We start from the raw sequence: 138,172 nt of genomic DNA on the forward strand, positions 1-138,172 counted from the left end.
AATCGTCTGCTTTTTGTATTTGACAATGGGCTTCTGGTAGAAGCTTGATAATTCTTGTTAGGACAGTTCGGGAAGTATTTCACGCAGACGACAACAAATATAGATTTTTGTTAGGACAGTTCGGGGAGTATTTCACGCAGACGACAACAAATATAGATTTTTGTTAGGACAGTTCGGGAAGTATTTCACGCAGACGACAATAAATATAGTGATATACGAGTTGCAGTTTTAATATCTGGCGTTCCAAATAACAGTTGCTGCATCGTGCTAATAATCAGAATGTACTTTTAATAAGTTCATCTTTGAAGAAAGTGAAAGAAATATCTACGATAAGATGTGTGAATGAAATGGATTAATTTACAGACGTCTGACAATAAGTACTCCAGTTGGCTTCGCGTGAAATATTTATTGGAACATTTAGCCAATTTAGCCACAATTAGACTTGTGTAGATATATTTATTACGTAATTATATTTCAAATCAGATTGTGAAACGACATAGTTTAGGTTATCTGAAGTCTTTGAAATGCGTGATAAGCAAACTGGCTGATGGTTCTAAAGACAGGTGTTTTTGTGACAGTTGACTGTTGATTAGGGTTTATGTGTCAGAACAGACAAGTTATGATTACAAGAATTTTGACATGAAACATACCAGGAGGAGTTAAAAAAGAAATAGTATTAAAGACTTTTGTCTTAATGCGACGTATGACTGTATTACACAAATGATCACTATTCTGATAAATGGATTATTTAAATTAAGTTTCTATTAATAGCAGTCATTATTATTGTAGACAAGTGAAACTAATATTCCACTTAAAATAACATAAACAAACTGTGGGACTTTGATTTTAAACAGGTCTCCGAAGTTTGCTATCAAAGCTTTTTATCGAAAATTTTATACATAAACAAACGATCCCAGCCGCGGTGGAACAAAAATGCCAAGGAGGCGGAAAGACGCGAAAACTAGTGACGATGAGGATGATTCTGTCCTCAGAAAAGTGAATAAACACCTTCCGGTACAACGCCACGCCGCCAATGAGCGCGAGCGGAGCCGGATGAGGGTCCTCAGTAAGGCGTTTTCAAAATTAAAAACCACGTTGCCGTGGGTGCCGTCAGACACTAAATTATCCAAATTAGACACTCTTAGACTGGCATCCAGCTATATAGCACATTTAAAACAGATTCTGGACGGTAACGAGGAAGAAGTTGTGTGTCACCAGTCTACAAATATACATCCACTAAATTTGGTAAGTTTCTGGTCACTGGTATTAAAGATGGTGCAGTTTGATAGAGAAATAACTTGAATCGGGGTTAGAAAATGGGTATGTGGTTTAGAAATGAAGTTAACAAGGTTGGTTTTCTAATGGGTTGGTAGTTCAGAAGTTAAGTTAACAACGTTGGTTTTCTAATGGGTTGGTAGTTCAGAAGTTAAGTTAACAACGTTGGTTTTCTAATGGGTTGGTAGGTCAAAAGTTAAGTTAACAACGTTGGTTTTCTAATGGGTTGGTAGTTCAGAAGTTAAGTTAACAACGTTGGTTTTCTAATGGGTTGATAGTTCAGAAGTTAAGTTAACAACGTTGTTTTCTAATGGGTTGGTAGTTCAGAAGTTAAGTTAACAACGTTGGTTTTCTAATGGGTTGGTAGTTCAGAAGTTAAGTTAACAACGTTGGTTTTCTAATGGGTTGGTAGTTTAGAAGTTAAGTTAACAACGTTGGTTTTCTAATGGGTTGGTAGTTCAGAAGTTAAGTTAACAACGTTGGTTTTCTAATGGGTTGGTAGTTCAGAAGTTAAGTTAACAACGTTGGTTTTCTAATGGGTTGGTAGTTCAGAAGTTAAGTTAACAACGTTGGTTTTCTAATGGGTTGATAGTTTAGAAGTTAAGTTAACAACGTTGGTTTTCTAATTGGTTGGTAGTTCAGAAGTTAAGTTAACAACGTTGGTTTTCTAATGGGTTGGTAGTTTAGAAGTTAAGTTAACAACGTTGGTTTTCTAATGGGTTGGTAGTTCAGAAGTTAAGTTAACAACGTTGGTTTTCTAATGGGTTGGTAGTTTAGAAGTTAAGTTAACAACGTTGGTTTTCTAATGGGTTGGTAGTTCAGAAGTTAAGTTAACAACGTTGGTTTTCTAATGGGTTGGTAGTTTAGAAGTTAAGTTAACAACGTTGGTTTTCTAATGGGTTGGTAGTTCAGAGGTAAAGTTAACAATGTTGTTAACGCCATCGTTGTTAACTTTAAAATCGTAACTGCTCTGGAAGTTTAATGAATAAATCTAGCAAGATTTGAGACAACTGTTTCAGATGTACCTATTTTAGATATGTGAGAACATTATCAAATCGTTTTAAGTTATCAACGATGTCCTTTAAGACACGTTGTTAACTTAAACAAAGGTATAACCAATCGGCAAAATACCTCCATTTACAGACCTTTTAGCACCGTAACGTATTTTTATTTCGGTAAAAGTATTTCAACAGAAAGATTATGTTGGTGGTATTCAAAAAATGTTTGCAATAGTTTGTAAGAGACGAAACATCTACTCATGATGAACAAAAATATCCAAATTTTAACTAATATCTGGAGTCGGAGTTTTTGAATAAACGTGTCGATTTTGAAAACTATTTTGTGGAACGACATACGTTGTCGTATTTTATAAATATGTTATGGTCCTTTGAACTAGATATGCAGTGTTCTTATCTACGAGCTATGTCAGTTTGGTTTGTGGTCACCAAGCCGGAAAAGTGAGTTTCCTCCGGGTATTCCGGTTTCCTCCACAACAAAAGACCACACTATCGCGTACCATCGTGCCATCAAAAGTGATTAATATAATTTTAAAATATCTTGTTTCACAATTTTACAATTTTCCGGAAATATCTTTATACAAAATGAATACTTTTTATGTCAAAATAGTCAGTACTGCCCAATCAATAATGTATTAAGGCGAGTGCAGCTACTTTTTAGGAAAATATTTGCATTTTTGTAACCAGGAAATGAATTTAATCCATTATTTTTCATTATTCAATTGATTATCTTTCTTATTTGAAAACATATAAACTAGAACCCACAGGACGTTGTTTATTATGTAGTCTGGAGCATTATGGTACAAAATCATAGTTATATGGTGGACAGACTTTTCTGAAAAGAAAAATGCAAATGTCGAACTAAAAGCTGATAAAATTTTCTTCGTAAAATTTGGTCAAATTATTAATCCAAAAGATGGCACAAAGGATGTATGTTCTACTCCCGAAAAAGATTGATCTTTAAAACTAAATAAAAGTAAATTTTTGATATGTTTTAATTTTTGGCATTCCCCACCCATTTTTGCAATGTGGAGTGCCCTTAAAGCTGCACTCTTACAGACTGATTGTTTCAACATTTTTTTATTTCTTGGTCTTGGAATGAGCAAATGCTTGCGTAAATGTCCGGAAACCAGTGATATAGGACTACTGACTAAAGAGCTGATCTTGGTTTTCATATTTACGTTTAAAAATTAGAGTTCTATGACTTAAAGCGTTCCTATTGCTTTAAGAAAAATCAAATTTTGGGCAGTATACGAAAGAATTGAGATCCGATCCATTGTGAGTTATCTTTTATGACTAAATTGAAGGCACTGATGCCAAAATGAGCTGATTCTGAGACAAAATATATGAACAAAGTAAAAACGGACAATTTGTAAGAGTGAAGCTTTAAGGCTTGTAGAAATGTTGTTAGAAAATGACAAACAACGAAGATTTTTACAGTTGCATTATTTATTCTATCTACTATGCTGTGTTTGTATTTTAATACAAACATACTTCACTTTTTTGTTCTTTTGAATCAGTTAAGTTGTTAAGATCGCCTTCCTTTCATCCTAGAAAGGCTAAATATCCCCAAAACCACCGTGTAAAGCTTTAACAGGTGTGAATATTTACATACTTAAACGCATAACACCCGAAGTGCACCCTACTAATACATAAAAACAAACAGGCCAAGAATGATAAATATTTCGATAATTTAGCTGGATATTCCGGAAAACGTTAAATATACAAACTAGCGAGTTCGTGCAAACAGTGCCACGTGCTACTTTTTCCATTTACAATTATCGTTCATTCCATTTGCCATTATTTGACCAAAATGTGAATGCTTATGTATTCTTTATTGAGGGTTGATTGAAAGTAGATAAATTTTGCTCTTCCATTTTGAAGAAATATCTTTTATTGGGAAGAAAAACAACAACACACATGCAGCTAGATTATGTTTGTTATGAAATATTTCGTAATTACGACTTATATAACTCGCTATAAAGACTTATTATATCGTTATAACGACTCTCTATCCCGTTGACGATACCTTCTCGTTGAAAAGGGATACTCAGTTGTTTAAACGAGATACTAAGTCGTTATATTTACACCTCAACTTCCATTCCTTATATGAACAGCCTTTCGGCAATTGCGTTTTTCAATCGAGGGACGCAACATCTTCGGATATTTTCGGATCGGAATTCATTGCATAACAATATACATGAAAGCTATTGATGCTGTTATTGTTTGTATTGTGTCAGCAGGTCCCGAAAAATATAAATCAATGTTTCAATTTTACATTTAAAAATGATTCCCAAGTGGTTGATCTTTTCCCGCGATATTGTGACGTCATTTGAAAAAATGCTTCCGGTTACAGTCGGGTCATTCTATTTACAGAATGGGTAAGAAAGGGTTACTAAAAGATTTTCTTAAATGAAATGAAGTATTATTTTAACAATTATTGAATGAAATAATGAACTATTGGTGTAAATATAAGTAATGATTTGCGGGGTTGATGTCATTATCGGGGATATGAACGCAAATGGGCTGGTAAAATATGCGTGGAGTGGGTACTCCACATACTTTGACCAGCCCTATTGCGTTCATACCCCGAAGCTGACATCAAGCCCGCAATTCATTCCTTAAATAATAAGATACTACGTCGTATAAACGAGAATCTCTGTCTTTGAAACGAAATAATTTGTCGTTATTTAAAACGGGACACTAGGTTGTTTAAACGTACTAAGTCGTTTTTAAACAGTAAACTAAGTCGTTTAAACGATCCTTATATAAAATAATACTACGTGACACGTACAGGCTTCCGTGGAACATTCGCTATAAGAAACAAAGAAAGTTGTATCACACATTGCTGATCTGCCTTATAAACTACATGTGATTAACATCTGATTAACAAAGCAAGTTGTTTTTGACGTGATTCCTTGTTTCATTTTTATGCTGGCTAAATATTCAAATATTTAGCAAAATAACGCTAAAATGACACTTAAAATAATTTCGATTTACGACAAAATAGTCGTAGATCTTTAGTTGAAAGGTCCTAGATGTGTATTGGAATACATATTTGATTTTCAAATCCATCTTTATTTCTGTCATGTGTGTAGACATTTGCATTTTACAAATACCGATTTATTTACATGATAAATATGAATTTATGGCATACCTCATCTCCGTATTTCACCACGACAGTAAATTGTCTGCAGGAATCTTCTTCAATTTCAAATGTTTACATCTCATTTTTCAACATAACTGTAAATACATGTAGTCATTTCAGAATCTTCTTTAATATCTAATGCCATTTTGATGGAATTCTGAAGGAATTCCGTATCGAAATTGCCCTAAACAAGCTTCAATCATCTGTTCACATGTACATGGCAGTTAAATTTTGATGTTTTGACGGTGATGATGTTTTGTGTTTCTGATACCAAATGGAACAACAAGGCTTGAAGTGAATCTTGTATTGAAAATCAATTCATACAAATCTATATCGAACATACACATGTATATCAAACATACACATGTATATCGAACATACACATGTATATAGAACATACACATGTATATCGAACATACAAATGTATATCGAACATACACATGTATATCGAACATACACATGTATATCAAACATACACATGTATATCAAACATACACATGTATATCAAACATACACATGTATATCAAACATACATTTTGAAAGATAAACTTACTAATAATATATTTATGAAAAATATTATTAATGATAATAACATAAAATTATAACCGTGTATCTAAAAGCACAAACATTAAATGACGGGTGAGTGCTTAAAGATTTACAGTGATCAACTATCGTCTCATGAGGTAGAAATACCGTGTTTTCTGTCCCCTTCTTTTAAAATTAAACATGGTATTCTTCACAAGAACCATTGATTTCGATTTTTATTCATCGGTAAATTAATTATTTTAATTGTGGAACATCTTATCCGGGAGTAAGAGGGCATCTTTAATCTTGCTGTTTTTATTAGAACGATTGTGTAAGTTCTCCAAAACATTATTATTTGGTGTTTCACATGCTATGAGCTAAAGTATTGTCTATTCGAAGAAATTTTAAGTAAATACATATTCACTGACAATATAAAATTAACGATTTAGAAACAAAAAATCATACTTTTAGGGAATCATATTTTGAAAGAAATGAGATTTTTTTTTTTTTTAAATTAGAAAAATTATATGTCTTCATTTACATGCGATCAATTGACTGACAGTATCCTCCCTCAGCTTTCGAGGTTTTTTAAAACAATTGTTATGTCGGTTCTCCATATAGTTTAATTCTTGTTTAATATTTAATGAACGGTTTCAAGGAAGCTTTCAAACCTGGAATTAAAATAGTTTTGACAAGTGAGTGAACAGATTTGACAAATGTCTAATTTTGAAAGCAATTGATTGTAAACCCGAACTTGAGTACCAAAAAAATGTTTCTGCTGTCAGTAAAAAAAAACTCACACAATAATCAATTTTAAAGAAGGCTTCATTGAATTAGGGAATTACTTAGAAATTAATTATCGAATCGAACAGATGATACTTAATTAATTTCAAACAAAATGCTAATATGTCGCGATAAAATACTTTTGTCAGATTCGACAAATGTATGTACAGTCGAACTCCATTTGCTCGAAATCGCTTGGCTCGAATTGAATGTTAAGGACAGGTTCGAGCCAACGGGGTTCGACTGTATAAACTGAGTAACATAAATATGTTCGTATTGTATTTTATTGTCAATTGTGCTGTATCGGATTTAGATGATATAAACAACAGTAACAAAAGACAGCCAATAACGGTGTGTTGGAAAAACAAACTGTTTACATTCAATAAATATCAGGGCGAGGAATCATGTGATTTATAGGGGTCCTCACATGGATCCCGACGGGTCACAACCGATGTAAACAAACAAGTAAATGACGTTAATTTTTAAAAAACTTTTTTGACAGCAAATATATGAAAACATTTCTTAGCCTATAGAAGACTATGCAATTTTCTGCTTATACCGCTTTACCATTTACCATTTATTTTAATAATGCGTTCAGGTACTTAAATACTTATAGCATTTATAAACAAAAGTACGCGTGTGAAATATTTTAGTATTGCTTGTACCCATGTGTAGAACCCTTTTAGTAACTAGAGTCCTGGGCCGTATTCAATAAGCATCAGAGTTACAATTTCCAACTTAGTGAAACATTAGTTTTTTTCTTATTTGAATTTTAAGAGAACGAACAATGTTTGTACACCAAAAATATGAAAATAAGCAAGTAAAAAGGAATAAACAATATATGCATATGAATAAATCTGATAAAAAGTAGCGGATATTTAAAATAAGCGTTGTCAAAAATGACGAAATTCTCACTAAGTTGAAAATATTCGCTAAGATGCTTATTGAATACGGCCTCAGAATATAATAATTATACTGTTTGAAAAATAAACTGCTATGCTAACCTTCCCGTCCCTGCCAAGGGAGGGTCTGGCACTCTGTTGAAAGACTCGAAGTGAAGTGTAAATATTTGAGGAACAATTACCCGGGTATAACCGCGTCCAATTGACCAATGACAGATCATGTCAGTCACGTGATAGGAAAGCGTGCTGAACATGTAACATGTTTTGACGTGTTCATTTAGGTTAGCGAGTATTTGATAAATTGATATAATTGAAATCGTACACAAATGATTGAAGCAATGCTAGAACAGTCAATGTGTGTGTATACCACTGATAAATTACGGCATAAATGCTACGTCCAAAATTTTGCTTAAAATGAAGACATAAAACAAAGATAACTTTTAACCGCTTCTAGAGACCCGCCTTCATTTTATTACCGAAGTTTCGTTCTGTGGTTAGTTTTCTCAAACACTTCGATAAACCTTTTCCAAAGTAATGCCATCGGGCAGCGGTTTTGTGAAAAGGTTTGTCGAAGTGTTTTCAAAAAGTTGACTCTCAATCACTCTAGTAAAAGACCGAAGGCGGGCTTCAGTCAACGGCGTAGACTGCACTACGTTTCATTTAAAAGGGTGAATAAATAGTCAAGTTATCTTTGTTTAAAGCTGCACTCTCAAAGATATACCATTTTTACAAAAAAAAAAAAAATGTCTTGGAAAGAGCAAATGTTTGCGTAAATATCTGCAAACTAATGACAAAAGATCGATCGCTGATTTTAAAATCTGCGTTTGAAAATTAATGTTTTATGGCTTAAACCGTTACTAATGGTTTAAGAAAAATGCATAGAACATCAATGTTTTAACTTAAATGCAAAAATATGCGATCTAATTTTTGTCAGCAGTCTTATATAATTGGAGTCCATGGATTTTCGCAAAAATTGGCACGTTCCAAGACAAAATGTAAAAAAAGTTCAATCTATTTGAGTGCAGCTTTAAAGTCACCATTCAAAGCAAAACATTGCCTTCCGACGTAGCATTTATGGCGCAATTTATCACGTGGTATACACACTCTGTAGAATCTGAAAGTAAGACTGAACATTTAAAGTGCTACTTATAAATATTAAACAATTTATTATTATTATATTTTTATTAAAGCCTTCGGACTCCACACACTTTAACAAGCCCAATTGCGTTCATATCCCGAAAATGACATCAAGCCCGCAGTCCATTCATTAAATGGTCCCTAATGCAATAAGAAAGAGCATGAACAAATATTCTACGATGAAACATTCATCTTTAGATAAATAAAAAATGCTTATCACCTCGATAATACTCGTTATGTCCATGTATAGATGGAAAATAATATATAAATTTTATTAATAAGAAGAAAGTCATGTCAGCATACCAGCTTTGGTGCTTGTAATTCTCAGTTATAATATTGAACGTGAATGCTACGTATCAACTCTTATTGGGCCTAAAGAATATATTTGGATTGGGTTACCCAATCTTATCTATGAAATAGGCATCGAGTTTAATTTGAAAGAAATGAGCATAAAACACAGTATGTCTACCTTATAAGACTAATAGAACTCAGTAATTATTTTAGCACTCACCAATCATTTAATATGCGCTTTTTGCTATTAAATTCGCGGTTACAATCTCATTATCAGTAGTTAATATTTTCCATAAATGCATTATTTAGGTTTATCAGTCAAAATGTATTTCTGTTATAATGTGTATGTATTGATTTTGAATAAGAGTATCACTTTAACTACAAATCACCAATGATGACAATTACATAAAAACTTATACAATAATAATAATAATAATAAAAAAGCCTATTTCCCCTACGTTTATGAAAAGAATGTTACCAAACCATTATTCATTATTTTGGCCTTGACCCCTCCAGAATTTAACAAGATTACATTTTTATGTGTAATGTGTTTTCTGAAGCCATCAGGCGATGATAATTGACTGAACCAAATAACAGAAACAGAACATTTATTTCGTATTAATCAGTTCACACGATAGACACAATGATATAAGTCAAAGATGACCCATGGTCATGGATGAATTGATTATACATGCATCGTCGGCAACCACGGTACTTTCTTCTGTTTCATTTCATACATACGGTACACAATGAACGTAACACAATGAAGCATCGCGTTGTGTGTATCGGGGGTATTCGACGATGATATACATGGCGATCGGTTATAAAATGTATGAAAGACTATAAAACAAAAAAACAAAAACATTTGAGCAGTTGATATCGAAATTAAATAAATATTGTTTTGACTATATTTCTATAAGATGTCTTATGTATATGTATATGTACGTAATGGTGTTAATACACATGTGTGAATCAATATATCATTGATACTAAGGTGTCATTCACAAACAACAACAGATTCAAATATAATTATAAAGTACATTTAAACATGCAATTCGGTGAAACTATACAATAAGAATAAGTTTGTTGTTGCGATTGAAAATCGTCTATGCATCATTATGTTGTTGTTGTTGTTGTTGTTGTTGTTGTTGTTGTTGTTGTTGTTGTTGTTGCAATAATGATGTCAACGCACCTTAGGATCGGCTTAAAGTGAACAATGTATTAATGAATGGTCTAACACTATCAGTATCCCGTTATCAATTAGTGGGTTGTTGTTGTTGTTGTTGTTGTTGTTGTTATTGTTGTTTAGTTGTTGTTGTTGCAATATTGATGTCAACGCACCTTAGGATCGGCTTAAAGTGAACAATGTATTAATGAATGGTCTAACACTATCAGTATCCCGTTATCAATTAGTGGGTTGTTGTTGTTGTTGCTGTTTTTATTGTTGTTTGTGTTGCTGCTGTTGCAACTATGATGTCAACGCACCCTAGAATCGGCTTCAAGTGAACAATGCATTAATGAATGGTCTAACACTATCAGCATCCCATTATCAATTAATGAATCCTAATTGGTTATCAAATCACAGCGTTTACAAGGGTTATCTGCCGTGTATTGTTTCAAACCCTCATAAATGTCACCCTGGCGCGCCAGATTCCTTAAATCAATTTAAGGGCCCATAAACTACGATATTATGCGCTGTTAATGGCGTATTCATATCGCTACGTACAAGATTGGACGTAAATTGCGTTATTTAATGAGAAGCATTTAACTTGATTTAAGATTCGAGAATGTAATAAATACAAACACATTTAGCTGTAAAATTCTAAGTAACTTTCCTGCTATAGATAGGTTTAGCAACGACAAAAACTTTCTTACATTAAAGAAATAATATTTAATGAAAAAAAATATTTCATTTTATTTCTAATTATGCCAAAAACGAGAATTTTTTTTTTCGTTTCGGCACTGTAACATGTTTATACTGTGATGTTTGCACTGACAGTAATAACAATGCATGCAATCAATAAGTGATCAAAACATACACAACTAACTTAAGTTTAAAAGCTTTATTACATACGTACATGCATATCATTTCGAATGAAAATGTTAAATCATTTGCTTGATGCGCGCAATACATAAAAATACATACTAAATTATATATGAAATGTAACATGGTACCAATCACTTGTATTGACTCAAATATAGGCAACAAACCTTTATGTATTATATATGAAATGTAACATGGTACCAATCACTTGTATTGACTCAAATATAGGCAACAAACCTTTATGTATTGATTCAAATATAGACAATAGACACAATCCTTTATGTATTGATCCAAATATAGACAATAGACAATAACCCTTTATGTATTGATTCAAATATAGACAATAGACAATAATCCTTTATGTATTTTCAAATATAGACAATAAATAATAATCCTTTATGTATTGAATCAAATATAGCAAATAATCTTTTATGTATAGATTCAAATATAGACAACAATCCTTCATGCATTTACTCAAATAATTATGGTAGAAACTAATGTATGATTTAAATACAGTAAAAAAAACTTATGTATTGATTCAGATATAGGTAGAAAACGCTAATGTAATGATTAAAATATAAGCAGTAAATACTAATGTATTGATTCAGATATAGGCAGTAAATACTAATGTATTGATTCAGATATAGAAAGTAAATGCTAATGTATTTATTTAGATATAGGCAGTAAATTCGAATGTATTGATTCAGATATAGGCAGTAAATACTAATGTATTTATTTATATATAGGCAGTAAATACCAATGTATTGATTCAGATAAAGGCAGTTAATACGAATGTATTGATTCAGATTTAGGCTGTAAATAGTAATGTATTGATTCAAATATAGGCAGTCAATACTATTGTATTGATTCAGATTTAGGCAGTAAATAATAATGTATTGATTCAGATATAGATAGTTAACACTTATGCATTGATTAAATATAGGCAGTAAATACTAATGTATTGATTGAAATATAGGCAGTAAATACGGATGCATTGATTCAGATATAGGCAGTAAATTCGAATGTATTGATTCAGATATAGGCAGTAAATACTAATGTATTTATTCATATATAGGCAGTAAATACCAATGTATTGATTCAGATAAAGGCAGTTAATACGAATGTATTGATTCAGATTTAGGCAGTAAATAATAATGTATTGATTCAAATATAGGCAGTCAATACTGTTGTATTGATTCAGATTTAGGCAGTAAATAATAATGTATTGATTTAGATATAGGTAGTAAACGCTAATGTGTTGACTTAAATATAGGCAGTAAATACTAATGCATTGATTCAGATATAGGTAGTAAATACTAATGTATTGATTCAGATATAGGCAGTAAATACTTAATATAAATTGATTCAAATCTAACTATTTTGGTAACTTAGACGCTTTCAATAGTGTGACTTGGGCTAAGTATTATTTCACTGACCATTCAAAGGCAGTTCGAATAACATTTATAATTTTTAAAATGACTACATAGGGATAAAATGCTTGTAGACAGCTTTTCATTGTATTTTCCTGTTTGAAGTAGATATACATTCTTTCCTTTAATAACTTGTAATCACGCTAGAGTTCGGTATGCTTGCTTTTTGGGAGTCCCTGTGGAGTGGAAAGGGCCTATTTAATTTTGATCATTAAGTATATTTTAAGTAAGTTTTATTCATCGTGATAAGTCAATATAACCCGCGATCGTATGCATTAAGTGCATTGTCATAAATGTACAAACCAGGGTGAATACAAAATGAATGGACTCTGAGCATGATATATTAAATCAATTATGTTGTTGCATTTTGTTCAATTTCCTTGCATTTTCATAAAAAAGATACTTCAATTTTCATCTCCACAGTAAATTGTTTGAGAATGTCAGTTATTTTCGGAATTGTTCATGTTTGGATTTGCCTTTTTCAGAGACTAACGGGTTTGATTGCTAAAACATTTATTATTTGATAAATCATAAATTGCTTCTTGAGAGTCTGTATTAAGGATAGGAATGGCAACGAGTACCCGAGTACTCGAGTACTCGATCAATCATCCGAGTACCCGAGTACCAAATCACTACTCGAGTACTCGAAAAAAAACATATATTTTTATAAAATTCACGATTAACAGACCAGAACAGAACATTTATTGTTAACTTTTAAGGAGTTTGACATTTCTCAGTATTAACTATTATATCAAAGCCTGTATGTACATGATTGATTTGGAGGTCATATAGATGTGTATTAGGAGATAGGCAAAATGATGGATGCAAAAACAATTGTTTTCAATTTCAATTTCAATGCATCTTCAATTGACTTTAAATAATGAAAAATAAGCATATGATTTGTGTAAAGATAAAGCAATAATAGCCTTTATTCCTGGAGTTTTCAATATTAGCTATGTGGCCACGCAAATCCCCGTTGAAAAAGCAACCAGACACAGCCAATATTATTTTTTATCTGTACACAAATCCTATGGATTTTTTTATTCTTAATAGTCAAATGAGTCTAACGTAAGATTGCATTAAAATTAAAAAAATCGCACCTTATCAAGTGTAACATATACAATCTTCAATCTTATGTATTGTTCTTCTTCAAATTCATTTTATTCAAATGGACCCTTTCAAATGCCTATAACGATATACTATGAACAATATTACATAGTCATCTAATTATTCCAAATTAAAAATTACAAAACCGAAATTGTGAAAAAATACACTTTAAAATAATTATACACTTTCTTTGCTGATTTAGAGTTAGTATAGATATTCAGTACAAAGTGTATATTTAAAAAGAAAATTAATTTTTAAAAAGTCAATATTTTTTACAATTTCGGTATTGTTTGGAATCAAAATCCGGTGCCGGTGAAAAAAGTCAATGGTATAACTGAATGGCCTAAATTACAAAATGGAAGTAGGACGTTGGTGAAATTAACATCTACATGTCATTCGTTTAAAATATTTCAGTAATTAATTTGAAATATGTTATTCAGTAACTTAAAATATTTTACTCATTAATTTGAAATATTTTACTCATTAATTTTAAATATTCCACTTGTCTCATTTAAATTTCATTAAGAAACAAATATGGATGTAAAGTTTCAAGTGGATCGAGGCCCCGTTGTGCTGAACTAAAGACGTTAAGAATATCGAATTAAAACGATATGAACGAAACCTAGCAGCCATTAAGTACTGGTGTGTATACTTACAAAAATAAATAGTTTGATGAGACCAAGTCGCATAACCATTTAGGTTGTGTAAGAACATTCTAACAAAGTTTTTAGTGGTCTACATTATACTGTGTAAACTACCCATTAACTGAGCCAGCCATTGTTTATTCTACAGCTTCACCTGATTAAAATCATTAACGGTTGACTGCTGATTTACTGAAACAAATCACTTGCAAAACTTCTGCCTTCTCATTGGACAAAACTTGAGAAATTCTGCCTTCTCATTGGACAAAACTTGAGAAATTCTGCCTTCTCATTGGACAAAACTTGAGAAATTCTGCCTTCTCATTGGACAAAACATACTGACCACTAAACACACTTATGTTCATAATGACAAGATCGGGTAGTGAAAAGGCATTCAGTCAAGGTAACAAGGTGCATATAAGACAACAGTTATATAATAACACTATGAACACTACGGGAACAAAGATATCAGCCAAAAAAATAACAAAGTGCCTGTTTAAAGACACAGTTAAGCTAACGCCTTACATAGGCGCAGACACGCACACAGCGTACAAAGCAACACTTGCAGACCACAAATGCATCAAACTATAGTAATTTATAAATGTTAGGGTTATCGCCATGATCTGTCAGCGAAAAAAAGGAGTTAACTTCATACCCCCTCACCCCATTTAGCTGTACAAATTTTTCACAAAAATGGATTTGTGAAACGGGTGATCACATGTTTCACAAATTTGTGAAAGTAATAATTTATGAATTTCGTGATCCAATCGATCTTAACTAAAACAATTCCACATATATATATTTATGGTTAGCATAAATTACATACACATTACATAACATTTCAGGGTTATTATGTGTGTTTCTTTGTTGCTGTTATTTGTTTCTTTGTCTGTCTTTTTCTGGGGTTGGGGGTGAGGGTGATTATCTGAATAAGTATGTAAGTATATTGTTATCAAGAAATAATTTTATACACTGATATCTACGTATGAAAAATGTAACGTTAATATGTTTTGTGTTTACAAATTTATGATTTAATATTTAGGTAAAACATGATTCTTTATATGCGTTATTTTCTTGGTGGTGATTGGTAATTTTTTGAACGAATGAAAATAAAACACCTTTTCATATAGTTCCAATTTCATTGGACTTCATTTGTACCAAATTACAAACATTTGTTTACAGAGTTTGCTCGGCTTTATGTTAATATTACGCAAACTTTCCGCATTCGGAACTCCTCGGCCATCTTTATCGAAAGCAACCTCGGATGTATACAGGTACATGAGCAAAAGTAGATCGTTAAATTTTGAATTATATCATTAATTAAACGTAGTGTTTTAGCTTGTATTTGTTTATCTCGAATTCTGACATGGTAAACCGTTCATATACATTCGAGGTTGTTTTCGATAAAAATTACCGAGGAGTTCCGAATGAAACTTTCCGAAAAACCCTCGTTAATCATTAAGCTAATCGCAATAAAACTGTTGTATGCCCTTATTTACAAAGGTCAATTTTTAGAGGAGAAAAGTTTATAGTTAGTTGTTTATTAATTCGGTTGAAATAAAGATACTTGAATTTACTTTACTGATATTAAAAAGTGATAATCTGTTTTTCAGACATGGCCGTTCAGTTTTCAAGGCAAGGGCGATCACTCTAACCTGTCTCCGCTAGATAGCACGCGCAGCGACAAAGACACAAGCAGCCTATCAGAGGACCATAATCTCGATGACCTTGTAACCGAATCACCATGACAACGGATTATTTTGTGATTATGGATTTTGTAGTTGTGATTTTTGGTGTGTGCGTTTGTGACACTGTGTGGTCCTTATATTCTATTAAATTTCTGATTTTAGTATTGTAGATCAAAGAATTTTATGGGGAACTCCGAAAGAAGTTGTTTATTTCCGAAGTTTCATGAAAAAATTAAATTAATAACACGGCTTCGATGACCTAGATTATTTTTATGTAATATATAGGTTGAATATATCATATAAAGTCAGGAGATCGAAAAGTGCTCTTTAAGTAAGTGCCTTACATATTTATTTTACAGTTGTATTCATAGGTGGTTATTTCGGATTACCCTGACTCAAAGGGACCGACCATTCAGTGCCAAAGTACATTTGCACATGCTTACATGAGTCAAAGTAAGTTGAGAGTGATATTTAATAGCATGGTTTGTGCATTGAAGGATTTTACAATCTGTCGGCGAAATAAATTTTTAAACATGTTGTAATTTTTATTTTTTATCCATGTTAATAAGATAGAATATACCAAGTTAGTGTTAAAGTCAATATGAGCAATTTGAAACTTTACATTAATGATACAAGGGTTCGCTTTAACCCGCATTAGGCAGTTATTGGGCCGAAATTTGTTAAAGTTATCATCGCTGTTAACGTCATCGTTGTTAACTTTCAAGACTTTACTGCTCTAGAAAATAAAACGACACACTTATGATCTATTGCATTAAAATTAGCATTGAGACAGCTGGTTCAATTGTACTTGCTTTATTTAAATATATGAGCATATCGTCCAATATTTCAATTTAAACGTTCACGACTCAACATCGGTCCAATGACTAGCCATTTTGCGATGAGACTAGCAGAGTTTTATATATTTCAAACAAAGACGAGTTGACGCATACAGTTTCTAAATTACGCCGCTCAACTAGAAAACAAATAGGGGCTTACCTTTATCGGATTCTATTGAAAGCCCTGTATTATCAGAAACAGTTGGCTCCAAGAAGGCATAGACACAACACAAGAGAATTGTACAAAAAAAACACATAAGCAGTACATTAATTAATATTTAAATGTTTATTTTGCTATGTCAGGCAGCTGGTCGCATTCCCGAAATACTGCTCTCGTAGACTGAAGCTGATAGTCTAAAACTACTGCATTTTTTATAAGTACTTAACGTAGTAAATAAAAACATTTAAGACAGCCAATTTGACATTAATTGATCTGTTTTATTACGTCCAGTTTGCTTACGATTGGAACCGGACGATTAAAATACGTAACACTTTACAATGATAGCCAAGCAAAGAAACGCACCATCACAACCATGTTTCATATAAAGTGAAGATCGATAACTTAAAATACTAGTAACTGTTTGTTGTGTTTATTTTTTCGGACAGAATTCAAATCGGATTTGTGTAAGAATGCAAAGTTAAAACTATCGAGAAGTACAATGGGGTCTGTTTAATCAACACGGGGTTTTCAGCCCCAAACCACATGTATATCGTGCGTTATCCGCGAATGGGTTTAATCGATTCCACTTAAGAGTCTTCTTAATTTTGGTGACAAATAAAGCCGTCCCAATTATTTGGCTTACACTTCCGCGATCATTTGTTTTATTTATCGTTAAAGAAGCGTATGAACCCTGTTTCCAGCACAGCGGAATTATATTTTCAGGTATCATGGCGATTGACCAGGCAAAAAAACTCTGGCAGTGATAATGTAATATTTTGAGTTCGTGTGATAATAAACTGGCCCTTAATATTCTATCCATACCATGCAAAGTTTAATACAACACCATTTGGTCACAATTCGGGCATTAACTTTATAGAAAACTGCATATGCATTTTTCATATCGATGACCATATGAAATTAAAGAATAAAAATGAAATAGTTCATACTACATGTACCTACAAATTTACATAAGTCGAACCTCGCTTTATCAAACACTGTTATCTCGATGTTCTGCTTATTTATAACTTTTTTCGAATGTGTTAGGTCTAAATGGAAATGCTTTGTATTTCGGTTATATCGAATGTTCGTTATCTCGAAGTATTTCCCGTGGTCCCAACGACTTCGATATAGCGAATTTTTTTCTGTATGTATTACATTGTGATAAATGTAACATGCGTACGTTCTGCATGTTGTTGGTAAACCTTTAGCTGTTACAAGGAAAACAAAGCTATATATCTAAAAAAAAAACAAAAAAAAAACAATATTCCCACAACCAAGAAAACATCCAAGTCATAATTTGTGTGAAATATATTATGAAAAATGATAATAAAGCTACCTTAGCCGACACAAAGCAAGAATCAAAAACACATTTGCGCCAAAAAGGAAACATAAAACAATTCATTAAAGGTTGTCATTTGTCGTCCCATAAAAGAACATCGGTGTGCAATAAATAATGTTGTCTCCATGAAAATGCTGTAAACGCTGGTCCTAATTTATTAACATAATGAAAATGTATATATTCAACAAAAAACATAACAAGTACAAATTATATTAGTCTATCTTGTTAGCAAGTCAAGAATTTAATTTCAAATAAAACGGATATGATATACTGCTTTGCAAAAAAAGACCATTGTGTATATTCTTCACATAGTTATATGAACCGAGGACGATTTACAGAAAAAATAAGTCATATGTTCTTAATATATCTATTTAATTTAAAGGGACACAATATAAATTGTTGCAAAAATTGTTGAAATAAAAAAAATATAAACGATATTTTGGTGTGAGTTATTAACTGGGAACAGTATGGCCATGTACCTATTAATTCAGAAAACCCCATTGATTACGGCTACTTTTCTAAACTGCACACAAATCAATGCTTTTTTGTTTTGATCATTAAAGTCAAATAAGTTAAACATAATAATACATTATAATTAATATGCATATTTCCTTGCCTTAACTTATGCTGTGACCCTTTAAAATAAAAATCAGACACAAATTTAATAGGATATGATTAGTAGTAAACAGCTGACTAGGTCACTATTTACAGCAACCATACTGTTGATCTGGCAATTTTATGGAAGACATATTGTTGACCGTAACTTGGTCAAGCTTTATGGCACCATACGATTGATTTTAACTAAGCCTCGTTGTATGACACTCAAACTGTTCCCTTTAACTAAATTTAACACAAACCATATTCCCTAATAAGCAGTATGTACAATTATGATATAGCGCTGCTATGGCTGACCCTGACTAGGTCAAAGTTTATAGCATCGAATGCTGATCCTGAGTAGGTAAAGTTTTATAACATCGACTGCTGACCCTGACTAGGTCAAATTTTATAACATTGAATGCTGACCCTGACTAGGTCAAATTTTATAGCATCGAATGCTGACCCTGACTAGGTCAACTTTTATAACATCTAATGCTGACCCTGACTAGGTCAAATTTTATAACATCTAATGCTGACCCTGATTAGGTGAAATTTTATAACATCAAATGCTGATCCTGATTAGGTCAAATTTTATAACATCGAATGCTGACCCTGACTAGGTCAAATTTTATAGCATCGAATGCTGACCCTGACTAGATCAAATTTTATAGCATCGAATGCTGACCCTGACTAGGTAAAGTTTTATAACATCGAATGCTGACCCTGACTAGGTCAAATTTTATAGCATCGAATGCTGACCCTGACTAAGTCAACTTTAATAGCATCTTATTCTGACCCTGACTAGGTCAAATTTTATAGCATCGAATGCTGACCCTGACTAGGTAAAGTTTTGTTAACATCTAATGCTGACCCTGACTAGGTCAAATTTTATTGCATCTAATGCTAACCCTGGCTAGGTCAAGTTTTATAGCATCTAATGCTTACCCTGGCTAGGTCAAGTTTTAGAGCATCTTATGCTAACCCTGACTAAGTCAGTTTGAATGGCATATAATGCTCAAACTGACTAGGTCAAGTTTAATAGCATCTAATTATGATCCTGACTAGGTCAAATTTTATAGCATCGAATGCTGACCCTGACTAGGTCAACTTTAATAGCATCTAATTCTGACCCTGACTAGGTCAAATCTTATAGCATCGAATGCTGACCCTGACTAGGTAAAGTTTTATAGCATCTTATACTGACCCTGACTAGGTCAAATTTTATAACATCTAATGCTGACCCTGACTAAGTCAAATATCTAATGCTGACTCTGACTAGGTAAAGTTTTATAGCATCGAATGATGACCCTGACTAGGTCAAGTTTAATGGCATCGAATGCTGACCCTGACTAGATCAAATTTTATAAGATCTAATGCTGACCCTGACTAGGTCAACTTTTATAGCATCGAATGCTGACCCTGACTATGTCAAATTTTATAACATCGAATGCTGACCCTGACTAGGTCAAATTTTATAACATCGAATGCTGACCCTGACTAGGTCAAATTTATAGCATCGAATGCTGACCCTGACTAGGTCAAATTGTATAGCATCTTATGCTGACCCTGACTAGGTTAAGTTTTATAGCATCGAATGCTGACCCTGACTAGGTAAAGTTTTGTAGCATCTTATGCTGACCCTGACTAGGTAAAGTTTTATAGCATCTAATGCTGCCCCTGACTAGGTCAAATTTTATAGCATCTTAAGCTAACTCTGACTAGGTCAAATTTTAAAGCATCTAATGCTGACCCTGACTAGGTCAAATTTTATAGCATCCTAAGATAACTCTGACTAGGTCAAATTTTAAAGCATCTAATGCTGACCCTGACTAGGTCAAATTGTAAAGCATCTTAAGCTAACTCTGACTAGGTCAAATTTTAAAGGATCTAATGCTGACCCTGACTAGGTCAAATCGTATAGGATCTAATGCTGACCCTGACTAGGTCAAGTTTAATAGCATCTAATGCTGACCCTGACTAGGTCAAATTTTATAGCATCTTATTCTGACCCTGACTCGGTCAAATTGTATAGCATCTTAAGCTAACTCTGACTAGGTCAAACTTTAAAGCATCTAATGCTGACCCTGACTAGGTCAAATTTTATAGCATCTTATACTAACCCTGACTAGGTCAAGTTAAATAGCATCTTAAGCTAACTCTGACTAGGTCAAATTTTATAGCATCTAATGCTGATACTGACTATGTCATGATATAAAGCACCTTCTGTTGAACACGACTGGGTCAAATTGTACATCATCCGCACCGCTGACCCCTTCAAGGTCATGTTTAATACACTCGGTATTTGTACTTCTCACGCTAACTAGGTCAAGTTATATAGCATCAATACCATTGGCGCTATCTAGGTCAAGTTTTACAGCATCAATACCGTAAGCCTATTGATGCTAAGCTTAAAAGCATCAATACTGTTGGCCCTATCAAGGTCAATTTTTAGAGCATCGATACCGTTGCCTTATCTCGGTTAAGTTGTACAGCATAAATACCGTTGCTTCTATCTCGGTTAAGTTGTACAGCATAAATACCGTTGCTTCTATCTCGGTTAAGTTGTACAGCATAAATACCGTTGCTTCTATCTCGGTTAAGTTGTACAGCATAAATACCGTTGCTTCTATCTCGGTCAAGATTTACATCATCAATCCCATTGGCCTTATCTAGGTCAATATAAATAATACGAACAAAAACTACACCGACCGGCATATCTAACATCAATTTTATCCTTAATTTAGGAAATATTGAAATATAATATTTTTAGAATAAATAGTTCACTATGTTTTAATTAGTTCAATGAAATATGTCGGTGCTCTCTGAGAATGGCATGTGTTTGACGTATCAACACAATTAAGAATTAAATTGAACTTTTACAAAATAGTCCTTCAAGTCATATCATTTTTTTTGAATATAACAAAGTTTCTAAAAATACCATTTTCATCTTTTTTGAGACAACACGAAATCAACCAGGTATGTGTAAAGACAAGTTTTATACATGCAGACATCAATGTTAGTTGACGAATATCCCTTTGCATATTAACTATAGTCAAGCAGTTCCTTAAAAAAACGAATTTAGTCACTTTGTTGTAATAGGATAAAATATTTCAGTGTTTCTTTAGGAAAAATGACATACTATTTATTAACTGTAAGTGTTTCATTAAACTCTTTGCGCTCATCTTCCAAACCCAATTACGTTTAAAAACATATCAGACGATCGTTACGTTGGTTTTCACGAACCCCGTGTGGCAGAGCAACGGCCCTTGAATAAACGTACATAAATCACTTTTGACGTACGCGACAATTTTACAGTTTTACCTACAGCGGCGTAAATCATATTAAAGGAGCGAGGAAAGTAGTAATAGTCGCTTGATTTATAGAGCTGAAATTTTATAACCATTATATGTCATTAAAACATGACGCTAGTAATTCAGACCAGTTGCTTGATGTACGGGACTAAATTATCGCGGTTTTCGTACTTTCGCAATTATAAGTTTTGTTATGTCTATTATTACAGTTGGAATCAGTCTACTAGCCAATCAGAGACCATGGAGTCTATATTCACAAACGTCTTAGGTCTGAGATTGACACTCAGTCACAGAAAACAGAATTCTTAAATAAAGGCAATTCTAAAATAACTATTATATGCATGTATCTAATTTTGACAAAAGTTGTGTGCCTGATTGTAAAACAGAAACACCACTTTGACAATATTTGCTGCTGAAGCAGCATTTTTAAAACAAAAGTAAAAAGATTCTTTTCGGAGTCTGAGTCTGCAATTCAGACTCAGGACATTACTGAACACGGATCGTGTTTTGATGACGAGAGTAAGGGTTTAATTGACACTAAACGAGAGATATTCGACCTCCTGAGACCATAAAGACATACATCAAAAAGTACTTAACAGTCGAAACCGGTTGGCTCGAACTCCCAGGGACCCACCAAAATACTTCGAGCCTCGCAAATATCGAGTCAAGCGGGAATGCTTACATAGAGTAAAAATGGTCCTTTACATCAAGTTCCAGCCAACGAGGAAATCATGCTAAGCGAAATCGAGCCAACGGGTTTCGACTGCATTAAAATAAGAAAGGAAACAAGATATGATGTAACAAAAGAAAAACAACCCCAAGACAATGTTTCTTTGACTTTAATTTAGTTATACAATGTAGTAATTCCAGTACTATAATAGTGGCTTAACCTTCTACAAAAAATATTGTAGACAAATAGCCAGTTCACTAAAAACATAATAAAACATTAATTTGAGCCATCAAAAGTTTCAAACATTGAAGAGCTACCTTTTTAGAAAGCTATGTGCGAGGAGTTTTGCAATTTCTTCGTAAGGCCTTTGAACATATCGGAACTGCTTTGTAAGTGGACCATTAGATCAATTTATGGTAGAATTACGAGCTCTGAGTGTTGGCACCATAGGGTAAAATGCGTGTTAAGTATCCAAATCCGACTGCATATACCTTTATTTTTGTCAAAATAGACCCATACTTCCATTACCGGAAGGCGCAAAGCGTTCATTTAAAGCTAGAACCGGCGATGCACGCCGAGCAGGGTTGAAACGGTCCAATCATGACAAAAGAAGACCATTCGGAGTCCCACGGCCATTTTCCATCGTTAAACAAACAACTGCATAAGGGGTTAAAGGGAGCTTTATTACATGAACTAAGCTATTGCTCCAAACTACAGAAGCGCGCGAACACTCAATAATTAAAATTGCATCTATTGATGAAAACGTGAAAGTACGATAGTACGATGATGAAAACGCGAAATCACGATATTACGATGGTGAAAACGCGAAAATGGTGAAAACACGATAGTTTATCGCAATATCATCATCGTACTGTCGTATTTTTTGCGTTTTCGTTATCGTACTGTCGCGTTTTCCCCATCGTAGTTTCGTGATTTTGCGTTTTCATCATCATACTATCGAGTATCGCGTTTCAGATCAACACATTCCCAGGCGATGGCCCTAACGGCATTCCGTACTAACCAAGATGTGTTGCTCTCAAACATCGTAACAGTCTACAGGATGATATACTTTTAACTTCCCGAACTTCATATAACAAATTACCATAATTAAGACGTATTATTTAAATAGCATGAAAACTATAAATTAAATTTCTGACATAAACTTTTGTGGATCATACATTAGGTTCGTCTCGTTTAGCTACCAACGACAACCGACCTGGTACAATGGTTTATGACCTATGATAATAAAATAGGATAAGCAATTGATTATCTATAAAAACAGAAAGGTTTAAAATATTTTGATCATTACTTACGAAACTTTCCGAAATTGCTTCCGTGAAATTAACAAACCATTACAAAAAGTTTTTGAAAATTGCACAATAATAACTGCTATTAACTATCATTTCAATTCAACCTAAAGAACACTTTTAGAGCTTTTGGAGCGTTTTTTATCACAGGAGCCTTTGAAGCTATTCCAGCTTTCGAAGCTATTTGAGCTTTCGAAGCTATTAAGCTATTGGATGTATTCGAGCTATTGTTAAAGCTTTTCGAGCTGTTGAAGTTATTTGAGTTGATTGCGATACTTGGGCATTTGGTTGTTGAAGCTAACTGAGGAATAAGAGCTATTTCAGCTCTTTGAGATATTGGATCTATTGAAGCTATTTCAGCTATTGGTGCATTTGTACGTATTTGAGCTATTCAAGCTACTACTGCTATTCGAGACGATGAAGCTATATGAGCTGTTAAAGCTATTTGAGGTATTTGAGCTACTGGAGCATTTGGAACTATTTTAGCTATTGAAGCTTATATTTAGTTATAAGAGATATTCAACGCTTTGAGTTATTGGCGCTATTTGAGGTATTTGAGCTACTTGAGCTATTTTAACTATTGGAGCTATTTAAGGTATTGGAGCTATTGGAGCTATTTGGGATATTTGAACTATTGGAGCTATTTTAACTGTTGGAACTATTGGAGCTATTTGAGGTATTTGAGCTCTTTGGGATATTTGAGCTACTTGAGCTATTTTAACTATTGGAGCTATTAAAGGTATTGGAACTATTGGAGCTATTTGGGATATTTGAGCTATATGGGATATTTGAGCTATTGGAGCTATTTTAACTATTGGAGCTATTTGGGATATTGGAACTATTGGAGATATTTGGGATATTGGAACTATTGGAGCTATTTTAACTATTGGAGCTATTTGGGATATTGGAACTATTGGAGCTATTTGGGATATTTGAACTATTGGAGCTATTTTAACTATTGGAACTATTGGAGCTATTTGAGGTATTTGAGCTATATGGGATATTTGAGCTACTGGAGCTATTTTAACTATTGGAGCTATTTGGGATATTGGAACTATTGGAGCTATTTGGGATATTGGAACTATTGGAGCTATTTTAACTATTGGAGCTATTTGAGGTATTTAGGATATTTGAGCTATTGGAGCTATTTTGACTATTGGAGCTATTTGGGATAGTGGAGGTATTGGAGCTATTTGGGATATTTGAACTATTTGGGATATTTGAACTATTGGATCTCTTGGAGCTATTGGAGCTATTTGGGATATTTGATCTATTGGAGCTTTTGGAATAATTGAGCTATTGGAGCTATATGAACTATTGAAGATATTTGGGATATTGGAGCGAACTATTGAAACTATTTCGGATATTTGAGCTATTGGAGCTATTTGAGCTATTTGGGATATTGGAGCTATTTCGGATATTTGAGCTATTGGAGCTATTTGAACTATTGAAGATATTTGGGATATTGGAGCTTTTGGAGCTATTTGAACTATTGAAACTATTTAGGATATTTGAGCTATTGGAGTTATTTGAACTATTAAAGATATTTGGGATATTGAAGCTATTGGAGCTATTTGAGCTATTTGGGATATTGGAGCTATTTCGGATATTTGAGCTATTGGAGCTATTTGAACTATTGAAGATATTTGGGATATTTGAGCTATTTGAGCTATTTGAACTATTGAAACTATTTCGGATATTTGAGCTATTGGAGCTATTTGAGCTATTTGGGATATTGGAGCTATTTCGGATATTTGAGCTATTGGAGCTGTTTGAGCTTTTTGGGATATTGGAGCTATTTCGGATATTTGAGCTATTGGAGCTATTTGAACTAATAAAGATATTTGGGGTATTAAAGATTCTGGAGGTATTTAAACTATTGGAGCTATTTCGGATATTGGAGCTATTGGAGCTATTTAAAGATATTTGGGATATTGGAGCTTTTGGAGCTATTTGAACTATTGAAACTATTTCGGATATTTAAGCTATTGGAGCTATTTGAGCTATTTGGGATATTGGAGCTATTTCGGATATTTGAGCTATTGGAGCTATTTGAGCTATTTGGGATATTGGAGCTATTTCAGATATTTGAGCTATTGGAGCTATTTGAACTTTTAAAGATATTTGGGGTTTTAAAGATTTAAGTATTTAAACTATTGGAGCTATTTCGGATATTGGAGCTATTGGAGCTATTTGAGGATATTTGAGGATATTGGAGCTTTTGGAGCTATTTGAGCTATTTGAGGATATTTGATCCTAAACTACGATGGTGAAAACGCGACAGTACGATGATGAAAACGCGACAGTACGATAACGAAAACGCGAAAATACGACAGTACGATGGGTTACTTAAACATAGGATACTTCTAACACTGCATATAATCCAAAACTAAGAAATTAACTATTCATCAATGGAATATTGAATTTAACCAATAACTTTTTTGCATAAATTATGTAATTCCTGTATATAAACCTATATCAGTATATTTTATCGTGAAACACACTTTGCCTTTGCATCTGTAATGCATATATATTATCTATATCAATTTAATTTACTTCAATGGGGTCATATTTCGTGCTATTAAATGTTTTTGCTGTTTGTTCTGTTGGTGGTGAAATGAAACACTCATAATGTGTTTTCTTAATGCCATTATGTTTTTGAACTTTGAAGCTACCATTTTGCAACTACAAAAAGCTTACACCAAACGAGACCTCATTAGAGTACAATATTTATACTTGAGCCTTTCATCAGACTAGGATGCCGACTTCGAGTCTGCAACATCGTGCAAAAATCAGGTTTTTGTGGACATGCATCACCGAGAACTCTTTTAAATTCCACGTAAATTAAACGCTTTTCGCAGATATCTCTTGTCGTTTTTGCTAAGTGATGACAAATTCGCGAAAGAGAGATAAAAATATAGATCAATCTAGATTGGTGGCAATTGGCGTTTGTGTCTCTGTAAAAATTGGTTCTTTGAGAAACTTTAATATTTATATTCGTAGAATTTGACTTAAGGGACATTCGCAGTGGGTGGGACGTTGTTATGTGGCTCATTAGATGTCCATTCTGAAATAATTGTCAAGTTTAAAAGTGTTTACTTTCTTTTCGTCTATGAATTAAAGATGCACTCCCTTATAGAATTAACACAGTTAATACAATTGTTTTAATATATCAAAAAGGATGAATAAATGTAAAAAAACAATGGTTTTTATGAGAGATACCGAGTTTAATTTGAAAGAAAGGTGCAGAAATGATAGTAGATCAGAGTAAATATTTTAGCATTCACCAGTCATTTAATAATTTTCAGCTAGTAAAAACACGATCATAATCTTGTTATAAGTAATTCATATTTTCCGAAAGTGCATTTTTTAGTAAAAGGTTTAGTAGTTTAAGGTTTACCACTTAAAATATATGTTTGTATATGTGTTTGTATTGATTTTGAATAAGAGTGTCACTTTAACGCCTAAATCGGAACGGTCACAAGAATGCGGCGCTAAACCGTGCAATAACTGCCGTACCGATAAATTACAACGCTATTTACTTATTCAGAACTTTGCCCTTGACAACATTGACAACATTGTTTCGGTTCCAAGGGAGGGCCGCAAATAAAAGGTTACGCCCCATAGATACGCCCCCTGTCCTGGAACCGCCCCTGGTCATACTGAAAAATCCAGTTATATGATGTGTTTTTTATGAAAATATTTGGCTACTACTTTTTTATAGTCGATAACTCCTGCCAATTTTATGTTATACATGGACATACTATAACGGTCAAACCAACTGAGTTCCGATAGAATTAGAGTATGCCAAGTTTATATTAAAGAATAGAAAATTGGTTTAACACAACAACATAATCATACTTGGTACATGATACAAGATTCTTCAGTTAATGTCGGGTATATGTAAACAAGAAACTAAACAAATGTTTAGCTCAATGAACTATTTTCCGACAGTTATATATAAAATGCATTTCGAATGCCAATCTTTTCGAATACAAGGGTGTCTGAGTTTCAGGCAACAGGTTTCTACGATCATTATAAGCCATTGTCAGACTGAGAACAAGGAAGCTGCAGGTATATTTTCGAATGATTTGGTTTTACCAATAATCATTGGCGATATTATAATACTATACACGAGCATAGAGGTAGGTGAATAAGAAACATGGAATTAATTCAAATCGGAAAAATTCAATGAGTGAACGATGCAAAATTTTGGTAACTTGTAGCCGACATTGCAAGCTTCACAACTAAATATTTTTACGTAACCACTAATTCGCGCTAATAATTAGAATAATTTTCTTATAATTGTTAATCCAAAATATCGTTTATTCGAATTTTATCTTGGTACCGACGACTTCGGATTAACGGTGCTTTAATGCATAATATATAGTAGTAGTAGTAGTAGTAGGTTTATTCTGTAAAAAGACATGAACATTACATGGCACGTTATAATGCAGACAAATTATAACATATCATTATCAATGCATAGACAATAGAAACCATGAAATGCACACACAATACCAAGGATGACACAAAAAAGAGAAAAATGATTTTCACTTATTTACATTGTGGTCCTTGAAAAATTGGTGGCAGTAACCACGGAATATTGCACAAAATTAAGTCTCTCTTCCAGGTAGTGTGCATATGATTTTCGAAGAGCTAAACGAGTGTGTGACGCAAAAAAGCTTTGGTGCTGATACGACGGAAATCGAGTAACAAAATCCCGCCATGAGCACCGGTTTCCAAGCCGAGAATCGAATAGCTAGCATTTAACAAGACCTCATTACAGTAAAATTTCTATTCCCGAGTCTTTCAGTCAGACTTGAAAGCCGTCTTCGAGTCCGCAACGCCGTACAAAAATCAAGTTTTTGTGGACATGCATCGCCGAGAACTCTTTTAAATTCCAGGTACATTAAACGCTTTTCGCAGATATCTCTTGACGTTTTACTAAATGATGACAAATTTGCGAAAAAGAGAAAAAAAATTAGATCAATCTAGAGTTGTGGCAATTAGTGTTTGACGCAAAACAGTGTAGCTGCTGATGACATTCGACGGAAAACGGGTTACAAAATCCCGCCATGAGGACCGGTTTCTAGGCGGGAAGAAGTCACTCATGCATGTCGATGACAATAAAATATGCTTTATACAATAGTGTGACTTTGCTGACTGGTGACCCCATATTGCTTGTTTTTTGAAAGGGCTTAACTAATGATAAAACATAATGTAAATTATACCGAAACAAATGTTACAAACACGCTCTTTTGGTTTTGAACGATTGCAAAATCAGTCATTACTCATTGACGCCATACAACGGATGTGGTTACACATGGTTCTTTAGCCATCTGACTGCATTTACAACATGTGTAACCTGTTACAGTGTACCTCTGATCGTTCATTACATGTACATTAATATTCATTCTGTATTCATACGATGTATTAAGTAAACCTCTGTTGAACAATATTGCCCAAGAGCATTTAAAGGTTAAAATAATACAAGACGGAAAGACCAATAAGTAGCGTTCTATGGGATATTACTCCTCCTTTACTCAAAAAAGCTTGACATGAGTACCACCTCCTGCTTAAACTTCTTACAAGTCAGGATACATCTCTCGATTCAAATGTAAGACCAAAACTTTCACATAATTATATAAATCTTAAATACCTGATATAGGAACATTAGAGGGTTCCAGCGCCTCCATAGCTACGCACACAGGGTGCTGTCTGTGTCGTTGTTTTACTGGTATTTTCTGATTTCCCCGCGCTTTTTGACGTTTTGTGCTACTACCTGATGAATTTATGATTATCTGTGCGCTCACTTTACTTAAACATCCAGATTTTTTCATATTATATTTTTTAATTTCTTTGTCACACAATGAGGATGAATTTACATGACTTTTCTCTAAACCCGCAGTTTTTGCGCCTTCTTTGCAGATTTTTTTTCTGAAAATAAAAGTATATTTCAATGTTAAGAAATGCTAGTAACACAATCCCAAAGTTCATCACTTGAGGATGAAATTATGGAGATATCGTTTCAATTTAGATTGTTATCTATGAGAAGCCCTGTACAACGCTCTAAACATAGTTAAACTTTTATGCTGTCCCATAAGAAATATCTGACCACAGAACCAATACAGGAGTTTATATTGTAATTTGCCATTCCATGCAATTTTCTACCTATTAAATGAATAGAAAGAGAATATTTGAGAATTATTAAAAGAAGCTGTACCATATCATCCATATCAATTTTCTGTTTCTTGACGACTCCGTCTCCTGAAAACGGTTACGGCTGACTAAAACCTCCGTCATGTACCCCGACCGTGGATAAGTCTGCTGGCAAAGTTCACTGAACCGCTCTTTACCGCCGGACAAACTCTGAAACATAACTGAACCACAAAAATGTTCTTGTAATATTCAAAGAGAATGGTCAATACATACCAGGTACATACTAGGTATTAGTTCAATTATCAAGAAAGCCTAACATCACAAAATCCCAGTAAGTTCTTGGTCTATGGGTCCAAAAGTAAATAAAAAACTACAGACCTCAAAACATCAGATGTATCATTGTGTGCCTGTCAAAGCTGCTTGCATATAGACAGTTTTATTTTTTGTCTCAGAATCAGCTCATTTTGGCATCATTGGCATCAATTCAGTCTTATAAGATAACTCACAATAGAACAGATCTCAATTGTTTGGTAAAGGCTTTTAGCCATAAATCATCAATTTTCGAACGTTAATAGAAAAGCTGCGATCTGATCTTTTGTCCGGACTCTTATATCACTGGTTTCCAGGCATTTAAGCAAAAATAGATTCATTCCAAGACAGGAAATAGAAACGTTGTCAAAACAATCAGAATGTGAGAGCGCAGCTTAAAGGCCTAGTTTAAGCCTTATTTAAGTGCCCCCCCCCCCTCCAAAAAAAAAAACAATAATAAAATAATAATAAAATAATAATACAAATAATAATAATAATAATAATAATAATAATAATAATAATAATAATAATAATAATAATAATAATAATAATAAAATACACAATATCTGTTAATTTGATTGCATAATTGCCTTATCAGATCTCCGATCTAAGTATCCTGCTGTGCAGTTTGGGTTGTTTTATTGTACACATGGACCCTAAATGGCCCCTGTGCCAATAAACGAATACACAGGTAATTTGTCCCTACTGTGACACCAGTGCAATTAGCAGGAGATGCACAGCATTCTATTAACTAGGCCTATAAATGAATCTTTTTTGCAAAAAGTGTTTATCTTACAAGCCTTTAACAAAACATGCCAAGGCGTTATTTTTTTAAATGATTCTATTTTTATATGTGTTAAATGATTGTGTTTTCTCAAGCAGCATTATGTATCTTGATTAGTTTGGCCGTGATCATTGTGCCTGTCGGTAAAATGAATTGTTCATGTACACAGCTTCAATTGCCCATTGTCTTATAATATTACAAGTAAATATGTAGAATACACACTTCTTATAGTCGACACTTATCGATCCTAAACACATGTAAACCAATGAAAATACGGTGAGATGGTCAAGTATAGGTGTCCGCTTCCCACCCAAGAGATAGTGGGTTTGATCCTAACCAAGGATACGTTCTGATTGCCTATCAAAACGGACACCAGAAATTGTTCATGCCGAGGAAACATACGCAGCTTTCGTCACAATCGAGCTTAAAGAGATTAGAACAAACAAATTTAAATCAATGGCCTTTTTAAGAGATAATATATTTTTTTAAATCCAAGCATGCACGTAGGAATGCCACTCTAGTGCGTCCTGCCGCGCATGCGAGCCGGTCCGATATGGCGGACCCATGCGTCCGCGTAGGGAAGTCCGCTTTGACAGCAGCGATGGAGATTATTAGCATTGTTCTAATAACATTTACGTGAATATCAATTACTTCAATCTAAATTACATTAATGGTTACATTGATAATGATAATAATTGATCCGATAACACGTCTTTGCTTTAAAGTGACACTCTTATTCAAAATCACAACATACACATGTAAAACAAACATAACTTTTGAGTGATACACCTTTAACTACTTACTAAATAAAGCATTTATGGAAATTGTTAGTTAATGATAACACTATTTTAAGCGTTTTTGAAAACTCAAAAATATTAAATGATTGGTGAGTGCTAAAAGATTTACTGTGTTCTACTCTCGTCTCATAAGATAGAAATACCATGTTTTCTGCACCTTTCTTTCAAATCGAACTCGTCATCCTTCATAAGAACTATTGTTTTCGACAATTGTTCATCATTTTTGCGTATTAAAACAATTGTATTAATAGTGCAATGGTTAATCTTATTTGGGAGTAAGAGTGCATCTTTAATATTTTTTTGTCTAAAGACTGCCATTCAAATGTACTTGCTGGTGCATTTAGTCGTTTATATAACATTTTCCCCGTGTTTATTTGACATTCTTGACAAGGACATTTAACACACTGCTTCTTCTGCTGACACTGATAATCGTGATAATGGTGAGAAAGTATTTTATGCATAGTACGTTCATCGTGTTCAGTGTTCGTCGGAAAGGTCTTTTACAAGAGCACCGTAAGCGGATACATACTACTTATACAGGTAGATCTTTTGGTTATAAATGGACTCAGAGTTGTGAGCCTTGCTGTAAATGTTTCAACGTCTATATTAAGGTTGTTACAATATCTCGATAACAGACGAGCTGCGAACCCATTCTGGAAAAATACCAAAAATTTAGTGAGAAAATAAATGAGATTTTATTTGTATAATAAAATAGTTTTTTTTTATAGCCGATATGTTTTCTAGTTTACGTAACAAGGGTTACATTGTGGCCTATGTATCGATATATTTTGTAATAAATTGATAATGTTTGTTTTATTTTGCCTACTGATATAAGTAAATCAAAATTTCGGCTTAGTGTTTTATTTCAGTAGAAATTGAACATGGTCACATAAAGTATAAAAGTTAAGAAGAATTTCATGATAGTTTATACTAAGCTACAATTCAAATAGCTGCGTTAAAACACCATCCATATGTAAATGTTCAACGTGATCGTCCGAATTAACTACGTAAACAACACCTATTTATTTCATAGTTTTTTATATTTAAGTTCTGATGATACAAACCTTATATCTCATATAGTACTAGGTAAATTTTACTGACTTTTAGTAGCCTTAAGCATTATGTATTAAAGAAATATAAAGGACCTCTTTTTACAGTTGAGAATGTTCCATCCACTTTCCTCTCAGAAATATTTTTGACAAGCCAGGACGTTAGAGATTTCCTGTATTGATCCTAGTTAAGCAAGTGGTCCTGACTCGATTATTTACATTATTATTATTAACGAGGGCAAAGACGAACTTGCTGTACCGCTCTCGAATTATTTAACAAATTGTTGGCAAACTCTACTTTCCCTTCTCCTTTGAAAGATGGCGAATATCTGCCCCATTTAGAAAAAATCTGATCCATCTAGTCCCTGCAATTCTAGCACACCGGATAGGCATTTCCGGTGACGTCAGCATACATGCCATATTTTCTGGAGACCATTCAGGGGGATTTGTTCAAAAGGCTGAAAATTCAGGGGGATTTTGGTTGTATTCAGGGGGATTTTTTTAGCAGGTCTAAGTTTTAAATTTTAAAGTATTAAAAAGTATGAAAAAATGTATTCACATATAGTTTGCTTTGAAAACCTCTTAACTTTTTCATTATACCGAATTATTTTATGTCATGATTTATCATATTTTTATGATACACTGTCATGTCATACTGTAATGCACTTGCAGAACAAAATACGTCATTGGAAAAATATGTTTTCGAGACAAATTAAATTTACCTTCCTCCAAAGTCTTTAAAAAATTGTGCTTAATTCTATCAGCTTTGATGACTTTCAGACAATAAGAGAATAGAATAAATATTATTTATTTCTTCCTTCCAAAAGAGTAATATTTCTTTGCCTTTGATAATTACTACAAATTAATTGATAACTTGTTGTAAAAGTTTCCTTTTGGAGAGTTTCACTCACATACTGTGGTTTTACTTTGTCATTATTGCCTGATGTAAAATTATATATAAAAAAAAATTAAATTCCGGGGGATTTTTATCTTCCGCCGAGAGATCGGGGGATGGATCGAAATTCCGGGGGATTTTTCTCCCCGCCGCGGGATATGGCATGTATGCGTCAGCCATGCTGGAAAATCCGACCCTCGGGCTCGCTGCGTAGACGGTAACTAGGCAAGCCTCGTTACCAGGCAACGCAGGTGCCCCCGGGTCGGATTTTTCTATCCGGAACGGGAACACATGACAGATATTATTATTATAGACCATTATCACTTCTTAGTTGTATTGTAGTCTTATCAAACTCTGTTTCAGGAATTCTCACTATCAACGCTGGTGTTCCTCACGGTTCTATCCTTGGACCTTTGCTCTCCCTTATATTCATTAATGACATTATTGTCGAAGACCCCGTATCTTCTGCAGCCGACCTTAACCATGACCTGTCTCAAATATCATCTTGTTCGAAGAAATGGCTAGTAACTTTAAATCAATCTTAGACAGAATCTGTTCTCTTTTTTAGTAAACATTAACAACAAAATCAACCCCCACTTTATCTCGACAATGTTCCCATATCTCAAATCAGCACTGATATACATTTCGGGGTAACCTTCTCTTCAGATGGCAAATGGCAATCTCATATATCTTTAAACATCAACAATGGCAGAGAATTGGCATTTTTAGACATTAAAGTTTGTAATTTCCCGTACAGCCTTGGATAAAATGTATGTCACTTTTATTAGACCTTTACTCGAGTATGCCGATGTTGTATGGGATAATTGAAGTAATTAATTAAAAAATGATATCGAGACTGTCCAACATTAGGCGCCTAGAATTGTTACCGGTGCTACCAAACTTTGTAGTATTGAGCGGCTTATGGCTGACGTTAACTGGGATACACTGGCGACAAGGAGACGCAAACATCGCCTCATTTTGTTCTTTAAAATGAAAAATGGTCTTTCTCAAGAGTATCTTACAAATCTTATTCCTCAGCCGAGAGCTCTGCCAAATGCACTACGAAATCGATCAGATGTTCCAGTCATCCATTGTAACACTCAAGCCTTTGCTACTTCATTTCTGCCCCTGACTATTCGCCAGTGGAATTCATTTCCTGAAGATATCAAATATACACCTACTCCCAGCGAGTTTAAATCGCAACTTAACACGAAACCAAAGAAAACACAACTTCTGTATAATGAAGGAAACAAACAACATCAAGTAAATCACGCTCGTCTGCTATTAGGATGAAGCTCATTAAAGTAATGACCTTTACAGAAGAAATGTTATTCTTTCTCCCCTTTGCGCTTGTGGTGCCGTTGAAACTGTGTCACATTATCTCACTCAGTGTCCTAGATATCATTAATGCGTGACCGTTTTATCCATTATTAACCTTGTCCTGCTACTGTAGAAAATCTTCTTTTCGGTAATGATCGCCTTACTCTTGATGCCAATTCAAGCTTTAAAAGTCCATAGATTCATTGCAAAAGCAAAGCGTTTTGATGCCTAACAGTCGCCCTCATTGGTGTATTGATCGCTTTTCATCGGGACAGTGTGTGTAACAGAATATTTTTTGCGTTTTGTTTTGTTTGTTTGTCTTTTTTACTCTTATTATTCCAAAACATTCAAGTAAAATGTAAAAAAATAGTTTGAACAGTTATTAAAATAATATTTTTCGTCATATTGTACACATCATACACTGACTTTCTATGCAATTCGTAACTGTACACTCCCACATGGAAAGTAATTAGTATAAGCGATTACATTGCTTGTTTTCCAATCCATTTCACCTTACTATTGGTTTACTGTTATATGAATAGGTGTAAATATTAAAGAAATAAACTGTTCAAGTTGCAAATTTCAATCGACTAGAACACTGTATTACTAGGTATCATTATTATTTAACCTTAATGGTGCAAAACAGGCTTAATTGAGTACTTGTTCGAGTAAACGTTTGAAAAACAAAACAAAAACACTTAAAAAACTCAGAAAATGTATTGTCACTTAAGCATTAGTAGATGCAAATAATTGCCTAGCTCATTTTGATTTTAAGGTTTCTTCAGAATACACCATTCTTAGTACGTTCTCGCTCGCTCGCTCAGCTTTTAATACGTATTAATTTCGACTAGATTGTTTTCTTGCTCGCTTCACTCCAGCAAACTAACACTATAAGTAGTATTGCTAGTTTTTATTAGTTATACTCGCTGTACAAATTTTAACACCAAACTCTAATTTGATTTATTATCAATGTACGCTTTCAATAATTTCAGCTTTACAAAAGCCCAAAACTTCACAAACATAACATACCACAAAATAACATAATAGTGTAAAACAAAAATACGTTTCTTCAAAAATAATCCCAAAGGTTGAGAGTGGTCTAGTGTTATTTGTGTCTGCCACTCACCCAAAAGGTTCTTGGGGACTAGGGAAACTCCAGTAGCGACATTGTTCAATGTGTATGAACCTTGAGCATATTTATATTTATATGACATTTCTCGAAAAATGGTCTAACATATGCAGAGATTATGATGTAAATTGCAAATTCAACATGTTGAAAAAGGGTGAACATTTTTAATCAGAGCAAAATGCGGCAAACAAACTGTGCAAGAAAGTAGAATCTTACAGAAGAAAGAGAGTGGTTGAGGAAATGCCAATGCTCGCCTATATTGTTTCGTTTGTATATGGGGCATAACTCCAACACTATTGCAGTCACAGTTATGAGCTTTGCTCTGCATGGGTGTCACTAAGCTTTGACAATAGCTTGACCTTTTTAAACAGATGATTAAGAAAGAAAAGTAACATTAAAAGAACAGTTACAATTTTATTAATCTCCATGATTACAAATACACATATACAACTGTATTGTTCTGAGGAAAATCGGAAAAATCACATAATCAAACCTATAAGATATGTACCATGTTGGGATATTGTTGTATTTTTCAGTCTAACAGCAGCATAAGTTGACAACTTTGAAAAAAATAAATAGTTATGGGCCTTTCTGTACTGTCTCTTTCAATATGTTTCATTTGATTGTCTTAACCTATTTTCGAGATACGGACAACTTTGTGTACAAAAGAGATATGCTTTGTGTCACGAAAGATACATACTGTTATTTATTATGGTGGTAATGTGTACCAAGTTTCAGAGTGGCATCTCTAAAACGGTGGGAGAAGTTTACACCACAGAGTCTTATAGAGACAAACAGTGTTAAAGGGAGGGTAACTTTAAGACGAGTAGGCTGTTAGATACAAAATCTAATTATGACGAGCAGTACTACACATCATGTTGGTCATGTGTACCGAGTGTGGGAGAAGTTCACTCGAAAACGTTTTGCAACAGACCGCGCAGTCGACAGACGGCCCAACCAACCTCATGGTGACTCCAATATATCCCCCTTCTGTTATACAATGAAACATATCAGGACAGCCCAGTCGTCAACACTTCTGTTATAAACCCATTTTCGAGACACACGGTAAGGGCCCCAACAGCACTGAACAAAAGACACAAATGTACAAACACCACGAACAGATCACACGCACGCACGTACGCACGCGCGCGCGCACACACACACACACACACACACACACACGCACATACACACACACCAATATAGCTTTATCAATAAATGCTGGGATTACCGCTTTGGAACGGTCAGTTAAACACAAGTTATATGTGGGGTTTAAACTAGGTTATTTGGGCATAACACTTGTCCCAGCATTTATCAATACATTCAATATTAAAAATATAAGCCTCATCGAAGTCAGATTTAACTCGAAAACAATGAAAAATAAGAAAAGCTAACATATAACGTGATAAAGAAAATTCAAGATACAGACGAATCACCTGCAAACGAATGAATCAAGCCGGAGCAATGTTGATCAGTGCAAACGTAACGATGCAGTCATTTAGATAGCCATCTGACATAGTTCGCTTTAGACAGTTCAATGTTCAATGTCTTCATATTGTCTCACAATGAATGCCTCATTGAACAAACAAGGAGTTAGAACAAAATGAAAATAGGATAAAAACATATGCTGTCGAACATTCTGCGGGATATAAAAACGAGTTGAATAAAAAAAAAGATTCGAACAGTCTCTTATTTCAGCTTGTTGTGGGGAGTATCATAACATACAATTGTGTCATATCCATGAAGCATCCCACTTGTATTGGAAAAAACATCCTCCTAGCTTTGTGATCCATGACATAAGATTTGAACAGTGAAAAGGGTAAACATTTTAAAACAGAGAATGAATGATAATGAACATGTTATTTCACTATTTCAAACCGATAAGATATTTACTGTTACTTATATCTTACTCACAAACTTACACTATAAGACATCAGAACGCATACATTAATAACATTTTAAACATAAATTGAATAAAATGGTATTTCAATTTATATGCATGACACACCTGATTACTTAATACAAACTCTATAAGACACAAGTATTTTTCTTTAATTTATATACAACTCAAAGTACCTCTATACATTTCAATGCATTTGATATGATCCTAACATATTTACAATATAAATAGCAAAAGTCACCTATACATGAACAACTGAAAAATCATTCCACACAGATCGACATTCGTATCAAATACTACTTCAATCCGATGTCATATTTCAGCACAGCTTGACAACAATTAAATTGTCACTGCCTCCATTCCCCACAATGAGGCTGGAGGTTTGTTCACTGAACCATACTGACTGAGGCCCTAACAAGCCATCAGCCTTTCTGGCCACTGTTGCCAGCTTCTTTTTCCCATCTCTGTTTATCTGTATTACATTGTCAGGACCAAACCCACATACAAATACATAGCCACTGGGGCTGACACATACTCCGCTGGGCAGATGTAGTTCAGGATATTCTAAGGTACAAAGCACTTGCCCATCTTTATCCAGTGTTACTAATTTATGTTTGTAATACATTGTTACATATATTCTATCTCCTTCAGGACTAACAGTACACATGTTCACTGTGCAACCAAGAGTGTCATCTTGATATAATTTCTTAACTAATTGTCCAGTCATTGTGTATTGATACAGGGCATTGAAAGAGCCAACATACAGTTTGCCCTGGTGGTGTGCAATACAGGTGCACCAGTCGTCAGTTGGAAATTTTCTCCATGTTTGTAGCTTCCCCTTGGTTACTGTCAGAAGGTAGACTTCATGGCCATACTCACCAAAAGCATGATCATCGATAGCTTCTGTAATAGCAATTTCCTCGCCGGCAATGTGACACAGGTGTTGTGGAGGATTAAGCAGACCAAATTGATCAATGACCTTGTAATCTTTATTCAGAAGCTTCACTCTATTGTTGTTTTGATCAGCAATAACTAAATGTCCACTCTGCAACTCACATATACCTATAATATGGCAGTTAAAATGATCCTCCTTGATTTTAACAGAATATAGACTTGAACTTTGTGTTTTAAACACATGCACAACATCTGTTCTTTCAGGCATAAAATTAACACTATCGACGCAGCGTTTGATATTGAGGTTTCTCAAAAATGATAATACACTTTCATCAGATTTAAACCTAATTACTCCTTTTTGCCTTTTCTGTAAACCATGCACCAGAATGTTTGCCTCGCACAGCATGGTCTGACTTTTTCTATATCCTATATACGATTGAATCCCATTGTGTTTGCCAGTGACCCGCTTAAGTTTATCCACCATTGTCCTCATTTGGTCATGCATATGGACACAAGGATCTTGCAAACTCTTCTCTATAGCATTCACCAGACTATCCAAGCTTTCGACAGTCTTCTTCTCAAGCTGGTCTAGGATCTGGTTAATCTCTTTGCGGAGAGCCTTGATTTCAGCAACGATTTTCTTGTACGAGTTCTTTGCTGAAGCTTGATCTTTCATCCTGTCATTCTTGAGTTCATTCAGTCTGCTCCTCATCATTTCTACTGCTGCTGGCAGCTGCTTGAATTCTTCTGTTTCAAGAAAGCCTCGTGCTAATTCATGCAGGTGACTGCTGGCACAAAGGCTGAAATACATTTAAACACGTGGCTGTTGATCAATACAGATTTGTTAAATATATATACTAAAATGTTCTCAAGCTTCTGTGTAGGATGAGGGTAATTAATGGAGGTAAAGCTAAATGTGTATAACTTATTATATTTGTCCTTGTGTTCTGGACTAATAGTGAAAGCGGTTAAACATAAATCAAACGCAACTATACACTGCTTCCGGATGTAAAACTCCAGAACACTTTGACAACTAGAAAAATCTAAAATGCCAAGGAATGAATACAAATTGTAAGTAATAAAGGGGTTGAGAATTACCCAATTACCCAATTACCTGACATGTCATTTTGAGAATGAATAGTTGGTACCACAATCTAATCAATTTTGATCTGTCTATCAGGCCCGGGTTATAGAAATCACCTCAATAGTGGTTAAACCCTAAACTGTGGTTAAACTTTCACCTGTGGTGACTCTTACTAGTGGTGAAAATCTCACCTAAGGTTAAACTCGTAACTAGATGCTAAACTCTCACCTGTGATTAAACTTTCAACAGTGGTTAAACTATCACCAGTGAACTAACTCACCTGTGGTTAAACTCTCTCTGTGGTTTAACTCTCACTTGTGGTTTAAATCTCAACTTTGTGGTTTAACTCTCAATAACGGCTTAACTCTCACTAAAAGGTCAAACCTTCAATAGTTGTGACACTCTCACCAGTGGTCCACCTCTCACCTGATGTTAGACTCTTACTACTGGTTAAACTCTCACTAGTGGTCAAACTCTCACTAGTGGTCAAACTCTCACCAGTGGTCAAATTCTAAACTTTGGTTAGATGCTCACTTGTAATTTAACTCTCATTACTGTCACACAAGTGGTCCAACTCTCGTTACTGGTTAAACTAGTTAAACTATTACCAGTGGTCCAACTCTATACTGTGGTTAAACGCTTACCTGTAGCTTAAACATCGCTTGTGGTTAAACTCTCATATGTGATAAATCTCTCTACAAAGGTAAAACTCACACTAATGGTTAAACTCTAACTGTGGTTAAGCTCTCACTACTGGTTAAACTCCCACCAGTTGATAAACCATTACTACTGATTAACTCTCACCTGTGATTAGACTCTTACAAGTGATTAAACTCTCACCTGTGGTTAGACTCTCACAAGGGATTATACTCTCACCTGTAGTTCAAATCTTCACTGCCGTTACACTTTCACCTATGGTTCAACTTCCCTGTCATTACACTCATACCTGTGGTTTAACTCTTCTCTGTCGTTACACTCTCACCTGTGGTTTAACTATTACCTGCCGTTACACTCTCACCTGTGGTTGAACTATTACCTGTGGTTAAATTCCGTCCTTTGGTTAGACTCTCCCTTGTGTTAAAACTATCACTTGTGGTTAAACTTTTACCTGTGGTTGACTTCTTACTTGTGAACATTTGCTGAATGCTTCCAGCTGTCAGTACCTTAGTTTTAACAATCCAAATCATTTGCCACACACACCCTCCGACCCAAATAACAATCAACAGTTATTACCTCACATAATTTTCAAACGAAACAAGTTTTACAAACACGTTATTCCTAACTCAAGGTAATGAGCAGCAACCATTTTTATTTTAACAACAGCGCCGTGACCTTCAGCATACTAAAAGCAATCCAAATGAAAGTCTTCACATCAATATACGATTTCTTCATATTCTATCTAAAGTGATTGAGATTAAACCCCTTCAGTTAGTAACAATGATCTCAGATATATTCTATTCCTAACTACAAAAACTTAGCGGGAACATTGTTTCTATTTCAAATAACAGCAACCTTGACCATAGCAGCCCCAAAAGCAACCCCAAGCTACGTTTTACATCACAAATTGTATCACTATCCACCCATTGCTAATTAATGTTATTGGGCGGAAATCATCTTTTCTATTTTAGTAACAGTGACCTTGATGTTGACCCTATTGACCCAAAACCCAACCCCAAGGTTAACTTCTTACCTGTGGTTACGGTCCACACAGACACTGCAACACCATTCCTGGTGATTGTTACAATGGATATCCAGTTTTTTGCCATGTTGGTCACATATGTCCATGGAAAACTCCTCCCACATATGCATATCTCGACGATCATAAACGGTATGTTTCTTATGATATCCATTGTGCATGTTCACACACTTGTCACACAGATAGTGTTCACACTGAGAACAGAAGTGCTGGGCCTCGGTGTTAAAATCCTCTTCCTCACACTTCGAACAACTGTAGTCATGAATCATGTCAAATCCCTTATAAATGGATGAACCTCCAGTAGACATTTTTCTTCTTTGTATTGTTATGTTACTGCTAATTGATATTGTAAAACAACTGCATGTTAAACAGTGTCAAAAATATCAACACTATTATAGTCCACAATGATGATTGTTTCATAACTAAAATATTTAGCCTTAATAAATTGCAATACACATATTTGTGAACCACCATTGATAGGACAAGTTTTAACTGCGTAGGTGATAATTGGTAAAATTCCCAATGTATTTGAATAGACCAGGAAATTATATTCAATTTGGTTTTGAATAAACGGGAAATAATATGTATCAGGTACCAGTTTTTCGATTTATTAAAGGTAAAAAAGAATATTATGTATGAAAGCATGAAATCTGTTGACTTCCTTATTTTGTTTTAAAGCAGAAGTCAATCTCATACACGGTCTCATACACAATCTCTGTTAAGCAGAATTTTTTATTTGAAATATAATTAACATGAAATGTGTGCATAATTAAAGACAGTTTTTTACTCTAACACCATGATGGGTTTAACCATATTTTGGTTTGTGTTGCTGTATTTGAAAGTGAATATATATATCTACTTAGGGCATTAAGGTGACCGTATATTTTTTACGGCATTAAGGAGACAATTTGTATATTAACAGCATCCGGATTAAGTTTGCAAATCCGGAATTTTTGCAAACTTATTTTTTTTATTTTTCACCCAATGTTTTTTATTTTTGTATTTTTAAAATGTGTTAGGTAATACTAATAAGAGATATTTTTTGTTTCCTGAAATTTAATTTAGAAATATGTTTTTTTGGCATTTAAAGTCAACTTTTCCAATGGGAGTCCCATTGGAAAATGGCCTTCCCATTGGAAAATGGCTTTTTCAAGCTTTTCCAATTGGAAAACTGGCTCTATTAAAATTGTGGGAGAATTTGGAACATAATTTTTAAAATTGAAATTGACTGTTTAATTAAAATAATTTACACTCACTACATGAAAAATAATATATTCATTAAAAATGAAGAACCGATAGATTTATTTAAGGCATTTGTTTGCGAATCCTTCCCATGAGTGAATCTTTCCAATTGGAGGATTCCCACATTCAAAGTGGGAAAGTATGAACATTGGAAAATTCCAATTGGAATATTTGGTTAATGGGAAAATTCCAATTGGAGAATAAAGTTCAGTTTTAAAATGGGAAATTTCCAATTGGAAGGACAGGTAAGATTTTGTAATGGGAACATGTAGGAAATGGGAATAAAGAAAAATATTGCCATATTTAAAGCAAAAATTAGCAAAATGACACTTCTTACAATGTCCTTACCTGTCAACTGTCGACTTATCCATATTCCTCATCGCTGTTATACTATACAATGGTTAGCATGACGTCTAACCATCGTATTGCTTCATTAACCCTGTATCAGATACTAGTACAATTTTTTATCCGATTGAAATAAAGACAAACAAAACAAATCCATCTTTCATCAATGTCACAAAAACGCTGTCGTTAAGCTTGATTACAAACATCTTGCCATTTAACCGATTATTTTCAAGGTTAAAGGCAACTAAAATTTGGTCAAGAATTAGCATTAATGAAGTTCTTTGAAGTCGAAGATATAAACTTTTTCACACTTCTATCTTTGTTAAAGACCACATGATTATGTTCATATATTTACACAAATTATAAAGGAGTCGGAGAGGTGATGGAGATCTATTGTATGAAAAGGCTTAATTTATGGTATTTATGGGTAAAAATAGTGAAGGAACGACTCGCCATACTGTCATTATTTCATGTACATTGTGCTATATGAAATTATTCTCGTTCACCAGAGTGATGGTGCCATGCGTTACACATTTGATTTATCACTATCAAACCTCTTGTAAATGAGAATGTGTGAATATGGTGTTGATAAATCAATGAATGGTTTAGAAAATAAACATTTTGAATTTTGAAAAAAAGAAGCCTGAACTTGAAGAATACTGCCATGACTAATGAGATGCAATGTGCCAGGCCGCAAAAGTTTTACCAGTGAACATATTAACAGACAATTAAGATATTACATTCAAACAGGGATAAAGTAATATGAAAACCTATCGCTGTCGCTAAAGTAATGCACCAGTCAATGGTAAGCATCCCCCCCACCCCAGGTCCGGGGGGACAGTCGGTGGTTTTGTGTTCGCGCCAAAATAGCGGGGAATTGGCCTTGGACCGACTGTGTAGCTCAAGGAATTTGGTCGAAGCGCTAGCGGTTTAAGCGCCCGGCGTGCGCCACCTCTAAAATAATCGAAGTTTACTGTTTTCATCAATATCGGAGAAACAAAGGTAATAAAATCAGCTCATAATGCACCATTTCCGACTACATACATGAGGGAGTAACCCCAAATTCCCGTAAAACAGTTTATGCCATATACTTTCGGTTCTGAGGGAGGAGCACATGTCAGAAGTTGCGCCCCTAAGTTACTACCCCTCTAACATCAATTCCTGGATCCGCACCTGCGATGTGCCATGTTTCCGCAACCTGGGAGATTTAATAAAAATGCTTCTGTTTCTGGGGCTGTGATTACGAAGTTCGTAATCACTGCTTCTGCTGTAATAAACCAAGATGATACTTGACTTCTACTACTACAAGTTACCTAGATTCACATGCATTATTTAGCACGTTATTGCTATGTGTTTCACAAGATTTATACCCTGTGTACTGCTAATATTTAGCATTCTCAAACATTTATTGTTGAATAAGATTTTAGCTGATAGCTATTTTCTATTTGTCTGAAGATGATGAAAAACATAATCTTATATATTCAACCTCAAGTCAGTTTCCTAGTCTGAATTTTGAGAGGATACAAAAAGTATTCCTGGTGGGTACAACCTTTAAGGTAAAAGACAGACACAAATACATGCATGCCATACTTTTGAGAGGCTTTGCAGTGGATTTTAGTCTGAATTCCAGGGAATATTGGTCTAAAGTCCAGCGGATTTTGGTCTTAACAATATCAACATTTATTATTTAAGACTAAATACAGAAATTTGAATGCATATTTACTTATATTTATTTAATGATCTAGAATACATACAATAAAAGAATAAATAATATATTATGAAATTATAATCAATTGTCAGTGCATATGATAAATAAATAATACATAAAACAAGAGGGCCATGATGGCCCTAAATCGCTCACCTGAGTAAAAGAGTTTAACCTTTGTTATTAATATAGCTTGTTTCTCAAAGAATATTGTACAAGAGCTGTCAAAGTATGTGACAAATGCCCCCCCCATGTGACATTGATCTATGAACAAGTACATAACAAGAGCACCGCGAAACGGAGCATTATTCGCCCGAAGAAGATTCGGCTTGAGGTCCTTTTAATGTAGTGATGATTTGTATAAAGTTATTTGAAAATCGCTTTATTAGTTACCAAGTTATGGCCCGGACACAGAATTGCTAACGGACGAGTAACAAAGATGTGGCCCGGACACAGAATTGCTAATGCCCCCCATGGTGATTCTAGTCTTTGAGGTATGGACCTGGAAATTGCGCGCAACACATCCTTTTAATGTAGTGATGATTTGTATAAAGTTATTTGAAAATCGCTTTATTAGTTACCAAGTTATGGCCCGGACACGGAATTGCTAACGGACGAGTTACAAAGATGTGGCCCGGACACAGAATTGCTAACGCCCCCCCCCCCCCCCCAATGGTGATTCTAGTCTTTGAGTTATGGCCTGGACATGGAATTGCTAACGTCCCCCCATGGTGATTCTAGACTTTGAGGTATGGACCTGGAAATTGCATGTGACATCCTTTTAATGTAGTGATGATTTGTATAAAGTTATTTAAAAATCACTATATTAGTAACAAAGATGTGGCCCAGACACAGAATTGCTAACGCCCTCCCCCCCCCCCATGGTGATTCTAGTCTTTGAGGTATGGACCTGGAAATTGCGCGCGACACATCCTTTTAATGTAGTGATGATTTGTATAAAGCTTTTTGAAAATCGCTTTATTAGTTACCATGTTATGGCCCGGACACGGAATTGCTAACGAACGAGTAACAAAGATGTGGCCCGGAAACAGAATTGCTAACGCCCCCCCCCCATGGTGATTCTAGTCTTTGAGGTATGGACCTGGAAATTGCGCGTGACACATCCTTTTGGACACGGAATTGCTAACAGACGAGTAACAAAGATGTGGCCAGGACACAGAATTGCTAACGCCCCCCCCCCCCCATTGGTGATTCTAGTCTTTGATTTATGGCCTGGACATGGAATTGCTAACGTCCCCCCCATTGCTAACGGACGAGTTACAAAGATGTGGCCAGGACACAGAATTGCTAACGCCCCCCATTGGTGATTCTAGTCTTTGAGTTATGGCCTGGACATGGAATTGCTAACGTCCCCCCCCCCATGGTGATTCTAGACTTTGAGGTATGGACCTGGAAATTGCATGTGACACATCCTTTTAATGTAGTGATGATTTGTATAAAGTTATTTGAAAATCACTTTATTAGTAACAAAGATGTGGCCCAGACACAGAATTGCTAACGCCCCCCCCCCCCCCCCATGGTGATTCTAGTGTTTGAGGTTTGGACCTGGAAATTGCGCGCGACACATCCTTTTAATGTAATGATGCTTTGTATAAAGTTTTTTGAAAATGACTTTATTAGTGACCAAGTTGTGGCCCGGACACGGATTTGCTAACGCACCCCCAAGGTGATTCTAGTCTTTGAGGTATGGACCTGGAAATTGCGCGCGACACATCCTTTTAATGTAGTGATGATTTGTAAAAAGTTATTTGAAAATCGCTTTATTAGTAACCAAGTTATGGCCCGGAAACAGAATTGCTAATGCCCCCCATGGTGATTCTAGTCTTTGAGGTATGGACCTGGAAATTGCGCGCGACACATCCTTTTAATGTAATGATGCTTTGTATAAAGTTATTTGAAAATGACTTTATTAGTGACAAAGTTGTAACGCCCCCCCCCCCCCCCCATGGTGATTCTAGTCTTTGAGGTATGGAGCTGGAAATTGCGCGCGACACATTCTTTTAATGTAGTGATGATTTGTATAAAGTTATTTGAAAATCGCTTTATTAGTAACCAAGTTATGGCCCGGAAACAGAATTGCTAATGCCCCCCATGGTGATTCTAGTCTTTGAGGTATGGACCTGGAAATTGCGCGCGACACATCCTTTTAATGTAATGATGCTTTGTATAAAGTTATTTGAAAATGACTTTATTAGTGACAAAGTTGTAACGCCCCCCCCCCCCATGGTGATTCTAGTCTTTGAGGTATGGACCTGGAAATTGCGCGCGACACATCCTTTTAATGTAATGATGCTTTGTATAAAGTTATTTGAAAATGACTTTATTAGTGACAAAGTTGTAACGCCCCCCCATGGTGATTCTAGTCTTTGAGGTATGGACCTGGAAATTGCGCGCGACACATCCTTTTAATGTAATGATGCTTTGTATAAAGTTATTTGAAAATGACTTTATTAGTGACAAAGTTGTAACGCCCCCCCCCCCCCCCAATGGTGATTCTAGTCTTTGAGGTATGGACCTGGAAATTGCAAGCGACACATCCTTTTAATGTAATGATGCTTTGTAATAAGTTATTTGAAAATGACTTTATTAGTGACAAAGTTGTGGCCCGGACACGGAATTGCTAACGCACCCCCATGGTGATTCTAGTCTTTAAGGTATGGACCTGGAAATTGCGCGCGACACATCCTTTTAATGTAGTGATGATTTGTATAAAGTTATTTGAAAATCGCTTTATTAGTTACCAAGTTATGGCCCGGACACGGAATAGCTAACGGACGGACAGACGGACAGACAGACGGACAGACGATGGAGGCCATAACATAATACGACCCTTCGGGCGTATAAAAAGTTTATCTTACCTTTATGTGTCAAATACATATTGCAAGTTATATTAAATTGCCTCTGAGCAAAAAAAACAACAATCATACTAAATGACAGCCAACACTCTTTATGTCCTCATATTCAGCATTCCATTGTGAATAAACACTTAGTGTATCTTTCACCTTAGAGGTAGGGACATGGGTCTTACACACGACACATTGTCTTGGTATGTTGAAAACATATGGCATTTTCATTTTAAAATCTGTCCATATAAGAGAAAGTCACAGCGCGGACACGACAGCCTATAATTTCCTTCAGGTTGCCATGGCAACCAGAGTTCTGCAAGGAATTAATTTTTTTTTAACAATTTTGAAAAAGCACCAACCAAGGATCAATCCTATGAAGTTTCATCAAAATTGTCCAAGCGGTTTAGGAGAAGATGATTGTAACCAATTGTTGACACTTTTCCTTTAGGTTGCCATGTCAACCAGAGTTCTAAATGGAATTAATTTCTTTGAACAATTTTGAAAAAGCACCAACCAAGGATCATTCCTATGAAGTTTCATCAAAATTGTCAAAGCGGTTTAGGAGAAGAAGATGATTATAACCAATTGTTGACATTTTCCTTTAGGTTGCCATGGCAACCGGGCCAAACAAAATTATGTGAACAAATTTAAGAGAGGTCCATGCAAGGACACTTCAAACCAAATTTGCTGAAGATCTATCAAGGGGTTCATGCAAAGAAAATGTTAAGTTTTTTTACTAATTTTAGCTCTGGTGGCCCTTAAAAGGGGCCAAACAAAATTATTTGAAAAGACCTGACAGAGCCCCATGCTAGGATGCTTCAGACTTGAAGATCCATCAAGCAGTTAATAAGATCAAGTTGATTAAAGGTTTTTCTATTTTTTGCTCTGGTGACCCCTAAAAGGGGCCAAACAAAACCATTTGAACAAAGTTGAGAAAGGACCATGTAAGGATGCTACATATCAAGTATGGAGTCATTCTGACCTTTACTTTCAGAGGAAAAGATGTTCAGTGACAAGACAATGTAAAAACAAATGACCCCTGAGCAAGGCCAATTTGACCCCGGGACAATAATTTGAATACCTTTGGTGTAGGTCCACTAGGTAACACTATATACCAAATATGAAAGCTCTAGGTCTTATATTTTGGAGAAGAGGATTTTATTATATAAGACTATATAAAAACAAATAACTTTCAGGGCGGGGCCAATTTTGACCCTGTGGCAATAATTTGAACAACTTTGATAGAGGTCCACAAGATGATGTTGTATACCAAATATCTAATCTCCTGGCCTTACGGTTCTGGAGAAGAATATTTTTAAAGACTTACTATATAACACTACGTAAAAACAAGGACCCCCTAGGCGGGGTCAATTTTGACCCTGTGGCAATAATTTGAACAAATTTGGTAGAGGTCCACTAGATGATGCTGTATACCAAATATCTAAGCCCTGGGCCTTACAGTTTCGGAGAAGATTTTTAAAGATTTACTATATAACACTATGTAATGAAACTAGTGACCCCTGGGGCCGGGCCATTTTTGACCCCAGGAGAATAATTTGAACAAATTTTGTAGAGGACCACTACATGATGACACATACCAATTTTCAAGGTTCTAGGCCTTGTGGTTTTTGAGAAGAAGATTTTTAAAGTTTTCCCTATATAAGTCTATGTAAAACAAGTGACCCCCGGGGCAGGGCCATTTTTGACCCCAGGGGGATAGTTTTAACAATTTTGGTAGAGGACCACTAGATGATGCTATATACCAAATATTAAGGCTCTAGACCTTGTGGTTTTGAAAAATAAGATTTTTAAAGTTTTTCCTTTCCGTTGCCATGGCAACCAGAGTTCTGCATGGAATTCAATTCTTTGAACAATTTTCAAAGGGGACCACCCAAGGAACATTCCTGTAAAGTTTGGAAGAAATTGGCTAAGCGGTTTATGAGGAGATGTCGTTTAAAGTAAAAGTTTACGGACGGACGGACGACAGACGGACGCCGGACAAATTGTGATCACAAAAGCTCACCTTGTCACTATGCAAATTTTTGCTATTTGTAACATTAGACATACCTTATATACTTCATTTGTACCAAAATTAAACAAATAACGATCTGTATTATAAGATAGCACAATTTGAAAAAAAGAAAAAAACAACAACTTTTATTACTTAATTAATTGCTTAAACAATAAACATACATTTTTCCATCCTTTTTTATGAAATTCAAAAGCCATTGCATTACTCTTCATATTGACATCCAAGAAATAAAAATAGTTCATGTATGTAATCATCTATTTTATTTAATTTAAACAATCATTTGATATCATTATAATTTAGTTCTTACAAATCATGTAAGTAATTTCACTTTCAATAAATTGAGAGTTAATAAACAGTCACATGACAAATTCCTTTTATTGGATCTTCAATGTCAGATGGAAAGCTATTATTAAGGACCCAAGTGATGTTTGTTCCTGCATCTGAACTGCCTTACTGCAGCCAATTAGAAATTTTGCATTGAATGTTACATATTTGGGTTAATTAAGGGCTATAATCCCTGTCCCGACAATTTTGAAGATAGAACTTAAGAAAAGTTATTGACTGGCTAAAAGAAAAATATAAATTGAGGAATATAGGCAATGTAATCTTTACAGATATACAAAAATGATTCGCAGATACATATTTAGACTTATCGACATTTTACTTAATATCAAAAGGTTCTTACAAATTATTTATAATATTATTCTTCATATACATACACATTATTTAGTAAACAGTACTGTTTCAACAATTCAAACAAATACATAGTTACAAATCAAATGTTGCTGTATTATGGCAAACACTTGGTGTTCTATCAGTACTTTAACTGAACTGGAACCTCAGATCAACCCATAAAGAAATGGAGTCTAGTAACTTCCCACTCGCCTGCCTCTTGGAACAACTGGGCCATGATTTTACCAGTTACCAGTAAGTGTTCTTTTAGACCATCATGTTGGTCAAAAATGTAATCAGACAAATCAAGACTGTCCGTAACTGGAAATCGGACCTGTTTCAATACATAGGCCACACTTTTTTTATCCAACTCCTTCCAAATGATGGGTAGTGACATGAACATTCCTCAATCTAACTTCTGCAGTGACTTCATTCATTCCTTTAGTCAAATACGGACAGTGTGAGCTGTTGAGATAGACAGCTCCTGTGACATCACATTTTATTGTGAAGAATGTCCAGCATAGATGGCTTGTCATCTAATGTAGCTAATATGTCCGCCCGGTCAGCTCAATCGGTAGAGCGTTGGACTCTGAATTGGACATCCCGGGTTCGATTCCCGGGCGGACCAGGTCACCTCTGTTGTGATTGGTTATGAAATCCTTTCTACGACCATTCGCACTGTACCACTGCACCTGGCATGTACAGAAGCTGTCAGTTCCTTGCAGAGGTGAAGGCACCTAGTACTGGTTCTGCCCAGGATAGGTGTGCGGTGGTTGAACTGTCACTCTGGGACCCTTCAATGTGCTCACGCCGGGACCCGGAGTATAAACTACTAACACCACCACCTGGCAGCCTGCTCTGAAGCTTGTCCATAGCCCCATATGTGTGGCCAGTCATCCATTATCCCCATTTTAATGATAATCTGAAAATAATCCAAAGCACATTTATATGCATATTTATTATATCATATCCGCTTCTATACACTTATCTTCTCTAGGATGTTCAAACAGGCTTGATGTGACAATACAAAATGTGAAGACAAATAAACAGTGAGATACAACAAGTATATTGAATTTTCTGTCTGATTTAAAATGATTTGTAATATAAACAGGACAGGTGAAACTTCCTATTCAACAAATATCTTTTTTTTATTGTCATTTCCAAGCATTTTTAATGATTAGATTATTTAATATTTCACAACTTAAATACTATCAGGAAGTCATAAGATTAACCATCTATATATATATAATAAATCATATATATATATTTAATATATAAAAACAAGTCATTATACAATTGATATACACAAATTAAAAAGGTATTTATACTTCTGAAACACTGTTGCACAAGCCACTGGGCACAAAGAGGTTGATGAAGGTTTTCCTGATGCCCTTTGAGGTTTCCCCACAATAATGAGAAAGATGACCTCTGAGAGAGATGGTGGTTATTTCCTGAAACATTAAATTTATACATGTTGTATATAATTTAAAAAAAGGACACTTGACAATATACAGAATGCTGTACATAAAATTCATAAGTCCTATAAATAAATGCTTTTGAAAAATTCCAGAACATATAAACAGCAAAACCTCTTGATTTTGTTCTCAATTGGCCAACAGAGGAAGTATTTTTTTTTTCAAGAATCCATGAAAACCAGTGATATAAAACTGCTGACAAAAAATTAGATCATGCATTTTTCTTTAACTGTTAGTAATAGTTTAACCCACAAAACATTGGCTTTCAAACGAAAATATGCAAATCTGCGATATGTCAGCAGTCTTTTATCATTGGTTTGCAGATACTATTAAACCCAAAAATTTGCTCTTTCCAAGACAAAAAAAAGAAAAAAAAGGTGTAAAAACGGTAAATTTGTGAGAGTGCATGCAGCTTTAATAATAATTAATATATTCTTGTAATGAAGCTGTTATGTGCTAAAAATAGAACCCAATGAAAAATAAGCATATCCTAATAAGCCTAGCTTTAATATTATGAAGTATTTACTGAATCAAATAGACATATATATAGGCAAATGACTGAAAAGCTACCATAATTAAAGCTGCACTATCACAGATTAAACATTTCGACAACTTTTTAATTTTTGTCTTGGAACAAGCCAATTTTTGCTACAATCCATGGAAACCAGTTAATAAGACTGCTGACAAAAAATTAGATCGCGGATTTTTATATTTAAGTTCATAAATTGATGTTTTATGCATTTTTCTTAAACCGTTAGTAAGGTTTTAAGCTCTAAAACATTTTCGAAAATATGAAAATCTAAGATCTGTTTTTTTATCAACAATCTTACATCAATGGGTTGCAGATATTTACACAAAAATTTGCTCTTTCCAAGACAAAAATAAAAAAGTTGTAAAAATGGTAAATCTGTGAGAATGCAGCGTTAAGAGTATTTTTCAAACTTATAATGAAAGTCATTTGCATTTATTTTACATAAGCACGAAAACTAATGTGTTATTTATTCTGAACTCCTTTATAAAAATGTAGGACAAAACATCCCATGTCATTTTTGACTAAGGGGACAAAACACGTCCAACCCATTTAGACAGGGTTGACAAAACAACCCAGATCATTTTGACATGGTGGACAAAATAACCAGGAAAATATTGGCAGTTCAAAAAGTTAAGACCCCCCTCCCATCCTACCAACACTTGAAAGATTAAAACTAATTGGCCATTATCAAGATGTGTTTTCTTACCCCCAATAAACACCCTTTTTCACTTAATTTATTAGGTTTAGAAATGTTACTATGAAGATCTTTATCACAGCATAAGGAAGACACAGTGACTTTAATCATAAGGATTTGCTACAAAGCTACAGTACAATATTAAGTTCAGCATTATGATAATCCTTACTTCAAAACACTCTTCTTAAAAAGGTGTTCAAGGCCAAAATCTAATATTCATATTCATTACAGGCTGCTTTGCATGACAATTATTGATTTCAGATATTTGCTTTAAGCAATTTATTTTTAATTATAAAAACACTTTCTCATAGTTTTCAGTTTTCATCTTCTTTTTGATATTGACATGTTAATATTAAAGGGGCCTCATGTGTTTTTAATATTTACGTTAGTCTTATATTAAAGCTGCAACCTCACAGATTGAACGTTTTGACAACTTTTTTTAAAATTTTTGTCTTCGAACAAGCGAATTTTTGCGTAAATATCTGCAAACCAGCGATAAAAGACTGCTGACAAAATATCAGATTGCAGATTTTCATACTATCATCCAAAATTGATGTTTTATGCATTTTTCTTAAACTGTTAGTAGCAGTTTAAGCTGTAAAACCTTAAATTTGGAATGGAAATATCAAAATCTGAAATCTAATCTTTAGTCAGCAGTCTTTTATCACATAAGCAGGTATTTACGCAAAGAAATTCTAATACATAAAGTTTAAACAAAAAATAAAAAAGTTGGAAATCAATACATACACAAGTTGACTAACATATATATATTTTGAATAATAAACCTTAAATTACTTTCCAAAGAATGCATTTAAGGAAAAGTTACTTACTGAAAACAAGACTGAAACAATGCATGTATTTTAAAGTGAAAACGCATATATATTATGTATTTTAAAAATGTAATCCTTTATACTTTTTACTCTTTCTGTTTTTAAAAAGGATGTAACCCTAACCAAATCATTTTATTTTTGGCCCTACTATAACACAATCAAGAATTTAGCCCCACATTCCAGAATGCAGGGCTTAAATTGTGTTATCATTTTGATCACTGACATGACATCATTGACAAAATAAGGATTCAAAAATCTTTGTTTCCGCCCAACTGACCCTATTTTTATCCTTCTGATCCTTTTTTGTTTTTGGTGTTTTGATCAATATGTGCTTTTTTAGTAAAAACCTTCCCTGATATAGGTCAGTTTGCCAAAGAAACATGGTCCTAAAAAAAACAACAGTTACCGTATGCCTACCTTTTTTGATATTTAAATGGAAACTATGAATACTTTTTTTTGGCCTAAGCAACAATTTTTGTTTGAAGCCAGATGTGCATACTGTGTATTTTTTTACTTAATTACATTGTATTGTCTGCGAATTACCAATATCAAATCCATTGTCCTATTTAACAGGATAATGGTTTTGATATTGGTCCCATGTATTATCATTATAAAAAGTGTAGGAATTTTATTCAAGACCATTTGCAAGATGTGTCATGTTTGGTGTCAATATTATGCTTGAATTATCATATTTTATATTTGTCATTGTTAGATATTTAATTTGTATAAAAAATGAGCAATAATAAAACCTCTAAAGTTTTTTCCTCAGTTGGTAAGAATTACACCTGTTGTTGTTGTTGGGTTAATAAAAGTCTGCTTGCCTATGGCTCCATTATGGCTTGACCCTGTCACACCCCCTAGTGTGACTGAAACATATTTGTGAGGCCAAAGGGGGATCTATCTTCATTGAATGTCAGTATTTATTTTAGCTCCACCCCTTTTACTTGACCTGGCATCGCCCCTTTCACTGAACCTGACATCTGATTGGCTGAATGAATATGCCTTTTAAAGGTTTCCTTATGACTGACAGCCCCCCCCCCCCCCACCCCCCCCCCCCACAGAGAAAGACTGGTCATTTGAGACAATCACTATCATATTTTGAAAAGGCGGCTATATGCATGACTATGAATTGGCTTGTAATTGATTTAAGATAATGATCATTATCTGCAGTTATGCACTTAAATTCATAAAAAATTCATGTTCCTTATACTATGAAAATTTTGGAAGAAATACATGACTGTCAATTTAGAATTGAACTTAATTTCCATGTAAATATCCTTAAATTGTATAACATGTCGAAGGCAAAATGTAGATTTTCACAGATTGATACAATTGCTAAAAGGCATGTTCATTTTTTCAAGATAATGACATTAATAGAAGGTTTCTACTTTGTGTAAGGTTTTCTGAATTTAAACATTTTTTTTTGTCTTCAAGTCTCTTAACATTACCAAATAAAAAGAACTGTCCTCCAGTTTGTATTATGTAGAATAAGATGTAATTTGGAAGTAACTGTAATTTGTTGGTTTAACCAAAACTTAATGAAAATCCCACATTGATTTCGTGCATTTATATATATATATATATATATATATATATATATATATATATATATATATATATATATTAATACATATAGCCCTGAATAGTTGTAGCCCGGAATTATAGCTATTCTAGTTTTTCCGACCTAATCCTCCGGTACAAACAAAATTAAAGCGTTGTAATATACACACATTACTTCGGAAACAATAGAGTCATTGGACTGTTACATGAATTTCAATAGCTCGAAATTCACCTTTTATTTGTTACTTCTGGGCTATATGTATTAACATAACAGGGTTTTCCCATGCTGGTACAAATAAAAGGCGAATTTCGAGCTATTGAAATTCGTGTAACAGTCCAATGACTCTATTGTTTCCTACGTATAATTCCCGGCTACAACTATTAAGAGCATATACTATCACACTCATCTGATATATTGGGGATTAAATTTATGTACCAGTACATTATCTTACAGAATGATAGTGATAGTCATTATCAAATTATTATCCTGATTAATAAGTAAGTTGTTGAGTGAAAACTATTTTTAAATTGAGACAATAAGGTGGATGACATGTTAAGTTATTGAAAGCTTTGAAGATTTTATACAAAAGTTATAAGTTGTCTCAATTTATGATTTCGAAAACCATTAAATTGGCAGGCCTAAGCATCATGAGCCACTCACAGACTTTGATGGAATTGGTAAAAGACAAAAAATAAATATTTACTTTCTTAGTGTTGCAATGCAAAAGATACTGGGCCTACTTTCTATCGAGTAAAACATTCTTAATATATATAAAGATTTTTTCCATTTGCCAAATAATGGAAAATTATTTGAACTTGATTTTGAAAAATAATTATTTTTTATCCTGACTATATAATTATTTAGTCTATAAAACAGACTCTCTTCCTTTTAAACTCTAAAATATCTTTAAAAATAAAATAAAATACATTTAAACCCATTAAGATTTAATTAATTATTTAAACAGGCCAGTCTGCACTGCCTTTTCAGTAAGGATTTTAGTCAAAATCATATCTTCGTAAGAACAAGACAGTACACCATAGGTAATTATGACCCCCCCCCCCATAATTATGCATATTATGCATATTTGTATACATGTATTAGCTAGACAATATACAACGATAAGTGTATTGTATATATTAGTGAGCAAATAAATGCATTAATAAATAAATAAATACAGATTTATACTGGTAAATAGATTTATAAATATAAATATTTTAGGAAAGATAAACATTAGATAAAAAATATTATCAAAGCCTTTTTAGCCATATTGTATTGGCTGGTGGGGTTACTCAAAATTACCGTGCATGGTCCGCTTACAACCAATTAAATATTTTCAATAGCTCTGAGAATGATTCATACAATCTTTGATATGATGTCAGTTTTTTTTACATGGCATGGCTTGACTTGATCAATATAAATTTTATATTATATGACTTGCACAATTCACATGACTTTTCATATATATCCTTTAAGTTTTGTGTGATAATAGATCTTTGATCTAAATTTGTGATTCAAAACTTAAAGATACATATATATATATATATTTACTGCTTCGGAATCACACTTTACACACAAGACATGTTAAAATAGATTATTGTACTCACTGTTTTTTAATTTAAGTTTATTCATCAAACTCTGTCACTCTAGCTGTCTCTGTATTATCAGCATCACACATCAACTAAAAAAAAAAAATAATAATAAGAATTATAACAAGAAAGGTTCAAGTAGTTAAAAAATATATGGGCTGTCATTGGACATATAATATAACAATTTACCATGACTCCATGAAATATTTTTACAAACTAGCAAACCCGAACTCTTTAGTAATGTTTTACATGTATCTTTGTGAGATTTTGCATAAAGCATCTATCTAATTCTTTGTTAATTTACCACATTAAAATTAAAATATATTGATTAACTGTACTTTTATTTATTTTATAAATATCTTACATGTTGTGCACCAGTCAATTGTAACCCTGGCGCCCCCAGGTCCAGGGAATAGCGGGGACTTTGACTTTCGGACCAGCCAACCCTGGGTCTAATCCCCTCCCCTGCGGGACCGAACTGATGGTAAAACCCCGGCCAAATGCCCCTGCACACCAGAGACTCTATATAAGGCCCAATCTCGGCTAAATTTGGCTCAAAGACTAAACCACTGCGGTCACCCGGCCCTGCGTGGCCACATAGAAAGTAAAAACACGGCCCATTTCCCGACTATTCCCAGTATACCCCCGGACCGGGGGGGGGGGGGGGGGGGGGGGGGGGGCGTGGTTAGTAACCGTTACAATTGACTGGTGCATTGGTTATAATAACTGAGAGGCCTCAAAGATGCTCACATGACTGTGACCTTTTTGACCTTGTAGCAGATTAGAACAAAGAATGGATTTTTAAGAAATATACTCAATGAAACAGAGTGAAACTTTATTCAGGGGCTATACACCGTATGATGAAATAGCGAAAGAAGAGAAAATTGTCGAAAACTGACATGAATTTGGTATCAATGTGTACAATGCATTGAAACTAACTAACTGAAGTACCACATAGTTTACAATTAATTGATTTTTCACATTTTTTTCCATTAAAAAAGATTACTAGGTGGGTATACCTAGTATAATTAACCCTTACCATGCTGCAATGTTGTAAGTGTAGTTCAGTGCTCACTGCTGAGTTGTTTTGAGTGAATGTTAAATATATCACCCATTGACTTTAAAAGAATACAATTTAAATAATACTTGTTCTACAACATTCAAACTTTCAGACAGTGATATTGAAATGTTAAAGTTTTAATTAAGCTATCAGTAATTGAAATTGATTCCACGGTAACCATGGAGACAATTTCTTGTCTAAAAATTATACTTTTATTTTGCATATGCTATTGTTTTTCATAAAAACACATTTGTGTTCATCAATAAAATCCATCAATTGAAGAATTTTTGGGTAAAATGAAGATTCACATTGATATTGAACGCAATTAAATGAAAACTTATGTTATTGTTTATTTTGGACAACATTTGTTATATGGCGTGTGCTACAATATAATTGAACAACAGCTGTTTATTGGAGAGAAACAAGCAAATATGTCAATGGTCATTCATTTGTTTTTTCTAGCTTTAGTGTTCAGATCAAGAATACAATACTATGAAGCAACAAAAACCTTTGTGAGAAAGTTATTCTGCATGTTCCCATGGCAACCAATCTTCTTTATTTGATATTCATACCAAAGTTAAAGAATTTGACCAATGTTCAGGTTTTTTATTGACTACATTACCATTATTTTATGAATATGTATCTGCTTTATCTAATTTAATGTCATAATAAATAATTTTCAGCAAATAAAAATTCACATTACGGTATTTTAGTGATGCTTAGCTATGGAAAGAAGAACAGTTAACAATATACTAATGGCACAGACCTGATACCCTGTTTAAAGGATCACAAAACAATAGTCCAGTATGAAATTGATATTACAATATTACTGAATGGGAGCATGATTGATAAATAAACATTCCACAATTATGTATCTTTCAGTCATTTCATTTCAATTTTAAAAGGTTGCTATGGAAACATCAACTATGTTTTTTTTTAAAAGAACAGTATACCAATAAGATACGATTCTTAAGTTGTAGTCATTTGAGACTGCATAAACACAACATGAGACAATGAATCAAAAACATGCTTTTGACCAGTATTAATTAAATATTATAAGTACAATCATGTTTCTTAAAGAAAACAAATGTTTATATTTGTTATTTCCAACCAGCGACTGAACTAGTCTTCTTTAGTAGCAGTACTCAAGACTTGGTTATAAGGACAGTATCAAAAGTGCATATGGTATATAATTAAATGAGCTTTAAAATAGTGAAAAAGAAGTTTATCGCATCTTCTAATGTACATGTACTGAATAAACAATAACAAGCAGTTACTTTAGATTGACAGGATAGAACCAATACTTAAAAACAAGTTGCCCATTGTACCCACTGACTGCACTAGTGGGGGATGTGCACCAGGCAACGCCCCTCACATTGTTCAAATTTACTTCTTCTATATCAGAGAATTAAGATAAAAAGTAATTTTATACATTCAAAATGCAACATCTCAGACTACAAATTGCTTTCATTTTTTGGGGTGGGGTGGGGGTGGGTGGGGGGAAGAACCCATTTTATGCCATCCACCCTGGTACCATTGTAAGTAGTTAATTTTGTAACTTATTGAATTCATAAAGGGAGTGTTAGTTAAAACTTATTTATTTTCACAATTGTGAAACAAGTATTTGCAACTCTCATTGGCACAATGATACCAGAGAGTGGGTCTTGTGTACTAGGGGAAACTGGAAACCCCGGAAAAGAAGCCCACTCGTCCAACTTGGTGACCACTAACCAAACTCACACTCGCCTAGGCTGGGAATTGAACGCAGGTTCTCTATGAGAGAGGCGAATAGGAAATTCCTATCGAGCCCATTGGTATAGTTCTATACATAACATATCATATAGCTTTCTTATTATTAAACATGCAAGTGTTACTTTATTTACAGCTTAAAAAATACTTGCTCTGCCTTAACAAATCAAATAGTTATAGTTCTTGGATGGCTGTGCATAAATAATTTCATTGTAGGACTGTATATTCTAATACATTTGATATTATTTCATCTTATGATAACATTAAAACAGAGAGAGATATACATAGAGAGATATACATGTTGTAAGCAAACTATAATAATTTTTATACTTATTTTAAATAAAATGTATCCACCTTTCTTACAATTATGGCAGAATGTTAAATCACATCTCTGCTTAAAGTTACTTGCCATTTATGCAATGATTTAACTTGTCATTTCTCAGAATTCTTGTGCATGTATGCAAAAACATAATTTTGGTTCATATTGTAAATGTTGATGAAAAGCTCTCATGAGATGCAACATGTTTTGCCTTTTTTATTTAATAACAAACATTGATTTTAGTGACAAAGAGTGTGATTATTTCCTTTTTTTATTTATTTTTTTAAATAAACATGTAAATACATATTATGTTAGGTAGTTTTTTTCTGTGTTAAAATTCCTTAATTAGCTGTTATCATATGACATATATAATAAATAAATTCATAAGAATGGTAATTGCCAATTACATTTTTTACATTTGATTTTTTTATTGATAAAAGTAATGTTTCATTTTCTGTATAAATAACACTATTGTACATCATACTCATAAGGAATACATTTATAAGTGACAATAGAGGTGTTTTGGTTAAGGGGTGTTTATTTCATGCTTTGGTCCTTTTTTCCCCTTGTAAAACCTTACAGGTATTTTGCCACCTGGTGATTGGGAGGGGGGTGGGGGCACATTACAAAAATAAGCAGTGTTAATATGGTGTTTTGTTTGAGGTGAAGTTGTCCCACATCCTTATGTGTAAGCTTGGAGCCTGTAATTAAGGTGTACCTTAATTGGTTTGTTAAAATTAAAATCTACTCTACTGTAACATTCTCCAGATGACAGCAGCCAAATGTATTAAACCAGTTAATTCGTTTTAAGTTTAAAATGAGTCGAAATGTTTATTAATTGGTCAACATTCATCAAATAGGCACTGTTCACCAATTTAATTATAACTATCATGTGTAAAGTAACCAAAAGATTACATGCGGATAATTGGCCCCCATATGACTTGCGGATATGTAAAACAGCATCCGATTAAAGTAAAAACTTGTGACATTTTTGAATGAACTATTGTTCTTTTTCGACTAGGGCTAAACGATAGCAGTCATATCATTCTTTGTATAAAATAATTAATTAAAATATGCAGGAGTTGTTAAAATAACAATAGCAATAAGCATTGACAAATGTAACAGCCGACACTGGTAAACAATAACTGTCACGTGATTGTTGTTTTATCCCCGCCAATTTAGGTCATGCAAATATTGTTGTTTATAGATAAAAAATAAAAGTGTCAGCGGCTGCCATCGAATATGTAGACACAAATATCTGTAAATTATGTGTAAGAAAAACATTTTATAACAGTCTATGGTTAAATATCAAATAACAGTGCTCTAAGTGTGAGTGGTGAAATCGAAAGTAAATTTTCTAAGTTGACACCGGTGACCTAGTTTCACAATTTAATCTCAATTTCGGACGGTGGTGTTTATGGATTTTAAATCTTCTTTTCCGGGAGTTTCCGTTTCCGCCTATGGCCCGTAAGGGCCTTACAGGCAGGCGTAGCCACGCTATAGGCGGAAACGGAAACTCCCGGAAAAGAAGGTCCGTCATTTCCATAAATTTGGACGATGGTTATTTTTTTGCCAGCACTACCACTGGACTTTTTTTTTTTTGTTACTAACGCCATTCATTGGTCGGTTAGCATAAATTTTATTTCTAAAAATAGAACAAGTAAACAAAGCATGTCAAAGTCAAATATTAATTCAAAACAGGGGCGGAAGGCATCTTGCAAAGCATCCTCATGGTGACGGTTTCCGTCCATTCCAGGTGAGTCCTCACTTCATGGATTCCTACATTCCCTTGAGTGGTTTCGTCAAGGAATTCTTCCGATGTGTAGTGGCATTCTGCTCCAAGGACTAAGGCCGTTGCCCCATAATCCTTTACGTTGGCTCCTGTATCTGCTGAGATGAGCATTCTCTTGGGATCCTCATGGAGTTTCCTAATACCTATTTCTAGGTCCTTGTCCGTTCCCACAAAGAACTTGATGAGATCAAACATGTTTTGTTTGTCACCCATTCCGGCTGTAGCATCTATCCAATCAAATTGAGGATGAGGGTGGGTAGTATACTTGTAATGGAAGGATGGTCGCATGTCTCTATCCCATACTGTCTTCTTTTTGAAGAGCTTAGTCAGGTCCCCTGTAGGAAAGGTCTTTCCGGCATCCTTAAACTGGGAGTTTGAGTCAAAGATATATTGCATATCAATCTTCTCATAGTTCCTAGTCTCCATGTTGATTGGTACCCTCTGTCTGGCTGTCGTCATCCACGCGTAAGCGATTGTGTCCTTCCGGTTGAAGTTGAAGAGCTTGGAGGTCAGGTCAAGTACCTGATATCTTTCGTACCCGTCCATAGAGTACATAAGCATCTGTCCAAAGTCCAGCATTCTCATGTCATTGACCATGAATGGATGGATCACATAGACCTTGGTGTCGGACGAACCAGTTTTGAGTACTTGGTGGTTGTAGGCTACCCTGGTAAAGTGACAGGTCACGACCTTCACATTGTCATAGCCGAACCTTTGATGAGTGGCCACTAAATCAGCCTTTCTATAGGGGTAAAGACGCCGATCCCCGGAATGGTAATTGAACCCTCCGTACCCACGCCTGATGTCTCCTCCTTGTTTGTACATGTTGAGCTGTAGTTCTTTGTCTCTGGCAACGTATCTGTCGATTTGGGCAACTCTTCTGACTCCACTTCCCTCGTAAAACTCTCTTGCTCGTCTAAGTCTGTTGAGAATTTCCCTCCGTTCCTGTTCCGAGTAGGTCTCTCCTGATCTAGACTGTTTGCGGTCTGGCTCGGTTGAATCTGTGCTCCTATCTCCACGCTTCTCTGCCATTCACCGTACCTGACTTCAGATAAGGCTGTTACCGGTTTCCTTGGGTTGTAGTAGTCAAGATGCGCTCCCTTGACCAACTCTAGATATTTTCTAAGTTTCTTATCAGCTGATGTAATGCTATCGCTAACACTCTTTCGCTTAGGCGTAGACACAGTTTCGTCCAACAATTTAAACTGCACTCCGCTTCCTGAACTGATATTTGAGTCTGACACGCTACGCTCCGATATTCTGGTACCTTCTCCTTGTCCATCCATTACTGATCTGATGACGTACAGAAATCATCCACCTTTTTATAGCACCGATGGCAAAGTTCCAATGAATTCATCCGCCTCAAAGAAGTAGATCCCTTTCCGGTTCTCAATTTAGCGGCTGGTTCCAACCAAATGGTCCTCGGCTTGTGCTTCTCACACATACAAAGTCCTTCCGGTTTAGCTTCACATCCACTACTTCTGAGGAGATACTCTCTGTCCCAATCAAATCCTTCTCCAAGCTTCTCCCATCTATTGGTCGGTAATCCAGTTTCAGGGTCTGTCCTCCGTCTGAACCACAACACAGGTAAAGTACCACGGTAAGTACCCTCTTCCACCTTCTGCTTAATAAAGTCAAACTTGCTATTAGTATATTCCGGCATGACTGCTCTCTTTAAGGGTTAGTCAAAGAATGAGGATTAAAATGATGAAACGTCACTAAAGTAGGTAAGTTAACACCGAAATTCATCCGAGATAGAGAAATGAGTCCATAGAGATGGGCGTAAGAATACAATAACAAATAAAAATAGTTCCTTGACTACACACCCAAATTTATGGAAATGACGGACCTTCTTTTCCGGGAGTTTCCGTTTCCGCCTATGGCCCGTAAGGGCCTTACAGGCAGGCGTAGCCACGCTATAGGCGTGGCTACGCCTGCCTGTAAGGCCCTTACGGGCCATAGGCGGAAACGGAAACTCCCGGAAAAGAAGGTCCGTCATTTCCATAAATTTGGACGATGGTTATTTTTTTGCCAGCACTACCACTGGACTTTTTTTTTTTGTTACTAACGCCATTCATTGGTCGGTTAGCATAAATTTTATTTCCAAAAATAGAACAAGTAAACAAAGCATGTCAAAGTCAAATATTAATTCAAAACAGGGGCGGAAGGCATCTTGCAAAGCATCCTCATGGTGACCGTCTCTGTCCATTCCAGGTGAGTCCTCACTTCATGGATTCCTACATTCCCTTGAGTGGTTTCGTCAAGGAATTCTTCCGATGTGTAGTGGCAATCAGCTCCAAGGACTAAGGCCGTGGCCCCATAATCCTTTACGTTGGCTCCTGTATCTGCCGATATGAGCATTCTCTTGGGATCCTCATGTAGTTTCCTAATACCTATTTCTAGGTCCTTGTCCGTTCCCACAAAGAACTTGATGAGATCAAACATGTTTTGTTTGTCACCCATTCCGGCTGTAGCATCTATCCAATCAAATTGAGGATGAGGGTGGGTAGTATACTTGTAATGGAAGGATGGTCGCATGTCTCTATCCCATACTGTCTTCTTTTTGAAGAGCTTAGTCAGGTCCCCTGTAGGAAAGGTCTTTCCGGCATCCTTAAACTGGGAGTTTGAGTCAAAGATGTATTGCATGTCAATCTTGTCATAGTTCCTAGTCTCCATGTTGATGGGTACCCTCTGTCTGGCTGTCGTCATCCACGCGTAAGCGATTGTGTCCTTCCGGTTGAAGTTGAAGAGCTTGGAGGTCAGGTCAAGTACCTGATATCTTTCGTACCCGTCCATAGAGTACATAAGCATCTGTCCAAAGTCCAGCATTCTCATGTCATTGACCATGAATGGATGGATCACATAGACCTTGGTGTCGGACGAACCAGTTTTGAGTACTTGGTGGTTGTAGGCTACCCTGGTAAAGTGACAGGTCACGACCTTCACATTGTCATAGCCGAACCTTTGATGAGTGGCCACTAAATCAGCCTTTCTATAGGGGTGAAGACGCCGATCCCCGGAATGGTAATTGAACCCTCCGTACCCACGCCTGATGTCTCCTCCTTGTTTGTACATGTTGAGCTGTAGTTCTTTGTCTCTGGCAACGTATCTGTCGATTTGGGCAACTCTTCTGACTCCACTTCCCTCGTAAAACTCTCTTGCTCGTCTAAGTCTGTTGAGAATTTCCCTCCGTTCCTGTTCCGAGTAGGTCTCTCCTGATCTAGACTGTTTGCGGTCTGGCTCGGTTGAATCTGTGCTCCTATCTCCACGCTTCTCTGCCATTCACCGTACCTGACTTCAGATAAGGCTGTTACCGGTTTCCTTGGGTTGTAGTAGTCAAGAGGCGCTCCCTTGACCAACTCTAGATATTTTCTAAGTTTCTTATCAGCTGATGTAATGCTATCGCTAACACTCTTTCGCTTAGGCGTAGACACAGTTTCGTCCAACAATTTAAACTGCACTCCGCTTCCTGAACTGATATTTGAGTCTGACACGCTACGCTCCGATATTCTGGTACCTTCTCCTTGTCCATCCATTACTGATCTGATGACGTACAGAAATCATCCACCTTTTTATAGCACCGATGGCAAAGCTCCAATGAATTCATCCGCCTCAAAGAAGTAGATCCCGTTCCGGTTCTCAATTTAGCGGCTGGTTCCAGCCAGATGGTCCTCGGCTTGTGTTTTGGACACATACAAAGTCCTTCCGGTACAGCCTCACATCCACTGCTTCTGAGGAGATACTCTCTGTCCCAATCAAATCCTTCCCCAAGCTTTTCCCATCTATTTCCAGGTAATCCAGTTTCAGGGTCTGTCTTTCGTCTGAACCACAACACAGGTAAAGTACCACGGTAAGTACCCTCTTCTACCTTTTGCTTGATAAAGTCAAACTTGCTATTAGTATATTCCGGCATGACTGCTCTCTTTAAGGGTTAGTCAAAGAATGAGGAGAAAAAGGATGAAACGTCACTAAAGTAGGTAAGTTAACACCGAAATTCATCCGAGATAGAGAAATGAGTCCATAGAGACGGGCGTAAGAATACAATAACAAATAAAAATAGTTCCTTGACTACACACCCAAATTTATGGAAATGACGGACCTTCTTTTCCGGGAGTTTCCGTTTCCGCCTATAGCGTGGCTACGCCTGCCTTTAAGGCCCTTACGGGCCATAGGCGGAAACGGAAACTTCTTATGAATCACAGAATGGTTTGGAAATACTTGTCATTGAGTCAATGTAAAGCTTGTGTTTATTCTAAATTACATGTTTATTAATGTTTGAGTTAATATAGTGTAAAAACAATGAAAGAGTTGAACACATACAAGTGTCATTGACATTTACTGATGCCGGGATTTGTAACTGCATAACATTTAGATAAAACAATACGGAAAACTATTTTGAATACGTCCATTACAATTTGTAATGAACTTGACATTTCACTTTAAGTGAGATTTTTTGTTGTAATCAAGGAATAGTCTTTAAAATGAAAAATAAACAAGCATGAAGTATAGATGCCCTGTGAACGCATACTCAAAATGGCGGAGTTGGGAGAAAATAAAAATATCCGATACATAATTATGGATTTCTCTGTCAGTTTACTATTATTGGTACATAAAATTAAGTCACATGCTAGATTTATTATTTTGCTATGTGATTTGTATGTACTGATGTGGTAATTTGCTGCAAGATTAGAATTTGAAGTGGATTTGTTGAACATCCCATGGTAAATATCCCGGTCCGAAAATATCCGGACTTAGCATGGATCGGGTTACACACAACTCGGTCCGAATATAATCGGACCCCGCATGGTAAGGGTTAACATTTTTTTTTAATATTTTTATGTGTGATTGGCTAGTCAATGTTATCACTTAATGTTACCAAGCTAGGTATATATTGAATCAAATAAACAAATGTAAACTTTCATAGCAGTGGATACAACACTGGACTGCAATTTTGGCGACCACAGTTTGAACCCGGTCTCTGTTATTTTTTCTTTACATTTTGATATTTTTTTACCAATTATGATATCAAAAGGATAAACATTTTATTGAATAATTGTCCTGTATACTGGGACTGACCCTACTGTTTGTATAGTCCATTGGTTAAAGAAAATAGATTAAAAAAGAGAAAAAAATAATTGTAAAGTGTGTGTTTAAGGTAGCACTACCCTAATGAAAACCTCCACTTGAAATGCTTCATTTTAATGTTTTATCCTTTATTGTTAAGCACATACCTACACATCTTTTGTGGGTTCATGTGAGCAGTTCAACTTCAAAGCAACCCAGAAGCTGACATACATGCCATATCCCCCGGAGGGGGAAAAATCCCCCGGAATTTCGACCCATCCCCCGGTCTCCCGGAGGGGGATGAAAATCACCCGAAATTAAAAAAAGTGTGTTTAAAATTACGCAAAATTATCACAGGGTTTAATTATATATGCCTGTTTGCAGTTATAATGCCCTTCTTGTCTTAATTGGATTATCAACTGATGGTGTGTTTTAACAACACCAATTGGGTGACACTTAATAAGTCAGCAGGGCACATTTCATGCATTGTTTTGATTGAAACTGTCAGAATTTGCATAAGAAATGTCAATTAGACTGGTCAGATAAAAGGACGATTTTCATTGGTTAAAACTATAGGTTTTATCCAATCAGAGAGGATGTAACAAATTAAAGTGTTTAAACATGTGTCATTGTCATCAAAATGATTTATGATTTAAAGGTGACAGTACATTATTTGGTAAAGAAAAGGATTAAAATAACTAATAGACAATGCTGTTCTTTGTTATGACCCACTAATATGTTTACATACATGACATGACCTTCATCTCAAATATCGGAAAATAACAGAACTTCCAGAAGAGAAACTGAAAGTAGACAATTCGGATGAAATGAGTTTTATTTATTTTAATATTATGGTGGTGATGTTTTTTTTATTTTTTGATGAATGCCAAAAGATGATATGTTTATGAACTTAAACAATAAATTATGCATTTGCTTTTTATCAGAAGCAAACAAATCTGACTATTTGGGAATTGAATTGAAAAATATTGATAAATCATTCCATTCTCTCTATTAGTCTGAAAGTCATCATTTATGATCATAATGAGCAGATTTTGTATCCAATTTTAGAGGAAGGTAAGCCCATTAAATTGTCTCTGAAACATATTTTTCTGTGAAGTATTCTATTTTGCAAGTGAGTGCTTTTATTATGCAATATGGCTGTGTCTCATTAAAATATAGATGAAGTGCTGGAAAAAGGGGTAGACAAGGTAAATTGGCACGTGTGTCATGCCCGTAATGCTACATGGCGATGATGAAAATTCTCTGGTATGTGACCCAAATCCCCTTAAATTCTGGACATAATCCCCTCGGGAGTCTTTCAAAATTATGGCAATTTGTTTTTTTGTACTTGCGTCTTAAAATACTTTGAAATTTTGTCAAATTAGACCTGCTAAAAAAACCCCCTGAATACTACCAAAATCCCCCTGAATTTTCAGACTTTTGAACATTAATCCCCCTGAATGGTCTCAAGAAAATATGGCATGTTTGGAAGCATCTTTTTATTTTCCATTTCATTAGCTTACATTTTTCAACAGTAGTTTTATTAGAAAATAGTTATTTTCTTATACCGAAGGTAAAACATACTGTTGTTTTTTTTTTGCATAATGTTCCTAAAAGTTTAAAGATATTTCATATTGATAAGGAACAGGTCATGAGTATTTTTTTAAATTGTTGATTTCGCTGTAAAATGACATTCACAAGCTAAATCTTAGTAGACCAAAGAATTGTACGTTTACGGATTTTTGTATCTTTTTTGATATGGCAAATCCTTCACATACAAATTGTTTAGTATCAAAAGTGGGTAGTTATTCCGATCGGGATTCTGGGTTAAAGCATTTAACATCTCAAAAATATCATAAAACAAGAAATATTACCAGATTATGTAATTTTATATCAGTTCCATACATAAAAATGTCATATCCTATGAATAATTATGAGTTTGACGTTTATTTTTCATTTCTTGCTGTCAAAACATAGCGATATATACATGAAGGGCACCTGCAAGGCTTCAGGGCACAATTTTTAAACAATTGGAACATTTCGGCCATGGCTGAGTTGTTACGATTGTATTTACGAGGTCTATCTAGAAGCTTGTCAGTGGTGGCCGAGTTATTACGATTGGGTCGAGTTGTTCCGCTTGGCATAATTGTTGTCTGTGTCAGTCAACTTTTGTTTTATTGGAAAGGTAAATAATGTGTTTTAATGCAAAATAACTTTTCACTTACATGGTAAAGTATGAATATAAACCTTTATGATCAATTTAAACCATAAAATACTTCACTTAATACAATTTCAATATTTTTCAAAACACCCCCGGTTTTTGCACAAACCCGTTTAGACGTTACTGGCTAAGGTCACAAATCCGAACACTTTCTGATGTTTTTTACAATTATCTTGGAGAGTTTATGTTGTAGTAAGTTAAACTTTCGTATGAAACATCTTTGGTTCATGTGAAAACAGCTGTCAAAGTACAGATTCACGATCTCGTCAATATTATGTCGAAAATCGTTCAATTTTATGGATAGTAAATCACCCTTCAAAATACGCTATGGAGGGCACAAATACCGACCACTTGAAAAGCGAAAATACATGGTCATACAATTATAATTAAAAAGTATGCTATATTAAATAAATGGCATTTTTTAGAAAAATGCTTAACAAAACAAGATGAAACTTCGCAAGTGTGACCAAGGCAAGCCTCTGTATTGATCTAGATCATCGAATAATCGATCACGGTAAACAAACGTGTGTTTTAGCCGGTGTTCAGGATTTGTGCCCTGTTAGGAAATGTACCGTCAACCAGTAAGGATTGGAAGAATGTATTACACGTCTATATTTTTAGACTGGGGGGGGGGTAGCTACAATAATGAGCAACTAGGGATACTTTTTTTATTATTTTGACATTTCATGTGTATCCCTGTAACTGCCATAGTCTTAAAATCGTCAAAAGACCCATTGACGGTCATTTAGGTGGACTATGGGGGGGGGCATGGTTACAATTGACTGGTGCAACCACTGGGACACCATTTTTTATTATTTTGATATTTCTTAAAATACTCGTTGACGGCTATTTAGGCAGAGTAGCCCCACTCCCTGTCGAAGTGTGGATAACTTTAAGAAGAGGACTGTTTCAAGTGAACGTTCTTTACGAGATGTCCTACTTATTGACTGTTTATATATTCAAAAATCAAGACAAAAAATTAAATGGAAAAAAAATAAATGACTTACCAATGGGTGTTTGAGATATCCATTTGGCACCACTTAAGTGCCATTCATCGCTCTTCAAAGCTCCATAAAACAAAATCATTCGTCTAACACATTCCCGACATCTTAACACAGATGGTATTGATTACTGTGACATGTTGGAGTTAAACCGGTTTGAAGGTGCATTCACTCGAGTAATAAAGTCAAAGATGCACTCTTAAGTACTGCCAGATAAGGTTTACCACAATTAATAATGTTGTTTCAATATTCCTAAAAGAATGAATAAATGTCGAAAACAATGGTTCTCATGAAGGATATCGAGTTAAATTTGAAAGAAATGAGCATTACACACGGTATTTCTACCTTATGCGACTATAGTAGACCACAATAAATCTTTTAGCATTTACCAATCATTTAATATTTTTTGCGCTTTCTGCTATTAAAAACACGGTTACAATCTTGTTATCAGTAATAAATATTTTCAATAAATGCATTATTTAGTATGTAGTTAAAGGTTTATCAGTCACAATTGATGTTTGTTATATATGTGTATGTATTGATTTTGAATAACAGTGTCACTAAACAAAAAATAAACAAATTTACGCAATTTCACAACCTTTTTTCCAGTTCTTCTGGATGACCCTGTATCCCCTGCCTCGAAACGAAAAGTTAACTTGGACGACATCGGTACGTTGTGGTTGGGGGGGGGGGGGGGTCACCCCCCCTCCTTCTGGCCACTAGTGCAATTGCAAAATTAATTTTGATGCGTGAGGGATATACTTAAGCGACGATGTTAACCATTGCTTCAATATTTATGCATGCATATATGTACTTGTTGGCATTTTGGGTGCCTCATTTCTACATCAAAAATGCTCAACCAGGTATGAGTTTATTGTATAAGTTATAGCTCGTAGTTTGTAAAATGTGGTTCTTTAGCAAATTTGTTTTAAATACGAAATAAAAGGTGTTGCTTCCAAGGTATGCATGATCAAAATATCCATAAATTATGTATGAGTCCCTTTTGCTGAGTGGTTATGCTATTTATTTGTCCATGACGTAAAAAGCGTAGGTTCACCCCTGATTAAAACAAGACTTTATTTTCATACTTTCATTGTATTTTGTTCTGCAATTTCAGTATCAAAGAGTTAACTAATTATTTCAGACACATTACCTGGAAAATGATTATTTGGTGCCAATGAGGTACGAGTCCCTTTAAGAATGACAAAGTGTTTTTACAATCAGCTAGATAACAAGTTCAGTTTTTCCACATATACAAGATGATTTACAAGTAATCATCATATGTGTATTTTTGCTTCACTGCTATCTTGTAGGATGACTGGCTTATATACTACTACCGGGTATGTAGTAAAGTGACAACATGGCATTAATTACCAATAGCGTTTATTTTGTAATGCAAAATTCACCAGCTTTACATGTTTGTACAGTTCGATATTTTTTTCTAAAACATATACTAGTATTACTGTTTGAGGAAGGCATTGGCACATGATGCATGTTAACATTCTAAAATGCCTTGCAGCATTTTTAATGGTGTTTAGCTTGGACCAGCTCAAAAGTCCGCCCGGTTAGCTCAGTCGGTAGAGCGTTGGACTGTTAATCGGACAACCCAGGTTCGATTCCCGGGCGGACCAGGTCACTTCTGTTGTGATTGGTTATGAAATCCTTTCTACGACCATTCGCACTGTACCACTGCTCCTGGCATGTACAGAAGTTGTCAGTTCCTTGCAGAAGTGAAGGCACCTAGTACTGGTTCACCGCCCAGGTGTGCGGTGGTTGAACTGTCACTCTGGGACCCTTCAATGTGCTCACGCCGGGACCCGGAGTATAAACTACTAACACCACCACCACCAGCTCAAAACCAAATAATAGGGGTTGGAAAGTCTTTGGTTTAGGAGTTAAAAAGTCTTTAATATGGTTATTAAAATAATTCAACTAGTGGTTGAAAAGTCTTTGTTATAGGAGTTAAAAAGTCCAAACAGGTAGGGGTTGAAAAGTCTTTGAAATAGGGGTTTAAAAGTCTAAGGGTTGAAAACTGAAAAGTGTTCTTTTTTAGAAGGGTTAAAAAGCCTCTTGGGGGTGAAAGGTCCTGCTCCCCTGCAGAACAGTGTGTATGAAATAAACTATTATCTTAGGTAAAACATTTCATATGGATTTCCATCAATTAATTACATCTTCATTAAAAATCAAGAAAATGGTGCATTTTCTGTGTAAAGGTACTGAAAACCGAAATAACATTTTCAAGAGTAAAAGTGAGTATAGCTTTGAAAAATGAATAAGTTCTTAGTCGTTTGTAACCACAACTTAATCGATTAAAAATGGCGTCTGAGGAGATGAAACTAGTGTAAAGATATTTAAAAAATGGAATTTGTGTCACTGGTTGAGTAAGAATACTTCAGGTAATTTTTGATATGATTTATTGCATTCAAATTCATTAAAAGATGCTTAAATCTTATCGCTAAGATATCAGCACAGAAGTATTAGCTTGGAATTGGATGGATACAATGTCAGGACACAGGTAAACAATAAAACAAAACTTCAAATATATTCCTAAATAAATAAATAGGTGTTCTTTTAAGAGATTTAGGAAAGTTGAAATACTTTCCCATTAAAATTTATTGCCAGAACCTCCAATTGGATTAAGCCCATTGCCAATGTTACCAATTGGAAGATTCCAATGGGACAATGTTCCAATTGGAGTTTTCCAATTTCCTGACTTTTCCCATATTGAATTGTGGGAAATATCCAATTGGAAAAAATGGTCGACGGGATTTTTTTTTACAAAAAATGATAAAAAGTACTATAAACGCACTTTTTCTAGATAACATTATAACCATTAATGATAATGATTGTTATTAATCACTAATTCCTTTTTTGAAAATGTGGGAGAATTTTCCAACAAAAAATGTTGGGCTGATTTTCCAATTGGAAAAACCATTTTTCCAATGGGAAGGCCATTTTCCAATGGGACTCCCATTGGAAAAGTTGACTTTAAATGCCAAAAAATATATTTCTAAATTAAATTTCAGGAAACAAAAAATATCTCTTATTAGTATTACCTAACACATTTTAAAAATACAAAAGTAAAAAACTGGGTGAAAAATAAAAAAAATAAGTTTGCAAAAATTCCGGATTTGCAAACTTAATCCGGATGCTGTTTATTTTTTGTTTTATACTTTATTTTGCTTTTTTGTTGATAATTTAGTATTGAAATGATCATTTATTATGAGTACAAAATTTAGGCTTCTTAAATTAATTAACAAAAAATATACGTAATTTGGGGTCTCCTTAATAATTTGTAAGTATGTTGCAGGTTTTAAGGGGACAGGTATATATGTAGAAGGGTTTATGGAGACCAGTGTATATATAATATTATTTTTGAGGCATTAAGGGGACCATCCATATTTTATGGCATTAGGGGGACAAATTATATATATTTAACTTTTGACAGTATAGGCTCCCGTAACCTTAAGAGACAACTTGGTAATAGTATTTTTTATAATTGTGTACTATAATAAATCCACAAACAATGACCAGTCGAAACGGGAGGACTGCAAATTTCATAGGATATTCATCGGAAATCTTTTACAGACCATCTCATTCATTAAATGTAAGTCAGATTCAGTCACTTGGTCTCTGTACCGTTTGATAAACAAAATATATAATGACCAGGGGCGGATCCAGGAATTCTCGTTAGAAGGGGGCGTTACTTAGGGGCGTTTGCAGGAGGATTGAGGGTTACTCAATCAAGTAATTTTTAACAATTTGTAGTCGGAAATGATGCATTTATATGTGTATATTTTATTATTTTCTTCTCATATATTGACACAAAAAGTAAACTTGGACGATTTTAGAGGGAGCGCACGCCAACTGCACCCCTTCTCAATCCGCTAGTGAATGGTGACTTAATATTTGATATATTATGGTTAAATAGAACTTTCAGTTGAATTATATAGAAACTGTCAATGCTAAATACAAGTTCTGTGCTTATAAAAACAATAAAAGTTTCGTCTGCACACGAATGTGTCTGTTAACGCTTGAACAGTTATATAGCTCATGATTAAAGAACATTGTTCATTGGGTTCATTGTGACCCATGGAAGTTGTTTTTATTAAATTCCAACTTCCCCTTAAATTTTACTTGCCTAAAAGTTTAACCTAAGTCAATCAGGGGCCATAACTTGTATTAAGGATATGGAGTTATGTAACCTCATTGGCTTATGGTCCTGAACAATTGTGTGAAGTATTAAGTCAATTTAATGAAGGGTATAGAACGCCTTAACCAATAGGCTACGGAGACGGTTTTAATGCATGTACTCAATTGCAGATTCAGGGGGCGGGTTGGGGTGGGGGGAATCGGTCCCAGCGCGCGCGCCGTCCCCCACCCCTTTGAATCGTCCGTTTATAATATGTTCTCAGTCAATATCGGGAAAAATACAATATTAAGATAAAAATGCACTATTTCGGACTATAAATTGGGGGAGTCTAACCCCCACCCCGGTCCAACATTTTAAGCCATTCAATTTCTGTTCTGAGGGAGGGACGGATGTGGAAAGATTAAGCCCATGAGTTTCACGTACCCCTTCTTAAGTCAATTCCAGGATCTGCCACTGATATCTGTAATCAGATTTGTTGTTTCATAATGTTATTGTTCCTTTAAACAGTTTAAACCTTTTATGTCATCAACATAAACAGACGCATGTTCAGTAAAAAAATGCTCTGTATACAACGTTCTCGTACTCCAGAGCGATGATGCTATGCATTGTATTTATCACCATCTGACTGACTGAGTAACTGCCAAAACTTTTCCGTTAAAGAGACTCTCTCATGTTTTGGCACCAAACATATTTTTTCTCGTAATGCATCTGAAAACACTTACATGTATATTTATTTTACTCCTTGGTACTGAAATTGCAGAAATAATAGTAACCAGGTTGATTTTCTTACTTCAATTGCATTTTTAAAAAACGATTGAAGTATTAAAAATTAATCTTGTTCAAGTTGGGAGCAAGCACATAGGGGTGCAGATAACACATAGAATAAAAAAACGGATCTCTTATCCACTCGCCCACAGGGACTCATACTAAGGTGTTGAATATTTTAACCTTAATGGAAGTTATTGGTTTATCACGTGATTATGTCAATCAACTGATTGTGCAACAGCCTTTTGTTGAATCGGGTTAGTAACGCATTTCCAAATATTGGACTTCAAAGACTATACGTTAGCACATATCAACATTTATTGAAGGGTTTCAGCCATCAATAGCTTAGCTTTAACACTTCGTTTGATACGCCATACTTTATTTCGTAATAACAATCTATAAAATCCAAGTAAAAGATGCATTTTTAAAACCCTTAACGCTTCGCTTATATTCACTCAAAAACTCATGTTCGAAAGATTAAAAAAAGTATGTCATAATCATATCCTCTTTAGCGGCTGAGGAAGCCGGTCCAAACCATTCACATACTTTCCGAGTTTCTTAATACGAGGGTATAGCCAGAAGTTCGTGGAATTCCTTAATACAATCAACACATTTTAATATTTTTCAACGAACGTCAGTTCGCTATAAAATCTATTTCAGCTGTAAATGACATAGAAAACTTCAAACTGATACATAAAATATAAAGGAAACTACAGCTTTTTCATTAACATGAGATCAGTATAGCCCGCGCAGTTCGAACGTCAGAATCTGACGTCAACGTCATAACTTATCAAAGTAAGAGCCGTTCGCCGCAATACAACGTCGAAGTCTCTCTACCCACTGCCGCTAAATGTCACTGAACCACTCTGACTTGTAAAAATACAGGCGTGTCTGAGCTTCACTCTGTAGTGCCTGAAAGTCATTGAAGCGTTTACCTTTAGTTCACATTTAAGTTTCGGAAATAGGGCAAAATCGCATGGTGGTAGGTCTGGCGAAAAAGGGGGGGGGGGGGGGGGGGCTGGGGAAGGATCTCCGCTTCAAGCTGGATTGTCGCGGTAGTCGGTGCCTCCTCCGATCTATGCGCTGATGCATTTTCCTGGTGAAGAATCCACCCATCATGCAACGCCAGTGGTCTCTTAAATGCCATCGCCCTCTACAAGTCACGCCTCAAAACCTTAAATGGAGAACATAACTGAGGCTTATAACATTTGTCGCGTTTTGCGTACTTCATCAAATATAATTAAAACTAACACTTATTCAATCCCATATTTTTAATCATAAACTTTTTAAAACATTGTTTTATGCAGATTTTATCAAGTCCTAAATATTGATAAAAATGAATTTTGTTATATATCACTTTACCTTTTAGTAGGAAGCACCCGTCACAGATTGGCTCTGCGGAACTGCATGGAGTAGGATAACACCGTGCACATCAAAGAAGAAAATGAACATATACTTTCCTATCGAGCAGGATGGTCGTGCCTTCTTCGGAGGCGGGGAACTGGTAGTCTTCCAATGACTGCTTTGCTGTTTTGTCTCAGGGTCGAAATAAAACAGTCAGGTTTCATCGCAAGTGACTATTTTCTCAAGAAAACGGTTTCCTTCCTTTTAGTACCGAGCTAAGGATCGGCGTGATTCCCGTACTCTTTTGCTCATCTCATCTTCTGTCAGCAGCCGTGGAACCCAACGCGCACTCACTCGACTCATTTTCAAACTGTCTTTCATTATCCTCCGTACCGACCCATAACTCATGTCCAACATCTTGCATATTTCATAAAGAGTGACTCGACGATCAGCGTCAACGATGTTTTTCACGGCCTCGACGTCACACACTGTAGTTTGTGAAACCGGTCGCCCAGACCTCACGTCGTCACAAATGCTTTCCCGCCCCTCACTGAACCGCTTGTGCCACTTGTAAACGAGCATTCGCTTCACTTGAGTTTCACTCGATGCTTCATTCATCAGTTTAAGTGTTTGCGATGGAGTTTTCCCTAGGTTTACACAGAACTGTATCACTGCCCGTTTTATCAATCTGTCTTCTGGCGTCATTTTAAACAAAATTTAACTATTCCGTTCAAGCTAAAATGTTTCCTTTGAAATAAACAAACAAACGCACTGACTTAAAACTTCACTTCATCACACGTTATTAACGTCACGTCAAATGTGCAAACCTTCGCGCCGTTTTATTGGTTTCAATGTGAGTGGTCAACAAAACAAGATATTGTCATGGGTTATTTTAGCAACTGCGGAGGAATGCGCGACCACCTGTTTCCATAGTGGTCACTACGTTGTCGTTATAACATGCTTTACGATGAATCTCGCATTCTTAATTTCAAATTACCTGATTATTATTGTATGAAAGTTTAAAAGATATGCTGCATATTGTTTTCATTTTATCAAGCTTTTCCACGAACTTCTGGCTATGCCCTTGTATATAAATCTCTTATAAATTTGCCAAATAAAATTCAACATGGGTAAACAATTATAAAAAAAAAATAACGTATTTTATGTTTTGTAACATATTTATAAAAAATAGTCACTTGAATCAAATGAACATTTTCAATGTACTTTCTTTCTCGCGGAAAGTGGACATTTCATCTTACTCCAACAAGTGTGGGGTATGGTTGATTCTCTTCGTGACTGAAATCAACTTTTTTAAACACTTGGTGCATTTCAAATGTAGTCCATATAAACATCCCCTTCAGATTCTTCGACGATTGCATTTCCATGGGAGATCACTGCGTAGGATAAACATACAAGTGTTGTTTAGCCACACTGTGGTTTCAATTATGTCAGGGGCGTAGCTACCCCTCTATTCATGAGGATTCATAAATGTGCTGGGGGTTCGGGGCAAACTTGAAAATTTTGAAAACCATGGTGCAATCTAGTGCATTCTGGGCGTTCCGATGTGCATTATTTAGTACTGGAAAATAACCAGTTTTAGATTCATGTAGTCAAGTTCGCATACTGCAACTTTGGTTGATTTTTTTGTCAGAATCATGTGGATTCAGCCGCGTATTCACGTATAGGCGGCTACACGCCTGTATGTTGTGCATATGAATGTGTCACCATGTGACTTTCTCTTTCAAATTCTGTTAGAAAATTTATTGTTCTTTTTTTTGGTTACATCTTATTTTTCTATGATATTTACTTTCATAATTTCCTAGAGACTTTTGTCAGTCATTCTAATTGCAATTGAGTGTTTTGACATTTCTGATAAGATTTTCCTGCCTCCTCTTCTTAATTATTATCAGTTAATTATCTCAGATCATAATCATAAACCTTACTCTTTGAGACTTTGACACTTCTCAATTATCTCAGACTTAATCTAATTGTAAATTTTATTTTTGACAATAATTATTTTTGAGTGACACTTTCTAAAATCTTCGATCATTATCTTTTTATCACTTAATTCTGATTGGTAACTTCTACTCTTTAAGTTAGTATATAAGTATGTACATTTTTCATTTAAGGAGAAGGAGAAATATATACATTAGATATACATATAGACTAGGAACTTTGTACTTCTTCTTTTACTAAGGAAATATCTTTGAACTACTTTTTTTTGTGACTATATAATTAATTCACTTACTTTCATAACTTAATATATCACATGGACTATTGAATGTTTCTTGTTAAATAAGTCTTTGGATTTATCTTTGTTAACTATTCAACTCAAATGTGGAATTAATAAAGAACCAACTTTTAAACATCTTAATTGGACTTGAGTTGTTAATCAAAGTGAACCATTAAACGTGATCTGAACTTAAACGGTAACTCGCAGTTGTGCCAGCTAATTCCCCAAATTAATGGCCAATTGCACGTGCCCCTTAGACAGTGTGGCTCGGGCTCGGTGACCACCCCTACTATACCGGAGTGTATATACTGGCCCGTTCCCGACGCTGCACGACTTAACTGGGGTGCACGGTGCCAAATGTATAATTTGGTTTAAATGATGCATCCTTAATATAACACCTCCTTGCTGCTACACCAATAGAAACTTCATGGGATGTTAATAGTAAAAGAACTAGCACTGACGTTCCCATTTTTGTCTGGGTCATTTAAATAATAGAAAACAATTTACAAGATAAACAAATTTGTTTTGACTTCTTTAATGAATTATATAAAAACATTGTACAAAGATATCATGACACTTTTAAACAATAAGTATGGTTGTTAATTAAACAGTATGCAAGCTTTAAAGATTTAGGCAAACCATTGGAATTTTACAGCGGTCTTAAAAGGTGTATTTAAAGCTGCAATCTCACCGATTGATCGTTTTGACTACCGGTACTCTTTTATTGTTTGTCTATAAATGGATAATTTTTTTGCATAAATGTCTAGACCCAATTTTAAGTGATATAAGACTGCTGAAAAAAGATCAGATAGCAGTTTATCATATTTATGTTAAAAAAATGATGTTTTATGGCTAAAAGCATTACGAACAATTTAATGTAAATGAAATTTTCGGCACTTTTACATTTCTGATGGGTTCTATTGTGAATTATCTAATATGACCGAATTAAAGGAATGATAACCAAATCAGCAGATTTTGAGACAATTTTGTGTCTTAACTGACAATCTGTAAGAGTGCAGCTTTAAGCTTCATATACACATTGTTATATTGTCAATAACTGTTTAAAAGGTCTCATGTACTAAATAAGATAATAATTTTCATACAATATCTAAAATTGATCAAAATAAATAAAGTACCATTATACCTATTTCTTAAAAGTGCCGTTTCTCATCTGACAATACCATTCAAAGCCATCATTTCAACTATGAATTTATTTTTAACTTTCAACTTTTCTATAGCATATGCAACAAAATACACCAAAAATACAAGCCATGAACAATATTGTTCAACTTGCATTATCTTTGGCCTTTTGAAACGACCATTTTCCAGTTTTGTCTATTTGTAAGTTATGCCCTGAGGAATAAAGTATGACTGTATGAAAATAAAAAGCAATAAAAACACTAAAAATATGCCCCAACCCCTGTAATTTCTAATACAGTAGTAAAATCAAGAAATTAAACATTTAGAGCTGCACTCCCACAGATATACCGTTTTCACAACTTTTTTTGTTTTTGAATGAGCAATTTTTTGCGTAATTATCTGCAAACCAATGATAAAAGATTGCTGACAAAAGATCAGATCACAGATTTCATATTTCCGTTCAAAAATTAATGTTACTAACGGTTTAAGAAAAGTGCATAAAACATCAATGTTTTAACTTAAATAGAAAAATCTGCCATTTAATTTTTCGCAAAAATTGGATGGTTCCAATCCAAGACATAAAATGAGAAAAGTTGTCAAAACGTCCAAAATGTGAGAGTGCAGCTTTAATGTTTGAAAGTAACTCTGTTTGCCTCATGCCCCTAAACAGGGTTTAATTATATTATATGCCCAGTGGGTTTGTCCCTGTATATTTGATTGTATAATTGCAGTAATGGATACTGGTCTAATTATCTTCTGACAATTTTTCACCAATTTTAAAGAAACAGAAAACACATATTAAGCTCATATAACGCTGTACAATTTAATCTCATTCATTAGGATGAGAAAAATTCCCTAAAAATATTAATTGTGGAAACATATCTCATTTAAATACATACAGGAAATGGCGACATCATTTACCCTTTAGTATGAAAAATGCAGTTTCCTGATATTTGAATAGCGGTTCTTTATTTAAGCATCTCAATTCATTCAACATACACATAGTATGTATCAAGTTTCAAAGGAAACCAAATCATCATAACGATGGTTTTCAAAGCAAATATTCACACTCTTGACAAACTTCTTTTCCTAGTTTCAACTTTTGAGACTTTTTGATGAGCCTGCACCTTCCCCCTCTTATGCTGTGGCTTCAAGCAATAAAGCTACCAGCTCAAGTTGCACAACTGGTGAACAAGACTGCTGATAGTCGACAAACTGCACACCTGATGCCATGATAAATCATGTCCATCGACTTCCAGAATGAAGAAATGACGCAGCACAGAATTGATTTCAATTGGACCTCTCTGTACTTTCATCCCCTTGTTGTAGTCAAAGACTATATCTAAGTGTGCACTGCGGGATCTTGAGAAGCTTTCTGCTCCTCTGATGAAGTAAGTTTGGCAGAGTGTGAAACTCATGTCTACTCATATGCCTGGACACATGTGATCTATGTCTTCTTGTGTGTGCCCAACCATCACCTGAAATTTTTTTAGAGGAAGTTAGTGCTTGATTACAAGTCAATGTGACAAAACAAGGTCTTTCATTTATGCCACCAAGAACTAGTATTCCAAGTTTCATAACTCGTATGTTAACTCAAAGCAATTGAGCAGAAACTGTTTGGTAATTAATTTTAAGTCACTGCTTCCACTTATACTATCAGTAATATTGAACGTGAACCGACTGACCCAAATGCTATTCTAAATAATTTTTATGTGCAGAAACCTTAATCCTATTGACACAAAAGTAATCCAATAGTATGTCTTCACAAAACATTCTACAACAATATTTTGTCAATTTAACTCAAAGATTGATTATTGTTTTTTTGTCAGACAAACACAGAGATGGCCCTATATCGCTCACCTGATTTGAGAAAGGATTCTAACTTAGTTATTGTTTGGACACTAACTGGACACTTTTGGTCTGACTTTATAATGCTGCTGGTGAAAATATTAAAAGTCCCTAAATAATGGGCTTACAAAAACATGAAATAAAATGTATTTGTTTAAAAATTACAAAGGGCCATAACTCTTACAATATTTAAGTTTGTATTGAGCAGAATAAAAGGCTTTGCCTAAAATACAAACTTAAAACTATATTTACAAGTAAAACAAAACAAGAGCACCGCGAAACGGAGCATTATACGCCCGAAGAAGATTCGGCTCGAGGTCCTTTTAATGTAGTGATGTTTTGTATAAAGTTATTTGCAAATTGCTTTATTAGTTACCAAGTTATGGCCCGGACACGGAATTGCTAACGGACGAGTAACAAAGATGTGGCCCGGACACAGAATTGCTAACGCCCCCCCATGGTGATTCTAGTCTTTGAGGTATGGACCTGGAAATTGCGCGCGACACACCCTTTTAATGTAGTGATGATTTGTATAAAGTTATTTGAAAATTGCTTTATTAGTTACCAAGTTATGGCCCGGACACGGAATTGCTAACGGACGGACAGACGGACGGACGGACAGACAGACGGACAGACGATGGAGGCCATAACATAATACGACCCTTCGGGCGTATAAAAATCTACAAATATGTTTTTTGTATCTGGTTTTTGAGAGAGAATGATCGGAAGAAAACATCACACATTCACAATCATATTAAAAAATAATTTAGTTTTTTTTTAAATTATATTCTATTTCAAAAACACTGCAAAAGACAAGACACTTACGTTTCAATTTCTTGATTTAATACATTGATGATTATCAATTCTTATGAAGCGAGATGGGTCTTACACTCTGACCAGTGCAACATGCATGTTCTTAGTTGCTCAGTTATTACCTTTCTTAAAATTCTTCTTTTGTTGTATTTTCCATCGGAATGTATAGCACCTCTGTGTTTCTGTTTGTCTCCTGAAATAGTAAAAGTTTATTAATAATAATCACAATAATAATAATCAGTGACTTTTACTTTTACTTTTTATCCGGTGAAGAAAATTCATACAGGGTATTGAAACATTTTTTTTCTTCAAATGAAGACTTTTAAAAAAGATAACTTAACTAGCTCTTCATCATATTAAATAAAAATTAGCAGTCTATGCCGCACACGGAGCCCCGCATTTGATCTTTTACCATAGTTTGATTGAGAGTTAAGTTTCACATCGACAAGTCTTTACAGGTCTATTAAAGCTGCACTCTCACAGATTGAACGTTTTGAAAAAGGTTATAATTTTTATCTTGGAATGAACCAATGTATGCAAAATGCATGGAAACCTGTGATATAAGACGGCTGACAAAAAATGTCTTTGAATTCCCGTCAAACATGTCCGAACCAAATTCAAACTTTGGATAATCACTGTGATTCACGATGAAATTCAGCACTTCTTGCCCAGTATATATACGTTCACTTTAAGCGGAAGGCAAATTAAAACAAACACATTTGTCCGAAAATTAATCAAGCTTTAAATGGTAGTAGAATTGTCATTTGTTCATGTAATTTTCAAGAATCAGGAAAGGAAATAAATGTTCTCATGTTGCCAATTTAGTCTCGATCATCTAGACGCTTGTATCCAGATCTATATCGTTCATTGACTCTAATTAGAGCGGCTTCATGATTGAGACTAGCCGGTTCTTTGATAATTGTTATGATCGAACAGTGGTTGAAAATGTAAAGTGAGACCAGTTTTTTACCTGTTATTGAACAAACTATTATGTTGGCAGGACTGTCCTCCTTCGCCTTATTCCAGAAGCCCATAATGCTTTGCGACAAAGGTGACTTCCGGTTTATTTCCGCATTCAATTTCCTAGTTATCGATACGAGTGAAAGGAAGAGCATAATTGGCAAAATAGATAGATAGGTACGTAAAACATGTTAGGAACATCAGGTTATACATTCTTCTATAAATATCTACCGTTTTTTGTAAATGTCAATGAAGTTTTCGACGTTTATACCCAACTTCAGTACACATTTAAGTGGGTGGGGTAAAATAACAAATATAATGGTAAAGACTTTCATAGTAGTTCTCAAAGACTTCAAATACATATTGGTTGTTATGAAGTTTGAGTTTGTTATTAAATTAAATGAATGATATGTTGCAATTAGTGTGAAATTGTTAAAATCTGCAACTTCAAAACAGTCAAGTAAATGAAGCTTAAATGTGATTAAGAAGGGCATTTAAATACTGACTGCTGTGCTGTATGTAAACAAATATGCAGGTCTTAAAATAACAGCTTATTAATATTGTATTAGTAAATTGTAACTATTTAAATATCTGACTGATATTAAAGCTGCACTCTCACAGATTAAACATTTTGACAACTGTTTTTTTTTTTGTCTTCAACTGCCAATTTATGGAAACGTGCAAGAAAACCAGTGATATAAGACTGCTGACAAAACATTGGATTGCAGATTTTCATTTTTAAGTAAATAAAATAATTTTTAATGCATTTTTCTTAAACCGTTAGTAATGCTTTTAAAATTAGCCATAAAATAATAATTTTTAAATGGAGATATGAAAATCGGTGATCTGATTTTTTTTTGTCAGCAGGCTTATAACACTGGTTTGCAGATATTTACGCAGAAATTGCCTCTTTCCAAGACAACAAATAAAAAAAAATGTCAAAACGGTATATCTGTGAGAGTGCAGCTTTAACAGTTAAGAGTCTTTTATATTTTTATTTTTTCTGGCTAAGTTGGATGATGATAAAACTATTTATTTTATTTCAGAGTTGTCCATTCTGGATGTTTGATTCCGCCAAGTCGATGCTCAACAGGAGTAGGCAGTTGATACCATTGATCTGATAGCACCTGCTATATCAATGGTTTTACAAGAAAAAATTGTGCAAAACACAAGAGACGGAATCGGTTCAAGAACAGAGATAAAATAAATGAAGTGTGTCAATATGAATGAAAACTTTCCTTGACTGCAAGGACTAAAGAAATGCACACAAGTGACATAAATTTAAATGTTTGGTACAAAAAGTAGACATTTAGAACTTAAAATTATGACACAGGATGTGAAACAACACTTTATAGCCGATAACAGTCGAACAAGAGATTTTTCAAAAAGAAGCAAGATGTGGTTTTTTAACCCTTGGCAAATGAACCTTTAAAGGGATTATTGCATACCAAGGACAATTTATTGTTATTGAATTATATCATGTTTAATGTTATTATTAAATTATAAAAAATACCGTTGTTATTAATATGATTGTCTATGATCTTTTTATTCCAATGACTGTGTAAACTCCCATGGTTAATATTAAAAAGACATAAAATCGAGTTAACGTTTGTGGGCAATAACTAGCCACCCGGTTAACTTAGTTTGTAGGAGCACCGTGCTTTTTCTGGCAGCCCTTGGTTCGAGCTTTTTCCTATCATGTTACTTTAGTATTGTTATAGTCAATAAGCCTAGGTGTCGTTAGCGCAGTACTGTAGGCCGAATATTTTCTTGGCCCAAATTCAAACAGCCTTGAGATTTAAATGAAACTTGGTACACATGCAAATTTCCAGAAACAATAGGCTCATGTCCAGCAAGATCATACATAATATTTCAAGACTTGAATGATTCAATACATCTGCTCCTATGTATTTTAATTTTCATAACTATAATTGTTCATCATTGTAAATACAGTGCTCAAGTTTAAAGCTGCATTCTCAGACTGACTATTTTGACAAAAAAATGTCTGAAAACCAGTGATATAAGATTGCTGATGGAAGATTAGAATACATTTTTTACAGAATTATCTTGACCGTTTTGACAAAAAAATGTCTGAAAACCTGTGATAAAAGATTGCTGATAGAAGATCAGATAATATTTGTACGTATCTTTGTTTGAAAATGGATATATTTATGGTTAAAAAGCGTTTCTAACGCTTTAAGAAAATGGAGTCTTTTGACAGTGTTTCAAACAACTGAGATCTGTTATTTTGTGAATCATCTTATATGACTGACTGAATTGAAGGCAATGATATCAAAATCAGTTAATCTGAAAGATTGCAGTTTTAAAGGTGCATGTCCCTAAAGGTCAATTGGCAGGAGATCTCATCAAATTAAATGAAGAATCATACATTCAATGATGCAATTCAACTTATTCATTTTGATGAGAATCAGCATTTAAAGAAGTTACCATGAGCTCTGATTTTTTTGCTGTGCTTTTTTATGACAAATTTATCATTTCTGTAGAAAATGTCTGACACTATCATACAAATTGTAGCAAAAGAAACAAAAAATGGTTAAACAGAATTAATGTTTATTTAAATATCTATAAAAAGAGTTGTTCATATAATAAGACATTATGATGCACATTGTAAATGTAAAACATAACTAAAGTACAAGGACATAAAAAATATTTAATTTTATATATTTATATGATTTTTGAATAATAATATTTCTTATGATAACAATAATAATAATAAGTGTTGAATACTAAGCACTTAACATATTATACATGTATGAATATCAATAATAACAGTCAAAAAACAACAGTTCAACCAACAAAAGAGATCCAACAAGTACTAGCAATGGGAATCAAACCAATATGACCCAACAGTGATTCAAATAACACTAGTTGTCTATCACACATTCTGTCCAACAAGCAGTCCAAACAACACTGGTGGTCCAACCAACACTTCCAGTCCAACCATTTATAATTGTTCAACCAACACGTATGGTCCATCCAATATAGCGGCCCAGTAAGCAATAGATGCCAAACCAACAATAGCATGTCAGGTACTAGCTGTCCATCACGTTGCTACCAATCTAGCAGCCCAACCAATTGTAGTGATGTTCTTCATTGAAAGTAATGATCTCAGAAGGTAACATCAGCATATTTGAATCATATCTGTAAAGAAAGGAATGGAACATAAAAAACATATTTTTATAAAAAAGTAAGTTACTCTCAGACTTATTTATGGATGGGTTTTAAGACAATCTGGAGCCCGATTTAATTCCAGCCCTGGGGGTATGCGACTAGTCCGGTGGCCATCATAATATTTGAAAATAACAAATCATTCAGAAGACTACACAGGTGACAGCATGTCATAATTACTCTAAGTAAAATGTTTATTACATAGTAATAAAATACACACAGCAGTATAAATATCATAATTTATATTGATGATGATTTATTTATGTTCATTCATAAGACTATTAGTTATACCTGGTAATGTACATACAGATTCCTCATTAGATTATGAATGTCAGATAGTAAAACAGACTAATGTATTATTTGTGTTAATTTTCAAAACAAATGTTTTAGAATTGATGAGAATTTGTTGTTTATAATACTCCAATAAGAATAGTAACTGCAGTCTTTTCTGAACCATCTACCCCACCCACCAGAACTAACTGTCCAAGTAAACAGTCAAGCGATTTATAGCTCATGACATTCAAATAATATCACAATAATGTAATATAAACTCATTAAAATGACAAATCTAATAAAAATAAATGAATTATAACAAACCTGGAATGATAATTTGTCCGTATTTATCGCTGTTACTGTAATCCGTCATAACCCGGAAATAAACCGGAAGTCACCATGCCGCAAAGGATTATGGTCTATTGGAAAGTCGAGAATGCAAAGAACAGCAATGACTGGCTGGCACTCTGTAAAATGGCGATTAAAACATTATGTCCAATTAAAACTGTCCCATTCTAAACAATCCATCAGCAATATATATAAATGAGCTGCGCCATGTGGAAATGTGTCTTGGGAAGTTGACATCATTCCATGTAATGATGTCATAAAGATGAGCAGAAGACATTACTTACTATGCAGTAAAAGTTCTTACTTTAACAGTAAAGATATCTTTTTTTGAGGAAATTAATCAAAGTGAGCTCTTTTATGTCATGTTTCTACAGTACCGTAGGTCTTGTACACATCTATGTTACATATATAAATAATAAACAGGAATAAAATGAGGAGTTGTGTACACACTAATTCCTCCTTATGTACTGTGTAACTCAAGAAAAACAATTCATAATTCTAGTAAAAACAATCCATAATTCTAGTAAATCTCTAGAATTCCCTTACTTTTCTCGCTGTACAAAAATGAATGAGGAGTTGCAAACAAGCAGGGCCATAAAACTTTTGCCATTTAAACTGTACCACAACAGCAATTTAAAGACAGTGATACTCATTGATGGAATAGGCACTTAGACAGCTACATTTTCTGAGAAATGGAGATCAGACTAAATTCTCCAGAGATAATTTATAGCTTTATTTGAAATAAAGAACATGTTACAGTGTTTATGTTAAACTTGTTACTTATCCCTGATAACACAATCATTACCTTCAAAATGGTGATAAAATAAAAACAAATATACCTTATTAAACACTGTTTACTATCACATCTGTACCCCCCCCCCCCCCCCCCCTCCCCCCTTCTTACATACCTAAGCGGCTCTTACCAAAGTAAAGAATGAAAGGTCCACAAGGCCAATTATAAACCATGAACCATGAGAATCCTGTTTACTAATTTGATTTTAAATCACCCAAAAGGCTTTCTACACATAATGGTTCCTTAATTTAAATCTAGCCTCCAAAGTTGTGATTTCATTGAAAGACTTGAGATACCTTATTTAAAAAAATGACGAAAGGAAAGCTTAAACGCAGAAGTCTGGACGGGTATACGAGCCTGGAAATAAATACACAAAAGCTCACCATGCTGCTAAGGATTCTTATATAATTCCCGGCCCAAGTTCAGCTGGAGATGTTGATTCCACACGGCTGGATAACCGGCCCAGTGCACCCAAGCTTGGCAGTATCTGCAAGAGGAGGGTGTATATCTGGGAAAACGCATTTATAATCAATTTGCGAAAGTTCTTATCCGCCATAAGTAGTGAACATGTATGTGGCTTATAGATTATCTGAAATGAAGTTTAATAAAGGAGACAAGGTTCGGTCTGGGATCTAAACCTGGATTTTGATGCTGAAATTGTAAGTTTTGTTCAAATGAAGTATAAACTTAAAGTGAGTACAGAGATATCTTGAAGCCCAGATTTATCACTTACCTGAAGTTTGTAGGGCTACAATTTGCTGTAAACTGCAGGAACTGTCCCCATGAGCCTTTTGTCTGTTAGGGGAATGGTGGCTTAGGTGATTGGTGGTACCACTCTGCATTTCTTATCCACACACAACACAGTGTATCTGAAAATGACAGAAAATGGCCATGCACTTATGAAAGCTATGCTAGAAATACGCCGTTATGAGTGTATCAGATGACATTTCCACACAGAAATTGTGAGGCCACCAATACAGCAGTACTGACATCAATGACGAAAACATATATATCTGTCATGGAGCTGTGCTGGTTCTGTGGCGTCAAAACCACTGCAACTTGGCAATTCACTAGAAACATCTTTTCAGAAAAAAGAAACAACCAATACTGGGTAGCCTTTGTCACCCAGTGAACACCCAGAGCATCTAGTTACTTTGAGCATCTATTTACTTAGAAGTACAATGTAGCGTCATTAAGATCTCAAATTAACAAAGAAGTGTATCCGAAAGCTTTAAATACTGAACGAAGTGTAACTTTGAGGCGGGCTGCGAGCAAATACTTTCAAGGGCAGAAATCTCCCAGAAGTTTGAAAAAGATTATGCAAAGCTCTAGCTTGATGATTTTGGCCCAATTTCAAATTGTTACTCAGTAACACGACGGCGTAAATTTAATCAAACATCAATATAGTTACACAGGAAAATAAGAAATAGCTTTAAACTCTCTCACATTCATGGCAGAGTGTCTGGTGACGGTTAAACATTCAGCCTGGTGGCTGGGGTAACATATCTAAATCCCTAAATGGATGATCTGATCCCAGCCAACAGATCAGCGAAACACGAATTGTATTGCGTGTCCAGGGGAAGGGGGGGGGGGGGGTCCCAAGGATATCTTGAATATTGTTTTATGATTGATTAGATAGTATATTTATAAAATATGAGATGTGAATATGTTTCTATCATGTATGAATTAGAACACTTTAGATTAGTACTTCACAAAACATGCGACCACTTCGCACTTGTAGTGTTTTTTCACGAATATCGGAAATTGCGTAGTGTTCCTCAATGTTCTAGCTAAAGTCGTATAATTAATTTCAAGAAACAATACACTTGTGATTTAAAATATTTGAATACAACACAAGTGTTTTCAACATTGGACCATTTTCAATCCAATATTCATTATTATTCTTTGTCGAACTGAATGATATTACTGGCCAAATAATTTAACGTGTAGTCCATTGAAAAAAATCCCTTCTCCCTAGCACGAGTACGGTGGGTTTTTTTTTCGAACACCGTCACAGTACCGCTACATCAACATTTTAAAAGTAAGGGCATGCTATTGAACTCTTTTGTCGAATAAAATGGTACGAAACCTTTACAAATGTAAATAATGTTTTGTTATCATGTAGGTTGCCCGACTTTTTCTGGCAAATATAACCATTTGACCTTAAAATCTAAATAATATCTTGTTCAACTAGTTCTTGCATGAATAACATTATATATTGTTGAAAATATCTAGACGAAGTCGAAAGTAACAGGCATAATAATGTAAATTAATTTCTTCACAATCGTTGTACAATGAATTCATATTAATCTAAGTATATCATATATAGTCGGGTCATAATGCTAAAAATTATTGGAAATGGCCGCAATGTAAATTGCTCATGTGTTTTAATGTTTCTTAAATGAATATGTCGCATTCCTATACCTCAAGGTCAAGTCAATGACATTTAAAGGTCATAGTACAAAAATGACATTTTCTCTAAAAGTTTGTAGTTGTAGTATTTGATGCTAATGCAAATTCATTTATATTCAATATGTGATGACATAATCATAAACGGAATATTTCTTTACAACATTTCTTTAATTGTTAAAGATGCACTCTTACTCCCAAGTCAGATTTAACACAATAAATTCAGTAGCCGCCTTGCGTTTTTGTTCACAAAGCCGGCACACACAGTTCATTCTCAGTTTGCATGTTGTGTACTGAAAAGTTCCAGCTTTTCATGACACTCGCAATAAACCTATCCATGAATTAAAACAAATTAACAAATAACTACCAGGTAATCATGGAAATATAAATGTCATTTTTTACTTAAATTATTGATAAATACAACTTATATTGCAGTCAAACTGGATAAAATATCAGGAAAATGTGTCCTGTTCCAAAAAGTGTGTTTTGAAGTTGCAGACAATAGTCCAAAGACCAAGAATTTAAGTGTTCAGACAGGGGCAGGCAAATCTTAAAAAAAAAATCAAAATTTTAAAACTTAAATAAAACTAAAATTATACAAACCTTATATAAATCATGTGTTAACTTGAAAATACATACAAGAATACAATGTACACATAATCAAATGCTACCTCAGAGAATCATTTTTTTCAAGAACTACTTAAAGGGGTACTGCAACCCGCAAGCCTTTCGTTGTGGGTCGACACCTTTAAACCTCTTTCCCGCACATTAGATAAACACGTCTTATGTTTTGTCAGTGCCGGTTTTGATGACCAGTATAAATCCAAAAGCAGTTTTTCTGCCAAAATTTACCCAAATGATTTGGATGAATGCTTAACAAGAAAGTGCAGTGTACACAATCAAATAAAGTATTTAGTGTTCCAGCAATAATGAGCAATCTGAAATCTGACCTCTTACATTCCTTAAATATTCACAAAGTGTTAAGTTCTTGTGTTTGTTATCTTTTTATGATTCAAATGGTAAAAAAATGGTGCAAATGTGAGAAGCCCTGAAGAAGAAAACTGATATTTTAATAGAAATAGTGATGAAATCACTGACATTATGTTTACTTAGCAACTAAAGCAACAGATCAACCAGACCTACCAGTATGCTAATCTATATTTAACTGCTAAATTTTAAAAACCCAAAACATACAGATAAGATATGTGGCGCAGTTGTTTACATTGTGTGATTTAAATGCATATATTTTTGTTGGTGATTAGTTTAAATCCAACTGAAGCAATCTCTTATCAATATAAACCTTAGTTCATCCAACAAATTAAATATTTGAATGTTAGAGGATTTGTTTTCAAAAGATCAGCAATAATGTTTTTTCTTTAATTGTCTCAATGAAAAATGTAATGTTCAAGTTTATAGGCGCTGTTTTATCTGAGAATTTCCCTGGGTGTGAACCGCTTACTGTGTCCAAGTTATCCAAGCTGGATCTAAGACATTACTACAATATGGGCAATTTGCTCTGCCATTTTTATAGATAATACCCGGTAGTGTATTCCAAAGGTATTCTTTTGGTACATTGAACTCACAACAATATTTGAACTCCTGACGTCCAGCACCGCTGTCAGATTATCTAATCCAACCACTATGCCATTGCATGCTCTTTACTGAACAAAAGATAAATGAATACTCACAATTTTGAACAGTATTTTTTTTGGTCACAGATAGCAACCTTTTAATCCCACTTAAACCTGTCTTCCCTATTTGGCAAACAGAGAATTTTTAGAAAATTTGTTATCTGATGATCCTGTAAATTTTGTGTGGATTGACTAAATACTGTTCGAATTTAGCAAATCAAAACTAACATTTTGGGTTTATTCAGTGTAGACCCTAAAATATCAATTTTGATTTATAAGTATGTAGGTTTGTTTAAAAGCTCAGTACAGTTTACTTTACTTGTTAAGTTATCCAATTTCTGTAAAAAAATATTACTAAACTTGACTATAAAATACTGTAGGGGGGCGTGTCATAAAGTTAAAAAAAAATCCAAATAATGCAACAGTCAATTGCAGCATGGGCCCCCAAGGTCCTGCTAATAGCGGGGACTTTGACTTTCGGTCCAGCCAATCCCAGGTAAAATTCCCGCTCTGCACAGACAAACAGCTGGTAAAAGCCCTGTCAAATGAATTATGATCATTTCGTAACCACTCATTGTTGGTCATTTCGTAACCATTGTGTTAGTCAATTCGTAACCGTTAAGAAATCGAATGGTCATATCTTAACCGTTGACTCCTATAATTATGAGGAATTAATTTAATACCATTTGAATTTACAAAATAAGTTTATTGTAAGTATAAAACATAAAAATAACAACATAAACAAAGTTAAATCTAGTAGTTGTATTCCTTCTTTATTCCTAATAGTGTAGTGCGATTTGCCAATAAACTCTGAAACTATGACAAATAGAAACATTCACACTAGCTATTTTTTTATGTTGCGAAGGAAATATTATAAGCAGGCTGAATATTAAATGTAATAATTTTTTAATTCATAGATGTTCTACCATTGAGAGGAATTGTGACCTTAAGCCAATATTTTTTAAATATATAGACCATATTACTTTAGAATTTCTTTTTTATTAAATTGCATAGAAGTATTGTAAAATGTAGTGAGTTTGCCGAATGAGATTATGCGCTTTTTATATGCTTATTGTATTAAAAATGTGCCGATATGTTTAATTTTGTATCTTGTTATTGGAAATTAATACCATAAGGCCAAATAAAAAAATAGGTGTGTTTCAGGTAACACTGCTAAAAAAAATAGGGTAGGTAGGTCGGAATATTTTTTTTTTTTTTTTTTTTTTGATATATTGATTTCAGTAACTGTTGACTCAGAAAGTAACAAAAATAAAAGTCATCAATTTTCAGGTTTATCAGTAGTTTTTAAACATGTTACATGCTTCAAAGGAAACATTCTTTATTTGTCTGGTTAAATACTTTTGACAATGGTGGTTGGATTTCAACTAAGTTATGGTACACCACTCTGCTATTATTTGAGACTTTCCAGGAACGGTTTTACTTTTCTTTATGCATCCGTTTGCTTTCAATCACCCTCTGTAGAATACTAACCTCCCTGAAAAATAATTACATGAAGAGTGGGACAGCAAATTTACCATATAAGCCATTAGCCAAGGAAACCTCAATGCTGTCAAGAGGACCTGGGGGTTCAGGTTTGAAGAACAAGTAACATGCAGGTTTTATTGCCAAAATTGCACACTTAAGTCTGACATATCAATCCGAAAGTCAGTATCTGACACATTTGTATCTGACAAGAAAATATAGTTCAAGAATTGAAACATACCTGCCACACAAGCACAAACGTAATTCACCTTAAGAGTTCGGACATTCTATAAATTCCGACATCCATTATTATTTTCAAAAATAATTTATTTTAGGTACCTAATTTTCGGACACCCAAAGGACATTGACTGAACTTTTACAGTTACTAAGTCTCACAGACAAAAATTATTGATCTTTATCGTTACAATGCCTGGCTAGATTACCTAACCGTATACATCACTGTGATAAGTTAGTTGGTTACTACCCATCCTAAACGATTTATTGCCTGGTGAAAAGGATGTGTGATATATTCAATGGAGGATTAAAGAAACAACAAGGGCAATGCAGAGATTAAAACACAGACATGACATGTTTGTAAAACGATCCGCCAATTAACTTTGAAACTTGTATCACACTTTTAATATAGACTTTATGAAGCAATAATCGTACAGTAATACTCATTGAAACATCAATCATGCCAAGAAATACCAGCCAATTTTTCCACTTTTCATTTCTACACAAGAGCCAATTTCAGCTACACATTAACCCCTAATTGACCGAGAATCTGACCATGTGTTTAATCATGTTTTCATATCTAGGGAGTTGCTGTAGTTTGGGTCAAGATTTGGAAGAATGTATTTAATTTTGCCCAGAAAGACGTGAAGAAGTATCAAGTGTTAACTACAATTAATTAAAATTACAGAGTACTTAATTTAGTAAAACTTATTATTTACTTATTCTTAAACAAAAATATGATGTTTTTAATGAGTAACATTATCGTTTTAGACATACATGTGTATGACAGATGTTAATGAAAATGGTATGCTTAACCAACCGTTTTATTTGGAATGAAAATGTAACCTATATTACATTATATATGAATCTGGCCGTCTCGTAGGTCGAATTATATTTAAGGGTATGCTTTACTAAGCGTATGGATATTGATTTTAAAATGTCAGATTTATTGGGTTCACATTTTTTAACAAAAACACACACTCTTATTGTTCATTTTTAAAGCTTTGTTGTTTTTATTTCAATGTAAAAAATATTGAGTTCGTAAGTATACGTATACACCATGGAAAATGGGAAATACAAACGAAACTTGAAAAAATATATCACATTGGCAAAAATGAATCTCCGAATGTTAAATTTACTTCAATTTTGTTCATATTATCATGAACACATGAGGCGGTTAAAATGCATTTTCGTATAACTGATTGGGATTTGTTTTTGCAATGTTTCAATCTAAAAAATTGCTTAGTTTTGTGTTCATCTGGCATTGTCTTCATACCGTGACCTGTGAAAGAACATGTTTTGACTGACATAAACTCACAACAATGGTCGCTGTCCTTGGGTGACTCCTTTTCTGTAAAATATTGACCCACCCCCACCCCAAATAATAACATGACTCAGAACGTTACTGTAAATAGGTATTTAACCCCACCGAACAGAACCGACTATGTTGGTCATTTAATATGTGTGCTCTTAAGTCTTAGTAATACAGGTGGTAATGCTGCAGCTATTGTTGTTGATACTGCCACTACTGCTTCTGCTATTGCCAATGTCAACACCACCGCCACAACACCACCGTCAGCACCACCACAACCACCACCACCACCGATGATGATGATGATGATGATGATAATGATGATGATAATGATGATGATGATACCCCTAAACTACTGCCGCTCCTGCTGAATTGTTGTTGTTGTTGTTGCCACTTCTACAACAACAGCTACTACTATTCCTTCTACTAACTATCATATAACTTCTACTGATGCTGCTAATCTTGCGTAAATCAATTATATGTTGCTGTGAATGAAGGAACTAAGCTTTTTGTATCAATGCGAAGACCCTTCATTTATCTATTTATAATGAGCGCAAAGTACAATGAACCCTTAAAGGGACTGTACACCAGATTCGCACCAAAAAAGTTTTCTTCTGTAACGAATCTCAGGACAATTATCTAATGGACTGTGTTACGCTTTATCATAATTGTAAAAAAAAGTACCAAAATGTAAAAAAAAACTGTGTCGGAGACCGGGTTCTTCAGTTAGTAAGTTTCAATGCAGTGTACACATCGATGCCAAGTTTATGTCAGTTTTCGAAAAATTTCTCTTTTTTTCCGCTATTTTATCATACGGAGTATAGCCCCTTTAAGCAGATTTTCGACATCCACAGATAAACAACTCCCCGGTATCATTTTATTAAATATACATGAGTCATAACATTTTGAGCCGGAAGTTGATAAGTTTGACTGGGGTTTGTGATTCTATTTGTTTCAAAAAACTTCCTCACGCCGGCCAAATCCTAAGAGCCTCTTATAGAACAATACCGTACTCAAGTTGTTAAATTAAACGACTTGATTACGGTATTGTTCTATAAGAGGCTATTAGGATTTGGCCGGCGTGAGGAAAATATTTAGCTGTCGGGGAACTAAGAAATATAGTTAGTACATTTGTACTTGATGTTTTCAATCTTTAAACATAATTAAACATAATAACAAGAGTGTGGTTTAGATAGTTAAATATTGTTATCAAGGAGATTGTTCATAAACAATATCAAAGATGTAATGCTTAGCTTAGTTAATTAATAATTATACTTTTTATAGTTAAGAAAATCATGTCAATACTTAATAATAAACTATTATTGAATTTTTATTTTTATTTTTGACAAGTGTCGTAATCAACAAAATGAGATGAAGCGTTAAATCTAAGAACCATGCACTATAGAAAGATTTTTCCGAAAAATGACCAAAATTATTGCTCCCCTGAATTTCATGCTGGTCGTAATGGCCATTAAATGAAATGAATTAGCTGTAACAGCAGATAACTGATAAAAATTTCATGGAGAACCAAGTCAGTCCTTTAACCCTTAGCACAAAACCACTGAATGGAACATAATGCATATGCTGCTAAAATCCAGGTATATGCTGGCATACAGGGGTTTCCTTCTTAATTGAAAATTGGATAGGATTTCTTGGCATGAAAACAATAAAGTCAACACATTCAATGATACAGGTAACTATTAAATGTGATGAATTAAAGTTATAAATGCAATACTCAAGTTACAATAAAAAAAACACCAGACACATTAATCCTGCATAACAATATCCATGCTCTCCATGAGATCCTCGTGGGTATAACTGAGTTATGTGACGTCACACAATGGGACTGTTTGATCTGAAGCCGATAAAAGGTGTTTATTCATTTCAATGCATGTATAAAATGGTGTTGAATGGGATTTTAACCATCTTGATGAAGGAGCTACAGTGACTTATAGGCGTAATAACCATTGATAACTACGGATAAATTAATAAGTGGTAAAATGCAGACATGAAGAAAAAAGGCAGGTTTACCATACATGTAAATAAAATGTAAAAATGGTTATTTTCTATGAATTCGTAGAGCGAAAAATTAATTATTTTAAGGTGTCCGAACTCTAAGGTGAAGTACGGTAAATACATTCAAAAAATCCAACTCTAATATTGTCAACTTTACGTACATACATTTCGTAACAAATGCTTTTCGTACCCAAATCACATTTTTTTCAGGGAAAAATAGGTTAGGGTCGGCGGGAAAAATAGGGTCGGTCGGGTAACCTGAAACAGACCTATTTTTTTATTTGGCCTAACAAATAATTTAAGGTTGTTTTTTGTCGGTTTCGGATATAAAGTATGCAGAATATGAATCAATTGAGAAAAAAACAGAACAAAATTTTGTTCGTTTTAAACAATTCAAACAAATATAGTCAATGAAAAAGGTCAAGAATGATCATTTATGTAAACGTAATTTTACTCAAAAATACATCGCGATCAGTCTTTAATTATTGTTTATAAGTAAGCAAAATGTAAGAAAATAATTAACATATTTTGGTAGTATAACAAATCATTTCTACTTTAGCATGATATATATATATCTAATAACTATTGAGTAACATAAATTATTGGCTTGTTACTAGTGAGAATTCGAGTAATGTCTCCCAATTGGTGTCTTGGTTGCTGTGCAATATACATCCAGGTTTGAACAATACACTTAACGAGGTGCTAAGTGTACTATTTATCACCTTGTTAAATGGTGGTTATTATATGAGCAATTGACCTTACGACAGGATTTGATTGACAGGTCCTATCAGCCAATCAGAATGTAGGGCTGATAAGCCGTGTTGCTATCCGCCATTTTGTCCGTCAAACTGACCAGAGTCCGTCATATACATGCGCTGGCAATTCCTCGCCTTTTTAAGTATTATGGTAAAAAGGTGTTGTCATGGCACTTGTAATTCGGATACAAGGTAGCCAGGCCGACTAAAGATGGCTTACAATTCGTTCTGTATTCGAAACCAGTGAGTTATTTAGAAAAATGCAAGTGCTGTATCAGACTCTGTGGAAGACCTCATCAACAGCTGAACTTGGAAATTTTGAAAGATCGTTCAAAGGCGAAACATCTATACGTCTGTACAAAAGTATTTTTTTGAACAAAACTACTTATTTCAATCCGCTCAAAATTTATTTAATACTGAAATTGTCCGTGCATGACCTAAATAAGTGTTACTATTTTTAAACTATAAACATCGTACATTTATGCTTTGGCTTGTGTTGTCAAATCGGCATTAATGGCCATTTAATATCAGGTTCAACATGGACACGATTGATTTCATTCAAGATAGAGGTATTTTTGTTGATACCGTTATGTAATTTTTATAAACTGCTTTGCTTTCAAAGTAAATCAGGAAATATCGTACAACTAGATTTTTGTCCGAACCATCGCATGCTTCCGAATCTCATATACTCGTATGGTTCCTATGTAAACAATGGCTTTTGTAGAAGTCATTCCGACACATTTCATAGATTTCTTATTTTCATATCAGCACTTTGTCGACGGGAAATCCAATCAAGAAAACATTGACCCTCAAGCAGCTACTGTATTTGACCAGCTCACACCAGCTAGGCCTCCTCCAAAACTCAGATAAATATTTGAGCCACCAAAACAAAACGAGAACAGATCGGTCTGAATCGTTAAGGTTTTATTTTCTGTATAAAACAATTTATTTCACTGTACATTTAAATCAATTATTATGTTCATTAGAACTTGATTCTGCCAAACATGTGCTGTAAAGACTTAGACTTATTATGAATAAAGAACAAGTCAAACATGCATGTATTTTCATTGTTATTCTTATATTTTGGGCCATTTACGTAAATCTACAATATTTAATGATAGTTCATCCAATGTTCAGAGTCCGGATCACATGCACACTCGATTAACAGTATTCTTAAAGTTGCACTCTCACAGAATTCTAGTTTGACACGTTTTGTCTCAGAATCGGCTTATTTTGGCATTCTTTAAATTAAGACCTAATATATAAATCACAAAGCAAACTTCTCCGAGCCAAAACATGATAAATGCAATCGAATCCTGTGTAAGTTGTCAAAGTGATCAATCTGTGAAAGTGCAGCTTTAACAGTGAAAAATAACTTCTGCTAATGCTATATATTTTAAAATATATTTGCCATTGCAATAAAGAGATATTCACCTACAATATCATACATAAACATTAAAGAAATATCAAAGTTTAAGTAATGTTTGCAAAACAACAATGTATTTAATAAATCTGATATTAAATATGCAACAACTGGTGTTATACTCCAGAACTGAAGCTAACATCATAGAGGTACATCCTTCCAAGAATCCATCAAAACAACATGCTGAACAACTTCAAGAACTCTCTTCAAAAGACCACACTTTCCTGAAATAAATAAAAGATGCCAATATTAAAATAAATCAGTTACATGTATTGTTAAATATTTTAATACTAGCTGTAAATGCTACTGCCTTTGATGTTTGCTTTCTACATGTATATCATAATGAAATATTGACAAGATACTAGCTAATGTTTTGTGGTTGTTGTTTTTCTCTGGACAAATAGTCCATTACTTTTGTACAGCAAAGTAAAAACTAAATGTTATAAAAAGCTTTAAAATAGGTCCTACCGTTTATTTGTAAAACTTGTCATCACTGGTTTTCTCTTGCGGTTGACATTGCCTGGACTGGCAAATATCATGTGTGTGTGTGGGGGGGGGGGGGGCGGTTTCCGGTCTTATGCTAGGTCCCCTGTGGCGGTAGGCTTGTTGAAGACAATAATAAGGGGACTTCTTTATCTCCATCAATCAGAATACTTTAATGGTGTCAACGGTAAATAGCAGGAGACCCTCCACCAGCCTTAACCGGTAAATGGGGGGAGGGTAGTGTGTGTGGGTTAGAACCAGCTGCCCAGTCAGCTTAGTTGGTTAGAGCGCCGGGCTAGTGTTCTGGTGGTTGTGAGTTCGAGCCCCACACCGGGGGCACTTTTCCTCCCAGGTCTACTTTTACAGCCAGAGTGTGTGAACATGTTCCACAATTTCTGTAAGAACAAAAATCAAAGCATATGAATGTTTGAGCAATGCAAAAGTTACAGATTGGTATCACCCACGATTGTCACTTGTCAACTATTACATTATTATTCATAAGGGGGAGTGTTCAATCGCTTAGAACTGAAACTTTTTATGCATAACCCCAATAAACCATTTCTGCTCATACTATAGAATACAAGGTTATACTGTATAGCTGGCAAGTAACTGTTATTTAATGTCACTTCCGGGTTCCCCATTCGGGCCATTTATGATTTACTCATATTGGTGCGATGATTTAATCTTTGTTTCAACAATACTGTAAGAAGGACTGGTGTTATTAAAAGTTAAACTTACCCTTGTTTGCATTTACAGTATGCGTCACACACACGCTTTTCCTTTGTATCGATGTCAATGTTGACAACATGGCGGCTATCCGATTTTCTCTGACTTGGATAGATTTCACCCCGTAAATGTTAGATATCGTCATTTTCTAAAGATATATCGAGCCTTCCGATGTAGCAGCCAGTTACAAATTCCTTTGACTTATATTTTTTTCGCATTGTAATGTCACATTTATGATAATTTGTCAGGAATATCGGAAAGCGAAACGACGCGAGACGCCATTACTTCCTCGTTTGTTTGACGGACATAGACAGAGTTCGCTCCCTTGATATCAGGGGGCGTGGCTTAGAAGCCGCTGTCGAAAGGTCAATTGATTACTTGACGGTTACGAATTGACTAACAGAATGGTTACGAAATAACCAAGATCAGCAGTTACGAAATGGTAAGGTTACGAAATGACCAGATTCCCGTCAAATGCCCCTGGGGACATCCTAGGTTAGGCCCATTCCCTGTTATCAGCGCAAAAACAATAACACCGCATTCACTCAGCACTGTCGGTCCACCTGGAAGGTAAAAACATGGCCCATTTCCCCTGCTATCCCCGGTATAAACAAGACCTGGGCGCCATTGTTACAATTGACTGGTGCATAACTGTGGCAGAATAAGGGAAATATTTTATTGTTGCATTTATTATCAAATATGAGAATTTAAGACACATGCAAAAAGCCACAATACGAATTGGTGATAGTGTTCGTTCTGTTCTGCTATTCAAAGGTGATGAGACTGACTAATGACATGACATTGACAAACAAAATGTAAGGCATTTGTATCCTTTCGTCTTTTATTTATTAAAATCTGAGATGTTATGGGAGCAAATCATTTTTTAGATTGGAACATACCAAATAATAATAAGGGACGATGTACAGTAGTGGTAAACCAAGTTTGCTAGAAATCAATCGAGTTTCTCCAAAATACAAGCAAAAATTACACCGGATGTTGATACTAGTGATTTAGTTTCGGATGAACAAAATCCGGATAAATCATTTGCTTTTCATCCAAAGGGTGGACGATTTATACAACTGTACAAAAGTCATAAAAATAAACGAAAAAACGTTGAATATGTATTTTAAACACTTACCAAGTTACCATTCTCTTTCTGTAAGAGATGAACGCCATACTGCATAATTGCACGGAGATGGTACCACGGAGATACCCGAAAATTTCCGTTATATTCCGGAAAGTTAAATTTCTGTATACTTGAAAATTTGGATGCTGATGGTACACGAAATATCGAATTTCCTCATTTCTGTTTTTTATGGAATGAAACTTCGGGATAATATACAATAAGCTTTAAATAAAGTAAAACAATAAAAAATGCTTAGTATATAGCTATTTTTGACCAAAATTATGATTTTTTCCCTGGTCGCCTTAATAGCTATTTTTATGGATACACAAATATACTAAAGTTTAAGAATATTTTTTTTAATATTAAAAGAGAATAATATTTAAAACAATGAAATGATCTCGTAAATAAACATTCAAGCTTATCAACTTACTGTCAATGGACATTTTTATTGACATTTGATACATCAAATCTGGACTGAAAATATTAAGGAGACCAATTTTTGTCGCCTTAATCCAACGGTCCCCATAATGCCTAGATTAATATATATATGGTCACCTTAATATCTGTAGTAGATATATATATATATATATATATATATATATATATATATATATATATATATATGAATCAGATGTTCTTGTTTATTGTTCGTAAGCCGCAAAACGACATTTCAGATAGTTATACTATTAGGAAACCATCCGTGCACAAGTGATTTTTTTACAAAATCAGTAACCCCAGACCCTCTGAATTTGTTTTGTATATAATATACCAATTTTTAGGAGTCACATGTAATCCGAGAAATATTTAAAGCTTCTCAAAGCTTCTCAGATAATAAGAAGCATATTTCAGACTTCTCGGATGAGGTAAAAAACATAGATAGGACGCAGCGGGAAAATGTCAAAATCGGTAGCAACCATGTCTGTTTTGAAATATGACTTTTTATCGGAGTGTGAAAATGGCACAGATTACTTCAAACCATGCGATACTAATTAATAAGAATTCTTTGTAATGGTGTTTTGTAAATGATAACCTTTAAAGAAAGATACAAATTGTAAAAGTAACAGCCTTATATGTTATATTATTGTTCTCAACATGTCAATACCTTGAGGTAAACAAATCAAATATTGTAGACGGGGTGGATAGTTTTCTAGTGGTAAGATGCTGCGCTAGCATGCGAGAGAAGCCGAGTTCAAACGAATGTCTAAAATACCTTCTGCTATTTGCAACCTCACAAGAATAGTAAAAGCTACATTTTAACTCGGAAACTGCCTTTCTGAGTATCCGGAAAAAAAACGACTCACTGTTGACTAATGACACAGCCAGAACTGTTTTGGGTGGAAACGTGGGACGCTTCTGAAGGGCGAAGGACGGAAGCAATGGTGTGGGGTGAAAGGCCGAAGTTGAAAATTGAGAGGTGGACAAGAAAAGAAAAGACAAATATAACAAACACGTGGCATAATGTGCCATCCCATCGGTTTGTACAATTGGTATGTTACTCTTGTTAAAGGCAGAGTGAGTTTTCACACCTTCACATAATAACATTGCACAATAATGCTTCTTAACAGTATGCATGTTTAATTATCCTTATTATTTTAAGTCAGAATCAAACTACAAAAATTATGTCGTACAATATCGAACCTTATATCCCGATTTTTCACAGCCGATATAACTCAATCTTCGCAATGTAAGTAACGCCTCTTTGAAGTTAAAAGTAAACACAATGTTCTTCCATTAGTTTCTCTATTAGATCATTTTTAGCAAATTCGGCCTGAAATGGATTATAGGTGGAACATAGACAATATGGGTTTTTTTAATTCTGGGGCATATAAGAGCGTCCCAAAATTAGTATCAGTATAGTCTGAGACATATTTAAAAAATCCCTTGAGTTGGCATGGCTTTGCACCTTTTTTACCATTCAATCTTAGCTTTCCCGACATTTGTCAACAAGAATATCTCTGGAAGCGATGGATCTATCCAATACGACCACTTACTTTGAAAAGGCAGACATTGTCATACAATGTACTTAAAGAGGGTTAATGGTCGTAGCATTTATTAAACAATTTGGATATAATCATCAACATGGAAGATACGGGCAGATTAGAGAATTTCTTTTTAAAGTAAATTTCAAGAGATGTAATAAAAAAACAGCAATTGAAATTTACAAATATTCAAGATATGACCTGGACAAACTTTGATTTTCAAAAACAATCAGATAAGAAGAGTTTCAGGTAAGATAACTAACAAAAATGAAGAGCAGGATCTTTGGTTAGGAATTTCCTCTGATTGCCATGTATTTACATTTCAAGTTGCATTTCAATCCATTCAATTTATTCCAAGATATGGCCTGGACAAGTAACCATTTTTAAAAAAAATATCAGGTAAATTAGAGGTTATTAAAACTTATGCTTACATTTTCTCTCATTGCCATCTATCTATATTTGAAGTTTTATTTATCCCTTTGGTATTTTCCAAGATATAGCCCGGACAATGACCAATCATGAAAAGAAATTGTAAAGGGGAGGTAACTAAATCAATATGCATGATAGGATTACGGTTCTTTTCAACTGCACTTCCTGACATTGCCATCTCTGTATAAACTAAGTTTTACTGCAATGCAATCAGAATTTTTTAAATTATTATCCGGACCTTCGGACAAGGGTGCGCGAGCACCAATTGTGTGAAACAAGAAAATGAGTGTTCTTCATACGCGCTTTTTGGACTAGGGCACTTGTGGCCTAGTTCATAGCCTTAAACGCGCTATCTGCATTCTCAAGCCGCATCTGGGGGTTCACTGACGTAATGTATTCATACGCTGTATTTTGATTGGATTGCCGTTAGCGAATTCGAATAATTAAAGTAGTACCAGAACTGATTACAATGAAAACATCCAATAAAAATAGTTCTTCTAACAAATTCAAGCTAACTGTATGTTCTTTTAATGAATCACAAGAAATTCATACGTAGCGAGTGAGTTAATCGGGTTAACTACATGAATATTCTTGCATACGGTCAGATTATATGCAATAAGAATATGAACATATTGGAAAAGTACGCATCGATTTTTTTCCGTTCAATGCTCTGTATTGATAGACTGGTACCCTCTTTCTCTTTTATCCGAAAAGAAAATAGTATCAGCTAACCGAGGTGCCCGTCGCGCATTCGAAATGTCTTGTGAATTCATTCGTAAAGCGAATAAAGCGTGCGGTCTAAGTAGAAAACAACCAGGAAAAATGGTTTAAAAAAAATATTGTTATCCTTTGCATACAATGTTGGTATTCCGAAGTCGGTCCCTGTTCTTTTTTTCGACATAATTTGCATGTTTCCGTGATATTTTCTTTTCGATACAAAGTTTTTTTAACTAATCATCGCATGGCACTTAGCACATTTTTAAATGCAACATGATTTTTGGTATTTATTGTTCAAATACTATTAATGTTAACTAAAAACCATATGCCGCGTACCTGTATAACTTTATATTTTTTAGGAAAAGTAAAACAGGGTACCAGTCTACTTATTGACCTCAAAATTTACTCTGATCGGAGCGGCCGAATGAGTCAGACATACATGTATGATATCACTACTTCCGGACGCTGATGATGTGAATTTCATAGTGTTTTATTGAGGAAATTTATCAATAAAGCCGCCATTGAATGCTTACCACCATCAAACGGATTTATTTTCATCTTACCGTGGGTAGCATTTTTAATTTGAAACGTAAATTTTCAAGCAATACCAAGTTCGTTTGAAAAAATCATTTCAATTTTGCAAAATGGAGATAAAAAATATCAAATATGCGCATACTTATTTATGAAGTTTCATTCTATATGAAGCCAAATGTATGAATATGTGCACAGCATCTGTGAATAAGATGATTGTTTACCTATGTGCATAGAAAAGTCTTGCAGCCACTCTCAGTGTAAGTACATGACATTTTGATAAACAATCGCCATTGATAAAACAATCTTGCATGCTCAATTTTGATTTCCTCTCTTACCACAGGGGCAGGTTGCGTTGTTTTGACACAAAAGTTTTGATAAAGTTATGGCTTCTTAAACAGGGTCATGTCGGCAAATATATATGGAAATTCAGGGTCAAGTCGTCCCCCTTTACAAAGATAATAAAATAAGAATTAATTTAGTTTTATTTTTTGCCAATTATCACAAGTTACAGTTACCACATCATATTCTTACTAAAAATTGATAAAAACAACAACAACAAAAAACAACAAAACGGACAGAGACAGAGAGGCAAAGACAGAAACAAAACAACCTGCCCCTGTGAAATGCACCAGTCAAAAATAAATATCAACATTAAAGTTATGGAAGCCAGAACTAGTGTCCTCGCAATGCCGGGTGATTGCGGTGGTTTTGTCTTCCCTCAAAATATATCAGGGAATTGCTCTTACCTTAGATCCCCAGGGTGGGGGGGGGGGGGGGGTATTCACGGGATTTTACCACCAGTTCGTTCTCACAGGGCAGGGATTTTACAGGGGATTGGCTGGACCGAAAGTCAAAGTACGATATAGCTTTATCCTGTAAACCCTTCTAATATTTCGTGTTCTTTTACTGCGGTGGGAATGGGACATAATCATTAAAGTTAGACACGTTTGTACTTCTAAGAATATAATGCATTAGTAGTACATTTTTTAAAATAATTAATTTCACATTTAAAACATAGCGTAAGCATTGTTGTATTACTGTATTATGTAGACATTATAGTAAAGACCCAATCTTTCAAACATCATTACGAAAGTATTAATTATCTGATTTATTGTGCAAGAAGTTTATAGTATTAGTTCCGTTTAATAATTCCAGTGCATGGATTAAAATGCATAAGTCAGGTGTTTTTATGATATGTTTATCAAATTCTATAGATATTGTTATTAATAATATGATAGAATATACTATGTAATAGTTAAGTTCATTTATGTATTTATGATATGTATACCAAACTCTAGGTACAGCTACTATTTATTTGATACAAGTGTACTTGTTTATAGTTTACTTGTTTGCTATTTGAATTTTTATACGTAAGCCAATTTGACCACGGGGCCTATTTCAAATACATATTGTGTGTTATATTACATTGAATAAACTTTCTTCTTCATGATGGACACCAGTAACTGGTTTCTACTGGGCAGGTACTGGATAGCGATGCTCTCATCACAATCGAGCAAAAAGAAAAAAAACAACACTTTTTTTTATTTATATACATGTATATATGAAATAAATATTTCCCATTTTGATAGATTTAGTTTTTTAACATACTATTTTTTACCTTTACAGTTTCGCAACCTTATTATCCAAATTCTCAAAATCCATATAACATATCCAAATTCTCAAATTCCATATATGATAAGAATTTACTTGCATATTCACTAATGCTCTTTCTAGATTCATTCCGTTCGCTAGATTATTCAGTGCGCGGTTCGCTCACTAATATGTTTAATCCATACTATTTATTAATATGAAAACTGTGTTGCCAGTGTTGGTGGAGTTTTTGGCCAATAAATATGTAAAATCAACTAAACACAATTTGATGAAATTGATATTGCAATTCACTAGAAGTTACACTTTTATTCTTAAAGTTTTCTCAGGGGATGACCCTGGGCAACCCCTCCTTCATGACATACACCCTTTTCCATCGTGTACATGAAAGGTTTGCAGTGCCAGGCCAAAACGCTTTGTTGCATTTAGTCACGTGCAATTTAATGCGAAGATATCAATGTTTACTTTGAATTATCTAGTGCAAACTATTATTGCCCACGCAGTCGTATATTTTAGTCAATCAGTACAAAGTATATAATATTGGTTGAGAGAAAGCAAAATATAAAATCAGAAACATATGTTAACATGAGAAAAAGCATTATCTTTTTTCTGTGAAATTATTGTTTTCATTCACAAGTTTTGAACAGTTTTTCTTTGTGTTTATTTCCCTCTCGCATCAATCATAAATTGTTCTACAACTTCAGGATTGACATTGGTTAATGTGTTTTAATTTGATATTTTTTCTATTCATTATGACATTTCTTGAAACTGGTCGAAACATCTGCAGAGAAAATGATGATTATTACAAATTCAACTTATTGAAATAAAAGTTCAAGATTTTTTTATTTTTTTTATTGTGAGCTAAGTGCAGGAAACAAACTATTCAAGCAAGTAGAAACTTCTAGAAAAAAGAGAATGGTGGAACTACTATCAATGCTCGTCTATTGTATTCAGTTGTAAAAGAGGCACAACTCCACCAATATTGTCGACAGAGTTATCAGCTATGCTTTACACGGGCATGATGTCTGTATGAACTGGTGTACCAAGTTTCAATTGAATACCTTCAATGGTTTATGAGTAATGCCAAACGATCACGTTTTTTGCACATTTTTGCACATTTTTGCACATTTTTTACTCTATTCACACCGCTGACACCAAGCTATGATAATACATCGACTTTTTCTTTGAATAACCAGATGAATAAGAAAAGATATTTGCATAAAAAATTACAGTACGGTAACAATTTTATAAATATACATTATTACAAATAAACAAACTGGTATACAACTGTTTTTTTACTCTAAGAAAAGCAGGTCGTTGGTGGCCAGTCTTTTAAATAATTGTGGTTATGTGTACTAAGTGTCCAAGTGATATCTATAAAACTGTTGGAGACGGTCACTCCAAAGAGTCCAATATTGAACAGAAAACAATTTTCAAGGGCACGTAACTCTTTACGACAAGAAGGCTTTTCGTCCCCAAAAAATGATTATGTCAGGAACGTCTGAACATCAAAGTGGTCTTGTGTACAAAGTATCAAAGCGACATATTTAAAACTGTAAGGAAAGATTACCCCAAAAATGTTTTGTAACAGACCGCCCAACCATCGGCCTGACATACCTTATGGTGACTTCTATAAAACAATTAAAGGTACAGAGGACAAGCCCATTAGTCAAATATTCAAATATAAGCCCTATTTATAGACACGCGGCAAAGGCCCCAACAACACTCAATAAAAGACACGAATGTAACTAATAAACGATGGGATTACCACTTTGGAACGGTCAGTGAAACACGAAATAATTGAAACACGTGTTCATTGGTGGATAAAACTAGTATATATGTGCATAACCTCAGCCCTGATAACCCAACTTTCATCAATTATTTAAAAAATAAGCCTCATCGGAGCCAGTGTCAATTTGAAAACAATGGAGAAAACAAGAAACACTGCAATGCGACGAAACTATGTGCACACCTGATTAAAGAGTAAAACTAACATATAAATGGATACATTTTAAAGGTAATTTCAAGTACTTAGAAACTGGATACAGAAACATTGAAACGAAAGAATCAAGCTGGAGCAACAATGCCAATCATTTAAAGGAACGATACAGTCATTCAGAGACAGCCGTATGACAAAGTTAGCCTTAGCAAATTTAAGGTTTAAAATTATGTCTCCATATAGTCTAACAATGGATGCACCATTGTACAAACAAGGAGGACAAACAAAATAAAAATAGAATATATATATATATATATATATATATATATATATATATATACCGATATGGACGTTAAAATGGGCAGTTGTCCTTGGACCGACGATATGGGATGATGGCTTTCCAGATATCTGTAGATGATATATTGTGCATATATATATGCATTTTAAGTACCATAAACAATATATACTAATATAGTTTGATTCTGCGAAGAACAAATGTAATGGGTTGATTTGACGGGCAGATGACCCAATACACTATCCTGCCCACTTTCGCTCTGCAGTGTGGGCTGATACAATATATATAGTTCGTTCTAATGCAGGGTCGTAGCTAGGGCATAAAATACTTGTAGGCCCGATGATGCTATGTGAGTTTGGGGACTTTTATATGCACATTTCACACACTCAATTATACTTGCAATGATTACAATCATATCAAGCAATACACCCTGCAGGTAGTTTAATAATAAACACCAAATTGCTTTCCTTAAAATAAAACAATCTTTTGAAGTGTTTGATCGAGTAGCTATTATTTTTTGTTGCATTTTTGGAGTTATTCAAATGTGTCATTGCCCATTAAAGTTGTAGGCCTGGGCCTACAAGGCCTTTATGTAGCTACACCACTGGTAAAAATGTCTAACCCTTCTCCAAACCTTCTTAAACATCTGATAATGGATTACTTGCCAGACAGGCAGTGTTTTAGATGAGATACAGCGACAGGCAGACATTTATTCGTGTCGGCCTGTTCAAATGTCGAATAACTTTAAGACTAAGGACGGCATTCTCGAAAATTTCAGTAACTGCAATTATATTCGCCTGTATGTTAGTAAGCATCACGATCATTATACTAATCACTAAAACTTACAATGCCGTCACGATTGATTGTCTAACGGTTCTTAACCAAAATCCGTTCTGAGAACTTTCCAAACGAAAGTTTTTTTCATACTTTTTTTTCTGAGTCGATCGACGACTTGGCTAACTTTTGAATATCTGTTTAAAGTTCATTCAGATTATGTGCTTATGTTATGTCCCACGTGGAGAAGGGGTTGGGGCACCAGCAACAAAATAAAGATAAAATGATCAACGAACACAGTTATTCAAAATCAATTCTGGCACAAAGCATGTATACTGAGCTTGAACTCGTTTTTTGTGCGTGTTTGCAATGGGGAAAACGGCATATTGTGCATCTAAATTTCTAAAAATGCATTACTAAGTTACAAAATAAACAGAAAAAAAGAAATCTATCACTACCAGTAGATTCACGCACAGAGTACCGGGAAACGGGGTAATGTGCAGTGGGGTCGCGACAGTATCAATTAAAGACACGAAAAGATAAGCTTTGTAACGCGGTTTGGTAAATTTCTGATACACACTGTACAATGGAGACGTTGTTCACTCAGTCTGCTACAGTATTGTTTTCTTTCAACAAAGTTCGTGGACATACAACCTTGCTTTTCCGGTCACCATAGCAACCCGCTTGGGCTTTAGCGGCGCAGGTCAAATAATAGCCTTACTGTTACTTATATTTTCAACAGTATACATTCCATAATTACTTTTTGAATTAAGTCCATTTCAGAGTGTTTTCGTTCTGATAAACACGCAAGCTTATTATGTACTCTACACTTAGCAATCATGTTTTATTTTGTTGATAAACTCATTGAAAATACTCTTGTGCGTGAAGACAAAGACGGAAATTTGACATCACGCCAAATTTTATTTGGACACACACCATCTCTATGCAAAAAGCAAACCATCTTCATATTATATCATATTTGTAATATTTGTTCATGTACGTTTGTGTCTTGGCCATATCGATATTTATGCAATGTGTAAATCACAGGCATCTGGATCATTGTTTGTCACTTAAATGTTGTTTAAAACCATTTTGGCGTACATACAATGAGATAAACAACACATCTGAAGATATTTAGTCTCTTTGATATACAAAAAAGAAACAAGGTATGTAACTCAAACTTACCCGAGTTCACGGTAGAGTCCAGTTTTATGCAAATTTCTCAACCAACATATAAACAATCCATTTTTAGATAAGTGATATGGAAAGAAGAGTCAAATACCTTTAAAATGGTGTGCGATATGTTGGTAAAACTATATTGTCTTTAGACAAACAAGCATGATTCAATGTCCAATTCTCGTGTTTTTCTTTAGTCGGAAAGAGTACAGCAAATTCAAAACTTTCTTTTTTGAATATCAAAGAGACTAAATATCTTCAGATGTGTTGTTTATCTCATTGTATATACCCCAAATGGTTTTCAACAACATTTAAGTGACAAACAATGATCCAGATGCCTGTGGTGTAAATGGCCAAAGGCAAGATGCCGATTTGCCAATAGAAACTTGTAACTTGTATTGAAAACGATATATTGAATATATATTGCGGGGATGATCGCGTTGTCGTGTTTGCATCTTTTTCATAATCTGACATATTATATATAATAATTACGGAGGTGATGCCAACGACGCCACGGACGCCAAACAAAGCGATCGTATTGGCGACCAGTTCGTGACATACTACGGGCCACCGAAGATAACAAATTATTTGTAACCTACACTTGAGGTCTAAGTATGTTTAAATAACAATTTCAATGCATCACTTTTAAATGTCACTTCCCCTATCATAGCACGTTGAGTTTGGGCCTGATACAGTGAAAGATGAGTCATCTCTGACTGTAATGGACGGTGAAAGTGGTGGCTCTTCTGCTGCGCTGTATGGTTTACCGGTATTTCGACGACAAACTACGCATGAACGGAGAACACTCTTTACGTAATGACGTATGCTTGAAATCCGGTTTTTAAGGCGTAAGCGCGTAACGGTATGTGCGAGACGGCATTGAGCTACTGACGATGACCATTCAACACAATCAGTTTAGTAAAATGTTGTTGTTTTTGTGGCAACAGGTAAGGAAATCATGTTGATTTGTGTAGCCTGTCCATATATTTCAAATGAAGCATACATCGTTACAGGTTGTGTCAATTGTAAGCCTTGTAGGTACTACAATTATTTCACGGCCTGTCTTCATCTATTGTCAATAGGTTTTGCGATAACTGGAACAATCAAGACCCGGATAGGTAATCTTTCGCTTAAGAAGCATTGACGGGAACCGTTGCGGTTTGAAGATGTTCTGGCGATGGACAGGATTACCAAACGTCGAAGTATGAATGACGTCAACTCCTTCAGTCTTGAATTGTTGCTTGCATGCCATTTCAGACGTAATGAACGAACGTTGGTCACCTTCACCCATCTATATGTTGGCATCGATCACAAACGATTCCTAACTCACTTTCATTACTGCTGTTTTCAGCAAAACGTCGGACTTGGGCTGATTCGACGAGGAATGCAAGGTAGACGTTTAATTGTTTGCACTAACATATGGGGACTGGTCGTTTTAAGTAACCGTTCCTGTAGATGTCGCTGTAGCGGTCTTCTCACAGATGCTTGTATGGTGTTTTCCATTGCACTGGCGACATCTCTATCGAGACTGACAGCTGACTGAATGTGACGATTGCTCAGACAGTTAAAACATGGACCCTTAGATTTCACAATGAATTTACGTTCGATTACCGACGTGATGGTTTTGCACTCATTGTCGTGAGGAAAATCGCTGAAAATGCATTTCTTCCTTTCGTTGTTTCCGACTTTCCGGTTACCGTCTGATTCACTTCCATTACGTTTCGTTGTGTGAAACACTGCAGTCAGGATGAAAGGTTCTCTTTCGTTGTGTGTCTGTCCCGCTTCGGTAATTTCAATTTACCGGTAGATGGCGTGGCGCAGCTTCTGTAACTCCCATTGCGAATTCCCCTGCTCTCGTGTGAGACTTCTTGGGTTGCCGGGCGGCAATTTCCTGAAAATTAGAGGCGCTAGCATATCGTCGTATGTGTCCTGACACTTACCAAGCAACTGCAGTCCCCGTATGTGCGTCTCCATTTTGTCGTGGAAATTGCGTATGCTTGAGACACAATTGTCAGGGGCTGGTAAATCAATGATAGATTGCATATATATGTCGATAGCCTTGTGCGATTGGCCATATCTCTGTTTCATGAACTCGATAGCGCCAGCATAGTTGGCATTTGTCAGTGGAAATCAAGGTAGAGCTGATGCGGCGGAACCATGAAGTTACCAGCGTAAGTAAGTAAACTACCAAACATAGGGTATAGATGAATTGCAATGTGTTCATGTCTCATACGAGTCCCAGAAAGTTTGCCTCTGGGTTAAATCTTCATTAAATGTAGGTAGGATTAGTTTCGGGAGGTTGTGGTTTGAATAGAAAATTTATTTTTTTACTTGCAGTATTCGTGTCATCAGAACCTGGTAATGTTAGGGTGTGTTGAGGTCGGTCTGGTTGTAACTGTAGGTATTCACGTCTCTTCTGGGTTCGCCTTTTGCAGTGATCCGAGCTTTAGGTCCAGGTCCTTTTATCCATGGCATATTCTTCTTCTTCCACCAGCTCCACTGTAGTGTCTTCTACATTCCGTGTTTGACATTTTTTTTATTAAGAGAACGAATTGTTGCTGCTATTTCTTTAAAATGATGATAAGCGCCGCCGTTTTCGATGGTAGTAGCTGGTCGATGTTTTCAAGTTGCAAAAGTGGAAGAAAACAAGCGCCGAAGTCCAATCCGTCCATGATGTGACCCAAGTACACGATCACCAGACTGTTAGTCAGACATACTTCCCACTATGCTGATCGGACTGCCTCTTCTCCTCTGCTGAAGAATATCCTCTTGGAATCTGTCCGTAAGCGACGATTAGGTCTACATTGTACCATATGATCTTGAAAAAATGAGCCAACAATGAATGGTGTTGATGACTATGGATTGTAAACACTGTTTCTGGTATATCAAACACCAGTTTGAAAGAGTAGACAAAATCACTTAGGTTTGTTTTGGAAACATTTTTGTCTGCGTTTAACAGTCCTTATCAAGTACACTTACGAATAGTTCAAAGATCGGGCAGTCTTTTGACGACCAACCAGATTGGAATAACAAGTTCAATCCCAACACATGGAAAAACAATTTGTAGGATTCAATGGACACACAATCAGGTACAAAAGTGTACCAAACATTGAATACAGGTAATAACTAGAGCTCTTTCGTAACGCGATCAAAGATGGTGTCAGGTGTGTGAATCCCACATAATATTCATAGCTCACGCCTTCCAGTACTTCGATTATCCTATAGGCTGTATATTAAAACATTTCCTATAGGTTAAATAGTAAAAAAATAACTAAGTCCCAAAACTGTTGGAGAAAACTAGTCGCATCGTGAATTAATGCCTTTAAACTCATCTTTGTTATCTTTTTTACTCTTGCAAAACTGAAGTTATCAATAAATTAAAAACAAACGCCGCAATGCAACGAAACGAGTTTTCGTTGATTGAAAGAAAAACTTCAGCCTGTGTCCGTTTTTCTATTTTTAGTAACAGTGACCTTGACCATAGGGACCTCGAACGCAATCCCATGAAAGGAATCCATAAACCCTTCCTTAATACCAAGTTTGGTCAAGATATGTGGACCCTAACCAAAGTTTTTCAGTTTCAACCGTTTTATTTTTTATTTTTAGTAACAGTGACCTTGACCCTAAGCCCAAAACGAAATCTCATGAAAGGTTTCCATAAACTCTTCATATAGACCAAGTTTGGTCAAAATATATCAACCCTAACTAAAGTTATCCAGTTTCAACTGTTTTTTTTTAGTAACAGTGACCTTGACCCTAGGGACCCAAAACGCAATCCCATGAAAGGTATCCGTAAAATCTTCCTATAGACCAAGTTTGGTCAAGATATATCAACCCTAACTAAAGTTACTTAGTTTCAACCATTTTTCTATTTCATAGTAACAGTGACCTTGACCCTAGGGACCCCAAACTCAATCCCATGAAAGGTATGTGAAACCCTGGTTAAAAACTGTCTTCAATTAGGACTCAACGACCAGCGCACCAAGTTTCATTGCAATCCGCTCAGCTGACAGGAGTGAAAACAATATAGTGTCAGCACCTTGACTGACACCAAAATAATAACAGACAAGTGTATTATGAATAAACAATTTATTTCACCGAGTAGCAGATACCAAACAAACAGAATATACATTCTTACATAAAATTTACAATGGGATCAAGCCTGATGTTGATACAGTAAGCTGAGAGTTTCTATATACCGGTCATTGCTAATATGTTGTAAATCACATGACCTTAATATTATGTTGATTTTAATTATCGTTATTAAATGTTCACCAATATCAAAGGAATAAAAGTATTTCTCTTTTCTAAACACAATGTGTAAATTGCAAGTCTGATTAGAAAATAAGTTGTAACACCAATTGCCCAAAATCATGTGAACACATTCATTTTCACATTTAAGTTGTTACAAATACATAAACTTGAATTGAATTATAGCAAATTGAAGCGCTTGAGCAATATTAATATAATTATTGTTGATATTAGTGATAGCTTATATTCTCACAAATATAACAAGAGCTGTCACAGAGACAGCGCAACTCGACTATTCCGCCGCTTTTTGGTGTATGGATTGAAAAGTTTTGGCAAAACATGCATGGATCACTGTTAGATTAGATTTCAATGCAATACATGATGTGCTGAGATATTTACATAATTTGAATGGAAAATATTTGAGGTGGTACGCAAACTTTAACGTAAATTTTAAGTCGAAAAAGGGGCATAATTTTGTCAAAATGCTTGATAGAGTTTCCTCCTCCTGTGTACAGGTTGGGGGCATGATGGTGAACAAGCGTGCAAAGATTCCAAGCCAGATGTCAATGGACTTTGAAAATATTTGAGGTGGTACCCAAACTTTAACATAAATTGTAAGTAGAAGGGGCATGATTTTGTCAAAATACTTGATCGAGTTACCTCCTCCTGTGTACAGGTTGGGGGCATGATGGTGAACAAGTGTGCAAAGTTTCAAAGCCAGATGTCAATGGACTTTGAAAATATTTGAGGTGGTACACAAACTTTAACATAAATTGTAAGTTGAAAAAGGGGCATAATTTTGTCAAAATGCTTGATAGAGTTATCTCCTCCTGTGTACAGGTTGGGGGCATGATGGTGAACAAGTGTGCAAAGTTTCAAAGCCAGATGTCAATGGACTTTGAAAATATTTGAGGTGGTACACAAACTTTAACATAAATTCTAAGTTGAAAAGGGGCATAATTTTGTCAAAATGCTTGATAGAGTTACCTCCTCCTCCTGTGTACAGGTTGGGGGCATGATTGTGAACAAGTGTGCAAAGTTTCAAAGCCAGATGTCAAATGACTTCGAAAATATTTGAGGTGGTACGCAAACTTGAACGTAGTTCTCAGTAAAAAAAGGGGCATAATTTTGTCAAAATGCTTGATAGAGTTACCTCCTCCTATGTACAGGTTGGGGGCTTGATGTTGAAGAAGTGTGCGAAGTTTCAAAGCCATATGTCAATATTTGACTCATACAAAATCTTTAACATAAGTGGTTATGCCGACGTCGACGCTCGGGTGACTAGGATAGCTCTCCTTATTCTTCGAATAGTCGAGCTAAAAAACCTGCAAAATGTGTAGAAGAAAAAACACTACTATTTAAACAAATGGTGTTGTTGGTTTTTAAACTGCCGGACTTGCTACCAAGAAAAATATGCTTTTTAATAGGAATGAAAAACAAACCTTAGAAAGACCAAAACAATTCAGCCCAATACAAGGGGAAATTTGAAAATGTGTCACATATCAACATATGATATATCCAGTGTTCTTTAAATAGAAGTTGTATGTTGTAAAATAATAAACATTTGAACGAACAAACCATTATGTACTTTTTTAAAGAGCATTCTAATTAGGAGCAGTTCCTTTTTTTAAAGAAAACATCAACAATTCCAGGTTTTGTTTGTTTTAAACAAAGAAATATATATGATATATTACATATATGTACTAAAAGGTTTGCTGTTAAATAACAATATCAAAACATATTTTTTAACACACAACATTTCAAACAAATACTCAAAACACTAATAAAAGTCAGGAATCTTCCCATCTTTAAAATAAAATAAAAAGTATTGCATTAAGAGCAGATGCTTAATATATGGGAACTTAAGAAGACAGGTTGTGGGCAGATGACAAGTACATATATAATAATAATATATGAAAATATAGCATTTAGGGCAGAAGGGAAATATATAGAGTTTAATGTGATATCTGCAGTATTTCAAATAACTCAGAAGAAAAAACTGTATCAAAGCCATCATTTCAATGCAGAGATACTTTTCAATAATTTTAGCTGAAAATATTCCATTCTTGTTGTTTAATGTTTAAAATACTGCCCTCTGTATAAACATTTGGTCATATACAGATTTAACAATTAATAGTCATGTAACAAGATAGAATAATAAAATTTGTAAACCTCAAATGTTTATGCAATTTTTATTCTGAAATTTAATATTTTACAACCAAATATTTCTAATTAAAAATTAGGTAACAAAACAGCTTCCATTTTTTAAAACAAGCGTGACATTAAACTTGGAAACATTGGCTTATATTTGCTACACATTTTTGTGTGAAGATGAACATTTTGACGAGGTTATTTTAAAATCCGTCAATGCATAACAAAGACAAAAAAGAAGGGTAAAATTATGATGTTGACCTAGAACTGAGAGACCTGGTAGATATATGTGTATACATTTAGGCTATAATGATCATTGCACCAAGTTACTTTAACATTCCTCCATGCATGACAAATTAAATGATTGGCAAGCAAAAGTTGTTTAATGTTTTAGGGGAAAAGAAAATTGTCCAAAATTAATTAAAAGTTGGTCCATGCACCAAGACGTTCATCGGACAAGAATGGACCGAGGGACAGTTTGAATACTATAAGCTACATAAGGGGGCAAGAAAAAACAAACTAATTGACAGGAACTACCAGTCTATAGACCATAGTCAATAAAAACCCTCCAAAGTCTCTTTCTCCCTTAGAAAATGAGCAACAAAATAAACAATGTCCATTCTGTTAGTCAATGACAACATATTCAACAGAAAATTTAAGAGAAACAAGCATATATTCAAAATCAGCAATATTGGTAGCCTTTGATCATAAACTGCGACCTCGACTTTGAACCCAAGACCAAGGCTTAAACATGATACAACCTCAAAAAAAAGTCTACAACTGTACAGATTTATATGCAGGGAGCATAAAAATGTCATATTTTGTTTTCGGCAAAGTAATAAACCTAACAAGAGCTCCACAAATTGGGGAAATATATGCCCAAATTTATTTCAGATCCTTCAGGGTGTTTAATATGTCCCGGACAAAGAACCATAAGGTTTGATCTTGATCTTTGAGGTACAGGCCTGCACAGAGCCACAAAAGTATGATATTGTTGGTGCAGACAGACAAATGACTGTGACCATAACATACAATGACCCTTAAACCTTTCAAAAAAAAGAGTCAAACATGTTTGGAAGGGCTACAACACAGGATTCTCTAACATTTTGAGCGTTAACAAGATCCAAGTAACATTGCCATTATCCCCTGCCTAACCCCGACATAAAAAAAGACATAAATGTTTAATAGTTCAGTCTGAAAATAAAAATTAATTATGTGATGAACTTAAAAACAACAACAAAAAAACAAGGGCAACACATGCAAGGCAATGACAAAAATACAATGACAGCTAATGTGAAGAACCCTATTCTCTGAACTTCTCATTTCTGTGATCTTTCAGTCCATAAAGTTTTTAGGTCAGCATCATGAAGGACGGACAGAGACCATTACCCAACCAGTTGGCAGGGGGATAACAAAAGCTTTTTTTAGAAGTGTTTACATTACTTGTTTTCCTTTTATTACATTGTGAACTCTAGTTCTTATCTGCGCAATTCCTCTTTCTGGCAGCCGTTTTGCAGCCACTTTTAGTTGAACACTAGTTGGCATAATTTTATCATCAAGGCAATTTTTAAAACACTGTTTGAAAATGATGTTTTTTCCTCTGACCATCTCCTTTTTCGCATTTTTAATTCTTCTCCACTTGATTCCTCAGATCCTTTTTCGAGAGTGTATGTGGGATCGTGAAGAGAGTCATCACTATCCATGTCTGCATGGCTATCTACATATAAACAGAAACATATCATTAACACTAAAAAAGGAATTTTCTGACAAACTTGACCTCTTTTTCAAAGGGTTTACTTATATACGTCTATGTAATGTATTAGGTGATACTTCAAATATCAAAGACCTTGGCTATGTAGTTTCAGACAAAGTATTTTAAGTAAAGGGATATAATTCCAAAGTAAAGCAAGTAAAGTGATTGGTATTGTACACAACACTTTGTCTTAATGTATTCTTTCCATGTGTCAAGACTCTAGCATTAAAAAGAAAATCATGAGAAATATGCATATGCTCAAGCTTGATTTAAAGAAGGTTATTGGCAAGTTCACAACACATTAAGGTCCTCTAAAAATTCATCAAAATGGAAAATGCTGACAATAAGCATATGGAGGCTTTTAAAGTAATCATCATTAATTTCAAGTTTCACTGGAGTATGACCAGCAGTTTAGGAGAAGAAGCTTGAAAACAATTTGTTGACATCCATCCTGAGAGACAGACAGCCAGCACAACATGAAAATGGCTCCCTACCTATTATGTGGAGGGAGACATAATTACTCAAAGGTAATGAATATACAGGGCAGAAAATAGGATATGAATCACACCATAATGAATCCTGTTCATAGACGGGCATATACAAATTAATAACTGTTACCCCTTGATGAAGATTCCTTCTGGGCAGGCATTACATGTTGTATTCTTTGGCGTTTTTGACAAAGCCGTGCAACTGGTAATTCTTCAACTGATGATTCTCTGGCTAGATAAAAGAAATACAACACTTTTTGTTAATAAATATTATGAATGTTTACATACATATAGATAAATAATGAAAAAATGTAGGAATATTCTGAAGGAATCTTCCTATATTTACAGTAGCTTAACAAAAATACTCACTTTTACAGGATATACCAATACTGCAATACATATATCAGGGCTATTCCATTTAAACAAATAATCCACGAGGGAAGGCACTTTTAAACTAGAAATGTGTCCATAGGACACGGATGCCCCCACTTCGATTTTTTGTCACAGAAAATAAGCCATAATGATTATTCAGGATAATCTGCACATATAGGATAAGTTGAGTTGAGTTGGGTTTTACGGCATCGCAAGACTGTATAGGTTATATGGCGCCATTCAGGCAGGAAAAAACTTGTTGGATCCACATCTCATTTACATCGAGATGATATTTTTTAAGTATTGTTGGGAAATAAAGGGCCCTAACTCCTAAATGATTAAAGCGATTTCCATGGCTATCGAACTTGATCAAGATATTATGGTCACAATCATGTATGTAAAGTTTGGTGAGGATTGGACACATACTTTTCAAGAATTAGATTGGAAACATATATTTTTGAAGTATTTTTGGCAAAAAAGGGCCGTACCTCCTAAATGCCTAAAGCGATTTCCATGACTATCGAACTTGATCAAGATATTATGGTCACAAACATGTGTTTAAAGTTTGGTGAGGATTGGACAAACGGTTTTCAAGAATTAGATCGGAAACAATCTTCGGGACGTACGTACGTACAGACAGACAGACGTACGTACGGACAAGGGCAACCCTATATGCCCCCACTTTGTGGGGGCATAAATATACCACCCCCTACGAATGCAAATTTACCCTTTCGGGGTCCACATTGGCAAAAAGACACCCACCCATATACCATTTAAATAATTGCCTCCCTCGTGGGTTATATGTTTTACTGTAATAGCCCTCAGATATTTTTAAAAAAAACTTTCCACCCCAATTTAATTAGAACAATCAGCCTACTTACACATTTTAACAAGTAATTACAAATAAAAAAAGAAAGTATTATAGCATTCTGACATTCAAACCGTAAGAATGTTAAATACATTTTATTTACAAAACCAATGCATGCACTCCAATGTATGCCTTGGAGGCTTGTGCTGTACAACCATGTGAGATGATAGTGAAAAATCATTTGACTTGAAAACAAAATATGAGAAGGTAAGAATGATTCTTGTACACTGTACTTCAGAATGGTTCTTATACACTGTACTTCCTGGCAATTTTCTGTCAAATGTGTAAAGGGTACAGAAAATCCCTATTGTTGTTCTCTATTTACTTTTATGCTCTGGACAAGACATTTAATGAAGTAATTCAAGAGATAAGCATTGTAAAATTACTGGTCTCTCAAAATCTTATGCCAAAGTGCGAAGTTTCAAAAAGTAACACTCACAGTATTTAGAGTTATTTTTACATAGAGTGAGTTCAGTAAGGCTTATAATTCAAAGATAAGCAAGGCAAACTAATGAGCATTATACATTGCACTTTCTCTCAGTTTCCTCTATCACTATCTGAAACTTAAACAAAATCCCTTCAAATGTTTAAGTGCTATGCTCCAGACAAAGTGTGTATCCAAAACAAAAGATGCAAGGATGGAATGCACCGAACTTGTGAAAGGTAATTATTATTACCTCTTGAGCAAATTTCCTTCCTAGCAGCCTTCACACGCCATTTTCTCTGGGGTCTTTGGTAAGGAGGTTTTTCTGGTGGTTCGTCATTTGATGAGTCAATGGCTATAAAATACATATAACACTTTCTGATCATATTATTGTTTGAAACATGCACTATAGTTCTATGTAATATACAAAAAAAAGCTTTACCTTCTTAAAAAGGTTAAAAATAAAAGGTTGCAAAAGTTAGCTACTAAAGCCACAAAAGTGTACTCCAGACATTGATTTCAAAGTTCCAAGTGACAACTGCAAATGGTGTGTTGTTATAATGATGCATGAAAAAGATCTCAAATTTATAATAATTAGTGCTTCACAACATAGCCCAAGTTCTAGCTCTAACAGATCTGTTCAGACTTTCTAACATCACTGGTTGGACATAGTTGCTTGCACAAGTATCAGACATGCTCACTCAGAGGGGCATCAAGGGTCTTCCGCTACCAGAAGGTTCGGTCAAACTCTGCTGTGCTCAATATGCGCAAGACAGAAACATGAACAACAACATGAGATGTACGTAAAATGTATGCCCCAACACTATTTGCAGCCTGTCTCATACGCTGAGATATTTTGTATACAAACATTTTTATCAAGTTTAGTGAAGTTCCAACTAAAAATGCGTTAGAGAGAATAAAAGGCTTAATTGGCTAAACAGTTCAAGGGCTATAATCCAGGAGTGCCTATAGCTATTTCCCTAGCTATTAAACTTGACTGAGATTATATGCCTACAAATATTTTATATGGAGAATATCAGACTGAAATGTAAGTTGGAGGGTAGACAAACTAACTTGGAAAATTTCAAGGACCATCATTAAGGAGTGCCTGCAGCAGTTTGCTTGTTCTCTCTTGACCAAGACATAATCCCACAATCATTTTAACTAAGTCTGGTGAAGATCAGACTGAAAATATTTGAGCCAGTGACCAGACAAGGCTAGTTTGGACAAATGTGTACAATTTAAGGGCTTTTATCCTGGAGTGCCTGTAGAGATTTCCCTGGTTATCCAACTTGATTAAGATATTATGCTAACAAAACATTTTCTACACGTTTGGTGATGATTGGGACTAAAAATAGGGAGTTAAGAGAGCAAAATTGGCCAAATTTGGATAAATCAAGGGCCATAATCCTGGGAAGACGTAAGTGATTTTGCTGATTATCAGATAATATACCCACAAAGGTTTTCACTAAGATTGGTGAAGATTGAACTGAAAAATATATACCACTGCAAGTTTAATGAATGTAGGTCAAACCTAGTTATTGAGTGGACAACATTTGGTCCATCAACAAAAAGACCAACTGATCAACTGATCAACCGACATTTGCAAAGCAATGCATCCCTTCTTCAAAGGGGGGCATAATAACTTTTAAGTATAGGAATGTATTAAAGGTTATTGAAATGTACCATTTTCTTCTTGAACTATTTCTTGGTTGAGTGAATCATCCCCCACTTCGTCCTTTCTGTCAGATCCATCAGCTAATGGCATATCTAATAAAAAAGAACATTTAACCAATACTACACATGATTGAATCAACTCGATACACTCTATAGTAAATATGTACATGTAGAATGACTTTTATGTCACACATTCCAGTAAATGTACAGAAAATTGGCTCATTATATTTTTTCATTACCAAATACATACTTGGAATCAGAAAAGCATACAGCAGATCATGCTATCACTTATTTTATACAAAGATCACCAGAAGTATAGTTAAAACTGCATTTTTGTGCAAACCCCAGACAGATCTTGAAAATTTGTAATCAAAACTTCATATTTAAATTTTATGAAATTAATTTGACAGAACAATGTTGAATATTAACTTCTTCATGTATCCCTACATTTTTTTTTGTAAAAATGAGCTTTTTGATGTGAGTTAGATTTACTGTACTGCATGTACAATCTGACATTTAAGAAAAATGAATAGTTTTATCAATTTTCATACTGTTTCTAAAGAAATATGATGCTGTCTTCGTTGTGACAGGACAAGACAAACTGTGAACATATACACTTAATTACCATTGATGTCTCCGGCCAGAGCATCGTCTATTGAATCGTCTTTGTTGCCTCCTCATCATCATCATCCTCATCATTATCGGATTCATCATCATCTGAATTATAAGAGTACAATAATTTAGCTCTTTGTAAAATAATTTGCTAATTCTGAGACATCTACCTTTTTATCATAACATATGCCACAAAAGGGCAAATCTGTATGCTCCTGCCGCCCGATGATCAATGGCCATCTCTACCTGATCTGATGATCATCTCTACCTGATCTGATGATAGCAGCAACTTTGTGAAAAATTTACAGACATAAGTGAATTGTTTAATGGTTCATAATCAAGATAAAAAGACTATATTTAATCATTTTCGAAACCATGTAATTTGCCAATAATACAGTGTTATGCCATTTTATGGACAGCAAACAAAACACAGCAGTTGTTAAACAGCAGTTCAGCTTACACACTGGGTTGAATTTACAATATTGTCTAATTTATTTAAATTTTCATACCATCAAATTGTAAGGCTGCAAGAGATTTCCCTTTATATTTTGAAAGTTTCCCACTTTCTGCTGCTATCAGCAGCTTTGAAATCTTTCCGATTTCTATAGCTGCTTCTTGCAGCCTGTAAAAATCTTTATGTGTTTTGACTGTGTGCCCCAAATGGCTGGACACCCATTGGACCTCGCCATCATTGAGATCCATCAGCTGAAAGAAATAAGTATGAGCTGTTTATAAGAACAAGGGGCCTAATACTTTACTGGCCCTATGTATTTTAATAATTAATTTCCTACATGCATTTCTATAGGAAGTATAGTTTCACAAGCATCAAATATTGAAGTTTGGGGCCATGCAGTTCAGAAAAGAATAATTTTTAGTTTTTTTCCTATATTTGCCAATATGAAACTTGTGACCCTAAAAGGCAGGGCGGTTTTTAACCCAAACGGGCAATGTTTAAACAATCTTTGTACAGGTATATTACATAATCCTACATGCAAAATATCAGAGCTTTGGACTGTACAGTTTCATAGTTCTAAGAAGACTGTCATATTGTTTTCTTTGTACATTTCAACTAGACAAAATGACCCTCTGTATAGGGCCATTTTTAACCCCAGTGGCGTTAGTCTACATACTAATTATCAGAGCTATGGGCTGTGCAGTTTCAGTAAGATTTTCCTATACATTTCAATAGACATAAGTCACTGTGGTGTGGCCATTTTTGATCCCCAGGAGCGTAGCAAATTCTGAGCAATCATGGTAAATGTCCATTAACTGAGTCTCCATATCAACTATCAAACCTCTGTGCCCCACAGTTTTAAAGCAGATTTAAAAGGTTTTCCTATATATTTCCATAGGAAACATGATTCCTGGGGTTGGACCATTTGTGTATAACTCTGATTACATGGGTCTACATGAAATTATCAGAGCTCTGAGCCATGCTGTTTCAGAGGAGAAGATGTTTCAAGATTGATATGTGACACATTAAGGGACTGAGTAAAGATATGCAAGGAACACACCTGACATACTGTTGCGATGTACTTCCTCAAAGAGTTGCAGTTTATCAACTCGGGTTTACTGCACTGGGCCTGTACTGCCTGGTCACGCAGACTTGTCCAGGTACTTAGGTGTCCATCTAATTGGTTGGCAAACACATACTTGTTTGTATCTAGAATGCCACAAGCTGCTCTGGTGGCTATGAGTAGATTAATGGCGTCTACCATGTCTCGGTTCAGAAGAGTCGCCACCTTTTTGTCTTGCTTTCCTTGGGTATGGACCATATCCATCCTGAAATACAGAAATCAAAAGACCATGCTATTAAGAACCACCAATGATAGCCAAATAGATTTTTTTCTTTTTGTTTGTTTTAATGCATTTGATCATATGCGCTTATGATTGGGCCTAAAAAATTAAATTGTTTGGTTAGGGTAACATCCTTTTAAAAAATAGGTAGGGTAGGTAGGCTTTTTTTTTTATTTTTTTTTTTTTTATAAGGCTTTATATAAGAATGTAATTTTCATCATTGGAGAATGGTGTTATCTTCTGTATAAGCATTTAAGGTTTTAAACTACATAAGCAATTATAAAATATATATATTTTTTATTATTTTTTTAATTTTTTTTTTCAAATTGACAATTAAAACGGTAGGGTCGGCGCCTTTTACGTAGGTATTGTCAGGTTACCCGAACCAAATGTATTTTTTTGCAGGCCTTGGCAAATTATTTTCACATGTTCAGAATTCATGACTTTTAGATCAACATTTGTTCGCGTCAGAAAAATTCCTCTCCCCACCTTGTGAAAATTTGGAAAACCAGACTCCAGCCTCAAATCCTTTTGCCCCTATGAATTTCATTGAATGATAGTCAATTAATTATACATGAAACATGATTGTTTCATACACCGGACAGTCCAACTGATGATTAAAAAAATGTTACTTCAAACAATCATATCTTGTAAAGCAAGGCCTGTCAACCAAGTGCATTAATTTATCCGGAGTGAAGTACTAACATTCCAGTAATATAAACCAAATCAACCAACCAACCTGATGAGAGGTCTTCTACACAATTACAGCAAACACACTGCACTAAGAGGTCCTTCCTTTCTAACATCTTTATACATCTTGAAAGTTTCTAGAAATATCACTTGTATCTACATGGCAATAACACCACAAATCTGTTTAAATGAATGTGTCTTTTATAAAAATACACCCAAAAGGGCCATCGTTAAAAGTGCAAGGCAAAGTATAACCACACAAATACTAACTATAACCAAAAGGTAATCCATTTGAAGTCCTTTTTAAAAGTCTCTAGTTATTTAAATAGCTCCACCACTGTGCTATTTTTAGTAACTTCCATTGAAAAAATAGAATGCCCAATAATGTAATAAAGCTAAGTATTAAAAAACAAACACCAATTATAGTTAAAGCATCCATTTTTTTCTCCCACTTCCTGTCATATGTTTGCCCACAACACAAAAAAATAAAACATCCCACAATGTGCATATAATATATATATATATATATATTAACTCTTCCACTGATCATGGCATATGTTGTACTAAATAGTGCCTTTGTTTACAAATGTTGGTGTTTGTCTAAAAAATATATATTTTGGTGAAAATTAAGTCATATGGTAAATATGGTTTGTTTGTATGTGGTTTAATGCCGTCACTTTTTACGCCATTTCAAAGGAAGTCAAGTCTCTCAAGGATCTACCTGGGTACCATATAAATTGCTTTTCCACATGCATCAGAGGTGGAAGGCAACTGACTTTAGTACATGCCTTTGGTCAACTTACCTCAAAGTCTGTGCTGGTCGCCCTTGGATTGAAACCATAAACACAGTGAAGATAAACAACTGATTACCTAGAGAACATCTTCTTTTCCAGCGGAGAAAGACTGCCAAGTATCTCTTTGTTTGTAGTCTCTTCCCAGTTAGGCCGACTCTGATATGCACTAATCAGTAACTTGGATGCTTCAGCACCTCGGCGCTTGTTCAGTAACAGGATTCTGACCATAGTGACCTCTGCCAATTCACGCCAAACTTTATATGCAGGTGAACTTTGTAGCTTTTCTGCAAGTGCAGACATTCTTGATGACAAATGATTTTTCAATTTCACAAGGTCATCTGTCAATGGTATCACTTGGCCCTTGTTAAACTTGTTTGTTTTCAGGGTACTTAAGGCAACACTTGATATCTTATCATTCCACTCTCGTCTGTAAAGCTTGCAAAATGTCTCTGCTTGATTACAGCTTGCTTCATCATCCATTCTCAAGGCCATACCACATTTGATTTCTGCAGCTTTAATCAGGTTGTGTCCCAATCTTAATGCAAGTCCAGGTTTCTTCATTCTCACTACTTTTTCCTCATTTTCATATGTCCCACACAAGTTCCGCACCCCTTCCACCACAGTATCAAATCCATTTCCAGAAATCAAATCAAATAATTGTTCGGTCTTATCATTCTTAGTTGTATTGATCTGCATCTTTAAGCGAGTGAGCTGACGAATTCGCTGAGAAATATCGTTCTTTCTTCTGTCACCAAGCTTTTCAAGCAAAACTGTGCCAAACTTAATAACAAGTGTATCATTCACAATCTCACATTTTATGCTATCAGATCTTGTATTTAATCTGTCTAACAACTTCAAACCATCACCTGTCCCTGGATCAGAAGAAACTGACGATCTTAGCAACACCCTTGATTCTGCCTGAACAGATGCCGACTTACCAACTTGTCCTACTTTAAGTTGACAATTCTTTTCATGTCTCCAAAGATCTTTACCAAGATAGAAGCCATAGCATGAAACACATGGCAGGTAATTTTTTGCAACAATTGGACCTTTATTCGGTCTTCTTGCAACAATGATATCATTACCTTTTTTTTCTAATACTGAAAGATTGTATTTAAAATTTCCAAGGTTTTTCAATCTGAGGAATATATTGTCCCTTTTTTTTTCATCTGACGTACCCACTGCCTTAGCAACATCCATTTCGTTTGGGTGAACAAGCTGCAAGTGCTCAGTTATTCTGTGTTTGTACACATTTCCACAATAATAACAAGCAAGCAGTTTGTCATATATCCGCTTCTTCTGCACCTCTGTAAATATATAAACAGGCAAAATGCAAATTATAAACTTTTTTTCCTTCCTGAATAAGTTTAATTTGAATTTCAGCATTCTTTCAGTTCATGTTGTTTATCAATTATCATTAATACAGTACAAAACCAGTACTGGGTGTATTAACTTGCTTATCACATTTGTGATGTTGCTACAAGATTGACATCAACCACCTAAGTATATCCTGAATTGTCTTTGGCTATCCAATTACAAACACATCTCAGTGTGACAACCTTTACAATAGACATCTTATATGCAGAAGTGAGCAGAGCTTGAAAACAACCAACAATCCGTAGCAATTGCAGCTCTTTTGTCTAAGAAACATAAACTCTGTGGTTTATAAATATGATACTGAACAATTTTACATTGCTTATCAATAATGCATTGACACAACAACTAATAACCTACCATTAATTTTTGCCTCCATATAGGCCGACTCTTCACTGCTTGAGTGTGGCTCCACTGGCAACTCCTTGCATGTCACCTGCACCTGTTCTGGCACAGCTGGTACATCTTTGCTGGTGTATGTCACTGCTGGCTCCCTGTTTGCTTCGAGTAATTTTTCATATTTCTCCTGAAACACAAATACTTCAGTTCAAATGTTATTGGACCAAAAACTACATTGCAGGAACCATTATTATTTTCTCATAGAATTAAACAAGATGTGTTTGTAAAACACTCTGATCCTGGTGATCTTGGCCATTGACCTAGTATTTTTACTAAAAAGACCCATATTTATACTTATCGGAGATATCGTTCATACAAATAACCCGATCAACAGAAACTATTCCATTTGTGTGAGGAAAAATGAACATTTTATAAATACATCAGCTTTTCCAATAACATCTGTCCAAGAGACTAGTTTTAGACCCTAGATGACACACTTTATCATCTAAGATTTTATGTTCACAAATATTTTGAAAGTTAATTAAAATAAAACAAGAGCTGTCACAGTATGTGACGAATGCCCCTATTGTGACATTGACCTATGAACAAGGTCAGTACAAAAAAAGTTAAAGATCAAACAAATACATATGGCAAGTTATTTTAAATTGCCTCTGAACATAAAAAAATACCACCCATACTTGACAACTTACATTCTTATGTCCTTATATTCAGCATTCCATTGTGAATAAAAACTAAGTGTATCTTTCAACTTAGAGGTAGGGACATGGGTCTTGCACGTGACAAGTCATCTTGGTATGTCGAACACATGTGGCAAGTTATTTTAAAATCTGTCCATACAAGAAAAAGTTACAGCCCGGACACAACAACCAACACTCTGTGTCCTTATATGCAGCACTACATTGTCAATAAACACCTAAGTGTGACCTTGACCTTAGAGGTAGGGACACGGGTCTTGCACGCAACACGTCACCTTGGTATGTCGTACACGTGGCAAGTTATTTTAAAATCTGTCCATACAAGAAAAAGTTACAGCCCCACACAACAACAAATACTCTGTGTACTTATATGCAGCACTACTTTGTCAATAAACACCTAAGTGTGACCTTGACCTTAGAGGTAGGGACACGGGTCTTGCACGCAACACGTCGCCTTGATATGTCGTACACAATGGGGCAAGTTATTTTAAATTCTGTCCATACAGGGAAAGTTACAGCCCAGACACGACAACCTATACTCATGTCCTTATATGCAGCATTCCATTGTGAATAAACACTAAGTGTGACCTTGACCTAAGATGTAGGGACACGGGTTTTGCACGCGGCACGTCGTCTTGGTATGCCTAACACATGTGGCAAGTTATTTTATAATCTGTCCATACAAGGGAAAGTTACAGCCAGGACACGAGTTATTGAGCCGGACACACGGACGGACGGACGGACGGTGCGATTTTAATATGCCCACCTTCAGGGGAAAAAAAAGAAGAAAAATATGGTAGATATTAAATTCATGATTGGGATGTTTGTTTATAAAGGAGCAATGGAATTTAGTTGTTGACCGATATTGATAGGTTTGGTAAGCATAGACTTTTTTTATGAGGTTTGGTAAGCATACACTTTTTTTATGACATCGGGGAAAATATATCCTAAGATTTGACCTAGTGACCTAGTTTTTAAACTGAGGTGACCCATATTCACAAATGTTTAAGACAACATGTACAAAAATATTTTGACCAAGTTTCATAAAGGTTTGACATTTTTTTTTTTATGGCCATGGAATCTTTCTCCTAAGATTTGACCTTGTGACCTACATTTTGACCAGGGATGACCCATATTAACTTTCAAGATATTATGCAGACAAATATTCTGACCAAGTTTCATAAAGAATTGACAAAAATTGTTGAATTTATGAAGTGAAAATATTTTTCCTAAGATTTTACCTAGTGACCTAGATTTTGACCACACATGACCCGGATTCAAATTTGACCTAGAGATTATTAAAATAAACATAATGACCATCTTTCATGAAGATACAGTTATAAATGTGACCTCTAGAGTGTTAACAAGCTTTTCCTTAAATTTGACCTGGTGACCTAGTTTTTGACCGCACATGAACCTGATTCAAACTTGGCCTAGAGCTAATCAATATAAACATTCTGACTAAGTTTCATGTAGAGTGCTAACAAGCTTTTCCTATGATTTGACCTAATGACCTATTTTTTGACTGCACATGACCCAGATTTAAACTTGACTTAGAGATTATTAATATAAACATTCTGACCAACTTTCATGAAGAAACATTTATAATTGTGACCTCTAGATTGTTAACAAGCTTTTCCATCAATTTGACCTGATGACCTAGTTTTTGACCGCACATGACCAAGTTTCGAACTTGGCCTAGAGCTATTCAATATATATAATCTGACTAAGTTTCATGAACATACAGTCATAAATGTGACCTCTAGAGTGCTAACAAGCTTTTCCTATGATTTGACCTGGTGACCTAGTTTTGGAGTGCACATGACCCAGATTAAAACTTGATTTAAAGATTATTAATATAAACATTCTGTTCAACTTTCATGAAGATACAGTCATAAATGTGACCTCTAGAGTGTTATTAAGCTTTTCCTTCAATTTGACCTTGTGACCTAGTTTTTGACCACACATGACCCAAATTTGAACTTGACCTAGAATTTAAATATTAACATTCTGACAAAGCTTCCTGAAGATACAGTCATAAATGTGATCTCTATAGTGTTAACAGGCTTTTTCTTTGATTTGACCTGGTGACCTAGTTTTCAACCCCAGATGACCCAATATCAAACTCGTCCAAGATTTTATTGAGGGTAACATTCTGACCAAGTTTCATAAGATTGTGCCCAAATTGTGACCTCTAGAGTGTTAACAGTGAAATTGTTGACGACGGACTACGACGGACACAGGGCGATCACAATAGCTCACCTTGAACACTTTGTGCATAAATATGTCATAGTATATAAACAGATGGCATTCAGGGCAGATGGTACACATTATATATATATAGGAACATGGGAAGACAGGTTATGGGCAGTCGACAATATATACAACTATATGAACAGATGGCATTCAGGGCAGATGGTACACAAATACATACATACATACAGACAGACATTTTTTTATTGAGACTTGTACAATGTACATCGTCTACATAAACATATATATATATTATATATATATATATATAGGAACATGGGAAGACAGGTTGTGGGCAGATGACGAATATATAATAGTATATGAACAGATGACATCGAGGGTGTTCTCTGGCAAAACCAGTCTTAATGACATCAATTGTTAAGTCGCGCAATGACATTCAAAATAACATCAGTAGTAACATGTTGAAAACCAATTTCTATGAATACTTTAACATGTTGTTGATTATGTGGGAAAAAATGTAAAGAACAATCTAATGTTTAGTTACAAATACTGAATGATTTGTTGATATTTCCATGAAAAATAAAGTAGCATAAAATAAGTACTCCAACATCAAATAACAACATCTAGATGCCTATGTGAATTAGTCTTTTTTACTTTGTAATACATGTTGCTTTTGACTTAGAATCCAATAACAATTGTCAGAATATACAATTAATTTGGTACCAATCAAACTGGAACCTACTGAATTATAAGGAAGGAAAAAATATTGAAACTTTGTCGTCAATACTGGTTTTGTCAGATAATGGCTCATATATAGGAACATGGGAAGATCCGTTGTGGGCAGATGACAAATACTTAATAGTATATGAACAGATGGCATTCAGGGCAGATGGTATATATATATATATTTAAAAATGTATATATATGGGAACATGGGAAGACAGGTTGTGGGCAGATGACAAGATTATAACTAGAACTGTCACAGAAGGTGACTTTATACCGCCACAGAACCACATTGATCACTTTAATCAGATTTGTAAAGTATTTGTTAATCAAAAGAAATCCTAACAATCTCTAGACTTCAAAAGCAGTGATCATAAATATTTTTCAGAATTTACAAACTCAGCAGGAAAACAATGTTATTACCTTCAACCTTGCATACTTCTTTTTCACACTGCTCAATTCATCACCCGAATCACTGGCTGGAAATACATGTAGATACGGACTGCTTATACTATATTAGATATTATTATTTTTATAACTTTGCCTTTTACATACCCCACACTATGATTTGATTAAAATAAACTAATAACTAAATGTAAAAGGTGTCTTGGTCTGGACTTTGGGTGGTCTTTGTTAACAAGCAAAATTCATAAATATTGAGGTCAATATACCCTAAATAAATTGCATCTCTGAGCCACCAAAGAATCTACTGTCAGCTATACATTCTGTAATGATTCATATTTATTTAAACTTCTCAAATGTATGTACCTTTCCTTTTCCTTTGCACAGAAACACTGGCAGCAGATTTAGCAACCACAGTATGGTCCTCACCAAGGACTTGGTCTAAAACACAATATCATATAAATAAAAGTAGTGAATGGAGACAAAAACTTGTTTCAATTATGAAATAAAATGCCTGATTTTGTCGACAATGCCATAAGAGTCCACCACTTTTTGTTGCATGAAATCTTAAACACTCCGATACTTTGATTTTGAAGCAATTTGTTTTACAAAGTTCACAGTATATACATATATTGTCATAGAAACAGGACTGTTTTTCATACCAAAACTATCAATAACAACCTAATCACTTTCTTTAAGGCTTTTATTTTTTTAATTTTCTGATGGACTTCCGTTACTTTAAGTAACAAAAAATTGGTGAAACTGTGATTGCATGGTGAACAAAACTAGGGCCTTTTTTACATTCAGACTCAAAAGTGATAACAAGCTTGGTGATTGGCTTACATAATGGTGCCATTCAGATTACACAAATCTCATAAAACTGGATCTACATCTACGTAGGTAATAGTAAACTAACTATATTGTGAAAACCAGACTTGTACAAAATTTATGAAAAGTGATTGAAACCATTCCTTAGTAAAAATTAAAACAAAGTAATATCACACAAATAAACTTAATATACTTTTGATCGAGCAGATTAGAATACAAATTTCAATTGTATTTGTATAAAATAATTCATGCAATAAATCACTGGGGTTTCCAATTACACCCTAACAATCTCTATCTGCCTTCTGAGAAATCAAAAAAAATCTGCCAAAATAATTATCTTATTACCTTCTTTCAACTGCTGCAGCATGGGAAAGTCGTCAGTTTCAAAGCCATCATCACAAGAACTACTGTCTACTCGATCATCAGTACATGGATCTGCGTTATCCTCCCAGAACAGACTTTCAACTATATCAGGAAATGTCAGTTGGTCTTCAACAGCTGTAACTGGAGAGGATTGTTCCACATTGGTTTCAAGTGTGTCACCATCCGTGCTGGAAGTCTGATGTACGGTGTTTGTGTTAGACGCATCAGGTGTGTTAGCTTGGAAGGAAGGACTTTCAACTCTGGCTGTACATGTCAGTTGGTCTTCAACAGCTGTAACTGGAGAGGATTGTTCCACATTGGTTTCAAGTGTGTCACCATCGGTGCTGGAAGTCTGATGTACGGTGTTTGTGTCAGACGCATCAGGTGTGTTAGCTTGGAAGGAAGGACTTTCAACTCTGGCTGTACATGTCAGTTGGTCTTCAACAGCTGTAACTGGAGAGGATTGTTCCACATTGGTTTCAAGTGTGTCACCATTGGTGCTGGAAGTCTGATGTACGGTGTTTGTGTTAGACGCATCAGGTGTGTTATCTTGGAAGGAAGGACTTTCAACTATATCAGGAAATGTTACTTGCTTTTCAACAGCTGTAACTGAAGAGGATTGTTCCATTGGTCTCAAGTGTGTCACCATCCGTGCTGGAAGTCTGATGTACGGTGTTTGTGTTAGACGCATCAGGTGTGTTATCTTGGAAGGAAGGACTTTCAGCTCTGGCTGTACATGTCAGTTGGTCTTCAACAGCTGTAACTGGAGAGGATTGTTCCACATTGGTTTCAAGTGTGTCACCATCGGTGCTGGAAATCTGATGTACGGTGTTTGTGTCAGACGCATCAGGTGTGTTATCTTGGAAGGAAGGACTTTCAACTCTGGCTGTACATGTCAGTTGGTCTTCAACAGCTGTAACTGGAGAGGATTGTTCCACATTGGTTTCAAGTGTGTCACCATCGGTGCTGGAAGTCTGATGTACGGTGTTTGTGTCAGACGCATCAGGTGTGTTAGCTTGGAAGGAAGGACTTTCAGCTATATCAGGAAATGTCACTTGGTCTTCAACAGCTGTAACTGGAGAGGATTGTTCCACATTGGTCTCAAGTGTGTCCCCTTCAGTGCTGGAAATCTGATGTACGGTGTTTGTGTCAGACGCATCAGGTGTGTTATCTTGGAAGGAAGGACTTTCAACTATATCAGGAAATGTCACTTGGTCTTCAACAGCTGTAACTGGAGAGGATTGTTCCACATTGGTCTCAAGTGTGTCCCCTTCAGTGCTGGAAATCTGATGTACGGTGTTTGTGTTAGACGCATCAGGTGTGTTATCTTGGAAGGAAGGACTTTCAACTATATCAGGAAATGTCACTTGGTCTTCAACAGCTGTAACTGGAGAGGATTGTTCCACATTGGTCTCAAGTGTGTCCCCTTCAGTGCTGGAAATCTGATGTACGGTGTTTGTGTTAGACGCATCAGGTGTGTTAGCTTGGAAGGAAGGACTTTCAACTCTGGCTGTACATGTCAGTTGGTCTTCAACAGCTGTAACTGGAGAGGATTGTTCCACATTGGTCTCATCTGAGTCACTGTTGATACTGTGACCTGAAATCAAACAACAATATGATGAGCTTTATAATAGACCATTAAAACAGTGAAAATCCCGACTTGCCCTAAAACTTTAACAAGACGCCGACGTCAGGGCAAGTAGTATAGCCCTCCTTATTCTTCGAATAGTCAAGCTAAAAAACAGCTGTGACAGCAACCCAAGTTGGTTAGAAAAGTGTCATAAGTGTAAATGAACAAGGGAGAATAATTATGAGGATTCAATAGGGATATTTTTACTATGAATGCATGAACATGCCATAAAATGGACTTTGATAAGGTACATGGACGTGTTTCAACAATACAAAGCAAATATTGTGCGCATTTTTTTCCCTTTAAAGAAAGCACCCTCCCCTTTTTCATTTCTGGCTTAAACACTATCCGTGTAAGTTTAGTTTAAATCCATTCATAATTTCTAAATTCATAGAGAAATACCCCTTGTATTTATTGATAATCATTATAAAGGCAATAACCTTGACCTTTGCACTAAGAAGCCAATGTTGTGCACGTCATAACACAATGTCGACATTCTAATGGTGAAGAACACAACTTTCCAGTTTTTAAGGAGAGGATACATTATTCAACAGGACCTACTTCTGATCACTTCTAATAAAGTTTAGGTACAGCAGCCTAAGTATAGCATAGTCTTGTATTACAGAATTGTCAAAGTTCATGTTAAAGTTGCACTTTCACAGATTGAATGTTTTGACAACTTTTTTTTTGTCTTGGAATGAGCCAATTTTTGCGAAAAATCCATGGAAACCAATTATATAAGACTGCTGACAAAAATTATATCGCAGATTTTTATATTTAAGTTCAAAAATTGATGTTTTGTGCAATTTTCATTAACCGTTAGTAACGGTTTAAGCGGTAAAACATTAATTTTCGAACAGGGGCCGTATTCAATAAGCATCTTAGTAACAATTTTCAACTTAGTGAAAAATTGCCTTTTTTCTAATTTGAATTTTAAGAAAACGAACAATGTTTGTACACCAAAAGTATGAAAATAAGCAAGAAAATGGTCTAAACAATATATGCATTATATGAATAAATCGGATGAAAAGTAGTGGGTATTTAAAATAATCGATGTCAAATATTACAAAATTCTCACTAAGTTGAAAATATTCACTAAGATGCTTATTGAATGAGCTCCTAAGTTCCAACCACTGCATCAATGGGGAACAACTACTAACTATGGGTTAGATTTAAGATGGATAAAACTGTTCCAGATCTTACAAAAAGTTCAAAACTGTATTCCAAAAATCATAGAACAATGGCATCTGAAAATAATTACAGTTAAGTTCCCCCATTTAGACCACCTTAACATTGAGACAATCCTTGATTTCAAAACCAAAAAAAAATGAGTATTTTCTTAATAAAATGGTCTCAGTAATGAGGCCAGTTCACTAAGGCCTAAAAAAAATAATTTTTGATTAGGGTTACATCCTCTTCAAAAATAGGTAGGCTTTTTTTTTTTTTTTTTTTATTAGACTTTATATAAGAACGTCATTATCATCATTGGAGAATGGTGTTAAAGTTATCGTCTATATAAGCATTTAAGGTTTTAAACTACATATTGAAAAGCACCAAAAAAAAAAGATTTTTTTTTTTTTTTTTTTAGTTTTTCATTTTTTTTTTCCAACTGACTATAAAAACGGTAGGATCGGCGCCTATTCCGTAGGTAGGGTCGGGTAACCCGAACCAAATGTACTTTTTTTTAGGCCTAATCAAACTTTAATCTAGTATGAATGGTAATCTTATTGTTGGAACTAATAACAAAACTAGATAATGCTCAACAATTCAGTGTTTGTCCCAAACTAAACTAACAAAAGGGACACCGGAACAAACAAGTCAGTCAA

At 34.8% G+C, this 138,172-nt stretch overlaps 4 protein-coding genes and 6 long non-coding RNA genes across 11 annotated transcripts in view; 3 read left to right on the top strand and 7 right to left on the bottom strand.

Moving 5' to 3' along the window:
- LOC128214926 (transcription factor 21-like) overlaps nucleotides 1-16,524 on the top strand; it is a 16,690-nt gene extending 166 nt beyond the window's left edge. Inside the window, exons 1-2 of the mRNA XM_052921641.1 lie at nucleotides 1-1,245; nucleotides 15,913-16,524. The exon at nucleotides 1-1,245 is cut by the window's left edge and continues 166 nt beyond it. Of these exons, the coding sequence (XP_052777601.1) occupies nucleotides 934-1,245; nucleotides 15,913-16,047 (447 nt within the window). The 5' untranslated portion in view covers nucleotides 1-933 and the 3' untranslated portion in view covers nucleotides 16,048-16,524. The remainder of the gene's footprint in view (nucleotides 1,246-15,912) is intronic.
- An 8,778-nt stretch (nucleotides 16,525-25,302) lies between these two features.
- Nucleotides 25,303-26,777, bottom strand: LOC128215450 (putative mediator of RNA polymerase II transcription subunit 29). Its single transcript, XM_052922135.1, has 3 exons — nucleotides 26,764-26,777; nucleotides 25,754-25,840; nucleotides 25,303-25,486 (listed from the first exon to the last, which is right to left on the bottom strand). Exons 1-3 carry the CDS (start codon nucleotides 26,775-26,777, stop codon nucleotides 25,303-25,305), a joined length of 285 nt encoding a protein of 94 aa, XP_052778095.1.
- Nucleotides 26,778-37,053: 10,276 nt separating this feature from the next.
- On the bottom strand, nucleotides 37,054-42,685 carry LOC128214534 (uncharacterized). The gene is made up of 2 exons (XM_052921041.1): nucleotides 42,221-42,685; nucleotides 37,054-40,246 (listed from the first exon to the last, which is right to left on the bottom strand). The coding sequence occupies exons 1-2, from the start codon at nucleotides 42,532-42,534 to the stop codon at nucleotides 38,872-38,874; spliced, it is 1,689 nt and encodes a 562-aa protein (XP_052777001.1). The 5' UTR covers nucleotides 42,535-42,685; the 3' UTR covers nucleotides 37,054-38,871.
- Nucleotides 42,686-50,679: 7,994 nt separating this feature from the next.
- LOC128215552 (uncharacterized) lies at nucleotides 50,680-59,444 on the bottom strand. The gene is made up of 4 exons (XR_008258036.1): nucleotides 58,807-59,444; nucleotides 57,786-57,859; nucleotides 52,418-52,540; nucleotides 50,680-52,011 (listed from the first exon to the last, which is right to left on the bottom strand). It is a non-coding gene; the product is annotated as an uncharacterized LOC128215552 (long non-coding RNA).
- A 19,664-nt stretch (nucleotides 59,445-79,108) lies between these two features.
- On the bottom strand, nucleotides 79,109-84,341 carry LOC128214197 (uncharacterized). Its single transcript, XR_008257884.1, has 3 exons — nucleotides 84,240-84,341; nucleotides 83,392-83,462; nucleotides 79,109-82,086 (listed from the first exon to the last, which is right to left on the bottom strand). It is a non-coding gene; the product is annotated as an uncharacterized LOC128214197 (long non-coding RNA).
- Nucleotides 84,267-85,742, top strand: LOC128214196 (uncharacterized). Its single transcript, XR_008257883.1, has 2 exons — nucleotides 84,267-84,406; nucleotides 85,276-85,742. It is a non-coding gene; the product is annotated as an uncharacterized LOC128214196 (long non-coding RNA).
- Nucleotides 85,743-86,809: 1,067 nt separating this feature from the next.
- LOC128214192 (uncharacterized) lies at nucleotides 86,810-102,585 on the bottom strand. Of its 2 annotated transcripts, none has more exons than XR_008257879.1 (5): nucleotides 102,442-102,585; nucleotides 89,566-89,701; nucleotides 89,216-89,319; nucleotides 88,016-88,158; nucleotides 86,810-87,391 (listed from the first exon to the last, which is right to left on the bottom strand). It is a non-coding gene; the product is annotated as an uncharacterized LOC128214192 (long non-coding RNA). The 2 variants fall into 2 exon arrangements; XR_008257880.1 differs by lacking the exon at nucleotides 102,442-102,585 and adding an exon at nucleotides 90,279-90,363.
- Nucleotides 98,641-100,547, top strand: LOC128214195 (uncharacterized). The gene is made up of 3 exons (XR_008257882.1): nucleotides 98,641-99,240; nucleotides 99,440-99,592; nucleotides 100,222-100,547. It is a non-coding gene; the product is annotated as an uncharacterized LOC128214195 (long non-coding RNA).
- LOC128214193 (uncharacterized) lies at nucleotides 99,586-101,523 on the bottom strand. Its single transcript, XR_008257881.1, has 3 exons — nucleotides 101,316-101,523; nucleotides 100,563-100,972; nucleotides 99,586-100,318 (listed from the first exon to the last, which is right to left on the bottom strand). It is a non-coding gene; the product is annotated as an uncharacterized LOC128214193 (long non-coding RNA).
- A 21,931-nt stretch (nucleotides 102,586-124,516) lies between the features above and the next one.
- On the bottom strand, nucleotides 124,517-137,623 carry LOC128215451 (uncharacterized). Its single transcript, XM_052922136.1, has 10 exons — nucleotides 137,608-137,623; nucleotides 135,453-136,313; nucleotides 134,699-135,325; nucleotides 133,892-133,966; nucleotides 133,547-133,602; nucleotides 129,492-129,657; nucleotides 127,834-129,064; nucleotides 125,991-126,258; nucleotides 124,986-125,181; nucleotides 124,517-124,581 (listed from the first exon to the last, which is right to left on the bottom strand). Exons 1-10 carry the CDS (start codon nucleotides 137,621-137,623, stop codon nucleotides 124,517-124,519), a joined length of 3,561 nt encoding a protein of 1,186 aa, XP_052778096.1.
- Between the last annotated feature and the right edge of the window lie 549 nt (nucleotides 137,624-138,172).

The sequence above is a fragment of the Mya arenaria genome, chromosome 13, assembly GCF_026914265.1.
Source record: "Mya arenaria isolate MELC-2E11 chromosome 13, ASM2691426v1".
Classification (NCBI taxonomy): domain Eukaryota; kingdom Metazoa; phylum Mollusca; class Bivalvia; order Myida; family Myidae; genus Mya; species Mya arenaria.

Excerpts from the sequence above, each read along its gene's own strand:
- LOC128215450 (XM_052922135.1), bottom strand. Across the intron at positions 25,487-25,753 it reads AATAGCTTCAATATCCCAAA|CTCCAATAGATCAAATATCC; the intron begins TATCTTTAATAG and ends TTATTCCAAAAG.
- LOC128214534 (XM_052921041.1), bottom strand. The coding sequence starts at position 42,534 with ATGTCTACTGGAGGTTCATCCATTTATAAGGGATTTGACATGATTCAT. Across the intron at positions 40,247-42,220 it reads TGTGTGGACCGTAACCACAG|CCTTTGTGCCAGCAGTCACC; the intron begins GTAAGAAGTTAA and ends AATGTATTTCAG.
- LOC128215451 (XM_052922136.1), bottom strand. Across the intron at positions 135,326-135,452 it reads TGTTGAAGACCAACTGACAT|TTACAGCTGTTGAAAAGCAA; the intron begins GTACAGCCAGAG and ends AATCCTCTTCAG. Across the intron at positions 125,182-125,990 it reads ACATCGCAACAGTATGTCAG|CTGATGGATCTCAATGATGG; the intron begins GTGTGTTCCTTG and ends TATTTCTTTCAG.